This window comes from Lepidochelys kempii, chromosome 2, assembly GCF_965140265.1.
Source record: "Lepidochelys kempii isolate rLepKem1 chromosome 2, rLepKem1.hap2, whole genome shotgun sequence".
Lineage (NCBI taxonomy): Eukaryota > Metazoa > Chordata > Testudines > Cheloniidae > Lepidochelys > Lepidochelys kempii.
In genome coordinates this window covers 53810023-53929320 of record NC_133257.1, presented here as the reverse complement: position 1 = coordinate 53929320, position 119298 = coordinate 53810023, and the positions used below count along the sequence as shown (strand labels likewise).

Below are 119298 nucleotides of genomic sequence, written 5' to 3'. Positions count from 1 at the left end.
CATGTGGCACTCAGGGGTTTCAGTGTCAGAGAGGATGTTCCCAGATGTTGCTTCAAAATTTGCCATTGATGAGTTGATGCAGAGATAAATACATAGATGCTTTGAATCACATTTAAAAAAAATTCAGCAGCCTCACTAGAAGCTGATGCTGCATCACTGACCACCAAGTTCAATGAATAAGAACTGCATGGGACAAAAGAAGCTCAAGGGTTTAACTCTCGGATCCGTGTCTGCACTCCTCTGTTCTTTCCTCTCATGTTGGCACCATTATTGTGGTCCCGACCTCTCATATCGCTATCGCAATTCCCATATCTTCCAGCTTTTTCAGAAGCACATTTGTCATACCAGCTCCTGTAGTATCATTAATGTCAATAAAGTCTAGAAAAGGCTCTCTGACAGTCACCATTGCAGGGACATTTCACTAGGTTCCATTACAAAACACACCATTAAAGTCATTTGTTCCATGTGGCTGATGTCACGTGTGCAGTCCAGAATAACAGAGTAATATCTTACTGACTTCAGATCTGCCACAATCTTCTGTTTGACTTTTGTTGCCAGGAACTATATGATCTCATTTTGAATTGTTTTTCCAAAGTAGTGGTGTGTGTGCATTTCTTGGGTGGTGACTCTTCTTAGATGCTCCTGGAGTACAACATCAAACTCCGCCATCAGCTCCACAATTTTAAGGATGTTTCCATTGTTTGGCACATACAGCTGATCTGAAGTGCCATGCAGTGCTAGGTTTTGGGTAGCAAGCATTCTCACAATGGCAATGAGCCTTTTCAGAACATTTTGCCAGTAAAGAGACTCTGATGCAATCTTCTCTTGATGCTGATCATCTATGGTGGCCTTTAACCTTAATCTCATCTCAAGCTCTTTCCACCTGTGGAATGCTCTCTGGTGATCTGCAGCCTTCTCATGGCATGCCAGATGTCTAGCCAGATTTTTCCAATCCTTTGTTCATGTAGAACCCAATGTGGCTGGAACATTAGACAGGAAAAGTTTGCAAAACAAAAACAGTATGCAGCATTCTGGTTTTTTGAGTACATAAGCCATGGCCTCTCCACTTTGTCACCATTGGGGATTTCACACCAGTAATATGTTGGATGGAAACTTCTATTTTCATTGTCTTTGGGGAACATGAAGTTTTTCACTTGCTGTGGTCCATGCAGTACAAGGAAGTCCCTCAAGCTACTGCTGAAGTGGGTCCACAGTCTTGGATCATCCAGAATTCAGGAAATAAAACTCGGCAGTAGCTGTTTCTTTCACCTCCACCACACTCTTCTCTGACCTACACTTTTCTTCAGGAAAGTGCATGGTTACATCCATTTGAGATGAGATATGGATGCTGCAGTAGCTGCCAGGTCACCTGCACTCTGACTAACTGAAAGATCAGGCATCTCCTCACCACTCACATCCTCACTGAGGCCGGAAGGCTCACCATGAACATTTGTGTCTATGTATCTCAGAAGAGCTCCTTCCTACTTAAAGTTTCCTTTGCTTTCTTTTTCTGAATGCTGCCCCAGAAAGGTGTTTTCTTCTTTCACTCATGGCTGCTATTCTGTGACATCTATAGTGGCTCTCAACACTCAATTGACGGGGACAAATAAGCAGACTGGTAGAAGAGCCTGAGTGAGGGAAGATATCCGCGTCTTAAGGGCCTAACTGGCTCCTGCTACTTCAGTTGACTGCCTGTTCTCCTCAAGTGGGTTCACGGAAGCAGCAGGAAACAGGAAGCTCCCTGAGAAGCTGGTGTTAATCAGTCCAGACTCCTGGGGGTGCTAGAGAGGTACATAAGAGGCTCATCCTCCTCTCTCTCCCTGCAGCTCCTGCTGCTTTTCTGTTATTCCCTCTCACTTTTTCTCCTGCCTGCCTGTTAAGTCTCTTGTGCCCTCCTTCCTCCAGCACAGCACTCCACCATCTCTATGCATCTAGAGCAGAGAGAATACATATGCACCAGCAGCAGACACACTTTTCTACACTCTGGGTCCTAGTGGCACCCTCTTCTCCCCCCACAGTCTGGCACCTGAGGTGGCCACCTCAGTTCGCCTCATGGTAAGACCAGCCCTGCATGTCTTTAGGATTGTGAAATGGTCATTCAAAAGAATTAGTCAGAATAGAGAAATAAGCTCTACATGGCAGCCACTACGTTTTAACAAATTCAGAGTTCCCAAAGATTAAAAGACTACAGTTTGACAGTATTGGTCACTCCTTCTATAACAGTGTCCCCAGATGTTATGCTTAGCCCATTTTCTTGGAAGACAAACATCGCTTAATCAATTGTTACCTTGCTGAACTGGTGCCTATTTTTCGTATTTGAGCATGGGCTTAACATTATGCAATGGAATTGCTAATGTACCAAAATTTATGCACGTATTTAAGTACTTTGCTGATTTGAGACCCTGGTTATTTTCTTTGACACATTTCAATCTAAAATATATTGTATTTAAATACAGAAAGCTGAACACACTTAAGGAAAAGCTCCCAGGTATCTTGACAGTGTGGAAAAATATAATGGATTTTAAATAGTTCAAGCTGTTCCTTCTGCTTCACAAGTAAACTTAATATTCAAGGACTCACTGGAAAAGGTAGACCTATTCACCATGTGTACTGGCCCTGGTGCAAAATCCTCCCACATACTTCGCTATATAACACACACAGCAGCAAAAACATTTAATGTCTCAGCAGGAAACTCTGCAAAATGTTGCCAAATATTCTGCTGAAAATGTCAGGTTCTGCTCCTTTGGATGAATTAACCAGCATCCTACTTCCCTAGAGACGTTATTTCAAAAGACTAAATGCCTTTAATGCAATTGTCTGCAAGAGTAAACAAGGCCTTACATCAACATAATTGTCTTTCTAGGAATTGTGTACAAATATAATTGTGTACATGCTGATTCTATCCGTATTAGATCTGCAGAGACCTACTTTCATGTCAGGTATTCAAGTGACCATATAGAATCCTACTAAACACTCACAAGGAGAGGCCAACAAGGCTGTGAGTGTATATTAAATAGATTCTCTCCCCCCCCCTCCCATTGGGAGTTTTGTTCTCTTCTAAAAATACTTCAGTCCATGTCATTTGGGAACTGAAGTCAGAAAACATTTGCACCTTGCCATTGGTGCTGAGGATTTCAGCGATGCAATAAGTAGCACTAATGCATAATGGATTTTCCTTAACGTTTCAGTAACCTCAGTGCCTGATTCATTGCAGCACTATTCCAGTTCTACATTAGTGGAATTCCAGTGAAAGATGTTGCCCTAGTTTTATACCAGTGTAACACAGTGGTGTTTCAGACTCTTGGTGTTTATGGACTCATACCTGCCAACCTTTACTTACACAATTAACCCCTAAGCATGCCTTAAGAAGACAGTGTCACATCCAAACTATTTCTGCTGGTCTGGAAGTATGTACTAATTTTACTATTTTCCCCATTATACATCAAAGAAATATTGCTCAAACTGGTGTGAACATTTAAGATTTGACCACTATACTTAGTGCTCAAGTGAGTAAGGACTTGCACATTGGGGTCCAATCCTATAACTTTGGCTGAAGTGTTGTTTGACAAACCTAGCCATCCTGGCATAATTTAACAGTGAGAAACTTCTGAGATTAGTGACAACTGGACACTTCCTCCTACAGCCCATGTGAGTGCCATAACCACAGCTGCTCTTCTAGCCATTATGCAACTCCACCTCCCAAAAGTCAAAATGTTTCAGTAATATCAAAATGAACCCTTGTTGTTGTTGTTGTTTCAACTTTACTGAAACATTTTGATTTTGTCAAAGCTATTTGGTGCACTCAACATGAATTTGCAAATAGTTTTGGATCAACTGAAACTGCATTTTTCAGCAGATAAACTATTCCCTGAAATTTTTTTTTGCCCAGCTCCACTGCCATAGTGGATTAGATTACCCGGGGTAATCCGAAAAAAATGCTGCATTACAGGTGAGTGTCCATCAGTTAACATAATGACACTATAAGATCTTCATTAGTCTGTATAAAACATGGGATGGAAAATAATAATTTTTTCCCATTTTGATTGGTGCAATGGTGCACCTTGAATGGATGGAGCAGAGGGAAAGGAGGGTGAATGATCACCCCAGGTCCTACCTGCACCTCTGCCCAACCCCGGGCAACACAGCAACTGCTCCAGCTCCTACTTTCACCTCCAACATCCCACGCCGTGTGCACAGTTAGTGCCTCCCCATGGATGGAGGTGTGCCCTGCCCTCACCACTGGCCAGGACCTGATTGGCTGTTTGGGAGACGAAAGCCAATGGGAAGGCAGTAGCTTGAGGTAGGTGGCATGGGGCAGAGCAGAACACACAGATTAGTCCTCCTGCAATAATTCTGTGGCTGGGGTGCTAGTCCCCTGTTTCTGCCATCCCTGGACTGGTGCGGCATGCTTGAACTGGGGTCTTCAAAACGACAACTACTTTTTTCCTTGGGGTTTTTTTCGTTGTGTTATAATCAGTGTGGTGAACTCAAATTATTCCTTCCACAGTGCACTGATCTACATTTGCCACTGTGTTTCATCTGCCATGGTATTGCCCATTCCCCTAGCTTTTTGAGGTCCCTTTGAAGTTTCTCAAAGTCTTTTTTCTAGTCTTGCACAGCCTGAATAAGTTGGTGCTGTCTGCAATTTTTATTCTGTTTTCCAAATCACTATTAACATTTTAGACAGCACCTGTCCTGTTACAGATACTGTGACCATCCCACTGTTAGCCCCTTGCTCTGTTCAATCATTCATTCATAGTCATTATTTTGTACACCATGGTAGAACTTTCCTTCTCATCCCTTCACTACATAGGGCCAGATGCTGGTCCTGGTTAAGTCCTCTTGGCACTGCTACAGTTGGACAAGGAGATACTTAAAGCTGCCTTCATCAAGCTGTTGAGGATTTCTTTAGCATAGCAGTTGAAAACAGGTAGTTATAAATGAAGACTTGTAATTAATGATCTTTTTTTTTAAATTGAATGATCCCATAAAAAGATGCTAAGTTCATTCTCAGCTTTAGAGACCAGTAAGCTTGTCATTTGCTCACCCCACTCCTTCAGTGTAGTGGGCATTCCAGGCCAAGGAGGGTGTCTGAAGACATTGGGGGTGGGGGGGGGAGATTTGGAGCACATTGTGCCCTGGCAATTCTGGGCCAGATAGCATATATTGGAGCAGCCCTCTTGCCACTCCCCTAATCTTTCTCTGCGGCTGGTTTGGCCATTAGCTGCCCTCAGGATCAAAAGGGATGGAAAGGTAGTTTAGACCCTCCTTTTCTTCCTCCTCTCCCTCAAATGGACTGAAAGTGAGTCTAAATCTAACCCTAGATTTCCATAATACCCTCTTGTCACAGACTCTTTCAAGGGCTTTTTGAAAGTCCAGGTAAAATATCTCACTTGGCTTTCCATTTTTGAAGGATATCTGCTGAGCTCAGATAACTTATTCCTCATCATTTTAACCATCTAATTGGGGTGGTGTAGCCTTCCTCGTGTCACTCTGGTATGTTATGCTTAAATTACCTTCTGACTTCAAGAAGTTTTAATTTTATTCCTATTGATTTCAGTCTTTCTGGCCTGTTTACTTGCTTTTGTTTAATGCTTCCCCCTTTCTAATGTCCTCTATTTATCTAATGAATAAGTATAGTGCAGGAAGGGTCAGCACATACTTTGTCTCCCCCTCCCCAAGTGAGAGCTCAAATGTGCAGGTCAGATTCCATGACCATTCTCAGCCATCAATTTATTCCAACTACCTTAAACGGTGGTGGTATTTTGTGATGTGGAAACTTGTCTGTTGGGACAACCAACCCATTTCACTAAACAAACAAGGTTTTGGTCACCATCACAGTGTGACTGGGCCCTGTGATTAAAGTAGGTCCAATGTCCTTGTGCCAGAGCAGGGGCTCCCACATGAGATAAGAGATGGAAGGTGATGCACAGACTGAAGCTGCAAGGAGGGAGGTTCTCCTGCAGTGGTCCCTGAGGAGGGGAGTTGGGTAAAAACTCAGCTGAAAGTTTTTTGTTTTTCTTTTGGGAGAAGGCAAAGAAGGTGGGATAGGCTATGCACCTTCTCCAGCTGCTCAGACAGCAGGAAGGGACAGTACCTCAGGAAGGAGTAGTTGTGCCCAACTGAAGGCTTGGTGGAAGGTTGTTTTTTTTTTGTTCTGTTTGTTTTGGGGTGGTTTTTTTTTTTGGGGGGGGGGGGTAACTGTTACAGAACCAGATCCCAAGGAGGCCTGTGATTGGATGAGAGACACTCAAGTTATTAAGGGGTTGTGCTTCTAGGATGAAAGAGGGCAGGATGCTGCAGAGCACCCTCTGGCCAAAATGTGGTGTACAGGAGGCTGCTACAGTCACTAATGGCCTGTACTAGATATTAAGAACCAGTAAACTGTTAGCGAAAAGCTCCCCCTCCCATGGCTACTCTGGAGCCATCCAGTCCCCTCACTAAGGTGATATTTTAGATTGTACCATTCCATTCAAAATAATTCTCTCTCTCAAATATGGAAAATTGGTTCAGTCAGTAACTACAAAGCATGCAACAAATGACTCAATCCTTATTTTTTCAAGTTCTACAACAGGAAAAAGGGATAATTTTGTGCTAGGCATTAAGGAGCATAACAGTGTTAGAGAGGCTCAAACTTTGTCTTTATTTTACTTAAGTGTATATGCTTGAATAAATATACCCTGTGAAGAAATGGGATGTTGAGCCCTTGATTTTGCATATACATTGCAGTAGGTATTATACAATCATACCAGCCTAATGCATGTACATTATCTGTGAGGAGGCAATTTTGTTTTAAAATCTTTCCAAGCTGTCAAATCACAGCATGAGAATGAAATATGATTTCCATGAACTGTTCTGTGAGGCTGTACCCCTAAGAAATAGGACTGTCAAACAAGTTTAAAGTTGCAGTGGGGGAGGTTCAAGTTGCAGTGGGGGAGGTTTAGATTGGATATTAGGAAAAACTTTTTCACTAAGAGGGTGGTGAAACACTGGAATGTGTTACCTAGGGAGGTGGTAGAATCTCCTTCCTTAGAGGTTTTTAAGGTCAGGCTTGACAAAGCCCTGGCTGGGATGATTTAACTGGGAATTGGTCCTGCTTCGAGCAGGGGGTTGGACTAGATGACCTTCTGGGGTCCCTTCCAACCCTGATATTCTATGATTCTAAAAAAAACCTAATGATTAATTGCAGTTTTAATTGCCTTGTTAAATTTCAATTGGTATTCTATTTATTATAAGTATTTTTGGATGTTTTTCTAAATTTTCAAATATATGTATCTGTGTAATTGAAATCAAAAGTGTACAGTGATCACAATGATGCTCATTTTAAAAATGTTTGTTTAAATTTGTGACTGAACTCCTTGAGGGAGAATTATGTCTCCTGCTCAGTGTTTTACCCACATTCTGCATACATTTCATGTTATAGCAGTATTGGATGATGACCCAGCACATGATGATGATTTGTGGGTTTTTTGTTTTGTCAAATCTGCAAAGTGTTCTTTAAACACAAAGAAGGTACCAATGTGAGATTTCTAAAGATAGCTACAGCACTTGGCCTTCTAAAATCTGAAAGGGATGAGATGTGGAACATGCTGTCAGAAGTCTTAAAAGAGCAACATTACAATACAGAAACTATAGAACCTGAACCACCAAAAAAGAAAATCAACCTTCTGTTGGTGGCATCTGACTCAGATAATGAATGTGCATCAGTCTGCACTGCTTTGGATAGTTATCAAGCAGAATCTGTCTTCAGCATGGAAACATGTCATCTGGAATGGTGGCCAAAGCATGAAGGGGCACATGAATGTTTAGCATATCTGGCATGTACATATCTTGCAACATCAGCTGCAAAAGTACCATGTGAATGTCTGTTCTCACTTTCAGGTGACATTGTAAATAAGACGTGGGCAGCGTTATCTCCCCTATATGTAAACAAACGTGTTTGTCTTAGTATCAGGGCCTAACCATGTTAGTCTGATTCCACAAAAACAACAAGGAGTCCAGGGGCACCTTTTTTTAAAAAAAAAAAAAAAAAAAAAAAGACTAACAGATGTATTTGAGCATAAGCTTGTGTGGGTTAAAAAACCCACTTCTTCAGATGCATGGAGTGAAGATTACAGGTGCAGGCATTATAATACATGAAGAGAAGCGTGTTGTCAACACTGGTTATCCACTTATACAGGAAGGGAGTTACTTTACAATAATGCTTGCAACTCCCTTCCTGTATAAGTGGATAACCAGTGTTGACAACACGCTTCTCTTCATGTATTATAATGCCTGCACCTGTAATCTTCACTCCATGCATCTGAAGAAGTGAGTTTTTTTTAACCCACACAAGTTTATGCCTAAATAAATCTGTTAACCTTTAAAGGTGCTACTGGACTCATTTTTGTTTTGTCTAAGTGATTGGCTGAACAAGAAGTAGGACTGAGTGGACTTGTAGACTCTAAAGATTTACATTTTGTTTTGAGTGCAGTTATGTAACAAAAAATTGAACTTCCACAAGAGATTGCACTACAGTACTTGGATGAGGTGAATTGAAAAATACTATTTTTACAGTAGAAATACTTAATCAAAAGTGAGCATCATACTTTGTATTAATCAATATTTGAAAATGTAGAAAAATGCAAAAGTATTTAGAAATTTCAATTAGTATTCTATTAACAGGGCAAATAACTGATTAAACTCGAGTTAACTGGGTGGGTGGGTATGTTGTGCACAGCCTTGGATGGTCCACAAACACCAAAACATTAGGATAATCTTTTTTGCCAGCACTTGCTTACTCATAACCTCACCTACACACATTCCGAGTGTGGTAACCTAGACGACTTTTGGCCAGGGACTGATAGTTTTTGGTTACTTTATTATTTACAGGAGTGAAATGAGTGTTTGTAATCAAAGGCTCCAAGCCCCTATAGAGCAAAGCACTTCAGCTTTGATCCAACCTTCCCTGAAGCTAACAGACTCCCATTGACATCAATGGGCTTAGGGTAAGGCCCTTAAGCAGTTGTTAAAGTCCCATTGAAGTTAAAAATTACAGAAACATGAAAGGGCCAGACAAGCACTGGAGATCAGGGCTAGAGTTCTAAGAGCATCTTAAAAGCAGTAACATATGCTTTAGTGTAGGGGTTCTCAAACTGTTGGTCAGAACCCCAAAGTGGGTTGCAACCCCATTTTAATGGAGTTGCTAAAGCTAGTGTTGGCCCTGGGCCCCAGCAAGTCTGAAGCCCAAGCCACCACTCCCCCATCCAGGGCAGAATCCCTTGGGCTTCAGCAGTGGGGGGCCTCCCCACCCAGGGCAGCAGGGCTCAGGCAGGCTCCGTTGTTAGTTTTCTCCCCCCCTCCCCACACCCAGGGTCATGTAGTAATTTTTGTTTTCAGAAGGGGGTCACAGTGCAATGAAGTTTGAGAACCACTGTCTTAGTGTACTGTGGTCTTGAAATCAGTTAATACTAGCATGCTCTAGTGCACTGGAGTGGCTCTTTGGGCCTGTACAAAAGGGGATGTAGCCATAGCCTAGTCTCCCCCTTCCCATTAAGGTGTCTTGTGCTAGAGGGATGTGACTGAAAGGAGTTGCCTGCTCTCATGGGACCACAGTCGTGCCTAACTACTCTGCATCTGTACAGCAGTTGGGTACAACCTGGTCCTATGCTAAAAGGTCATCTCAGCAATCTTTCAGTGTCAAGGAGATTTCCCACCTACTTAGCGCTGCTTTTTAAGGCCCTGAGCAAAAGCAGCAGAGTGGGCTTGCTTCCAAAACCCTTATCAGGGTATGTCTACGCTGCAGGTGGGAGTATGCCTCCCAGCCCAGGTGGAGGGGCATGCGCCAGCCCTGCTTGAGGTAGCATGCTAAATATAACAGTGTGGATATTGTTGCACAAGAGGTGGCTCAGTAGCCATCCAAATAAAAGCCTGCCTGGCCCCCTGGGTCCTTACTCAGAGGGTTGGCCGATGCCACAAACACCCACACTGCTATTTTTAGTATGCTAACTTAAGCAGGGCTAGTGTGTTTGTCTATACGGGTCTGGAGCCACACTCCCAGCTGCAGTGTAGACATATCCTTACTGTCTTCCTAGGAACTCCCTTGACAGGAGGGCTGGGCTCCCATGCCCTCAAGCAGTGGTCTTTGAAAAACAAAGACAATGGATCCCTTTAAGTGAACATTAAAGACTTCAACAAGCTGGCTAAATGACCAACATCTCTGAGCCCTCCCTTTTTAGGGTGAATTGAAAGCTCATCAAAATAGGCTGGAATTCACAAAGGACTCATGCTTTTCTTCCTTCAGAGAAAATGCCCTAAACAGATTTGAAACAATGGTTAAGGTTTTTTCTTCCCCTGGGATAGAGATCCCAAAGCAGCCCCAAAGGGTTTAAACAACCAACCAACCCATTCTCATAGGGCACTCTATTCCCCCTAGTAACTTGACTGTCTAGCCACTCCAGCAATCCCTAGCTGCTTTCCTTACACATAATCCAGGCAGGGTTTCTGCGAGGCTGAGGAACCTCAGCTGCTTCTGAGCTCTGTCAGGTTTCAGACTAACAGCCATGTTAGTCTGCATTCGCAAAAAGAAAAAGGAGTACTTATGGCACCTTAGAGACTAACCAGTTCATTTGAGCATAAGCTTTCATGAGCTACAGCTCACTTCATTGGATGCATACTGTGGAAAGTACAGAAGATCTTTTTATACACACAAACCATGAAAAAATGGGTGTTTACCACTACAAAAGGTTTTCTCTCCCCACACCCCACTCTCCTGCTGGTAGTAGCTTATCTAAAGTGATCATTCTCCTTACAATGTGTATGATAATCAAGGTGGGACATTTCCAGCACAAATCCAGGGTTTAACAAGGACGGCTTGGGGGGGGGGGGGGAACAAGGGGAAATAGGCTTGAATAGAGACTGGGAGTGGCTAAGTCATTATTCAAGGTAACCTAAGTTAATTGTATCCAATTTGCAAATAAATTCCAATTCAACAGTGTCTCACTGGAGTCTGGATTTGAAGTTTTTCTGTTGTAATATCACAACTTTCATGTCTGTAATCGCATGACCAGAGAGATTGAAGTGTTCTCCGACTGGTTTATGAATGTTATAATTCTTGACATCTGATTTGTGTCCATTTATTCTTTTACGTAGAGACTGTCCAGTTTGACCAATGTACATGGCATAGGGGCATTGCTTGCACATGATGGCATATATCACATTGGTAGATGTGCAGGTGAACGAGCCTCTGATAGTGTGGCTGATGTTATTAGGCCCTGTGATGGTGTCCCCTGAATAGAGATGTGGGCACAGTTGGCAACGGGCTTTGTTGCAAGGACTCGCCAGCAACCACATATCACACAACAGAACCACTAACCCAGTAACCTATCCTTGCAACAAAGCCCGTTGCCAACTGTGCCCACATATCTATTCAGGGGACACCATCACAGGTCCTAATAATATCAGCCACACTATCAGAGGCTCGTTCACCTGCACATCCACCAGTGTGATATGTGCCAGCAATGCCCCTCTGCCATGTACATTGGTCAAACTGGACAGTCTCTACATAAAAGAATAAATGGACACAAATCAGATGTCAAGAATTATAACATTCATAAACCAGTCGGAGAACACTTCAATCTCTCTGGTCATGCGATTACAGACATGAAAGTTGTGATATTACAACAGAAAAACTTCAAATCCAGACTCCAGTGAGACACTGTTGAATTGGAATTCATTTGCAAATTGGATACAATTAACTTAAGTTACCTTGCATAATGACTTAGCCACTCCCAGTCTCTATTAAAGCCTATTTCCCCTTGTTCCCCCCCCCCCCCAGACGTTCTTGTTAAACCCTGGATTTGTGCTGGAAATGGCCCACTTTGATTATCATACACATTGTAAGGAAAGTGATCACTTTAGATAAACTATTACCAGCAGGAGAGAGGGGTGGGGGAGAGAGAAAACCTTTTGTAGTGGTAAACACCCATTTTTTCATGGTTTGTGTATATAAAAAGATCTTCTGTACTTTCCACAGTATGCATCCGATGAAGTGAGCTGTAGCTCACGAAAGCTTATGCTCAAATAAATTGGTTAGTCTCTAAGGTGCCACAAGTACTCCTTTTCTTTTTGAGCTCTGTCAGTTAACCCTTGCCTCCCCAGCCTGGAGTTCTGTGGCTTTGTAACTCAACTGCACTCCTCACTATACCAGCAGCCTCTGATGGAAAATACATCCAGTCACGCACTTATCAGAAAAATGGAGAAACAAAAACTACAAAACATAGGGAGTTAGTCCTCTGGGCTGGGGAGTTATAAATTCAAGATACTATAAAAGTTTGAGTAGTTGGTGGAAAAAGATTAATTTTCTAAATAAATTTTTTTCCACCAAGTGCTTATACATATAGAGGGGGAAATAGTGAGTTTACCCACACACACTCCCTGCAACAGGAATATACATGTATTGATAGTTATCATGGACCCATTAAAATTAATTGATTATCTAAATTGTGAATTTCAAGTGAGGATTCTCCCTTGACTCCTTATCTCTGCACTGTTTGGTAGTTAAGTAGGTATCAGGTTAGAAGGACAAATCCTGCTGTTGGCTACACTGGTGTAAATCCAGAGCAGCAGCACTGAAGTGGAGTGTTTCATAGTTTTTAAGGCCAGGCAAGACCAATATGATCACATAGCTATAACACACAACCTCACCCAGAAATTCCTGTATCACCTTTAATCTATGCTGTAATTCAATTTTATCTTTTAGAAATGCTTAAATCTTAATATAGATCCAGAGCAAATGAACTAAAGTCAATGTTGTTACTCCTGATTTACACATGGGTGACTAGGAGCATGATCTGGCCCAAAGTTTTTTAGGCCTCAATCGTGCAATCTGATCCATGCAGGCTGACACTTAGGCCCATGTAGAGTCCTATTTTGGGATTCCATGTGGGTGCCAGATCGCAGGACTGGAGCCTCAGTTTAATGATTCCATGATTTCTATGTCCTTTAGTCACGTAATAGACTGACACAGAGCAGCTTCTATTTTTAGAGTCCACAGAATAGTTTCTTCAATGTGAATACCTACCACGCCTAGGAAACTATTCTGTGGACTCTAGAAATAGAAGCTCCTGCAGAGTAGATAAATTATATAGCAAACCAAATAGATCTTGTTTCAGAGCCACCAGAGGGAGTTCAACCATTGGGTATGAGTTACTCTTACACCAAAAAGTGGTTACTTTAAAAAATAATAATAAAAAAAAACTTCTCAAGTCTTATCAAGCTATTTTAGGGCTAACTTCTTTCGGGTACATGCATGCACTACAGTTCACTGCTTTCTGCATGAGAGCTGCATGCATGCGCATCAGAGAACAGAATATGGCTCTTAAAGTCTGAAAGACTGAAGTTCTAACTGGTGTAAAAACTAGAAACCTTCATTCAAAACTTGAACTGTACTTTTCTTTTCTCTTTTTTATTTGCCACTCAGTGAGGATATATTACAAGGAATTATGGGAGAATAAAGATACCGCAATAAAACACTGGGACAGCATCCTTTTTATTTGCCATTTACAAATACAGGACCCGATTCTGCAACTTGTATTCACAGACTAGCACTTACACAAGAATGTCCTGTTACTTCCCATGGCAATGGCCCTTGATGAACAAATAAATATTAAAATATCCACCAGAAGAATTTTGTTATAGACGCATAGATTTTAAGGCCAGAAAGGACCATCATGATCATCTACTCTGAACCAGGCCACAAAACCTCACCCACACACTTCCATAATAGACCCGTAACCTCTGCCCGAGTTTCTGCAGTCCTCAAGTCATGATTTAATTACATCAAGTTACAGAGAAGCCACTATTTACACTAGTTTAACCTGCAAGTCGCCCATGTCCCGTGCTGCAGAGGAAGGCAAAAAACAAACAAACAGGGTCTCTGCTATATTTGGGGTCAGGAAGGAATTTTCCCTGGTCACAATGGCAAGCAGTTAGACCTTGAGCATGTGGGAAAGACCCACCTGTCAGACACCAGGAGCAGGGGGAACGTGCTATAGTAACTCAGAGCCCTCCCCATCTAGCAGCCCATCACTGGCCATTATAATATGTCCAGGGCAGGCGGTGCTGTTATACGTAGTCTTCCAAATATTTCTCAATTTCTCATAGTATGAGAGCAAGTGTTCATCCTTAGGAAGGTAGACAGTATGGTACTGGTTTGGTTATGTAAGATTATGGTTAGAGGGAGCCATGCAGGCAGCACAATCGTTTATTCTTGGCCATGGTTTCTGATTAGAGTCACTCCCAGAGGTGGAGTTTCTCCCTGGAAACTGGGCTTTGCTACTGATCGGAGATCCCTGAAAGGGAAGCGTCCTGCCTGCTCTTTGAACGTCTGTTCCAGGACTGGTGTATAAGTACCTAAAAACAGGTTACACTAAGAATACACTCCGACTGCATGAGTGATGTCTATTAAAAAGCGGGTGTGCCAAGCCACTAAGCTGCTACTGCTCTGCAGAAAGGCAACAAACTAGTCTAATCAAAATCACAAAGAAGTGATAAAATCTATAGAACACTCAAACCCAATAAACAAGCAAGTCTGCACCTCAGGGTAAGTATTCAAAGCTTGCCAGAAACACTAAAATAATTAGAATAGAAGTGAACACTCATCACCTCAAAGATATCGAAACAGCACAAGGGATGATTTATGTACAGAATCTTCATACAAGTCTGAGAACAGCAAATAAGTTAGTTATTTTCCATTAAAATGCTGTATAAAAGCTTACTAAAGGATCAAGTACTTGAGAGTTCATCAGTGTTTATCTGGAACATCTTATATACGTCAGCAGTTTACCATGCCTGCTGGACCAGTTCCAGCAAGGAAGGTGAATCTGAGTTGCACCATTCTTGCGAGAGTAGTAAACAAGCCAGTATTTTACTATCTTTATAATTACAATTCAATTGTCTGGCCAATGATTTAACATTTTTCTTTTTGTGATTCCAATAACATTTATCACTAACTTTTCAGTGGGAAGAGGCTGTTCTTGTTATTTGTCCAGTCTAGTTTACAGACTTGGAGAGATTGACTAAGGTTCCTTAAATAGTAATAATAATAAGCAATTATAATCAGTTCTTTGCAGTTCCATGGCACCTTTCAGCTGAGGGTCTCAGACAGCATTATAAATTTAACTAATTAAGCCTCACATCGCCCCCATGCTGTAGGTAAAGGACATATAAAGATCATTTCACGCATTATTAAAATACAGCCACCTCTGGAGTGGAAGGCACTAGCTGTTTAACATCCATACAACAGTTTAAGATATGAAGTAAAAGAGAATATTGCATCAGGTGGTGGGACTAGAATTTGCAGGGATATATTTAGATAGGTAGAATTTAATGTTATTCAACTGGTATTTGACCAAGATGCTGGGATTAATACTCCCCTACTTTACAATGCCAAACTGAACTGACCCTCCAAACCTCCAGTGGAGGTTCACTTGTCAAATTACGGACCTTTTCCTGTAGTCCTTTGAAGCAAATCTCCTACTGAAATCAACAACAGGTTCTCATAAGGACTGGGGGAAAAAAAAAAAAAAAAAAAAGAGACACACACTACAGAGTACAAAGAACAGGAGTACTTGTGGCACTTTAGAAACTAACAAATTTATTTGAGCATAAGCTTTTGTGAGCTACAGCTCACTTCATCGGATACATCACAATAGCTTATGCTCAAATAAATTTGTTAGTCTCTAAGGTGCCACAAGTACTCCTTTTCTTTTTCCTTAAATTAAGTATTCTCACACCTTCTTGTCAACTGTCTAAATAGACCATCTTGATTATCACTACAAAAGTTTTTTCTCCTGTTGATAATAGCTCATCTTAACTAATTAGCCTCTCACAGTTTGTATGGTAACTTCCAACTTATCTGTGTATATTTTTATATATATATATATATATATATATATATATATTTTCTGTAAGAAAAAAGCACACTTCTAAGTAAACAGCAGAGTAATATTTTAATATGGTCAGCTGTATTTTTATTATGGATTTGTCTTACTTCAGTTTTATTAGGAAATTAGAGCAATAATGTGGTCTATTGCAATAATGCGTTTACATATTGTTCACAACAGATAGAGAGATTCATAGAATCATAAAATCATAGAAGATTAGGGTTGGAAGAGACCTCAGGAGGTCATCTAGTCCAACACCCTGCTCAAAGCAGGACCAACACCAACTAAATCATCCCAGTCAGGGCTTTGTCAAGCCAGGCCTTAAAAACCTCTAAGGATGGAGATTCCACCACCTCCCTAGGTAACCCATTCCAGTGCTGCACCACCCTCCTAGTGAAACAGTGTTTCCTAATATCCAACCTAGACCTCCCCCACTGCTACTTGAGACCATTGCTCCTTGTTCTGTCATCTGCCACCACTGAGAACAGCCAAGCTCCATCCTCTTTGGAACCTCCCCCCCCCTTCAGCTAGTTGAAGGCTGCTATCAAATCCCCCCCTCACTCCTCTAGCCTGCAGGCTAAACAAGCAGAGTTCCCTCAGCCTCTCCTCATAAGTCATGTGCCCCAGGCCCCTGATCATTTTCATGGCCCTCCACTGGACTCTCTCCAATTTGTCCACATCCTTTCTGTAGTGGGGGGCCCAAAACTGGACACAATACTCCAGATGTGGCTGCACCAGTGCCAAACAGAGGGGAATAATCACTTCCCTTGATCTGCTGGCAACGCTCCTTCTAATGCAGCCCAATATTCCGTTAGCCTTCTTGGCACCAAGGCACACTGCTGACTCATATCCAGCTTCTCATCCACTGTAATCCCCAGTCCTTTTCTGCAGAACTGAAGCTTTTTCTGCAGAACTGCCACCTTTTCTGCAGAACTGCCAGTCAGTCACCAGCCTGTAGCAGTGCATGGGAGTCTTCTGTCCTAAGTGCAGGACTCTACACTTTTCCTTGTTGAACCTCATCTGATTTCTTTTGGCCCAATACTCCAATTTGTCTAGGTCACTCTGGACCCTATCCCTACCCTCCAGCATATCTACTGCTCCCCGCAGCTTAGTGTCATCTGCAAACTTGCTGAGGGTCCAATCCATCCCACCATCCAGATCATTAATAAAGATGTTGAACAAAACCGGCCCCTGCACAAACCCCTGGGGCACTCCGCTTGATACCGGCTGCCAACTAGACATCGAGCTGTTGATCACTACCTGTTGAGCCCAACAATCTAGCTAGCTTTCTATCCACTTATAGTTCATTCATCCAATCCAAACTTCTTTAACTTGCTGGCAAGAATACTGTGGGAGAACATATCAAAAGCTTTGCTAAAGTCAAGATATATCACATCCACTGCTTTCCCTATATCCACAGAGCCAATCAGGTTGGTCAGACATGACTTGCCCTTGATGAATGCATGGTGACTGTTCCTGATCACCTTCCTCTACTCCAAGTGCTTCAAAATGGTTTCCTTGAGGACCTGCTCCATGATTTTTCCAGGGACTGAGGTGAGTCTGACCAGTCTGTAGTTCCCCAGGTTCTCCTTCTTCCCTTTTTAAAAGATGGGCACTATATTTGCCTTTTTCCAGTCATCCAGGATCTCCCCTGATCGCCATGAGGTTTCAAAGATAATGGTCAATGGCTATGCAATCACATCAGCCAATTCCCTCAGCACCCTCGGATATATTAGATCCTGACCCATGAACTTGTGCATATCCAGCTTTTCTAAGTAGTCCTTAACCTGTTCTTTCACCACTGAGAGCTGCTCACCTCCTCCCCATACTGTGTTGCCCAGGACAGCAGTGTGGGAGCTGGCCTTGTCTGTGAAGACCGAGGCAAAAAAAATCATTGAGTACTTCAGTTTTTTCCACATCATCTGTCACTAGGTTGACTCCCACATTCATTAAGGGTCCCACACTTCCCCTGACCTTTTGCTTGTTGCTAACATACCTGTCAGGTATTCAACCCCTGCCAGGTGAGCTTAGGCAAGTCATGCCCATGCTCTGTGCCTCAGTTTCCCCATCTCTAAAATGGGGATGATATTGACCTACTTTGTTAAGCACATTGAGATCTACTGATGAAAAGCACTATATAAAAGCAAGGTATTATTTGTAGTTTATCCATCTCTTTGGTGCCTGCTATTTTAGTAGCCATAAAGATAAACAATGGTGAATATAAACCAGATATTTCTAAATTGCTTCTGAAGCCAAGAGAAATATCACTCTATGAATTACAATAGCTGCTGTTGAAAAAGGAACAAATAAGTTTTTGTTTTGACATTCAATGAAGTTGTGTAGCTATATGTTTTGCATTTTGTGGTAGGACAACATTAAACTAATTCTTTATCAATTTGCATTTTACCCAGACAAGCAAGTGTGTATTAAAGGGTATAATTGCTTTTAATATGTACCACTATGTGTCACTGGGCTTGTCAGACTTCATTTCCCTCTGATAGTTTAAAGAAATTGTATTTAGATGAATCATGAACAAAGACAGACTTGTCTTTCTGAAAATGAAGTTAATACCTTAAATTGTCTATCTATTGCAGGAGAATTGGGTTCATTGTCTCCTATTTCCAATCTTGGGTGCAATTCTGCAATCCGATCCAGTAGTGTGGACTTCTGCACCCATTCAGGGGGCCATTGAAGTCAATACTGTTCCACAAAGGTTATGCTGGTAGTCCCAGTTGTAGGATCAGGACTTTAGTTTTCGGTTTGATGATAGTATAGAATCTCAGCCTCCATTCTGTTTTAGCACTAGTTTAATAGTAAGATAACTGTTAAAGTGTCATAGTGAAAGAAAATGTCCCATATTAAAACAGCAAAACTCTTCTTTCAAACTGGGAGCATCTGTAGGTGAAAAGGCTACAGAACAGGGTAGGCAATGCAACCTAGAAGGAAGAGATTTGCCTCAAGCCTATGAGGAGAGCAAGAATGAGTTCTGCCTTGGAAGAACGGGCATGCGACATTTAAACTGCAAAGGTGAATGCCTAAACTTGCAATACAGCAAGGAACAATGTGGATATGCAACATGCATTTAGAGTTACTGTAAACTAGTTCATGGAGTCTTTTACTGTCACAGTTATGCAGTAGTTCTCAACCTGCGGCCTAATCAGCACCCAGCTGCAGTCCATGTGACATCCTCAGTGCCATACAGGTAGTGTATATATTGTGTGGCTGCAGCCACACAATATAACACAGAGAGCTACATATGTGGTACACAATGGTAAATAGATTGAGAACCACTGGTTTAGAGCAACTGTGCCTGTATTTTCCCTCAGCAGTCTATCAAACGCACCCAGTCTCAGGCTTCCAGCTCCCCAACTCTCTCCTTGGGCCCAGGCCAACATTTCACTCTCTTCTGACCAGGGTATGTCTAGGCTGACCAGTTCCCAATCCCTGCTTTTCCCAGCAGACAGGTTGCCTGAGATGACCTGTTTGCTTTCTCTTCCAAGAGGAATAACAGAGTGATTGCTATAGACGTAAGTTTCCACATAGCTCTTTCTAAGCCAGCCTACTTCATTCTTAAGGGGAAAAAGCATTACAGAAAAAACATAAAACACAATAAAAGAACCTACACACATGCTAGTAAACTTACAGAGCTCATCCTAACATGGATTTTGGAAGGTCTAATCCTGACAATTCTACCTTAAGACCTGTGGCCCTCCGTGAACCAGGGGTCCTGTCTGTTGGCTGGATCAGGAAGAAGGCCCTGAGTCAGTTTAAACTCAGGCTATTTATCCAAAAGTCTTTGTCTGTTAGCCTCTAGAGAATCCAGTTTGAACTAGTATGTGCATATCTCTGGAAGACTAGGGAAAAGGAGCTTCAAAGGCTGTATGGTGGGGTGTGCTGTACTCCCCACACTGGCCCTGCAAGAGCTGAATTGGCCAGGTGGGCCCAATTAGCTAGGTAGGCTGCAAACGAAGGAGCTTTCGGCTGGGGGCAGCTAATTAGAGAGGCTCACCTGTGAGGGACAGGCAAGGGTTCTACAAAAGACAGGAAATTGGAAGTTAAGAAGATATCTGTAGTTGCTCCCTTGAAGGTAGGCTATAGAGATGAGTTGCCTAAAGTTACTCCCTAGGAGGAGGGAATGATGAGATTAGCAAACCCAGAAGAGTGGCGAGATTGAGGCGGTATAGAAGCAGTGCAGGGAATAGACCCTGGCTGCTGTACAGAGGGTCCCTGAGCCAGAATACAGGGTAGAGGGTGGGCCCTGGTTTCCCTGCCAGGGAGTGGCACTGTGAGGCAATGAAGTGGTAGACTACCTGAGACTGCTGGAGAGTAGGAACTTTGGTATTCTCTCTCTTCTCCCAAAGGGGAAACCATCCATAGTGATCTGGCTGGAGGGTTGAGTCACAAAGAGAATGCTGTGGTTCCTGGAGTGAGAGAGCTGCTGCAGAGGAGAAACTGCTAGGATGTAACTGCTGGAAGGAGCATTGGCCTGACCAAGCTAATTCCCAGAACCTCCAGGAGCAGGTGCCATACCTGCAGTGAGTAGAGCCCCTGGTGACAAGCTGATCATGTAGGAAGTACATTATGTACTTTTTTCTAGTAGGGAAGGGGATGCTAATACCACAAACATTATATTTAAAATGCAATTTTGGGTAACTTAATTCAATGAAATTTAATTCCTTAAGGTTTATTCAGGTTATCGTCATTCTGTCACACTTAGCATATCCACTCCCACAGTTTATCCTGCAAGCTGACTTTCCAGGATCCCTTTCCAAGTGGAAATGAGCCACTTATGCCCTGCTCTTGGAACTTAAGAAGAAGCAAGCACAGCAAGAAAAGAAGCAAGTCCCAGATGAGTCATCTACTAAACTGTAGTAATTACAAAAATATGTATGTGCGCATTGTACTTCAAATGGCCCAGCCTTTGGACCTAATTTTTACACCCCTTTTTAGATAAGCCTCTCACCTCCAGGTGTTCAAGTGAATTTTTTTTTCAGTTTAGCATCCCCTCTGGTCACTGGGGTTCCACAGCAATCTGTCATTTTGCATGGCCTAGCCCTCCAGCCAGGTCATTACTCAGTTCAGTCCCCTTCCCAGGTAACAAGAGAGTCTAAAAGTAAACTCAAAATCTGGAAAACCTGGATTTGTGCTGGAAATGGCCCAACTTGATTATCATACACATTGTAAGGAGAGTGATCGCTTTAGATAAGCTATTACCAGCAGGAGAGTGGGGTGGGGGGGTATTTTTTCATGCTTTGTGTATATAAAAAGATCTTCTACACTTTCCATAGTATGCATCCGATGAAGTGAGCTGTAGCTCACGAAAGCTTATGCTCAAATAAATTGGTTAGTCTCTAAGGTGCCACAAGTACTCCTTTTCTTTTTGCGAATACAGACTAACACGGCTGTTACTCTGAAACCTGTCAAAATCTAATGACTTTCAAGGTCATTTTCTAGAGTCTCTTGACAGCCATGCACCCTCTCCAGCTTCCAGCCCAGGGATCCTCTTCTGTAGGCAGATACAGATTTTTTTTAATTCAGTCCCTCTGCCACTTCCCTCCGTTGCTCCTACCTTCACCCCATTTGTTGACATCTTCACCACATCTCTCAACTCTGCTATCCTGGATCTGTGGTTCACCCTTAACCAGTTAGGAAGGTGCTTTCTTGAAGATTGCTTCCCACCTTTCTCTGCAGCACCTGGGCTGTATTGCAAGCAGTCCTCTGTCTCTCACCTTCAGAGCAGTTGATATCTCCCTCCTCCAAACTGGAGTTCCCCTCAACCTGGAGTTTGTGTCTCAGGCCTCTTGCCTCAGAATAGTCAGCTGTAAGGCTTTTGCCAGCTCCCATCTGCTGAACACACTTTCTAATTAGCCTTCCAATCTGGAGAACTCAGCTGGCTGCTAGTCTTCTCCTGTCAGTAGCAGTCCTTACTGAGAGAGCAGAGGCAGAATTTATGCTGACCCCTTTTTCCCCAGTGCATTTCCTGACTGGCTGAGGAGGAGGGGAGCCTTGCACCATCCACTCTGCTGGGCCCCTGATCCCAGGCCTGTAAAGAAACTGTGTCTTTTTCCCAACTACTACTTATTCTTGGGACTGCTTCCTCTCTATATCTATTGGACCTTATTGAACCATTAAAGGGCCATGCCAGGTGGCAGGGGAATTGACCACTAGGTGCTCCACTAAATCCACCCCATCATGCTCCAGTTTAAGGCAAAAATTGCCATGTCATTATTTTGTTAATAATTAAATATGCTTATGCAGTGAGCATATTAGTTTCTGAATTTAGTTTAAAGCATTAATGCAGCTGCTTGCCCATATGACTGACTTGGTATACATCCAATATATGATGAAACATACAAAATATGGCTGTTTAAGACAATGAATGATAAAGCATGTATCAACAGATGGAATAGATGTTTGGGTACTTGCTTAAGCTCCTCTCACCCCAAACATAATGGTGCAAATCCACCCTGAGTAGTAGTAGTGACTGAAAGTTGTTACTGTACCATCAAATGACTGTTTGGAAAATAAGCCTATGGGAAATGATGGGGGCAGGTCTTCATCCAGTTGAGCTAGATGACCTAATAGATCATTCTTTTCTATTTAAATTCTACAATGGAAATGTTAATACACCTATTAAACCTATTGCCAAAATACTTTAAAGAGCTTGTTGGCTTGTGACTGGTCGCTTCAACCCTTGAGATAGAAGGCACTGCTTGAACCACAGTAACCAGCAGTGGGAAATGACCACATAGGGAAGTAGTAACCAGGAACAGAACCCTAGAGAGAGGGCTCTGTGTGAGCAATGGGCTGTAAACAGTGATCCAGGAGGAATGAGTGACTTGGAAGTGTATGGTAAGAGAGTCAAGAATGACACACAAGTTTGTGATGTGGCCGTTGAAGTCTAAGGGATGTTGGAGTGATTTCTAAACAAGATGCTTCATCTCCCTAGATCTAAAATTTTGTATCTACTTACCACAAATTGTATTATCCTACTTTTCAAATGCAACTAAAACTGTTTAAGATAATCAGTAATAATATCTCAAGCTTGGACTGAAGCACCAAAAATAATGTAATGGAATTTTTTTTATATACTTTTATAGCATATATCAAATTAGTTCTGTTTCTCTCTATATGTATTGAACCCTGCAATGCTACTCTGGTGCTACAGGACAGATGTAATTTCCTTCTCTATTCCTACTCCTTCCCCCAATTTTAAGTAGACCTTTCAAAGTATCAGTTCTCCAAATCATAACTATTTAAATAGAAACAAGTAGAGAAAGCCATGGGGGGGAAAACAGCAACACGTGTCAGCAAAATACCATTTCTTTGTGCAGTATTACTAAAGCATGACCTCTATGACTTTTCTGCATTTTTACTTACTGCACTTGGCACTGTGTAAAAATTGTTTGAGGTCTTATTGCTCTAGCCAAATGAACATGAAGCTCTAGTTGAAAAGAGAAGTGAAAATACATGGGAGGGAAGGGAGAGAGACAGGAGGAATATAGCAGGAGATATGCATGCACGCAGACAAATTAAAATGTGTATTAAAGAGTATGCACTACTCATTTTACTGCATTTGCCTGAAAGGTTATCATTTCATATCATATACTTTGGAGAGAATAAAATAGAAGCCTGGCTTTTAAAAGAGACATAAAATATAATATGGCCACATTATTAGCCAAACAAAAAAGCATATTATTTATTCAATATAGTTATTAATTTTGCAAGGTGATTGTGGGAGACAGTCTTACTAGTCAACATAGATCACTCATCTTAGATACATTTTATAAAATAAAAGTACAGAGAAAATCAAAAAGGGTAACACACCAAAGATAAGGAGGCAAAAGCTACAGGGTAAAGCTGAGAAGGGAGTTGATTATGAAAAGAATGAGGTCAGCACCCCATGCAGAAGGAGTGGATAAATGTTGGGATTTTATGGTGACAAATATTGGAGAGTTCTAAACAAGTTGTGAGTGAATCAAAAGGGAAAACTTTTTATTCAAAAAGAAACTTGGTGGTAGAACAAAGTAGAACAGGAAGTGACACGATCAGAGAAAAAACTCTGGGAAAGGAGTAGGAGCAAATGAGGCACAGAGGAATACAAGGATGTGAAGTTATTGGCCTGGAATGTAGTTGCGAAAGTGAAGATCTCAAGGACCTTAACATAAGACTTGTGGAAGGAGCAAAAGAAGTGTATAGACTAGTGAAAACACAGGACAGAAGTACTAAAGACATAAAGGAAGTGAGGCTCACCAAAGAGGAAACCTGTATGGTGTTGACTGAGAGTCACGTAAAGGATCAATGGAAAAGGTATTTTGAACAGCTCTTAAATGAAGAAAACCTAAGAGAGCAATACGACTTCAAAATGCTGAGCTTTAGTATATTGGAGCTTATAACACCAAATGAAATGGCAAATGCTATAAAAGAAATGAAAAATAAGGTCTTAGGCTCAGATGGAATCCCTGTTTCCATCTGCTGATATCCCTGCCCAATTCAGTCATGGCAAAACTCCCATTGATTTCAGTGGGAGCTTTGCTTGAATAAAAACTGAAACATGCATAGGGAGATCACCTAGGCTGAGGAAGGAATCCAGCTGGGAGGACTGCAGTAGCATCACCAGGTGAGGAGAAAATGACTCCTTCACATAAATAGTGCTCCATCCCTGCTCTCAACTCACCATCCACAGAGATTTAAACAAAATGGTACGCAACCCTGGCACCAAGGGATGAGGTATCTTCCCCGAAAGATGGAGGAGGAGAAGCCATGTACCCCCAAGGGAGCAGTGGCCACTATCCTCCTCGCCAAGAGGAAACTAGGCATCCATCTGCTGGCCCAATATGGCACGTCGGGCGGTATGCTGCCTGCCAGGGCTCATATCTGAGGCATTATGCAAGAATCATCCAGCCCTCTGACTACTACCCCGTGCTGCTCATCCATGCGGGCACTAAAGATACTGCAAGGTATGATCCTGAGCAGATCAGAAGTGATTACAGGGCTCTGGAAGTAAGGATGAAGGAGTTGGGGGCGCTCATTGAGCCTTCTGGTCAAGACAGGGGCCCAGACAGAGACAGACACATCCTAGAGGTGAATGTGTGGCTATGCAGGTGGTGTCTCCAGGAGGGCTTTGGCTTTACACATAAAATGATGGGGTCTAAATTAGCTGTTACCCAGGGTCGGCTCTACAGTTTTTGCTGCCCCAAGCAGTGGAAAAAAACTGACACCGCGGACGGCAAAAGGAAGAAGCTGCCGCTGATTTCCTGCTGGGGCGGGCGGAACACAGAAGCTGCCGCCAAATTGCCACCGCGGCCGGAGGAACTGCCGCCCCTTTCGAACTGCTAGCCATTTCTTGGAACGCTGGTGCCTGGAGCTGGCCCTGCTGTTACCACTCACGAACGAGATCTTGGAGTCATTGTGGATAGTTTTCTGAAAACATCCCCTCAATGTGCAGCGGCAGTCAAAAAAGTAAACAGAATATTTGCATCATTAAGAAAGGGATAGATAATAAGACAGAAAATATCATATTGCCTCTATATAAATCCATGGTAGGCCCACATCTTGAATACTGTGTGCAGATGTGGTCACCCCATCTCAAAAAAGATATACTGGAAAAGGTTCAGAAAAGAGCAACAAAAATGATTAAGGGTCTTGAACAGCTTCTGTATATGAGGAGAGATTAATAAGACTGGGACTTTTCATCTTGGAAAAGAGACAACTAAGAGAGGGGATGTGATTGAGGTCTATAAAATTATGACTGGTGTGGAGAAAGTAAATAAGGAAGTGCTATTTACTCCTTCTCATACCACAAGAACTAGGGGTCACCAAATGAAAATAATAGGCAGCAGGTTTAAAACAAACAAAGGAAGTATTTCTTCACACAGCGCAGTTTCAAACTGTGAAACTCTTTGTCAGAGGATGTTGTGAAGGCCAAGACTATAACAGAGTTCAAACAAGAACTAGATAAATTCATGGAGAATAGGTCCATCAATGGCTATTAGCCAGGATGATCAGGGATGGTGTCCCTAGCCTCTGTTTGCTAGAAACTGGGAATGAGCGACAGGGAATGGATCACTTGATGACTACCAGTTCTGTTCATTCCCTCTGGGGCCCTTGGCATTGGCCACTGTTGGAAGACTGGATACTCGGCTAGATGGATCTTTGGTCTGACCCAGTATGGCCGTTCTTATGTTTCTCGACTATGGGATGCTGTTCCAAGAAGGACTGCTGAGCAGAGATGGAGTCACCTATCAAGGAAGGGAAAGAGTATCTTAGGTTGCAGACTGGATAACCCAGTGAGGAGGGCTTTAAACTAGATTTGACAGGGGCATGAGGCAAAAGCCCACAGGTAAGTCTAGAACATGAAGACCTGGGTGATGGGTTGAAATCTGGGGGAAAGCAGGGACAAAGGAGACCCAAGGGAATATAGAAGGGCAATCTAATGCACATCTTAAATGTCTGTATACTAATGCAAGAAGTATGGGGAATAAACAGAACTAGAAATACTAGTGAATAATCATGATTATAACATAATTGGCATCACAGAGAGTTGGTGGGATCATTCACATGACTGGAATATTGATATAAAAGGACAGGCAGGGAAAAAGGGAGGATGTGTTGCCTTGTATATCAAAGATGTATATACTTTCACTGAGGTTGAGATAGAAGTGGGAGGCAGACCTGTTGAAAGTCTCTGGGTAAGGATAAAAGGGGTAAAAACCTAGGGTGATGTCATGGTAGGGGTCTACACACCACCTAACCAGGAAGAAGTGGATGAGGCTTTTTTAAAACTAACAAAATCTTGCAAAGCACAAGACTTGGTGGTGATGGGGGAAATATACAGCAGGGCATAAACTATCCAACAGGCTCTTGGAATGCATTGGAGACAACTGTTTGTTACATAGGGTGGAGAAAGTGACTGGGGATAAGATGTTCTAGATTTGATTCTGACAAATAGTGAGGAACTGGTTGAGAAGTTGAAGGTGGAAAGCAGCTTGGGTAAAAATGATGGAGATGATAGAGATCATGATTCTAATGAATGCTAGGAGGGAAAACATCAGAATCAGACAATGGACTTCAGAAAAGCATACGTTAGCAAACTCAGAGAACTGGTAGGTAAAATCCCATGGCAAACAAGTCTAAGGGAAAAAAGAGTTCAGGAGAGTTGGCACTTTTTAAAAGACGTTATTAAGGGCACAAGGGCAAACTATCCTAATGCATAGGAAAGATAGGAAGTGTGGTCAGAGACCACTCTGGCTTACCCAGAAGACCTTCAATGACTTGAACCTCGAAAAAGACGCTTCCAAAAAGTGGAAACTAGGTCAAAATGTGAAGGATGAATATTAAAAAAGGCAATGCCAGCAAGTAGGGACAAAATGAGAAAGACCAATGCATATGTAAAGGTTCCTCCCCCACTCTGAACTCTAGGGTACAGATGTGGGGACCTGCATGAAAAACCTCCTAAGCTTATCTTTACCAGCTTAGGTCAAAACTTCCCCAAGGTACAAAATATTCCACCCGTTGTCCTTGGATTGGCCGCTACCACCACCAAACTAATACTGGTTACTGGGGAAGAGCTGTTTGGACGCGTCTTTCCCCCCAAAATACTTCCCAAAACCTTGCACCCCACTTCCTGGACAAGGTTTGGTAAAAAGCCTCACCAATTTGCCTAGGTGACTACAGACCCAGACCCTTGGATCTTAAGAACAATGAACAATCCTCCCAACACTTGCACCCCCCCTTTCCTGGGAAATGTTGGATAAGAAAGCCTCACCAATTTGCATAGGTGACCACAGACCCAAACCCTTGGATCTGAGAACAATGAAAAAGCATTCAGTTTTCTTACAAGAAGACTTTTAATAAAAAATAGAAGTAAATAGAAATAAAAAAATCCCCCCTGTAAAATCAGGATGGTAGATATCTTACAGGGTAATTAGATTCAAAAACATAGAGAACCCCTCTAGGCAAAACCTTAAGTTACAAAAAAGATACACAGACAGAAATAGTTATTCTATTCAGCACAATTCTTTTCTCAGCCATTTAAAGAAATCATAATCTAACACATACCTAGCTAGATTACTTACTAAAAGTTCTAAGACTCCATTCCTGGTCTATCCCCGGCAGAAACCAGCACATAGACAGACACACAGACCCTTTGTTTCTCTCCCTCCTCCCAGCTTTTGAAAGTATCTTGTCTCCTCATTGGTCATTTTGGTCAGGTGCCAGCGAGGTTACCTTTAGCTTCTTAACCCTTTACAGGTGAGAGGAGCTTTCCCCTGGCCAGGAGGGATTTCAAAGGGGTTTACCCTTCCCTTTATATTTATGACAGCATAAAATGAGATTAAACAAGCTAGGGACATAAAGGGTAATAAGAAAATATGTTACAAATACATTAGAAGCAAGAGGAAGACCAAGGACAGGGCAGGCCCGTTACTCAGTGAGGAGGGAAAGACAATAGCAGAAAATGTAGCAATGGTCAGTGTTAAATGCCTGTTTTTGTTTTTCACCGAAAATGTTAGCATTGATTGGACAACTAATGTACTGAACATCAGTTTAAATGGGATAGTATCTGTGGCTAAAATAAAGAAGTTGAGAATTACTTAAACAAGATAGATGTCTTGAAGTCAGCTTGGCCTGACAATATACAAACTAGAATACTTTAGGAACTGACTGAAGAGATCTCTGAGCCATTAGCAATTATCTTTGAGGACTTATGGAGGATGGGAGAGCTACCCAAGGACTAGAAAAGGGCAAATATAGTGCCTATATATAAAAAGGGGAATAAGAACACCCAGGGAATTATAAACCAGTCAGTCTAACTTCAGTTCCTGGAAAGATAATGAAGCAAATAATCAATTTGCAAGTACCTAGAATAAAATAAGGTGATAAGTAATAATCAACATGGATTTGTCAAGAGCAAATCATATCAAACCAAACTATTATTTTTCTTTGATAGGGTAACAAGCCTTGTGGATTGGGGGAAGCATTAGATGTGATGTATCTCAACTTTAGTAAGGGTTTTGGTACTCTCTCACAGGACCTTCTTATAAGCAAACTCTCATGTTTTGTTCCAATTGCTAAATAAAATACTTTGTTTTAAGAAGGCTGTTGGTCACTATATCACTGGTCACAGGTTCCCGAAGGAAGGAAATGCAGATGCCTGAAAGCCAGTCAGACCTGCAGGGTGATAAGTGTACACAGGATAGTGTACTGGGTCCTGGCTAAGAGTAGAAGAATCAAAAGATTCAACCCTGAGACAGATAAGGGGAAGAGACTGAGCATTTAAGATGGCTGCGCTTAGAATACCAGAAAGGAAACTGAGGCACCATTAACCCCATAACCATGGCAAAACATAATCTCCAGAGAAGAAGCTATGGGTGTGTGTGTGTGTGTGTGTTTAAAAAACACAAACAAACAAAATCTCCACTCTTGCTGGGATTCAATTTCATAAAATATTTGTTTCTTGATATAGCAAAACTTCCATTTTTGAAACAATCAGTAATTATAGACTTAATTTTAATGATCATTTAAAAGTTTCCATTTTTTAAAATAAAATGTACACAGGATGATATTCCTCTGTGTGCAGAGAACTTGGCAAAGGACCTCAACATAGTGTTTAAATGGTACCCAAATCAAACACAAGTCTTGGGTGGGACCTCTGCACATTGGTGGATTTCATCCATACTGTGTTCATTGTATTTTAGCAATATATAGAGGGAGCCAACTTTCACATTTTTACAAAAAAAAAGTTATTCTTCTGAGTAAGCAAGAGGAGGACTCAAGCACACAGAATGCTTTGCAGAACTCACTCATATGAAATAGCATACGAAGGTCAACTGTATTACTATTGCTTTGCTTCTCTCTGTAATGTCTCAGTCCTTCTAACTTGTGTCATAACTGAGAAAACAAAGCTGTATCCTAAAATAACAAGGCATAACAAGCTTCAGGGTGGGAGTGTATCAGAAATAAAATATAAAGTGTGCATGGCTGAGAATCTAAAAAGGAGATTATTGCAGCTCATTCTGTTCACTCTTTAGCTTACATGTATAAAGTCCTGATTTACATATTAATTATTTTTACACAACTATAATACTAATAGAATTACATACAAAAATATGCTGAAAGTGTAAACAAGACCTTAATGTCTGTATTCATCTTTCCAGCTTCAATCTATGAAGTATTGTTTAATTTCACACATGCAGACACACACTACTTGGTGTTTACAACACCATGGTTCACCATGATGATGGAGCTGCTCACAGGACATGACATCTCATTTAGCATAAATATTGGAAGTCAAATCCTGAGGAAAACAGAATGGGGTATAAACTCTGGCAAGTCAAGTGTAAAAGTATAATTAAGCAGGTCAAAGAAGAATTTGAAGAGCAACTAGCCAAAGACTCAAAAAGTAACAGCAAAAAAATTAAGTAATCAGAAGGGGGAAGCCTGCTAAACAATCAGTGGGGCAACTGGATGATCAGAGTGTTAAAGAAGCAGTCAAAGAAGACAAGGCCAGTGTGGAGAAGCTAAATGAATTGTTTGCATCACTCTTCACTGCAGAGGCTGTGAGGGAGACTACCACACCCAAGCCATTCTTTTTAAGTGACAAATCTGAGGAACTGTCCCAAACTGAGGTGTCAACAGAGGAGGTTTTGGAACAAATTGATAACTTCAACAATAAGTTACCAGAAGTAAACGGTATTCACTCAAGAGATCTGAAGTAACTCAAATATGAAATAGCAGAACTACTAACTGTGTATGTAACCTATCACTTACCTCAGACTCTGTACCAGAAGATTGGAGGATAGCTACTGTAATGCCAGTTTTAAAATAAGGCTCCAGAGACGATTCTGTCAATTGCAGGCCGGTAAGCCTAACTTCAGTACCAGGCAAATTGGTTGAAGGTATAGTAAAGAACAGAATTATCAGACATTAGATGAACACAATATGTTGGGGAAGACTTTTGTAAAGGGAAATCATGCCTCACCAATCTATTAGAATTTCTTTAAGTGGTCAACAAACATTTGGACAAGAGTGATATAGCGTGGATATAGCGTACTTGGACTATCAGAAACCCTTTCATAAGGTTCCTCACCAAAGGCTCTTAAGCAAGGAAGCAGTCATGGAATAAGAGGGAAGTTCCTTTCATGGATCAGTAACTGGTTAAAAGATAGGAAACAAAGGGTAGGAATAAATGGTCGTGTTTCAAAGTGGAGAGAGATAAACACTGGGTTCCCTCCCCCAAAGTTCTGGACTGGGACTGGGACTGGGACCGGGACCGGGACATTCAGCTTAGAAAAGAGATGACTAAGAGGGGTATGATAAAGGTCTATAAAATCATGAATAGTGTTGAGAAAGTCAATAATAAAGTGTTATTTACCCCTTCACATAACACAAGAACCAGAGGTCACCCAATGAAATTAATAGGCACCAAGTTTAAAAAGAATATAAGAAAGTACTTCTTCACACAATGCACAGTCAACCTGTGGAACAGGCCAGGGGATGTTGTGAAGGCCAAAAGTATAACTGGGTTCAAAAAAGAGTTAAGTTAAAGGAGGATAGGTCCATCAATGACTACTAGTAGCCAAGATGGTCAAGGTCACAACCCCAAGCTCTCTGTGTCCCTTTTACTCTAACTGCTAGAAGTTGGGACTGGATGACGCAATAATGGATCACTCAGTAACTGTCCCTGTTCTATTCATTCCCTCTGAAGCATCTGGCATCAGCCATTATCAGAAGAAAGGACAGTGAGCTAAATGGACTATTGGTCTGACCCTGTATGGCCATTCTCATGTTCTTATAATTTGGCTGCCCCACAGCAACCCAATTAAAACTCTAAAAATTCATTGAGAAAAACTGACTTGATAAACTGATTGGCAGCATAATCACAATACTCCAACCCTGAATACAAATCAGGATTATAACAAGAATAAAATAGCACTTTTCCAGTTCATGGTTTATAAGTAAATCTAGATCATTCAAGGAATTGAATAGAATAATTATTTTAGCATGGAAGTAATAATTCTTCTCTATAGCCCACAATTAGCTTTAAATGTAAGATTATTTTTTAAATGTAAAATCCCCCTAGAACAGGCATATCTGATGCTCCAGTCTGGTTTCATTGTAACTAGTATGTCACTTTGGGAAATCCCTCCCTATGCAATATTCATTATTAACATAAAAGTTAAAAGATGTTGAATAGCTCATGATTTTTAATAAAAATTTTAGTCATTACAAAGAATCAGACAGTGAAAGAGAGCATTTGAAATGTTAATTGGCTGTTTATTCTTACTGGATGTACAGTCTCTGTGAACATTTATGCTCAAATGAATGAATGGCACAGCTCTGCAAAGATCAAAATAAGTTACTGTCAAACACGAGGTACTAGGGCCAACCATTGCAAAAGTAACTGATGATGTTGGGTGCCTCAGTTTTGGGGTTCCCAATTTAAGGCTCTGTAAAGGGACCTGATCTTTTGAGGATGTCCAGCCAGCACTTTCTGAAAATCAGGGCCCTTTCAAAACTCAGCTTGGACATCCAAAATCTCTAGTCAGTCTTTGTCATAAGGTGATACTGGCCCTTTAAGCAGGGCCAGTGTACCTGTGCCTCATCTGTTGCCTCCACTAGGGCCCAGGTGCCCTTTGTTAAGCCCAAATTGAAGTGAGAGGCCTCTTGAGAGAGACTTGTGGAGTCAGGACTGTCTATGAGGAGATTTGATGTGCCAGAGAGCGTGTGTGGTTCCTGGGGAAAGGTTGGAGAACAGCAAGATGTGTTTGCTGGCTGCCATCCCCAAACCAGAAAGTCAAGGTCAGAGAGATGGAGAGGGTGGAAGGCCAGTGAGCAGCAAAAGGAGTTGCCTGCTGGCTCTGAGTTGAGGAGCTGAAGCCAAGGCCAAAAGGCGGAGAAGCTGTATAAGCACTTGTATCTGTGCCTCCATTGGTCACAACTGCGAATACCAAATTCAGGACAAACTGCTGAGAAATAGGGGGGACACACCCCAAGCTAGTGGTTATTCTCCCATGAGATATACCAAACCAGCAATAAAAGTAAACTTCTGTTTCACCACGCTGGCTAACAAATCATAAAAACAGTTTCCTTAGGCATTCTAATCCTTGACTCACCACCAAAACCACTCGATTTAAAGATGAGTGGTTCTTTAAAACCAGTTTAATCAAACAAAGAGTTCTTCTGATCCCTAAGGGCCAGCCACACACCCAGGTCAATATACAGCTCAGATCTTACCCAAACATCACACTGTTGCCAATTCTTTAGTATCTAATATCTAAAGGTTTATTTATAAAAAAAAGAAAGATATGTGAGAGTTAAAATTGGTTAAAGGAATCAAACACATACAACCATTGCAAAGTTCTTGGATCAGGCTTGTAGCAGTGATGGAATAAACTGCTGTCTTAAGTCAAGTCTCTGGTTGCTTCCAAATCATTGAAAGGTCCTCGATCCCTTGGTTAGAATGCTCCCATTAGTATAAATCCATAATCCAGAGGTCTTAGCAGGAAAGAGGCAAAATGGAGATGTTTCCAGTGCCTTTGATAGCTTCTGCCACATGGAGGGAAACCGATTGTTTGAAACAAAGCCCTCAGCATAGCTAGTGGAAAATCACAGGTGACAAGATGGTGTTTGGAGTCACATGTCCATGTCATATGTCCATGCATGATTCCATTTAGTCACAGTAGAAGTCATTATCTATACCTCAAACAGCACGTTCACAGGAAAGTCCAGTCAGGGTAGGTGGGCGTCTTTCATTGTGAGTTAAATGTTCTTTCAATGGGCCACTCAATTTGAATAGCCATTTGAACAGATGTGCTGGCTAACTACCTTGTGGGTGCTACCCAGGAGCAAACATTTTGAAATACAGGTATAGAGCCAACAGTCATATTTCAAATACAAAAATGATACATACATACAAATAGCATAATTATATTCAGCAAATCATAAGCTTTCCATAGACACCTTACTTAACAACCTTTGTACAAGATTTGTTGCAATTATATAACAGTAGTAGCAATAATGATCTACGTGGTCACATTTTAATCCGATAACATCACAGCACTTACCTGCTTACATCTCCAGGACAAGATAGCTGGACCCAGAGGAACAGGGAGAGGACTGGGGGAGTGAGGGATGCTCCCAGCAGAGAGACTGCGGAGGAGGGTTTGTACTCCAACTGGAAGGGTTAGGGTGGCTCTCCAGGGATAGAAGAGGACTGACCAAGAGTCTGGATGTGGCCAGAGGCACTGGAGAGTATGTTTGTTACCCAGGGTTCGCACTCCAACTGGAAGGGTTAGGGTGGCTCTCCAGGGATAGAAGAGGACTGACCAAGAGTCTGGATGTGGCCAGAGGCACTGGAGAGTATGTTTGTTACCCAGGGTTCTTTCAATCCAAAGCTCTTGGTAACTTTTACTCTGTGCGAGGTGATGTCAGGAAATAAATCAGGGGAGACACGGCCGTCTGACTAATAGATGGCTGGCACAAACAGGACAACACAAGAGTGCTTTCACTTAAAGCTAAACTTTACTTAGTCTCAAGCACTAACACACGTCCGCAAAAGGTTAGTAAAACACCCCCAACCCTTCATAATTACCAAAGCTGAGTGTAGCTCTCGAGTGGCACAGTGGGCAGGCTTCCGGTGGCCAAATCTTCCATCTGCCAGTGGGGACTGCAAGATGTATCCAGAGGGAGAGTCCAAAAAGTGTCCAACTACCTCAAACTTTTCCCCCTTATTTATACATTAGTAATAGAATGACATGTCCCTTAAAGAAAAGTTGTTAAGTAAGCAGTTTCAATAGTGAAGCAAGAGGTTCCTTCTGATTATCGATTAACCAGGCGTGGGTTTTTCCAGCGTTTGCAGCCTTGAGGCCTCAATAGATATTCCTGGGGCACATCCTGCTCTTCGAAAATGCATGTATCAGCCACTTCAACACAATTCTTATCAGGAAGGATGCACGGGGTCAAGCTGCCCTTTCTGTGGCACCCAAAACTCCCCACCCCCACCACCACCACCACTCCTGCCTTGGTCAAACTGACAGTGCTGAATGGCCAATTTACAGCCTGCTGACTTGGCTGCTTTTAGCAATAAGCCATAGTGGTTTCAGGCACTTTACTGGTTTGCCAAAGTCTCCCCGTACATGTAGGGCCTTGAGGAATAAGATATCAGGTGATCTTAATAACTGTTTGCAGTGGGGGTGATAAAAGGATTTTATGTTGGGACTTTTTTTATGGAGTACTTCCATGAGGTTTACTAATAATTCAGCCCCCAAAGAGGGATATTATTGAGAGAGGAAAATTGCATGAAGGTATTGTTTTACCTGAGAGGGGAAACTCAGGCAGGAGGCCGCTGACCCTGTTACAGTCTTGAAAAATTTGGACTAGAGAAATAAAATTAAAAGACTCAGGTGTAAATTGTGACCAGGCCTAGGTATGCTGGGGGAAGATTGTAAGGCTCTTCATAACTTAATGCACCCCTACTTCTCCAAATTTGTATCTTCTCTCATAGGCCCCAACCCTCTGTTCCTCCAACCATGCCAATGTTCACATTCATTTGTCTGCTTTTCCCCACAAGTACCTATAAAGCATAGAATGCCCTCTATGAACTATTCAATAATACTATGATCCTGTCCCACATCAAGTCCCTCCTCAAGAACCACTTCTACCATGCTTATGGGAAATGGCCAACTGATAATGATTGGATAGATGGCAGGTAAGAGTTTCTGATGTTTATCTTATTATTTGTGTTTTATTCTGTGCTTGTACAGTGTCTAGCAGAATGGGGCTCTAATCCTTACTGAAGAAATTAGGTGCTACCATAGTATAAATTACCAGTATTGAAGCCTACACTCCAGTGCATTGCCAACAAACTACATGTGAGCAAGTGAAAAATATGATTGCAAGTATAGAGATAGATCTCTTATCCTTGATATATTTGTTCCCAAGACTTATGTATACAATTAAAATATAATACTGCTATCATTTGTGTATTAATTTATACACTTTTTATTATATGGGCAGACCCAGAAGGCCTATTGAAGGGGACTTTCCATATATGATGAACTTATTAATGCTAAGGAGAGTATTGCACACTTACAACAAGAGGGCATCATCCTGGCACTAAAGACCACTCCTACTATTACCAGCTCTGCGACAGTCTCACTCTGTGATGTTGGGTGATTCACTTAACTTCTCTGTGCCTGTCTTTTCCCCATTTCTGTAAAATGGGGAGTAGAGCACTTTGAGATCTACAGATAGTGTGTGCTAGCTGAGTTTTAATTATTTCATCTTCTGTTGTATAATGAAACATGTTACTGAAAACAGTGTACCAATGAGATTGTGGATTTTAAGTGATGTACATACAGTGCATTAATGGATTGTTTTAAAACAAGATACTATATGATTACTAATGAAGCAAAGGTATCTTCTCAGTATAAAACAAGTACTGAAATGGTTCCTGTGATCTGAGCCAGACTGCTCAGTGCAGTCATTTTCTATTGTCTTATCAAGACTTTGCAGGCAAAGGAGTGAGCAAAATGCTAAGAATTATTTTGTGTTGAGACGCTTATTTTTTTTGGTGGAAATACTATATTTTTCTTATGCTTACTAATGTGTTAATGGTAAACCTTCATGTCCCTTATAAAGAATGGTTACATATAACAACTGAGGTTCTTTGAGAGGTTGTCTGTGCAGATCCCCCTCTAGTTGTACATGTGCCCCACACACAAGATCAGAATCTTTGAACAGCAGTGTCTGTTGGGCCCTGCCTGCACTGTGTTTGTCATTGTGCCTCTCTACCCAATAGCATAAAGGGCAGAGTAGCCACAACTGTCCTTCAGTTCACTTGCTAACTCAGAATGCCAGATAACAATGACTGAAAAAGTGGGAATGAAAAGTAAGTCATGGGATCCATGGAGATAACAAATATCTGAGACCCACAGTTACTGTAAGGTAAGTAACCATTCGTATTTCCATCAGAAATAGGGAAGTGTTATTACCATTGTACAAGCCACTGGTGAGACCTCATCTGGAATACTGTGTGCAATTCTTGTCTCCCATGTTCAACAAAGATTATTTCAAACTAGAACAGGTTCAGAGAAGGGCTGATCACAGGAATGGAGAAATTACCTTACAAGAGGAGACTTGAGGATTTTGGCATAGGTGCTGGAACGAGGGGTTCAGGGGGTGCTACAGCACCCCCTGACTTGAAGTGGTTTCCATTATATACAGGGTTTACAGTTTGGTTAAATGGTTCACAGCACCCCCACTATAGAAATTGTTCCAGCACCCCTAGATCTTAGCTTGTTTAGCCTAACCAAACAAAGGCTGAGGGGAGATATGATTGCTCTCTATAAATACATCAGAGGGATAAGAATGAGGAAGAGAAAGGTGCTATTTAAGTTAAGGGCCAGTGATAGTACAAGAACAAATTGATATAAACTGGCCATCAACAAGTTTAGACTTGAAGTTAGATGAAAGTTTCTAACCATCAGAGAACTGAAGTTCTGGAAGAGCCTTCCAAGGAGAGTAGTGGGGGCAAAAAAACCTAACTTGTTTCAAGACTGAGCTTGATATGTAGGGCTGTCAAGCAATTAAAAAAATTAGTTGCAATTAATCAGTTTTGATTGCACTGGATAAAAAGTCAGTTATATGTAACAATTGCAAAGCTAAGTTCCAATACCATCAAAGTACTTCAAGTCTGCAGTACCACCAACATGCTAAACATGCTTTCACCTCCAGTTCTTGTGCTACAGATAACCCACTAACAGCAAATGAACCCCACCAGCTGATACAGAGTACTCTTACAGAGTTTCAGGATTGCTACAAGCCCAATGGATCAAACAAAATACAACAGCTTAACCAATGCTATTGCAAAGTAGATAGCTATGGACAGCAGACCACTCAACACTGTAAACGACAGAGGGTTAAGAGATGTTATTCTAATTGAATCTTCCAATCAATCATACCCCTTGCCCTCCTAAGGAACCATTGTATCACAAATACATGTCCTATTTCACAATGAGAAGAATACTCAGTTGGAGCTTCTGAAAAATGCACTAGCTGTTGCTTGGACTGCTGTTTACAGGACATCCTTGAGCAATCACAGCTCTCTTGGAGTCACGACACACCTGATGGATGCTGCATGAACACTGTAGTCATTTGCTTTAACAGTCATACATACTGAAGAGAGACATTATGCTGAAACACACGTAGAGCATTTCTTGGATGTTGTGAAAAAATCGAATATTTAAGAAAAGGTAACAACAACAATTAGTACTAATGGTGTGATCAAAACTGTGATTAATCATGATTAATTTGTTTTGACTTAATTGCTGAGTTAATTGCAATTGACAGCCCTATTGCACACAATGCTATTGGAGGCACTAGAGGATCCCATGTCCAACTATGGTTTCTGTAGATCAGCTGGGTGACCAGGCTACAAAATGGCAGATGAAATTCAGTGTTAATAAGTGCAAAGTAATGCACATTAGAAAACATAATCCCTCTGATGTTGCACCCCATAATGCTTTATAGAAATATGCTTATGAGTGTAAATATGACATAACTGGAATATGTTTTATGCTAGGTATGCCATGTAACATATCTTTGCAAAGGTTATGTTCTGCATGTATTCATCCTATTTGTATGCATGTATCATTTTTGTATTCAAAGTTATGAATATTGGCTGTGTACTTGTTTGATTTTAAGTAGCCTCAATGAAGCATTTCATCAGCTTCTTGAGAAAAGACTATTCTCAGTAAGTGCCCAATCAAGAAATACTTAATCTGATAGATGCAAATCCACATCTGAGCTTTCTTGGGAACATTCCTGTCAAGTTCTGAGTCATGCATGGACATGTGACTTGACCCATGTGACTCCAAAACTCCATTTTGTAGCTACAAAGGGGGGAGAGGGGGGCTTCCACCCAGAAGAGAGAAACTGTATAAAGTCCTGGGAGACGCCTCCATTTTGTTTTCAGCTGGCTCAAGAGATAGCCTCTCCACCCCCAAAGGATACCTGAAAGAAACTGGAACAAAGGACAGTAACCACAGAGGTGTGAGTGATTGCTGGACCCAGACTAGAAGGAGGCTAGTCTGTAAAAGAAACTTTTTGGAACATCTCTGAGGGTGAGATTTCATCTGTAATCACTTTCTTACTGTATTAGGTTTAGACTTGCGTGTTTTGTTTGATTTTGCTTGGTAATTCACTTTGTTCTGTCTGTTATTACTTGGAACCACTTAAATCCTACTTTTTGTATTTAATAAAATCACTTTTTACTTATTAATTAACTCAGAGTATGTATTAATACCTGGGGGGGGGGGAACAACTGTGCATATCTCTCTATCAGTGTTATAGAGGGTGAACAGTTTATGAGTTTATCCTCTATAAGCTTTATATGGGGTAAAACAGAATTATTTGTGGTTTAGACCCACTGGGAGCTGGGCACCTGAGTGTTGGAGACAGGAACACTTCTTAAACTCTTTTCAGGTAAGCGTGCAGCTTGTAGGGGACGTGGTTCAGACCTGGGTCTGTGTTTGTAGCAGGCTAGCATGTCTGGCACAACCAGGCAGGGTTCTGAAGTCCCAACTGCCAGGGAAAATGGGCTTAGAGGTAGTCTCAGCACATCAGGCAGCAGTCCCAAAGGAGTTTCTGTGATCGAACCCATCACAATCCCAACTATACATACAAAATGATTGAGTCCAAATTAGCTGTTACTGCTTAAGCGATCTTGGAGTCATTGTGGATAGTTCTCTGAAAACATCTGCTCAATGTGCAGCAGCAGTCAAAGAAGCGAACAGAATGTTAGGAATCATTAGGAAAGGGATAGAAAATAAGACAGAAATATAATACCACTATAAAAAGTGGATATGTCCCCACCTGGAATACTGTGTGCAATTCCAGTCATCTCATCTCCAAAAACAATATATTAGACTTGGAAATAGGACAGAGAAGGGCAACAAAAATGATTAGGGATATGGAACAGCTTCCACGTGAGAAAAGATTGAGAAGACTGGGAATGTTCAGTTTAGAAAAGAGACAACTAAGGGGGGATATGATAGATATCTATAAAATCATGAATGGCAGAGCCATCCCTTGGGTAGGGCGAATCGCGGTGACCGCTCCGGGCCCTGCGCTTTGGAGTGCTCCACAGGCTGGTGTGACTGGCAAATGCGGTCGGTCCCGGAAGACGTAGGCATGGGGAGCAGGAGATGCTGCAGCACCCCCATGCTCCCAGCTGCCAGCCCCGCACGTGGGGTCTCGGCTGCTGCCCCACGCGCCCAGGGCTCTGCTGCCACCCCATGCACCAGGGTCTCGGCTGCCGCCCCGCTCCCAGGGTCTCTGCTGCCACCCGAGATCACTGCTGCTGCCCTGCTACCGGGGTCTCAGCTGCCACCCCGCGCCCCCAGGGCTCTGCTACCACCCCATGCCCATGTCCAGATTGGCTGGCTCCACGTCCAGAGTTCTGAGGCCATCCCAAGCCTAGGGATGTGCTACCGCCCCACACCGGGGGCTTTGCTCCCGGCCTCAGCTCTGGGGGCAGGAGTAAGGGGGCTGGCTTTCAGCCCCCGTATTAAAAATGTTCCAGCGCCACTGCCAAAAGATAAACCTGTCACTTCCGCCGGGCCCGCTATCTTGTTGGCAGTTAGTAGAGACAGCACCCAGCTCATCCGCCTGCATTTCAGTGCAATGAGTCCCCCGCCCCAGCTGGAGCCCTGAGCTACCATGGTGCCGTGGCCAACAATTGCCCCGTGGAAGGCACCAGCAACTGCCAGTAGCAGCAGGCGGCTCAGCACCAAGCTGGTTCCATCCCGCCAACCCAGCTGCCGATGCAGAGCAGGGCCTTCAAGGGGGCTGATTTGTCCCTGGCCCTGCACTTCCCTAGGGACAGCCCTGATGAATGGTGTAGAGAAAATGAATAAGGAAGTGTAATTTATCCCATAACATAAGATCTAGGGGTCACCCAATGAAATTAATAGGCAGCAGGTTTAAAACAAACATAAGGAAGTACACAGTCAACCGGTGGAACTCACTGATAGGGGATGTTGTGAAGGCCAAGACTATAACAGGGTTCAAAAAAGAACTAGATAAGTTAATGGAGAATCGGTGGAACAATGGCGTTTAGCCACTACGGTCATGGACAAAACCCCATGCTCTGAGTGTCCCTAAACTTCTGACTGCTTAAATGCTGGGCGTGGATGAGAGGGAATGTTTTACTCAGTACACCCTCTCTGTTCTGTTCATTCTGTCTGAAGCATCTGACTCTGGGCATTGTCAGAAGACAGGATACTAGTCTAGATGCATTATTGGTCTGACCCAGTATGGCCATTCTTATGTTAGCAGTATTTATATCTCCTTCTACAGGTGCACTGAAATTCATTATCAGTCTTTAGGTACTTTTCTGATGTCTGTAAATGTAACAACAGAAACATTGCTAAAATGAATAAAGGAGGGAGAGGACTGAAAAATATCTCTGAAAAAAGGGGATTCTGTGGTACCGTGATTTTCCAGCAGCTTCAGATGGGCTGTTAGCACTTCCCACATTCTCTCTAGATTTTTAGCAGCTCCAAGAGCATTAATCATAATTAATGGATAACATGCTGCTGCAGAGGGATCTGTTGTGTGAAGCAGGAGGGAGGAAAATGATGTAAGGAGATTTGGGATGGAGTGTATAAGACATACAGGGGGATTTGAGGGTAGAGGGAGAGTTGACACAAGGCAGGGGTACGAGCTCTTACCAGTACGGGGGCTGCTCTGCCTCTCCCACCCCACTCCCCCAGAAGGGGCAGGGCTTCTGGTGGAAGGGGCCTGGCCTGTGCTGCCCGGGGCTCCTGCAGCGATTAAAAGGGCCTGGGGCTCCAGCCGCTTCTGCTGCCTGGGCCCTTTTAAATCGTGGCCCTGGGGTAGCTACTTCTTTTAGGCGGGCGCGGGGAAGGAAAAAAGGACAACGACATTAAAGGGTCCTTTGCAGCAGGGACGCCGATGGGGGGCGCAAAAGGGGCAGTGACGCTAGAAGTGCTGCCCCGGCAGCGCTTTAAACTCAGCCGTACGGGCCGGTACCGGCAGCCACTTTTTACCGGTACTCCGTACTGGCCCGTACCTCCGAACTTTCATCCCTGACACAAGGGGACAGAAGACCATAAGGACGGCCATACTGGGTCAGATCAATGGTCCCTCTAGCTAGCACAATAGCCTGTCTTCAGACAGTGGCCAATGCTTCAAAGGGAGTGAACACAACAAGGCAATTGTTAAATGATCCACCTCCTCATCCAGCCTCAGCATCTGGCAGTCGGAGGAAACTTGGGAGGTATGGAAAAGAGTAGCAATGTACTGAGATTGGGGTGCGGGTGTGTGTGGGGTGCAGTAAAAGATGTACAGGGATCTGTGGGAGGATTCAGGAGGATGGAAGGTAAATTGGATTTGGGGACAGAGTGACTGCAAGAAAATTGGGGGGGAAGGGGGGCAGGGGTATTTTGGGAGAGCGAGGAGATAGTGGGGGAAATTAGAGATCCGGGGGAACTGGGGGCCACCCAGGGGATTTAGAGAAATTGGGGGACATGGGGATTTGGGAAGGTCTTGGAGATGGAGGGGGGCGAGAGGTCGGCGCATTTGGGGAGCGATTAGAGAAGCAGCAGATTGCGGTTTGCGGGGTCGGGTGGCGGCGAGGCTGCGGGGGTATTTGGGGAGAGCTCAGAGGAACAGGGGTCGGTGGCGAGGGCTAGGGGCGGCAATCGCGAGGCAGCAGGGAGCGCCCCAGCCCGGCCAGGCCCGACGGACAGGGGGCTCTGTCGCCCCGGCCCGCCCGCCCGCCGGGGAAGCCAATGGGAGCGGGGGATGTTAGCGGTCGGGGGTGGGGCCGGGTTGCTACAGCAGCGGCAGCCGGAGCCGGAGCCGGAGCGCGCCATGGAGGAGCTGGAAGGTGAAGGGTGGGGCGCGGGGATCAGAGACCGCAGCGGGCCCCCGCCCCGGGCCGGGCCTCTGTGTGTGTCCGGGGGTCTGGGCGGGGCGCGGGGCTGGGATAGGAAGGGGAGGCGGGAGTGGGGAATATGAGACCTCAGCTCCGCCTTGGGCAGCGCATCCCCCGCCCCCTGCAGGGAGCCGCGGCGTCGGGATGAGGGGCCTGGCACCCCGAGCTGGCCGGCGGGGCTCCCTGTCAGCCCCCTCCTCGCTCCGGGGCAGCAGAGCCCGCGGGCCGGAGCTGCTGCTTGCGCCTGGGCGGTGTCGGGCAACGAGGGGCGCTCTGTGCCCGCAGCGGGGATTGTCCGCGCCCAGGGACGTAAACAGCGGAACAGCCTTGTTTCCTGCCCCCCAGTTATTTCCTACCCCCGAGAGAGACTTAACATCCGCCAGGGCGGCACCTTCCCCCCGTGAGTGGGGTTTGGCAGCCAGGCTGCCAGTGCTGTTTGTAGCCAGGTCACCTCTCCTGTGTGCCCCCCCCCCCACCCCCAGTGACCTTGTCGGGCCAGTGCTGGCTTCACAACTGAGCGCCCAGTGTTTGTCTCTTGTGTTTAAACGTACAAAAGCGGAGCAAGTCCCTGATTATCTCTGCAGCCTTTCAAGTTCCCAGCATAAGGCTCCACCTTGCTGATGTGCTGCAGCGGGCTGTTGGGGATGACTACAGCATTGTTTTGGGTGGTGCAAGCATCCTTGTCTGCCTGCCTTTTTTAACAAGAGGATTGTGCTGGATTGTATGACAAGTTTTAAACACTCGCTTCGGGATTGCCACAGTGACTAAGTATTTCTCAGATATGGTAAATGGTTGATTATGCACTGGTCTATACTACAAACTTATGTTGATATAATTATGTCCACACTCCTGAGCAACATAGTTATACTGAACTAACCTCCAGTGTGGACGGCGCTAGCGCTATAGTTACTGCGTCTTGGGAAAGTGAAGTACTACGCCAAATAGGTAGTGATCAATGGCTCCATGTCTAGTTGGCAGCTGGTATCAAGCGGAGTGTCCCAAGGGTCAGTCCTGGGGGCCGTTTTGTTCAATATCTTTATTAATGATCTGCAGGATGGCGTGGACTGCACCCTTGGCAAGTTTCCAGATGACACTAACGTGGGAGGAGATATGCGGGAGGGTAGGGATAGGATACAGAAGGACCTAGACAAATTAGAGGATTGGGCCAAAAGAAATCTGATGAGGTTCAACAAGGACAAGTGCAGAGTCCTGCACTTAGGACGGAAGAATCCCGTGCACTGCTACAGACTAGGGACCGAATGGCTCGGCAGCAGTTCTGCAGAAAAGGACCTAGGGGTTACAGTGGACGAGAAGCTGGATATGAGTCAACAGTGTGCCCTTGTTGCCAAGAAAGCTAATGGCATTTTGGGCTATACATGTAGGAGCATTGCCAGCAGATCGAGGGACGTGATCATTCCCCTCTATTCAACATTGGTGAGGCCTCATCTGAAGTACTGTGTCCAGTTTTGGGCTCCACACTACAAGAAGGATGTGGAAAAATTGGAAAGAGTCCAGCGGAGGGCAACAAAAATGATTAGGGGGCTGGAGCACATGATTTATGAGGAGAGGCTGAGGAAACTGGGATTATTTAGTCTGCAGAAGAGAAGAATGAGGGGGGATTTGATCGCTGCTTTCAACTACCTGAAAGGGGGTTCCAAAGAGGATGGATCTAGACCAGTGGTTCTCAAAGCCGGTCCGCCGCTTGTTCAGGGGAAGTCCCTGGCAGGCCGGACCGGTTTGTTTACCTGCCGCGTCCGCAGGTTCGGCCGATTGCAGCTCCCACTGGCCGCAGTTCGCTGCTCCAGGCCAATGGGGGCTGCAGGAAGGGTGGCCAGCACGTCCCTTGGCCCGCGCTGCTTCCCGCAGCTCCCATTGGCCTAGTGGAAAACTTTTTCACTAGGAGGGTGGTGAAGCACTGGAATGGGTAGGGAGGTGGTGGAATCTCCTTCCTTAGAGGTTTTTAAGGTCAGGCTTGACAAAGCCCTGGCTGGGATGATTTAGATGGGGATTGGTCCTGCTTTGAGCAGGGGGTTGGACTAGATGACCTCCTGAGGTCCCTTCCAACCCTGATATTCTCTGATTCAATAGGAGAAATTCGTACACAGAATTTCCACTAAGCATTACAGTGCTGTAGCAGCGTCATAAGTGTAGACAAGCCCAGCTTGTGGAATATTTGCACCTTTTTATCTCCTACGGTTAGATTAATGCAAATAATATTTTTGTGGGGTTGTAACTTTTCACGGATAACAGAGGTAAGCAAATAACTTCACTAATGCAAGAGTATCTAACATCTGTAAAAGTTTATAATTATTAATGTTGCTGAAAATTAACATGAACAGAACTGATTTGTGTAAATATCTGTAAATGATCATTTAAAAAAGCATTCTTACTCTGCTTTGTCATAACTAATTACGTATTAAAGATAAGAATGATATGGGCAACCTAGCCTCCTCCTCTTTTCACTGCTACTTCAAAGAACTAAAGCAATTAAGAATTGCTATATAATAAGAATTATTTTATCTTTATAGCTAGGCTTGGCAAGTCAGTTAATTGACTGCCTATTACTTGACCATGGTCAAATATTGTGAAATATTCCAACAAAAAATAGGCAGTGGCCTACCTTTTTGTTTTCATAATGATGCCATTCTGTCATTTTTAGAACTTCATTTCATTGTGCTTCAAATTTTTCTGAGTTAAAATAACTCAGGCCTGATCTACACCTAAAACTTAGGTTTACCTAGTTTTGTCACTCCGGGGTGTAAAAAATCCAATTTAAGCCAGGATGAAGACACTAGTGTGTCGAAGAAATAATTGTTCTGTTGACCTTGCTTCTCAGGGTGAATTTACTTCAGTGATGGAAAAAACCCTTCTATTGTTGTAGTTAGTCTCTACACTACAGCGGCATAGCTGCAGCACAGTAGTTGTGCTACTGTAGTGCTTGTAGTGTAGACACATCCTCAGTTAAGTAACTTAGTTTTTGTAAGTAGGCAGAAATATATATCTGAAGACCATATAGTCTTACTCTTTTTGTTACTCTTCTAATAAATTAGTGCTTTAAAATATTTAACTATTTTTAACATTAATTGACCAGTCAATTGACTTGATTATTTTTGGACAAAATGCCCCACCCTATATATAGGCTTGGCAGAATTTGAATTTTTTAAAAAAATGTTGATAGATATCTCTTTGTTTTAAAGCATTTTTTCCTATTTTTATCAATTTAAATTTTCACATTTGCAAGAAATTATGGGTGGAGGAGTGAAAATAATTGTTTAATGAGAGTAGATGTTGAGATTCAAAAAGTTAGTTTTATAATTGTTAAAACACAAATTGTCAACATCAAATGTCAAAATATACAGTGTAAACTCTGTTATCAAACAGCATTTTTCTTTCATTGCCTATCTGAAATTTCTATTATTACTGATGAAAATATTTTTCGTCAGTTTGTGTGTGTACAGAGAAATTGACATTTACTGACATTTACCGATAAAAATCAAATCCTTCCAACGCTACCGATATAGCATTAAAAACATGAGTGAGATCCTGCTCTCCTTATACGAGCAGCCCTACTGACTTCATTGGGATTACATGCATAAATACAGAGAGCAGGATTTGTCATAGAGTTGTAGGACTGGAAGGGACCTCGAGAGGTCTTCTAGTCTAGACCTCTGCACTCAAGGCAGGACTAAATATTATCTAGATGAGCCTTGACAGGTGTTTGTCTAATCTGCTCTTAAAAATCTCCAGTGATGGAGATTCCACAACCTCCCTAGGCAATTTATTCCAGTGCTTAACCATTCTGACAGGAAGTTTTTCCTGAAGTCCAACCTAAATCACTCTCGCTGCAGTTTAAGCCCATTGCTTCTTTTCCTATCCTCAGAGATTAAGGAGAACATTTTTTCTCCCTTCTCCTTGTAACAACCTTTTATGTACTTGAAAACTGTTATGACCTCCCCTCAACTTGTCTTCTCCAGACTAAACAAACCCAGTTTTTCAGTCTTCCCTTGTAAGGTCATGTTTTCTAGATCTTTAATCATTTTACTCTTCTCTGGACTCTCTCCAATTTGTCCACATCTTTCCTGAAATGTGGCACCCAGAAATGGATGCAATACACCAGCTGAGGCCGAATTAGCACAGTGTAGAGTGGAAGAATTACTTCCTGTGTCTTGTTTATGACACTCCTGCTATTATTCTTAAATATGATCCTGGTATTTGAAAAATGAGTACAGCTAAAACATGGTGTCTCATGCTTTATCAAATGATGCCCTTCTGGGCACTAACAAATTAATTAATAAACCTAAGATTTTGTCTTGGATATTTTTAGTAAAAGTCACGGACAAGTCATAGGCAACAAATTAAAATACACAGAAGCCCGTGACCTGTCCCTGACTTTTACTAAAAATATCCATGACAAAACGGGGAGCCAATGCGGGGCGCCTGGCTGGGAGCTCCAGAGGTCCCCACCACATGTGGGGGTCTTGGAGCTCCAGGGTTCCTCTCCTGCCGCAGTGGTGGGAGCTACGAGGGCTGGCCAGGAGCTGCGGGGTCCCCCCACCGCATGGCTCAGAGCCCCCCAGTGCCCGCAGCAGCCAAGAAGCACGGGAGTCCCCCCTCTCCACCCATGGCGGCCAAGAACTGCGGGGGTCCCCCTCACCACCCACGGCGGCCGGGAGTTCGTGGGAGCAGTGGGCGGCCCCTGCTTCCCTCTGTGGCAGCTGGGAGCTCAGGGGGTGTCCCCACGCTGCTTACGGCGGCCAGGAGTTCCTGGGAGCTGCAGGGAGCCCCTGCCATTTGCAGCAGTCAGGAGCTCCAGGGTCACCCCTGCTGCTCACGGTGGTGGGGAGCTTTGGAATACCCCATGCCATGTGCAGCAATGGGTAGCTGCGGGAGGCCCCTGCCGCCCGCGGCAGCCGGGGGTAGAGGGAGTCCCCCTGCTGTCCACAGCGGGGAGCTGCGAGGTACCCCTGCTGCAGGTGGTGGCCAGGAGCTTGAGGGGGGCCTCCGCCTCCTCAGGTGGTGGGAGTACCCTGCAGCTCCCAGCCGCCTGCCAGCTGACGTCACGGAGGTTTTTATAGGTCATGATTCCATGACTTCTGTGACCTCTGTGACAAAATCTTAGCCTTACTCTTTAAACCTTTGTCGCAGAGACTTCTATGGCTAGATTCTGTCTTCACTTACACCTATGGCAAATTTGCACCTTCCTAATTTGTGAGCCAGTTGGGAGTTTCATGCAGTGTTAATCATGGTAGAACATTGCCTACTGTCTCTCCATCCAAACTCGTTTGGGGTTGAAACAAAAATGTTTAAAATTTTTCAGCAACTTGGAAAAAAAATCATTCGGTCTGAACAAAATATTTTATTTTAGATTTTTTTAATTTGTGTTTTAAATGCAATTGAACCAAATTTCAAAATGAAAAGTTTTAATAAAAACTTTGTTGTTTAATAATAACAACAATCAAAACATTTTATTTAGAAAATGTCAAAACAAGAGTTCTGATTTTTTAAATTTTTTATTTTATTTTTTTTCAGAATTTTTTGTGTACCCCCCCCCCCCAAAAAAAAACATTTGGCAAATTTGGGAAATGTTTCAGTTGACTCAAATCTGCATTTTTCAGCTGAAAAAAGTGTTGGCTGAAAAATTTCACCAGTTCTATCCTGACTAGTTGATTCGCGAGTCTGCTGAGGCAATCCACATTCCATGTATGGGAAACCAGGGGGAGTTGAAAGGTGTAATATATCCCATATTTACAAAGCAGGCCTTTTTCTCAACCCTGATACCTTGTTTGCTGAAAAATAAAATATTGCTCTTGTGACGTGAAGCTTATTTTCTTTATGACAGGTTTCAGAATAGCAGCCGTGTTAGTTTGTATTCGCAAAAAGAAAAGGAGTACTTGTGGCACCTTAGAGACTAACCAATTTATTTGAGCATAAGCTTTCATGAGCTACAGCTCACTTCATCGGATGCATAAAGTGGAAAATGCAGTGAGGATGTTTTATACACACAGACCATGAAAAAATGGGTGTTTATCACTTCAAAAGGTTTTCTCTCCCCCAGCCTCACTCTCCTGCTGGTAGTAGCTTATCTTATGAACATTCCAGATTGATGTGAGCACAGCAAAAGGTATCTGAGAGATTTTTGAAAAATTGAGTTGCGTGACTTTGTAAACTTTCTTATCCCAAATAATTTTACTTACAGATAATTTTTCCCAGAACTGTTAAGAATAAATTCAGTGACTTCTTGACTAGTCATTATAGTGCATTTCTCTTAAGTGAATCAGTCCAGTAGGAAGCAAATACTTTCTTTGTTTTTTCTGATTCAAAACATGTACTAAAATGCCTTGCATTTGTGTTCCAACAGTTGCAGGTTAAACATAGGTAAACAAAGCTTTTATTTACTTGAAAGGACAGTGCCAGCTTAAGCTGTACCTCTTTGGAGTGTGATGACATTGGATCTCATGAGTTAAGGATCAGGTCTAGTGAACATTTGTATGGGAGGGTAGTCTCCAAAGAAAAGAGTGGGACAGCAAGTACTCTTATTTCATTAGGTAGCATTTTCCCTTTTAAGACATTACTAAAACAGTGACACAATATACTAGTGTTGGAGGTGCCATTTTGGATTCAGTGTAAAATTGTGGTAAAAAATTTGGCATAGGTTCTCCCATCTTTGTAACTTGCTGCTTCTAACAGTCCTCTAAAGCTTAATATTGTAACCTGTAAGATACACCTGTATAAACTAGCTTTTAATCAGTCAACAAGCAGGGAATTTTCTGATAAAGACAGCAGGGGACTGATTGGGTAAGTTGGAGAGTATTTTAGAATATGTGACTATATTGATGGGATCTTGGAGTACGGTTTGTAACATTCAAAGGGCTTATAATATTTCTTGTATTGTGATTACAGTGTGATTATCTAGTGCAGTGGTTCCCAAACTTGTTCCGCCGCTTGTGCAGGGAAAGCCCCTGGCGGGCCGGACCAGTTTGTTTACCTGCCACTGTGAGCTGCGATCAGCCGAACCCGCAGACTCTAGTGAAATTGCAAAATAGATCTTCTCTATGTGACTTCTGATTTCCTTGGAACTCTCTTCTGGCTTTCTTTTGAAATTACACTTAGTTCCATTTTTGCTTTACTACTTCCTGAGCTGGTTCTAAAGAGCAATCTTGGAACTTAGACTGGCTGTAGGAGGATCAGGGCTCAAATACATTAATTAAAAGTGACAAAAGCTGACATAAGTTTTTAAAAGCTAATCTAAAACTTCCTAGCTTTTATCAGTTATTGTGGGATCTGTTTGGTATTGTTAATTTTTTTTAAAGTTACTTTTTGAAGACAGTAGAAGGCCTGACTTTTAGAGGTACTGACTAAGGACCTTCAATTGGAGTTGTTTATGCTCAGCATTTCTTAAAAGTAGGTCCAGACTTCTTCAGAGTCATAGATGGAAGTAGTGTTTGGCAGAACCCTCTATCAGCTAGGGAGCAGAAAGATTTTTATCATGGACTTCATAAAATGTTTTATGAATGCTGACATGCTTGCATTTCAAGAATTTTTGTGCCATCTTGAAGGGGCACTATCAACTTGAAATCTAATGAGGTTTAGAACATGAGTTTAAAGTATTTTCATATAAGACACTGGCCCCTGAATCCTCTTCCAGTTGTTGTGGGTTTACAATCACGTTTTCCTTTTTAAATCTTTCCCTCTTTCTGTTGCTGCATGAAAGACCTACACAAACATGAGAGGCTGTGTGTACAAGAGAAACAGCTAAACTGACAAAATGCTGTCAAATGCACAAAGTTTTTAAAACATAGAGAATTTTTATTTAGTCTCTAGTTCATAATAATTGTTTGCAGCAATAGTAGGTAAAATATTTTTAGATAGAAGTCTGTGTTTTGTTTGTTTTTTAAAGCTGATTTTGTACCTTAAGTGTGAGAGAGAAGTCTCTGCACTTTTATGGTGCAGTGGTAGACAGTTATGGAGTTCAGTTTCAACAGGAGTTTTAAATGGTTATTTTGTAAAAATCGCATTGAATTAGCAAAAAGAGCACTATGCATTTTTCATGGACTGATCAAATGGAATTGATTAAAAAAGAGTTTAAAAATCACCAGTTTTTTCAATTTTTCACATATGTCTCACTTTTCTTGCGAAAGGATAACAAAGAAATATAAAACACTTATCACTGATATTATTCTACTGTAGTAAACACTTTGTGTAGTAAATACTTTGTGTAACACACTGGCAAAGTATGTCAAGTTTTCCAGTGGCTGGTGTAGAAAAGGATTAGCAGTTACTCCTGAAGCTGAAGTGGTAAGGGCTTCTCAGAGCCTGCTGCTGATCTTTGTAGGGGATTGATACAGTTAAAACAGATTCTGTACTGAAAAGCTATGATTTGTAAATTGTGTGTGAATCAACAAAATACACATTTTTGTTACACATCAGAAATTATACAAATACACATATCAGAAATCTGTCATGTATTTTGCTTGTATGACACCATGGTCAGTTTGTATATTAGGCATCCTCCTCTGTGCCCAGTGCGCAGAAGATGTGAGTCTGTGACAACTCTCATTTGGAGGGCCTGGCTCATCAGTACAACCTTTTTAGACACATGCTTCTAACTCTGGCAGTCATTGGTTCAGTCCCTTATGGTGGCTGTTGCACAGATGTCCAACATTGGTATGTTTGTACGCTTCATACTGTCAGGCGGGGCGTAGAGAAAAGTAGAGCACAATAGGCAGACCTGCTCGTGTCATGCAGGCACATGCATGCTGTTGCTGCAGCCACTTGTCCATATTCAATTTCCAGAGGGTCATGAAAAGCTACAGAATGTTTTGGGAACTGAGTGATGACAGGGACTCCTTTGCAAAGGTTCCCTCCCACTGACAGGTTATATTGTAACTTTTAAACATGAAGAGTTTGTACTTGTTACCAGAAAAGCAATAAATATCCCAATTTAATCAAACTTTACACTCTGAAACAAAACGTTAAGTGACCTCAGCAGTGTTAAGGTGGCATAATTCCTGTCACAGGGTAGTTGGCCTCTTTAAGGGGAGTCAGGACCCAGTCTACCCATTATTGGCCTTTTTATAGCAAACAACTCCATCTAGCAGTTAATTAACTAATGAGCACCTGGGCCAGATAAAATGCCATGAGAGCTCAGTTTAGAAGGGTTGCTCTTAGCAACCTTGAGGGGAGCACCTTGAGACTCTAGTAAGGGAAGGATAAAAGAGGCCTGTTAACCCCTCCAAGCTGATAGGTGAAACGAGTGAGTAAAGAGGAGAAGCTGATTGAGGACTACAGCTGGCCTGAAGCATAACCTAGCTTCGGGAGGAGGGTTGGGGACTCCTGAATTTGGGAGAGGATGCTTGTTGGCATGAGCACCAGAGCCAGAAGAAGGGTTGGACTTGAGAGGCTAATGAAGGAAGGGTTTTCTTGTATTCTGTAAAAGGAGTCACTAAATGAGACCCCACGAAGGAGGCATCTTGTTCTCAGTTCCCAGTTCTGAGTACATCATTGCCAGATCAAAAGAGGGGAGCAGCCTTGCAAGGCCCCGTTATGCCTCAAGGGAGTATGCTCGTGGCATCAGCCTGTCTTGCTTCCCCAGTGCATGGAATATCTGACAATCAGATGTGCTGATTTGTGGATATAATTATTTCAAAGCATATGGGGTCAATGTAAATGTTTAGCACTAGAATTGCAGTAGAAGCCGAGGTATATATTGCTTTTTGGTATCTGTTGGAGATGGAAAGGAAAGCCTTATGGTGTATTGTAGTGCATTATTAACTGCACTGTCAATATGAAGATGGAAAGGAATGTGTAAGTCTTTCCTCTTTTGAATTCCATTCTTTTCAATTTTGGATGGATAAAGTATACCCTGCTGCTAACATTTTGTTTGCTAACTGCATTCTAAGTTCAAGAAACTGGCCCCTAACTAGAAGTATGTGAAAGGATGGGTATTGAGAAGAGAGAACTTATTACTGTGTTTGAAGCATGCTGGCTCTTTGAGCATTTATGCATCTAACTTCTGAGGCAATCCAGTGAATAGTTTATCTAAACTGGAATGATGGTCTTAATTAAATGAAGTATACGCTTAAAATTTCCAGCAGCAGCTTAATTGTAACTAACAAACACACTTTAACAAGTTTCAGAGTAGCAGCCATGTTAGTCTGTATCCGCAAAAAGAAAAGGAGTACTTGTGGCACCTTAAAGACTAACCAATTTATTTGAGCATAAGCTTTCGAAGCATGCATCCGATGAAGTGAGCTGTAGCTCACGGAAGCTTATGCTCAAACACTTCAACAAGGTATCCACTGTTGTTAGTTACTGCATACAAAGGATTTTATATTCACACCTTCTCCCTCTGACTTGATCATATTCTACAAATGTGAGCATAGATAGCATATGTCTATACAACATTCAAATGGAGAATCTGAAAAATCAGCAGCCCAGTTTATTAGGCCCAATCAAATTCACGGTCCATTTTGGTCAATTTCATGGTCATAGGATTTTAAAAATCATAAATTTCATGACTTCAGCTATTTAAATCTGAAATTTCATTGTGTCGTAATTTTAGGGTCCTGACCCAAAAAGGAGTTGTAGGGGAGGTTGCATACTGCTACGCTTACTTCTGCACGGCTGCTGGCAGCGGTGCTGCCTTCAGAGCTGTGCAGCTAGAGAGTGGTGGCTGCCAGCAGGGAGCCCAGCTCTGAAGGCAGAGTCGCCGCCAGCAGCAGCACAGACATAAGGATGGCCTGGTGTGGTATTGCCACCCTTACTTCTGGGCTGCTGCTGGTGTGGCACTGCATTCAGAGCTGGGCACCCAGCCAACAGCCGCCACTCTCTGGCCACCCAGCTCTGAAGGCAGCATAAAAGTAAGAGTAGCAATACCGTGACTCCCCTAAAATAACCTTGTGACACACACACCCCACAACTCCCTTTTGGGTCAGGAACCCCACTTTGAGAACGCTGGTCTCCTCTGTGAAATCTGTGTAGGATAGAGTAAAAGCACACAAAAGAACAGATTTTATAGGGGAAGACCAGATTTCATGGTCCATGATGTGTTTTTCATGGCCATGAATTTGGTAGGGCCCTATTTATTTAGCCACCTTTAGTACCCTTTTCTCATTTTCCTGTTTGTCCTCTTGTGTTCTCTCACTTGATTCATCCCTCATTTTAGTCATCTTAATCTTTTAAACATGTTTAAATATGCCTTCCCAAGAAGTGTTTTGCAGATGGCATATTTTACATGTGGTCACATTGTCATTTTTGTATGACTATTGCTTGTGCTATTAGTCAGTCTCTGCTTCTGTTACATAATATAGTAAAAATATAAATAAAAATGGCATCCCAGACAACACTGATCCATGGAAATATAATGGAAATTGTGGCGCTCAAGGGACTGTTGTCTGAATCAATATCACAAGATCACAGTATCTTTTCAAGTCAAAACAATCTGAAGTGCATAAGCACTGAGATTGCCCCCCCCACACACACACACAACTTAAGTGGATGGAATACCAATAATAGCAGGGAAAAATGCAAATGTTTTGGAAAAATTATGTGAGTAAGCAGTGAAATTTGAAATTGTGTGGGAACACTCTTGTCAGCCCTTGCATAAATGTTTGTGAATTTTTAGAGATAATCTGATGCATCTACATCATATAAAAGGAAATGTTTATACTAGAGAGTTTCTGCAGGTTTGAATGGAGTTTTGGTTGCCACAAGTGACCAAGATTTTATGTCATCACAGCAGGTGAATTTTGAAGGACAACCTGTGGCATTTTACACTAATGTCAAACTGCTACTAATAAATATAGTACATACATTTTTTTTCAGTTTAGACAACAAATTTTATCTAGGTTTGCGGACACAATTTTAAAAAGAGAAAACTTATAATACAATTTCAATTAAAAATTAGGACTGTCAAGCGATTAAAAAATTAATCGTGTGATTAATAATAGAATATCATTTATTTAAATATTTTTGGATGTTTTCTACATTTTCAAATATATTGATTTCAATTACAACACAGAATACGAAGTGTAAAATGCTCATTTATTTTTATTACAAATATTTGCACAAAAAACAAAAGAAATAGTATTTTTCAATTCACCAAATACAAGTACTGTAGTGCAATCTCTTTATCATGAAAGTTGAACTTACAAATGTAGAATTATGTTAAAAAAAAACAAAAACCCTGCATTCAAAAATAAAACAATGTAAAACTTTAGAGCCTACAAGTCACTCAGTCCTACTTCAGCCAATCACTCAGTAAAACAAGTTTGCAGGAGATAATACTGCCCACTTCTTGTTTACAATGGCACCCAAAAGAACAGGCGTTTGCATGGCACTCTTGTAGCTGACGTCACAAGATATTTGTGCCAGATGTGCTAAAGATTCATACGTTCCTTCATGCTTTAACCACCAGTTCAGAGGACATGCGTCCATGCTGATGACGGGTTCTGCTCAATAACGATCCAGAGCAGAGCGGACTGATGGAGTCTCATTTTTATCATCTGAATCAGATGGCACCAACAGAAGGTTGATTTTCTTTTTTGTTGGTTTGGGTTCTGTAGTTTCTGCAGCAGAGTGTTGTTCTATTAAGACTTCTGAAAACATGCTCAACCTCGTCCCTCTCAGATTTTGGAAGGCACTTCAGATTCTTAAACTTTGGGTCCAGTGCTTTAGAAATCTCACATTTGGTACCTTTTCTGCTTTTTGTCAAATCTGAAGCGAAAGTGTTCTTAAAATGAACAACATGTGCTGGGTCATCATCTGAGGCTGCTCTAACATGAAATATATGGCAGAATGCGGGTAAAACAGAGCAGGGGACATATTATCCTCCCCCAAGGAGTTCAGTCAGAAATTTAATTACCGCATTATTTTTTTTTAAAGTGTGTCATCAGCATGAAAGCATGTCCTCTGGAATGGTGGCCAAAGCATGAAGGGGCATACGAATATTTAGCATATCTGGCACATAAATACTTTGCAATGCCAGCTGCAAAAGTGCCATGCAAATTCCTGTTTTTACTTTCTGGTGACCTTGTAAATAAGAAGAGGGCAGCATTATTCCCCATAAATGTAAACAAGCTTATTTGTCTTAGCGATTGGCTGCACAAGAAGTAAGACTGAGTGGACTTGTAGGCTCTGAAGTTTTACTTTGTTTTGTTTTTGAGTGCAGTTATGTAACAAAAAAAATCTACATTTATAAGTTGCACTTACACAACAAATAGATTGCACTGCTATACTTGTATGAAGTGAATCGAAAAACACTTTATCATTTTTACGGTGCAAATATTGTAATAAAAATATTATACACTTTGATTTCAATTACAATACAGAATACAATATATATTAAAATTTAGAAAAAACATCCAAAATATTTAATCAATTTCAATTGGTATTCTATTGTTTAACAGTGCGATTAAAACTGTATTAATTCCGATTAATTTTTTTTAGTTAATCGTATGAGTTAACTGCGATTAATCGACAGCCCTAATAAAAATTTAGTGACACCAAAGACACTCCCCACAAATGTCAGATCCAGCCACTGGAGGTGAAACACATTCGAGAAGCAAGCATTTCTGGTTATTGCTGCAGTAACTGGAGGCAGCTGAAAATGTGGGGAGCATTCTCCAAACACAACTGACAGAAGAGCTCCTGGAGCATGAACTTTTATAAACCAATGGTGATATAGCTGCTCTAAAACTATCTCTGATTTCTTTTACCCAGACAGCCAATGTCTTATCTAGATAGAGCTCAGCCAGCTTGTTCTTTTTCAGGACTCAATCTCTGCCAGGTACTGGGAAAATCAGGTGACTGTACAGTCTGGGTTCAGTGAAATGGAGATTTAGAGCTGTGTGGCGTAAGCATAGTGGTGCCACTTCAACCCAGATCATCTTGCTATTTCTCTCCAGTGTTCTTGCATACATCTTGAACAAGATGGGTCAGGATGGAACACTGTAATTCTCTACATGAGATTACTTCAGATAATTTCTACTCTGTTCTCTTGCAGACAAGTATATCAAGTCATTTAACTCTGACTCCATTTTCTGCCACACATTGCAGATGTGTTAACAGTTTGTGGTCCGTGGTATCAAAGGAAGCTGATTGCAGATTTTTTTAAAAAAATCTAAGATGCTGGATCTTTATTCAACCCCTGGAGATTAACCAAGGAGACTGTTATAGTCTACATACCATTCCCAGACCTCAAACTAATCTGAAAGGAAATCTGAATAGTATTGCCAGAATTGCCTTGCTATACCCTCACTGATCCTTTTAAAAAAATAGAAAAGAGAGAGACAGTTTGTATAAGGAGCTGGTTTCTCCAGCAGGATCGTTCATTTGAGAGATTCTGCTGCCCTCTCATCCTCATGCAAGGGATTGGTAATATTCAGCAATAATGAACACAGTGTTTCCCCGTTTGATTTTGTCAGTAAGGAAGAACATGAGTCTTCCATCTTTTTATTCTGTGGTGGTATAGTGCCTAGCACAACGGGATCCTGGCCTGTGACAGAAAATAAATTATAAATCTTAACTTATGGCAAAAGCTCAGATAACGGTTCTGTATTTGTCCTCCTTTCCAGGTAGAAACTTGATATCTCTCTGAATTTCTGTGTAACCATTTTGCCTCAGGCTGTGCTGGGAATAGAGACAATACAGAGGAGATATTTTCACAAGTAAAAGTACAATATTAATGGAATAATATACTAAAATCCATTTGGAGATAAAGAAACATATACTGCAAGATATTTTAACAGTTATACAGAAAAATATAAATAGACATTAACAAGTCACCCTCAAAAAAATCTGAGACACAAATATATAATTTTAAGGGTAACAATTGAGAGAATGAAACGCAGAAAACTTGCAGAGAGCATGACTAAGAACAGGGAGAACTCAAAGGTATTTTGAATTTCTGAAATTGGATCAAAATAGTCATAGAAAAGATGGCAGCATATCAGCAGTGAACTATATCCACATATAGCAGTCCTGCTAAGATGCAGAGAATTGAACTAGAAGTTCCACTAGAAAATACCTTCCAACTTAATTTAGTTTGTGATGGTCAGTGTTTCATTGATTCTTCTCATTTTTAGTTCCAAACACACCTATGAAAAGTACTCCTGGGGGAATTCTTTGCCACTGAGCACATGCAGAATTCATGTCCCCTGCAGATTTTTTTCTCCGCAGAAAATAGTCTGCTGGAGAAGTATTGAAGTTATGCCTCTTGCCCACCAGGGGCTGCCATAGTGCAAGCACAGAGGGTAGCTGCTCACCAGCTATAACAGCCAATAGGGAGAGATCAGAGACTGCGCCCTACCCACAGTACCAGGTGAAGAGGCACATGTGGGTGGACAGACAGAGCAAGGCACACAGGGCTACTGAGGGGTGGGGACAGACTGGAGTGGAGGTGGAGAGCCACATGGGGATGGGGTTGGAGTGCAGGGCACATGGGGACAGGGACAGATGTGCCTGACTGACTGCGAGAGGTTAGGGTTTAGTAGCTTCCTAACAATCCCTGCCCCACACCCCTCCATAAACCCCTGTTCCATGCTTCTCCCACCCGTACCTAACAACGCTTCAGGTTCACTCCCGGGCTTCTTCTCAGCAATTACTTTCCCCTCCCTCAGCTCCTCCATTACCTCTGACTCCCCCAAGCCTTTTTAACAGTGCTTCTGAGAGGTGCGGGAAATTCGTTTCTGTATTGTAGTTTAAATGAATTATTGCTCAAAGTTCTGTATTAGTATGCCCATTAAGGAATTTGTTTGTCATAAAAAACATTTCCTGAATCTTTTTCATTGTCTGTATGGTTGCAGACATACTTGTTGACAGGTATTTTGAAATAAATTACCAAAATAATTGAAACTGGTGTGACTATATTGTTGTTCTGACAAATAAAAATTTGCAGGAAAAAATATTGTGTGCAAAATTTAAATTTTTTGGCACAGAATTCTCTCCGAAGTAGAGAAGATACAGCATCACCGGATAGTAATTTTTTTTGGAAGATAGAACAATTAATGTGGACTGTAATATAGCACCGAGGCTGATTTCAGACCTTACTTGTATGTTGTGCTCTATGCTGTCTAGAAAACGGACCCCTTGGTAAAGCATGTCAAGTGCCCTGGTAGTGCCTCATGCTGCATCATTGAAGTCAGTAGGAGATTTGCCTTGACTTCAATAGAAGCAGGCTGCCAGCGAGTGGTCATGTAGATGAGACACTCCTTTATATTAAGTGGTAGGAGTCTGTGCTAGGGATCTGAAGTAAGGGGAATTGATTTAAATCACCAATTTTAATCACTATTTAAATAATCATTTTAAATTTTGTTTTGCATTTGCACTTTTTAGTTATGTTCCTAAAGAAAGATTGAGTTTAATTGGTGAGTAACCGTTGAAACACGTTGATTTGCAACTAAATACAGCCTTTACACTAAACTTGGTACTACTTCTTGCTATCCAGGAGGTTACACTATATCAATACACATTTATTTAAGCAGTTACATCGCTTAACATACATTTATTCAGATTCTTAATTTTTACATGTTTGTATTATGTTAGAAAATGGTGAATGATGCATTTCTTTCTTAGATTAATTTTTTACTTGTGATTTGTGTCAACGTCTATTTGGATGAAATTTGGAATTCAATTAAAAAATGTACAAAAACATAACCTTTTAAATCAGTTAAATAAAACTACTTTAAATGTGCTGGATGGTGGGGGGGTGGGGAGGAAGTTTCTCAAACCATGTGTGGTGCTAGGCAAGTCCTAAAACCAAATTTATCACAGGTGTTCACTAACTGTGTTCCTCATTTTCGAGCGCCTGATTTGAGACCTGAAGCCTTATCTGCAGAAGTGCTTAACACTCACAGCAGCAACGGAGGTCAATGGGAGCTATGCTTTGAACATAAAAAGTGCTACAGAATGCTAAGTACTCTGAAAAATCGGATCCTAGGCATCTCAAATTGGGCACCCAAAAAGTGGACATTTTCAAACGTAATTCTTAATTTCCTTGACCATAACACCATGTTTATTACACCCAGTTGCATTTACACAGATTCTACAATGCAGCTTTTATAACTTCTATCATGCTTTAACTTTCTGTATTATTTTCTTTTATGCTATATTTTGAAAAGTGTTTGTAAGCATTGGTTATTGTGATTTGTATAAAATATTTAATAGATTTCTTTAGCTTCAAGTTGTAAATAAATTGTAAATAGCAGGTTGTAAATCTGAGGTCCATTTTGGCCAAAAGGCAAAAAGGGGCCTTATCAAAAACAAGACACAACTTTTGTATAAGACACCAGTTATCAAGATGATTTTTGCCTACTGGAAGAGACAGAAAAAGCTTAAGATATTTGTTTTAGAAAGAGTCCTTACTTTAACAGAATGTAAGAATGCTCTTTTATGAGCAAAGATGGCTGTGGTGTCTGTCTATTTAGCTTGTAAGCTCCTTGGAGCAGGGACTGTCTCCTTGCAGAGTTTTTCTATATACGTCTTAAGACTAAGCTGTGCACTGTCTCCTAGGAACTTTCCCTAGAGACTTCTTCCTAGCAGATTTCCCCACTGCCTTGTCTCCCCTCCCCAGGGACTCTGACAGCTTCTTTCAGGGGACCTCCCTGCTTCTTATAGGCATCAGGGTTCTCTGAGTGTCAAACTTCCTATCACTGAACAAGCACATAGCGAAAAGCTACCCAGAGGCCAATTACAAGTTCATTTTATTGAAGCTAATACTATAGATCTGGCACATTCTGGAATCTAGCCAGGGCATGGCATCGCTTTAGTGGCAATGACAGATGATCTGTCATTGGATGGAGGGCAGACATCCATTCATATCCTCCTGGACCTCTCCGCAGCATTCAATATTCCATTAGTACATAATGCTGTAGTGCATCTCCCCAGCAAGCATGTCCTCTGTTTTTTGCACTCTCTTCCCCTAGAACAGGGGTGGGCAAACTTTTTGGCCATCAGGGACTAGAAATTGTTTGGTGGGCCATGAATGCTCACAAGATTGGGGTTGGGGTGCAAGAGGGGGTGAGGGCTCTGGTTGGGGGTGTGAGCTCTGGGGTGGGGCTGGGGATGAGAGATTTGGGGTGCAGGAAGGTGCTCTGAACTGGGATCGACAGGTTTGGAGAGCAAGAGGGGGATCAGGGCTGGGGTTGGGGCGTGGGGAGAGGCTCAGGGGTGCAGGCTTCGAGCGGCACTTACCTCAAGTGGCTCCCAGAAGCAGTGGCATGTCTCTTCTCCTGTTCCAGTGCAGAGGTGCGGCCAGGCGGCTCTGCACGCTGCCCTATCCGCAGGCACTGCCCCTGGAACTCCCATTGGAGCCCGGAGGGGCCTAATGGTAGGTGTAGGAGCCAGAGCTGTGAGAGTTTAAGTATTGTCAGGTAACTGATTGATTACCCAATTAATATAAATATTCTGTACTCAAATGGCTTCTTGCATTAGTTACCAGTTATAGCAAAATCATTGGGCTCCATATTGGTACAGTAAAAACCTTACCATTTACATAGCAGTGAGACTGGGAAGTTCTTGGGTTAGCTGCTTACATTTAAATGATAAAACACTTGCAAATGTATATCTCAAAAGAGATTTATGCTATCTTTAAGCATCTAAGGAGTTACAAGTTTTGGACCATTGAGAGAAAATGAGTTATCAGAAGTAAATGACATCTTCTGTAAAACATTTTTCAACCATCAATGTTTTTCTTAAAGTTTGAAGGCCTTAGAGTGCTTTTAGAAGAAATTATTTTCAATAAGAATTTTGTAGGGGTTTAATTGAGGTTTTCGTCTATGAAGGTGGACAGAAAGCCCATTTTTATGACTTAGTTTTATAACTCTGACACAACTTCTTATTAGTAATGATTCGTATAGTAGTGTCTAAGGGTCAACTGAGGATGGAGCGCCAGAGTAATAGGCATGGTACAAACCAGACTAGTAGACAGTCCCTGCCTACTAATAGGGATCCCCTACCTCATTCATTACAGATCCCCTGCCTCATTCATTACACACCTTTTGATTTCTCCAAGAGATGAAGAAGAGGTCTTTCACACAACAGTCTCCTTTATGACAGAACCATGACTCATCCCTAGTGCAGGGCCATCCCTTGCACCCAGTAAGGCAGGGGTCATATGGAAAAACTAGTAGGTATATTTAAAGTGTGCATCATAATGCATAACAAGGGGATGCAAATTAAGACTGCCCAGGCAACCTTAATTCTAGCATTTCCTAACCTCTGAATGCTTGACTTTGCAATCTTAATTATGTTCTTTTAACACAATTATTTTTTGTATAATTTCTTAGGTTTGTAAAAAGGCAAACTGAAAAAACAAATCCCATCAGGTGGCTTCGTATTGACACTCACTTGGTTTCTCAGTAGGTTGGAGCCTTTAAATATATTGCACAGATTTCTGCCACTTGAGCTAATGGAATAAAAGATAACCATAAATAGTAGGTGGTCATCCTCTGTGAACTAACACCAGAGAACAATGAGACTTTTTGTCAGAGAGTAGTACACACATTTGCTGACATCAGAGGAATGATGAGATCTTGGGTTCCATTCCAGGCTCTGGAGGGTAGTATATTCTAGTGAGCACATTCTTTTGCCTGTTCCCTCGCCAAGGTTGATACCTTCTGCTCTGTCTCTTCCAACTTGTCCCTGCCTTGCTCCTGGTCCCTATCCCAGTCTCCACTCCTCAGGCTTCTTATCTCAGTGCCAGACTCCTTGTCCAGCCAGTCCTAGCCTCCTGCTCCAGGCTTTCTTTCCGAGTATGGTCCCTGCCATTCCCAGTCTCTTTGCCCAACCAGTTCCAGTGCCCTCTCGCCTTGACTGCTTGTCCCCAGTCTCTTTGCCCACTGAGTCCCAGTTCCTCACCCCTTGGCTCCTTGTCTGATCTGTCTCTCCCCTCTGACCTAGCCCCCAGCCCCATCTTCCTTTCCCCCCTCCAACAGGCTCCCTGTCACAGTTTTTCTCTTCCATCCATTCCAGTCGCACTGTCACACACTGAGGTGTAGGTCGTGAGATCTAGTGGTCAGAGCAAGAGTCTGTCCTAGTGGTTGGAGTAGAATCAGAGGGTAGAACTGGAGGCGTGGTCAAGAGACAAGTCCGTGGTTGGAACCAGGTGTTAAGAATTAGGAGTTCAGAGGTAGGCATGGACTAGAGCTGTAGTGGAGGAGGCAAGCGGTGGAGCAAGGGCTTGTGGCCCATAGAGGTACTTTACTAGCTATTATATCCTACTAAGCCAGGCAGCCGTATCAAATAATATGTTTCTCTTTCTGAATTAGTCCATTTCATATATGATTCTAATATTTTATCAGTATTAATTCCTATGAAATTAGGATGTGTTGAGGCATATGATATGTTTCTTAATAATTATACAGAAAATAAGTTTTGCTGAAATGCAAGAAGCCTACTGGCATGTATCCAGTAAGATCCGCAAAATAGCTAAAAGTATAATCAGTTAAGAATAAGTCAGCATAAAAGCGGACAACCTTTGGCACAGATAGAAATGATCCCTGAACTTTGGGGAACCAAAAGGAGGAACTACACACAACACTGAACAGATTTATCCGGGGTCTGCAACTGGTTGGTAACTGTAGGGTATACCACAAACCTGGAAGTTGCCAAGAAATCCTAGGTTGGCAGTTTTTGGAGTAAAACAATCCTTATTAAAATGTAGAAAGTAAGTGTCATAATCCACTAACCTATAGGATAAGGGTACCCATACATTTCGGAAATAAGATTTGGTAGGTTGGGCCTGAATTACATAGCATCAGAATCCTATAATATGTAAGGATATCTTAGGAAGCTCTTTCTTTTCTATCTTTTTTATCTACCTATCATTCTATCTTCTATCATGCTATCAGCTCAGCTTGTAGTATAGTATAACTACTCAACATTGCTAACTATTGGGGAAGCCAGAACCATCGTGTAATCAGGCATGCCAGGAGTAAGGCTGGTCCTTCACCTCCTATTACTGGGTCCTCAAGGAAGGGTGTGAGTATGTTAGGTTAAGGTACTTATAATAGGAATATTACCACCAGGAGTTTTGGAATTCTTTTTACTGTTTTGCAGTCATAAGTTTCATAGCATTTATTATTGTTTTGTTAATCTCAATAAAGTTTTATCAATTTGGTATTGTCCCCAGTGTAAGGATTTTTGCCAAGCACCCCGAGAGTCCTCTCCCGATATAGAACTCTCTGAGTTCTCAGACCCTGTAGTCTGAATTGGACAAGAACCTATAAATCTTCCGGTTGGATGCGATAAGTGGTGAGCCATAACAACTAACCCATAAAATTCAGGTCAATAGGCTAGACAGGAAGCAGGCCTGGCACAGCTGCAGCTGTGGAATGCATTGAGCAGCCACTGTGCTGCTGTTGTTACAGTGCTTAAATGGTGATCTGTTGGTTCTTCTGACCAATCATGGAGCACAGTAACTAATTGGTCCCAATGAGCTCATTGGTTTCTAGGCAACTAAGCAGCTGAGTTCCTGACACTTACTAGCAATTTGCCCCAATGTGTTCTTTTCCCTTTAATTGTTGTTCCATGCCTGGGTCGAACCAGGCATTGGAACTGAGGGGAGGGAGCCTGTATCTCTTGTGCTCTCAAAGGGTATGTCTACATCACAGTTTAAGACTAAGTGTGAGCCCAGGCTCAAGCCAAAACCCCCTTGTGTCCACAATACAACTGTACTAACCTAGGGCTCAAACCCAACGTCCCAGGACCCTGCAGGGTCTGAGATCCATGTTAAACTGGGACCCAGGGTTTCCTGTTTCCCCTTAGCCATGGCTTGACTCAGGTCCCAGGAGTTCTCCAGGTGTGTCCACAGTTCCTGGCAGCAAAGTAGCAGAGCTGCAGGCAGCTAGTGCAGCTGGCTGGAAGTGCCATTAGTGTCTGGTCGAGCCCGCTCCCCCTTCCTGCTCCTTCTGCGGCAGCAGCTCCTGCTTCTCCTCGCTGCTGCATGGCACATGCCTAGAACAAGGAGCAAAGTCGCCAGGTGGGAGGCAGCTCCTGGCTGCTGGGATGTTGGGGGTCATCCCTCCCCGGGCAGGGTTGAGCCAGGAACTCAGGTGCTCCTTATGGGCACCTGAGTCCCATCAATAGCACCATCGTCGGTAGGAAACAGGGTGGGCAGTAGAGTTTTCCCACAGTGCACCATGTTCCTAGGGCTAGAGTGTCAACATGGGGGTGGTGCTAGGCACTCTGGGATGCAGTTACTTTGACTTGGGTCTGCGCACTGCAGTATGAATGCCAGAGCCCTAGGTTTGAGCATAGGTCAGAAAATTCTTATCCTAGGCTTCAAATGCAGTGCAGATGCTCAGGTCCAGATTTCTCTGACACCAGTCAGCTGACTTGAGTCCCACTAACCCTAGGCTTACATTGGTGTGTAGACATAGCTGAAGGGACTAGCACCCAGGATGCATTGAGGAAGAAGCCGTCTGATTTGCATGCAGAGGGGACAAGAGCCAGACTGGGGAAGGTATTGCCTGGTCTACCGGGACAAAGTCGGGTGGAGCATGTTCCATCGTCCTCTTGAGGTGGCATGTGTGCAATTCTGTCAGTACACAGGAACTGTGAGGAAATGGAGCATGCTCAATGATGGAAAAAGTGTAGAGACTTTTCAAGACTAAAATGCAAGTCTCTACTGAATATGTGCATATGAACTTTTTTCAAAGGCTTATTACTTGCAAACTTTGGGTGGATTTTTAGCGTCGACAAAAGACATTCCTGATACACAGGCTGCCCAATGCCAAATTGCAAGTCTCTGCTTCAAATCATGGGGGCACTAGAATTTCTGAAAGTCAAGGACACCAGATTTTTTTTCAATTGCAAAGCATTGTAGTTTCCTCTAACCTTGTTGTCAGAAACAGCAGAACTGTTTTGGCTGAAACTTTAAAAAATCAGCCCTTAGGCAAACACCTGGCATGGAAAACTTCAGCCCTAAAGTTTAGTTTGTCAGAGTTACAGCTGAAACAAAGTCTTATACTGGAAAATGTTGGGCATCCTTAATAATAGGTGATGCTACCAACCGTGCCTATAATACTTCTATGTCAAATTGTTTTATGTACTGCTAGTGTTAAATTTAATACCTTACATCACTATTGGTGAAAGGGATTAAAAATATCTTTTATCAAGTTTGTTTATTGTGTGGATTTGATAGCAGCTATTGTCAGCCAGTTTTCCCTATTGTTTGTGTGTGTCTTTCACATAGCAACAGAGAGATGAAAAAAATTTTAAAAATAGGAACGTGATTATAGTACCACAAAAATTGGAAGGAGACTCCAGACATGTATGTGTGTGTGTGTGTGTGTGTGTGTTTTTAAGTGACTAGATTACAAGTTGATGGTGTGTCTAACCTTTCTCTGGGTGGAGAGTAGAGGTAGTAGCTCATTTGAGATAAGTCTTTTTAAAAAAAGACAGGCACAGAGAAGTGGGCTGTAAGACACTGAGATGAGTGGGAGGACATATGCAACACAGTTAGTTGTAAAGAGGCTGATCTATTTACTTCAGTTAGAACAGTGATCCCCAAACTGTGCAGTGTGCCCCCCTAAGGGAGCATGGAGGAATGTTTGTGGGGATGTGGTGGGGCCTGGGCCAGCCCACAGGGGGGCCGGGGAGGGAGCATCACCCAGCCCCACTTTCATAGAATCATAGAATATCAGGGTTGGAAGGAACCTCAGGAGGTCATCTAGTCCAACCCCTTGCTCAAAGCAGGACCAATCCCCACTTTTTGCCCCAGATCCCTAAATAGCCCCCTCAGGGATTGAACTCACAACCCTGGGTTTAGCAGGCCAATGCTCAAACCACTGAGCTATCCCTCCCTGGAGCACTTTGCCCCCAGCTCTGCTCTGGACCCGCCCCCAGCCACAGCCCCGGCTCCTGGTCCTGCTCCCAGCCTCGACCCCTGACTGCAGCCCGCCTCAGCTCCACTTCTGGCCCCAGCCCCTGAACACGGCTCCGTTCTCAGCCCCGCTCCTAACCCCAGAGCCGCCTGCAGCTGCGGACCCAGCCTCAGCTCCCACACCCCCCCCCTCCGGGGGGGGAGGAATGGGGACACGACCCTGAACATTTTGGGGCCCACTGAGTTAGAATATCTGGAACTTTCCCTGCTAGTTTAAAAAAACTGCATTTTTGTTTTCTGGGTGATTTTTGGCAGAAGAACTTGCTCTTGGGAAGTATTTTTATTAGTTGGGTGTCTACCAACAGCAGCAGTGAAATTTTAAGAATGCTGGAAGGAAATTCGCTACTACTGATTCTGCAGCTCCAATGAATGATAATTGATGTTCATTATGTAGAACTATGTTATCATTTTGCCATGGGCTTGTAACAATACTTCTAGATTCACTGAGTGTGTCCAACCTAGTCTGTTATTTTTGATGGTGAATTTGAGCACCAATTTACGGTGAATAGTTGGTTTCTGAAAAGTATTTGTTCTGCTATTGGGAAATATGGGGTGTGGGAGAGAATGAGTGGCTCAGGGGTTTTTCAAGGGAAAACACAGGATGACTTCAGATTTACTGATTCTTACTTGCTCCTGCTGACTTATGTAGGAAAAAATGCCAGTTTCATTCCTTTTCCCCGGGGGAAAACCACCCTCACATTTGGACTCTTGTTGGCAATTTCAGAAAGAGATTAAGGAGTACATTGGAATGTGGAGCCAACTACTTTCTCACAATTCCCTTGGTCAGGGTTTAAGCACCTTGGCAGGGGTGGGATAGTTCAGTGGTTTGAGCATTGGCCTGTGAAACCCAGGGTTGTGAGTTCAATCCTTGATGGGGCCATTTAGGGATTTGGGGCAAAAATTGGGGATTGGTCCTGCTTTGAGCAGGGGGTTAGATTAAATGGTCTCCTGAGGTCCCTTACAACCCTGAGATTCTATGATATGAGGATATCTGAACTGTGGCTAAAGAGAAGACTTCAATGTTTTGTGCTGTCAATTAGATTAATTCACTAAATTAAAAAAAGATCAAAGGGAAATGAGGCTTGTATTTTCCATATTATTGACTGTGAGATTCTGGGGAATGGAGAATAATGTATATAAAATGGCTTAGCTGCCTAGCTCAATGTGAAAAATGACAAAGGCTAATCAAACCATCTAGACTGCATATAAGTAAGTTATGCATGTTTAAGGATCAGACCCTTAAGTTTGCAGGATCAGGCCCTTAGAAAATTGACTAAAATAGTTTGACTGATAGATGTGAAGACAATGTTCATCTGATTTGCAACAGTATTTTTTTAATCAAAATCAAGCATCTTAGTTACCATTGTTGCTGTTTAAGTGTTATCTGGTGGGAATACCATGCTACCGTGTGGCATTTGAGTGATTTGGCTGAAATGCAATTATATGTTTTTTAAATGATGGAAAAAAAAGTTTATGACTTATGTCATTAAATATATCTCAAGATTGCTGTCAACATTAGTTTTACAATAGGAAATGTGGGTCACATTATGCTGTGATAAAGGACCTGCTCGTGCAAGGTGCTCAGAAATATTGTTTCTTTCCAAAAAGTGGCAAAAATTAATGAGCTAAAAATGTGAAATATAGAATCGTAGACATGTAGCACTGAAAGGGGCCTCAGTAGGTCATCTAGTCCAGCCCCTTGCACTGAGGCAGAGCTAAGTGTTATCTAGACCTTCCTTGACAGGTGTTTGTCTAACCTGTTCTTAAAAACCTCCAATGTTGTAAATTCCACAACCTTCCTAAGTAATTTGTTCCAGTGCTTAACAGCACTTACAATTAGGAAGTTTTTCCCTATGTCTAACCTAAATCTCCCTTGCTGCAATTTAAGCCCATTACTTCTTTTCCTATCCTCAGTTATTAAGGAGAACAATTTATCACCCTATTCTTTATGACAACCTTTTAAATATTTGAAGGCTGTTATCTTGCTCCCCCTTCTCCATGTCCCCTTTTAGTCTTCTCGTCTCCAGACTAAACAAATCCAGTTTTTTCAATCTTTCCTCCTAGGTCATGCTTGCTAGACTTTAATCATTTTTGTTGCTTTCCTCTAGACTGTCCCCAATTTGTCCACATCTTTCCCAAAATGGTGCCCAGTATCCACTAAGGCCTTGTCAGTGCTGAGTAGAATAAAAGAATTACTTTGTGTCTTCCTTACAACACTCCTGATAACACATCCCAAAATGACATTTGCTTTTTTTTTTTTTTTGCAACAGTATTATATTGTTGACTCATATTTAGTTTGTGATTCACTATAACCCCCAGATCTTTTTCTGCAGTACTCCTCCTTAGGCAGTCATTTCCCATTTTGTATTTGTGTAATTGAGTATTCCTTCCTAAATGTAGTACTTTGCATTTGTCCATATTGAATTTCACCCTATTTATTTAAGATCATTTCTCCAGTTTGTGCATATCATTTTGAATTCTAATTTTGTTCTCCAATGCGCTTGCAACCCCTCCCAGCTTGGTATCATCTGCAAACTTTATAAGGGTACTCTTCATGCCATTATCCAAATCATTTATGAAGATATTGAATAGAACCGGACCCAGGACAGATCCCTCTGCGACTGCACTCGATATGCCCTTCTAGCTTGATTTCGAACCATTAATAACTACTTTCAGAGTATGGTTTTCCAACCAGTTGCGCACCCACAGTATAGTAGGTTCATAATCACGAATGGCTCAGAGATGTCTTCAGCCAGTTCTTTAAGTATTCTAGGGTGTATTTCATCAGGTTCTGCCAACCAACCAAATCTAACTTGTCTAAGTAATTTTTAACTTGTTCTTTTTGTATTTTAGCCTCAGATCCTACCCCATTAACACTTATGTCCACTGTGTTGGTCATCAGATGGATATATTTTATCTACAAAATAGTCTTGATATAATGAGCAACTGTCCCTAAAACATCATGTGCCCCAAACTGGTAGAATAGTATGAATAAATTTTGCCTTTTTCAACTGCCATCTGTATGTAATGTTCTTACCAGAAATCACTTTTAAAATAGTGGTATTGACTTTACACTATTTTATTCTCTTATTCAGAACTTTCTAAATTACTTGAAACATGATTGTTGGATTCTGCTTGTGCTCCCATTGAAGTTTTTGGCCAATTTCCCATTGGCTTTCATAGTTTCCCCTACTGATACAATGGATAAAGTGATACTCTAAATCCAGACACCAAATCTCCTCTTTATTAAAGAACAGTGAAGCGAATTAGTGTTCTGACTTAAAATCTCTTGATATGTTTGTAGCTTTCTTTCTTGAGTTTCAGCTATTGGATTGCCAGAAAGAAAAATCAATTCAAAATATTTGTCTTGTAATTAGTGTTCTCGACATTTCAGATGGAGATGTTTTTGTATAATGAAAATGTTGCTTAGTATTTAAGGTCAGCGAGGTCAGGAAATACTTGGTGGAAGATAAGATTTTTACATAACTAAAGTTGGCAAAAGCTTGGAAAATTCAGTTTGCTTATAATAAATATACATGTTTTATTTTAATTTTTGTTAGAAAATGATATTATACTGCCAGCTGGAGATCTGTTACCATGCAAGATTTGTGGAAGGACATTCTTTCCAGCAGCACTGGTGAGTAAAGTGATCATTGTTTCTATTTGCTTTTGGAATGGGTATATCAATCTGAGAACCCTGTGTTGAAACCTCTGACATGGTCAGTGCCGAAAAGCATCTCAGTTTAAATTTTCAAAAGTTACTAGTGATACTGAGTTCCTGTTTTTTTTTTAGGGTGCCCAACTTGAAACACCTTAAAGGAACCTGATTTTCAGAGTTGCAGTGCCCAGTACTGTGTGAAAATCAGGCCTCTTTAAAGGCACTGATAATTAATACTCACTTCTGAAAATGTTATAGCAGTTTTGGATGATGACCCAGCACATGGTCATTTTAAGAACACTTTCACAGCTAATTTGACAAAAGGCAAAGAAGGTATCAAATGTGAGATTTCTAAAGATAGCTACAGCACTGGACCCAAGGTTTAAGAATCTGAAGTGCTGTCCAAAATCTGAGAAGGACGAGGTGTGGAGCATGCTTTCAGAAGCCTTAAAAGGGCAACACTCTGCTGCAGAAACTACAGAACCCAAACCAACAAAAATGAAAACCAAACTTCTGTTAATAGTATCTGACTCAGATGACGAAAATGAGCATGCATTGGTCCGCTCTGCTTTGAATCATTATTGAGCAGAATGGTGGTTGAAGCATGAAGGGACATATGAATCTTTAGCACGCAAATGTCTTGCGACGCTGGCTACAACAGTAACATCCGAAAGCCTGTTTTCACTTTCGGGTGCCATTGTAAACAAGAAGTGGGCAGCATTATCTCCTACAAACTTGTTTCTCTGAGCAATTGGCTGTAGGACTGAGTGGACTTGTAGGCTCTAAAGTTTTACATTGTTTTATTTTTGAATGCAGGTTTTTTTGTTTTTTTGTTTTTTACATTCTGCATTTGTAAGTTCTACTTTTATGATAAAGAGATTGCACTACAGTACATGTATTAGGTGAATTGAAAAATACTATTTCTTTTGTTTTTTACAGTGCAAATATTTGTAATACAAAATAAGTGAGCACTTTACACTTCATATTCTGTGTTGTAATTGAAATAAATATGTTGGAAATGTAGAAAGCATCAAAAATATTTAAATGGTATTGTATTATTGTTTAACAGCGCAATTAATTTTTTTAATCACACGATTTATCACGATGTATTTTTTTTAATCACTTGACAGCCCTAGTTATTTTTTGTTTGGTGATTGAAATAACTGATAAGGAAGAATTTCATGTTGTTCTGTATCCAAATATAAATATTGCATGCAATAGATTTCTTTCCTCTTCTTCTTCTTACAGAAAAAGCATACACCCATTTGCCAAAAAACTGCTAGTAAGAGAAGGAAGACATTTGATTCCAGCAGACAGAGAGCAGAAGGAACTGATATTTCCACAGTAAAACCTCTAAAGCCACGGGTAGGTAGATAACCTCTGAATATTATCATTTTTGACAAAATACCATACATGGGCGTGTATTATGTGGTTAATTCATTACTTATGTGCGAGGAATGCCCCTGCTGGTAATGGGTATCTGGTAAACATAGCTAAAACATGCAGTTAGATCAAGAGACCAGTAATAATTTTAAGGTCCACTATCTTTCAAAAAATTTAAATTAGATATAAAGTAGTAACCTGTGGCATTTAATTAGACATTGGCTTCTAAAATCATATTGGAATTGAAATGTAGGAAGAAAAAGGTTGTAATCAGAATGACATAATTCTGAAATCTAATGGACCAGTACAAATGTTTTCAAGATTAGTATACTATTCAAAGTGCAGCAGCCTGTCCCAGTTTCCCTCTGGATGGCTATGATTGGACCCAGCAACTGGGTCCCACATGTCTCTAAGCTAACTGGGTCTGGGCAGATTCTGGTCACTGTTTTAGGTCTGGGTCTGTAAGACACACTCTGAAGTTCAGACCCCTTGTCTGAACCCTACCTTAAGATTCGGGGACTCTGTAATGCAGCTGCCCCAGACTCTGGAACCAGTGCCTCAGAGCTCCACCTAAGTGTGGGCATAAACCTTTCAGGGATAAGATTACAGGAATGCAAGGAACACTGGCTTAGCCAGGTCACTTTTCTCTTAAAAAGCACTAGAAAATTACAAATCTTTGCAAAATAAAAAGTCCTGAGGTGCATCCCTGCTCTGATCCCCCCCTTCTACAAGTCCTGTCAATGTTTGAGGTTAGGCCACATCCCTCCTGACTTCTTAGTGGATGTCCCCTCTTAAATACAGTCTCTCTACTTTTGCCATGTTCTCTGCTGAGCAGCTGCAAATCTACTAGCCATGCTGATGCTCCTGTGCAGAAAATCCATTGTTTCATGGAGTTGGACCAGCAGTTGAGATACAATCAAAGTTGCTGGCCCTAGATTGCTCTGTGATGGCTTCTCCGTGGCAGTCCTTGAACAAGATGACAAGCACCTTTCCTGGGCAGGGTACATCATAATAGACTTGCCTTGGGGAAAGTTATACATGTGTTTAGCACATAACACATAATAGAACAGGGGTGGCCAAACTTACTGGCCCTCTGAGCCGCATACAACAATCTTCAGAAGTTCGAAAGCTGGAGCACACCTGCCTGGAGCTAGGGCTTGGGGTTTCACAATGTGCAGCCTGCAGGCCTGAAGCCGTGAAACCCTCCTCCCCTCTGGACAGAAGCTCCTGCCCTACCACACTCGTGCAAGGCAGAGATCCTGAGTTCCCGCCCTACCCCAGCTGGTAGGTGGAGAATGGGGGAGCGGAGAGGGCTTGCAAGCCACACTTTAATGGTAAAAGAGCCACATGTGGCTCGCGAGCCACAGTTTGGCCACCCTTGTAATAGAAGTTACAGTATAAAATGGAGTTCGTAGGTTGCTGCAGACATATACCACTATGTCACACTAAGCATTGGTTCTGGACTAGGGATCAGAGAGGAAAAAAAGAGTATCAGAGATCAAGTTTTCAGGAAATAGCAATCATGTTGCTGATAAAATTATTTGCTCTTTATATTTCTGAAACAAAATCTTTTGCCATCCTAGTGCTGAGACTGAATATCCAAGTCTCTCTCTTTTTTGTCTAAGGTGTCAGCCATACTCTTCTTTGCAAACCCTGAGAGCTATTTGTCTTCCTTAGCTTTAGGGTCAGTTGGGATTTTAAATATAATGGTATTAAATATTGCATAATAAAATCAGAAATGTATTTATTATAAAATGAAAGAACCCAAAACCCATAATGTTGTTTTTTTTCTGTTGGCTTCTTAGCCAGAACCCCCCAAAAAACAGTCCAACTGGAGACGAAAGCATGAGGAGTTTATAGCAACTATACGAGCAGCCAAAGGACTAGATCAAACTCTCAAAGAGGGTGGAAAACTTCCTCCCCCTCCTCCACCTTCATATGATCCAGGTATGTGAAATGGTGAAGTGCTGAAGGTGTTTGTAAATAATTTTGATATGTTGTATGTGTTGAATTGATAAGGAATGTATTGGAATAAAATGTTAATGAATGCGTCCAGAGAACGGTCATCTGATAACAGCTAAGCAGCTGATGAGTTGTGGTTACTTATTCTGACTGACTAAGAATTGTTTACGTCCTATTATTTTTGTTATCCCATTTTCTCTGACTTTTCTTTTCACTTTTAACACATGTATGTCATGTCAAAGTGTTATTGAACAATCCGGCAGTTGGCTAAGGAGCTGAAGGAAATAGATAACTTTTATGAGATTAGTCAGGTTTTTGTTTCCTTTCTTTGGAAAAGAAAATCTTCCTTTAAGAAGCAGGCCCCCCTACAAAATATAAGAATCATGCTGAGGATCATAATAGATCTCATGCTGTTATACCTTTTTTTTTTTCTATGATAGCTGCCTATAGTCAAGTGAAGACTTCACATAAAATTTATCTGATAATATATGTGTATATCCCAAGATTTGAACTGATATGTTATACTCTTCTGGACTACTGTACCAAATTTAAAGTCAAGAAAATTTTAATTATCATTATGGATAATGTACATCTTGTTTGAAATTGAGGTCATGCAGAATATCACTGGTATAGTCCTGTACTAGTGTTTTGTTGTGGTCCTTCCAGCAAGCCAGTGAACAATAGCCTGATGGGGCTGAAAAAGCATCTTTATTGGAGCTATTTATTTGTATCTGCAACAAATCTGGGGTGTGCTTTGCTGCATATGTTTATGTCTACTTGTTTTGATTAAGTCACATGTCGAAAACCCACATTCAACCACTGCAATGCTACAGGACAATGAGAACTGTATTTCTCCTAGCCAGGTGGCTTGTTCGTTAAAAACTTCAAAAAACAAACCAACCAATTACAGTTTGGAAGGGATACAAACCCTGATGCTTAAGGACTTAAGCTAACCTCTAAGGTTCTGATTTAAAGCCCATTGAAGTAAATGGAAAGACTTCTGTTGGGTTTCAGATCATGCTCCCTCTGAGGAGATTGGGAAAAATTCTTCCACGTGAGCAGTTTCTTCTATAATTACTCATTCAGAATTTCTGGCACCATCTGTAATGGCCGATATTGGAGACAGGACACTGGGCTAAATGAAGAACTAGTTTAATCCAGTATAGTGAATCTTATGGTACACAGCTTGGGCACTGCCATCATTTATTGTTGATTTGATGCTATTTGTGTAATTTTAAAGGTAACCACCAATGCAGGACACTCTCCTTTCCTTCCTCACTCAGCACTTATGTGAAGAAGCCTACCAGCCTGTTAAGTTGTATGTTGCTATACTGGACTAATCTCTTTTTATCACCATTCCTCTGTGTAAGGTCAAAACATTGAAGCTATGTGAACATTGATTACTGTAGCCTGTTGAGTCTGGCATCCATATCTTAAAGGGTAGTTTCAGACATGCTGAATGTTTTGCAGCTTTACCTCTAAAGACCCAAGTATATTTGCTCCTTGAAATTTACCATCTCTAAGGAAACATATTTGAACATAGAAGCCAGGATTGTCTTTCATTGTTATAAATTTTAGCGTAGCTCTTCCTAGCTTTTGCAAAGCTAACAAAAGTTGTTTTTGTAAAGTAAGAGAGACTCTCACAATGGTGATTAAGTTCATCCTGAATTACAACGCCCCCACAAATTAGCCTGTTTAAGAATGCCTCTAACGTGAGCTACATTTTCCCCTTGATTCAGTTTCCCCTTATCCGTATGTGACCTCATTCTTTCGTATTGCCTTCAATATGCAAGGTGGATTATTCACTTGCTTGAAAACTATCAGTGAAAACTTGAAATTGCAATTGTTATCTTTTGGGACTTAAGTAGTAAAGTTTTTGAAAATGTACTTCAAACCCCAACCATAACTAAGGGCCTTCAAATGCAAAGGGACGTAGTGGCTGCAAGGCAGCTGTAGAAATGATATATCTTGAATTTTAATTAGGCTTTTGACACAATCCTGTAGGACGGTGTTTCCCAAACTTGGGACGCTGCTTGTTCAGGGAAAGACCCTGGCGGGCCAGGCCGGTTTGTTTACCTGCTGTGTCTGCAGGTTTGGCCGATCGCGGCTCCCACTGGCCGCGGTTTGCCACCGCAGGCCAGTGGGGGCTGCGGGAAGCGGCACGGGCCGAGGGACGTACCAGCCACCATTTCCCTCAGCGCCCATTGGCCTGCAGCTGCGAACCGTGGCCAGTGGGAGCTGCAATAGGCCAAACCTGTTGATGCAGCAGGTAAACAAACCGGCCCAGCCCGCCAGGGGCTTTCCCTGAACAAGCGGTGTCCCAAGTTTGGGAAACACTGCTGTAGACATTCTGGTAAGCAAACTAGAGAAATATAATCTAGAAGAAATTACTATAAGGTGTGTGCACAACTGCCTGAAAAAACAGTCATTGTTCATGTCCCCCTTTTCAAATTAAGGTGCTTTTTGTTTTGTTTTAAGATTACATTCAATGCCCATATTGCCAGAGAAGATTTAATGAAAATGCAGCTGACAGGCACATCAATTTCTGCAAGGAACAGGCAGCACGTATTAGTAATAAAGGAAAATTGTCTGCTGATGCAAAAGGGAAGCTGCCTGCTCGAACACAGGTGAATTATAATACTTTCTTTGACTGGTGATTTATTTTATGACTTTGTGATTGTTAAGCCAAGTCAGTTAATCATTTTAGGTGTATCACAAAATGCTTTATAGAGTTAAATAATACAGGTCCAGAATAACATAGCTGTGGGAGTGAGAAATCCAGAGGCATAGACAAGGGAAAAGTTTGGGTTTTTGGATGAGAGTTAATCAGGTGTGGAGATGCAGGAAGACTTTCCCAGATGATAGGAGTCAGAGAAAAGAAAGCTGTATCATAAATATAGGTGGAGATTATGGGAAATGGCAGAGAAATAGCTCTCCAGACTTCTGCATAAACAAATTACTGAAGGTTCGTGGAAGCATTAGGATGATGAGTACAGAGAGGCAAGGTTTGTAAACTAGGTTGAAACAAGTTCATAGAACATCATAAAAACAAGAAATGCAATTTTAACTGGATTCTGAAACAACTGGGGAGCAAATGAAGGTACTAGACTATGACAGTTATGGTTCTGCTTCATGGGACATATGAGAAGTTGGATAGCAGTATTTTGTATATCCATTGTCTGAATAGCTACTTGAGCAGACTACTGAGATGGAAGTTGCACTTAGTTATTGGGAGGAGATGGAAGACCTACAATAAGATTACATTCAGTGCCCACAGACGCACAGTTAGAAAAGTAACTTACATATACATGGTTGTCTAGATGATGATAGGCAGATTTCTGGACATGAGAGATATAGGAGGAGAAGGAAAATGCTAATGGTCAAGAATGATGTGAGGTTTACAGTACAGGAAGCAAATGGGAGATCGGAGTGTATGTATTATGTCTTGTTCTTTCTATAGTACCTTCACCATAGGGGCTAGGTGCTTTAAGTTCAGAGGGTGAAATACAAAACAAACACAAACTAAAACAGTTAATAAAAAGCTAAATAAAATTAGTTAATCTTGCATTATGTCCTGAAGGTGACTAGGCTCCAAGTCTGTGCAGAAACTGGTCCACCATCCAGCTGTGTGAATGGAGTTTGGAACAAAGAAAAGAGGCTACTTTCCTGAGCACTCTCCTAAGAGAGGAAAATTTTAGTTGTGGCATGATAATATTAGGGGTTATTAAAAGAGATGAGCAGTGGGAGATACTGGGGGGTGGGGAGAGATACAATGGGATACAAGTTAAAAGTTTCTACCAGTTAGAATTGGTTTTTATCTTTTTTACAGTATTTTACATTAAATGGATAGGAAATGTCTTTCAATCCAGTAGAAACAATTTCTTCATCCACTGTTCCAGAAGCAGTGCTGACTGATGATAATTTCAGGAACTGGGGTGGGAAGACAGGCTAACAATCTTTCATGTTACATTTAATTACTTGATTAAACAGCTAAATAATTAATTATGTTGTAGTTGAGTTTTATGTCCATTGTTACAGTACAAGCCAGCTACAGTTAAAAAGGCACCTTCTGCAGGATCAACACCATCCTCATCACGCTTACCACAGCCAACTAATGTTAGCAAAACTGTTGTAGGTATGAACTGGTATTTTGAATTATGCAACTACTTTCTAAATAACTAATTTCAAACTATGAAATCAAGATTGTATAATTTTAGTAGCTGTAGAGTTCTATGAGTGGTGCACACAGAAAAAGACAGGACATAAAAGCTTCTTATGGGGAACTCATAGAACTCAAACAGTAGCACATGAATTAAATGGCGAATGGTGAATTAAATGGCGACTGGCTTTTACTTGCATACTTCTTCCAGTTGCTTTTACTAGTTTTTTGTAATCTCAGGCCTTTGGCTACATTTGTGATGAGCACATATTATGATGATCATTTGTAAAGTTATTTACGCAACAAAAAATCAGTTAAAGTAAAGATTTAGTAAATGTCCTAAAATAGGGATTTCAGTCTCAGTTCATCAAGACGCTTTAGCACATGTGTATCTTTAATCATAGTTCTAGTGAGGTCACTGGGACTGCTTTCATGCTAAATTACACATGTGGTTAAGTACTTTGTTTAACTGGGACCTCTGCGAACTGATCAGATTTGAAGTCAGATTTTTCTTTTAGTTGGTAAATTCTCTAATAAATTTGTACACTGCATATACTACTAAAGAATTAAAAAATATGTATAGTAAAGCAAAGTCTATAAACATTGGGCCCTATTCTAGTCGCAAATAGGCACCTATTATTTATATCTGTGAAATTCATTATTACAGTTATGCAGGCCCTATGCATTATAGAATTTTCTTTAAAATGCAGAACACACCAACCAATGCCCCATATTTTAGAATACAATAGACCTTATTGTCTCAGTGTGCTTCTGTGAATTTTCTAGGTAATGATTAGTACTTTTGCTAATGCCATTATATATTCAGAAATTATTTTTAAGTAGTAGTGTAATGATTCCAAAGTGGGCAGTACATGATATCATACAAGAATACTATTTTTGCATCTAGGAGCAAAATCTAATATTAGCTTCTTTATATCGTAAGGTACACCTACGAGTAAAGTGTTATCTACAGGTGGGCCTTCTGGAAGCAAAATTCAGACCTTATCTCCAGCTCATAAAAATTCAGTGAGCATGACAAGCCCACAAGCAGGGTAAGTCCACATTAATTTTGTAGTTAATGTTTGATTTGTCCCTGATGATAATTTTGAAAATGTTAGTTGTTCACTGTGCTATCGATATAATTTAAACTAATTACTATTCTTTCTATTAATGGTAGAGATGAAATGGGCCAATTTCATCCCTGATTTAACTCTGTTGACTTTTCTGTGTATGAACCAAAGATGAATTTGGCGTGGTATGTTTACATAGCACGCTATGTTTACAGTTTAGGAAGTGGTAAGTTTAAGGGCCATCAAGCTTGACAAATGCCTCCTTGACTATGTAAACAAAAGGATATGATGTTGAGAAGGCTTAGCCCCCTATGGATCAGCTCAGTTCCCAGCCATTTCCATAGCTCCATCCTCCTGACCTACCTCAATCCAGCTTCTCCTCCCCCATTCTGCGGCAGCCTTTCCTAGTTCTTCCCTCCTCCAGCAGCTAGCTTCATGGGCTCACTGTTCCCCAGAGTGCTCCTGTCACAGCCTCATGCAGTTCAAGAAACAGGGTAGGTGTTTTTTTGTGTATGCCTTAAAGGGAAGGATAAGCATGTACTGTGAGGAACATGATGGGGGAAGCATGAAGGGTTGTGTGCAAGAAAGAGATGGGAGGTAAAGATAAAGAGATAAGTAGGCATATAGGAAAGGGTAAGAAAATAAATGAGAATTAGAAAGTTAAAAACAGAAATATTGAAGAGAAGAGGAGAAAGAAATAAGGAAATAGAAGGAGAAAAAGAAAAAGAAAAGGAAGAAATGATGCCGACCTGTAAAGTTAGAAATTGTTGCTTTTATATTATTATTATTTGTATTATCATAGTGCTTAAGAGCCCCAGTCATGGACCAGGACCACATCGTGCTTTGCACTGTAGAAACACAGAACAAAAAGATGGATTCCATCCCAAAGAGCTTACAGTCTAAGAGATAAGACGAGACAGTTGGAGACAGACAGACAGAGGAATACCAAGAAATACTGAGACCATATTGGTCAGCATGATAGGCAGTGGTATCCGCACACTAATGGTCTAACTGTTGCCAAGCTTTTTTTGTAGGCATCATGGAAAAGGAGGGTTTTGAAGGAGGATGGGTAACATGGGAGAAAGCACGAAGTTGCTTCTTTGAAAATTTAACGAGTGGGAAGTGAAGGCTGGTATCATAGACATTTTGATAGTAAATGAGAGATGACATACTCAGAGTAGTTGTCAATGGTTTGCTGTCAAAATGGGAGGGCATATCTAATGGAGTCCTGCAGGATCAGTCCTTGGTCTGGTACTAGTCAATATTTTAATTAATGACTTGGATAATGGAGTGGAGGGTATGCTTATAAAATACTCAGATAACACTAAGTTAGGAAGGATTACAAGCACTTTGGAGGACAGATTAGAATTCAAAAAGACCCTGACAAATTTGAAAATTGGTCTGAATTCAAGATAAAATTCAGTAAAAGACAAGTGTAAAATACTTCACTTAGGAATTAAAAATCAAATGCATAACTACAACATCTGGGAATAACTGGCTAAGTGGTAGTACTGCTGAAAAGGATCTGGGGGTTACAGTGGATCACATATTGAATATAAATCAACAATGTGATTCATCTGCAAAAAAGGCTATCATTCTGGGGTGTATTAACAGGAGTGTCATATGAAAACATGGGAGGTTAACTGTCTCACTCTGCTCAATGCTGGCGAGGCCTCAGCTGGAGTACTGTGTCCAGTTCTAGGCACAGTAGTTTAGGAAAGATGTGGACAAATGGGGAGAGCAACAAAAATGATAAAAGGTTTAGGAAATGTGACCTATGAGGAAAGGTTAAAAAAACTGGACATGTTTAGTCTTGAGAAAAGAAGACTGAAGGGCGACCTGATAACAGTTTTTAAATGTGTTAAGGGCTGTTATAAATCAATCAATCAATTGTTCTCCATAGCCACTGAAGGTAGGACAAGAAGTAGTTGGCTTAATCTGCAGCAAGGGAGATTTAAGTTAAATGTTAGGAAAAACTTTCTAACTATAAGGGTAATTAAACCCTGCAACAGGCTTCCAGGGGAGGTTATGGAATCGCCATTATTGGAGGCTTTTAAAAACAGGTTGGACAAACACCTGTCAGGGATGGTCTAGGTTTACTTGGTCCTCCCACAGCGCAGGAAGATGGACTTGATGATGTCTTTAGGTCCCTTCCAACAGTACATTTCTATGATTTTATGAAAATAAGTAGGGTGGTGATAGGCTGTGTAGGGACCAGGAAGTAAAAATAAGTAGCTTATGTCTGATGTGGTGGAGAGAGGATGTCATTGAGGAGATTTATATAGAGGGTTGGCATTGTCGAAGCAATGGGTGAGGAGAATCATCTTTGCAGTAGCAATCTGAATGGATGTGAACAACGCAAAGTTAGATTTGTCAGGGTCTGAGAAAAAGGTGTGTGTTTGTAGTGATCAAGAAATGAAATGATGCGAGCCTGATTGAGAGTTTTAGCTGTGTGGATGGATAAGAAAGGCAGTCTCTGAAAGATGTTATGCAGAAAGAATCAAGAAGACTTTGACATAGTGTATATGTGATGACCTAGAGTGAGAGGTCCAAGTCAAAGGTGACACCCAGGTTATGGGTCCGAGTAACATGCAGGAAGTGGTGTTGTCCACAGTGATCGTGAAAGTAGGTAGCGAGGAGGACTTAGGATAGGGGTGGGAATATTGGGAGCTCTGTTTTAGCCAAGTTGAGTTTGAACTGATGGCTAGACATCCATGAGGAGATGTCAAAGAGAGAGAGGCTGAGATTTTAGTTTAGACAGAAGGAGACAAGTCTGAAGTAGAGAAGTAGATCTTTGAGTTTTCAGCATAGATGGTAGTTGAATTTATGTTTGCAGATGAGATTACCCAGAGATAAGATGTAGAGGGAGAAGAGATGGGGACCAAGGACAGAAGTGTGTGGAACCCCCACAGAAAGTTTGACAGTGGATGATGACGATCCTCCGGAGGACTGAAGGAGTAATTAGAGAGATAGAACAAGAACCAGAGTTACAGAAGCCAAATGTGTCAAAAGCAACTGACAGGTCAAGGAGAATGGGGATGGAGTACTGGTTCTGAACTTCAGCTAGGAAAAGGTCATTAGAAACTGTGACTAGAGCAGTTTCAATGGAGTGGAAGGGGTGAATGCCAGATTGGAGAGGGTCTAGCATGGAGGAGAGGAACTCCAGACAAGGATTGAAAACAGTGCACTCAGTGAGCTTAGAGGTGAAAGGGACATGAGGTGGTGGTTAGAAAAGCAAATGTGGTTAAAGTTTCTGTTCTTTTTTTTTTTTAAGAAGGAAAAATTCTACAGCATGTTTGTATTGTGAGGGGAAACAGCCGAATGGGGTTGTGATGGGAGAGAGGGGCAAAATAGTTAAGGGTAGAGAAGAGTGAAGCATGGAAAGAATCAACAGCCATGGAAGAGGTGGGGAGAGAAAGCAGAGAGGAGGGGACTGAGAGCAGACAATGAGCCATCCGTGCTGAAGGACTGGAAGTCATGGAAAGGCTGACTGACAGGACCTGAGAGTAAGGGTTGGTGTGGGAGGAACACTGCTGAAAGAGAGCAGGTGATCAGTTTGGAGAGGGGGAACTCAGCAACAGAGAGCTCAGAGAGAGAGAGAGTGCACCATGGTTGGTAAAAACCAAGCCAAGTGAATGGCCTTCTTGGGGACTGGAAGAGTTGATCCATGGCTGCAGGTGGAATGAAAAGGTAGAGGGAACAGCCATGGGCTTGGGAGGGTGAGGAAATGTACAGCTAAGGGGTCAGGTGGGCCATTAAAATGGAAGTTGAAGTCACTGAGGATGAATGTGGGAGATTGTGAGGAGGAGAGAGAGCCAGGAGTTGAAATTAGGGAGAAAGGCTGAACATAAGAATGGCCATACTGGGTCAGACCAAAGATCCATCTAGCCCAGTTTCCTGTCTTCCGACAACGGCCAATGCCAGGTGCCCCAGAGGGAATGAACAGAACAGGTAATCATCAAGTGATCCATTCTCTGTCGCCCATTCCCAGCTGATGAGAAGGAGTTTGGTGGGTGATAGATGATGGCAGCATAGAGGAAGGAGAGAAGAGGAGCCAGAGAAGTGATGTTCAGAAGAGGAAAACGAGTGGGAAAGGGGGAGGAGGAGAGTGTTGGAAGTGCAGAAATGGGAGAGGAGAAACCCAGTACTCCCTCTCCCCCCTCCCCAGTCTGATCCACATCAGGGAGTGTGTAAAGAGGAGAGGGCAGCTGCAGAGGCAGTACCAGTCAAAGGGATCCAGGCCCCTGTGAGAGCCAGGAGCTGAAAGGAACAAGATATAAAGAGGTGGTGGATAGCTGTGATTATTTTAGAGGTGGAGTGGGCATTCCTGAGAGAGCAAGAAAAGGGGACCAGTGAATGGGGATCAAGGGACCTAAGTGTGAGGTTAGGAATGGTGGAATGAGGGGGTCACACATAGTGCCAGGAATGAGTGTGGGAGATGGAGTGATGGCCAGGGTTGGGGCAAATGTCACCAGAGGTGAGGAGGAGGATGCAGATGTAGGACCTGAATTTGTAGTGGTGGAAGTCAGGAAGGAGTTTGGGATGGAGAGGGGAATAAGAGTAGCCAGAGGTGGTGGGAACTGTAAAGGAGGGTGGGTAACCAGAGAGGGGAGATGGAGCCAGTGTGGCGAGGGAGGAGGAGGATAGATGCTATGATGCAGAAAAGTGGTATGGTGAGTGGCAGATGGACAAGATTACAAAATAGAAACACCCACAGACAGTATGATCTCAGCCTGGCTCTGAGTCCCTCTGTTTGCAATGGTCCTCTGCTATGGGCAGAGCTTTCCAATTATAGGCTCTCTTGGTGATGAGGGAACAGGTCCAGGCAGTGATAGAGTGGCTATGATGGCTCCTGACTCAGAACTAAGCCCAAGCTGTCTGTCAAGAGGTCCCCTGCTGTGGGCAGAGCTCCCCAGTCAGTCTCTATTGGTAAGGTGACCAGTTGTCCCAATTTTATAGGGACAGTCCTGATATTTGGGGCTTTTTTTTTATATGGGCTCCTATTACCCCCTACCCCCGTACTGATTTTTCACACTTGCTATCTGGTCACCCTGTCTATTGGTGACGAGGGGGTAGGTCTGACTCTTCCCTCTTTAGAATTCCCAGTTGAACTAATTTCCCAGTTCATTTGCTCACTGAGCATGTTTCCTTCAATCTGTCTCTGCTTTAGGAAATGTAATAGGGAAAGGAAGAAAATAAAGGAAAACATCTTCCATTTCCTCTTCTGATACTTAGGGCTTGTCTATACTTATGGCTAGATCTGCACTGTTGCGACTGATTCAGCGGTGTCGATTTAGTGGGTCTGGTGAAGACCATCTAAAGCAATGGCAGAGCATTCTCCCATCGACTCCTGTACTCCAGCTCCCCATGAAGAGTAAAGTGAGTTGGCGAGAGAGTGTCTCCCGTCGATACACCGCATTGACCTAAGTTACGTAAACTTCAGTTACATTACCGTAACATTGGTTGACTTACAGCTATAGTAAAAAGAAAAGGAGTACTTGTGGCACCTTAGAGCCTAACCAATTTATTTGAGCATAAGCTTTTGTGAGCTACTGCTCACTTCAGTAGCTCACGAAAGCTTATGCTCAAATAAATTGGTTAGTCTCTAAGGTGCCACAAGTACTCCTTTTCTTTTTGCGAATACAGACTAACGTGGCTGCTATTCTGAAACCTTTCAGCTATAGTGTAGACCAGCCCCCAGAAATTAAAGAACACCTGTATGGCCACTTCAGATGAGTGCTTTAAGCAGCATCTTACATATGGCTTGGAGCAAACTTTATTTAGAGAATTGCATAACTGACTAGACATTATTTTCAAGCAGTGAAATGAATTTTTATCTAAAGACAACGTTTTTAAAGCAGAGCAATTTAAAACTTGCACAAATATGCAGTGGTATTCCTTCCAATTTACGATTCCTTCAGTTTTTAAAACTTTTAAATATAATTTTCAGAAATGTTATTTAGCCTGTGGCTTTCCTGTTGGCTCCCTGTTTTTCTGCTCCTTCCATAATCTTTCCAACTGTGGTGTGGATAATTCCAGTTTAAAGTTCATGCTTCTAAATAGTTGTAAGTTCTAAAAGCACATCTGTACTGGCTGGTCTGCATAGAGGATAACAGCCTACTACTGCTACCAGTTATTCTGTTAGTTTAAGAGGTGGAAGTCTGTTCTCTGAATCTAGAAGTCACAAACCTACTGATGACCCTTATGGATGTCAATAAGATGTTCCTAGATGAACTTTGTTTTTACAGAATTTTTTTTAAACTTAAATTACATTGGAAAAATACTACATTAAAAGATCATTATTAAGGTTTATAAAATCAAGCACTCAGAAGTTAGGGAATGCTAGAATTAAGGTTGCCTTTATTTGGCCCACTTATGTGGACTCTTTAATTACATAATGACATACTGTTTTTTTTCCCCACAGTCCCCTGCCTCATTCAGTACATGGTATAGACCTGATTTGGGCATAAACCAGGGTTATACAATGAAGGAGACTTCACTGTAGGACCCCTGCTTCATTTGTTGCAAAGGAAGGTGTGTAGGGAGTGGGGTAGGGAATGGCAGGAAGAGAAAGGATGTCCTCATGGTTGAGGCAGTTGAATGCCCCTGCTGAGAACTTGATTCTATCTGTGCCTCTGCTAAATAGTTCCTGTGTGATGCTGGGCAAGTCACTGAAAACAAATTTTTCACAGCTGGCCACTGATACTGTGTCCCTCATTTTCTGGGTGCCCAACTTGAGACCCTACAGATGGATTTGCAGAAGTGCTAAAGTACCCATAGCAGCAGATGAAGTCAATAGCAGCTGTGCTTTGAAAATATAAAGGGCTATAAAAGTGTTCCGTTCTCTGAAAAATCAGGCCCTAGGCATCTCAAGTTGGACACCCAAAGTTAATGGACACCTTTGAAAATTTTGGCCTTAATCTCTGTAACTGTTTCGTATCTGTAAAATGAGAAAAATGTAGCTCTTTCTATGTAATATCCACATAAATCAGAACAGAGTATAATGAGAGGAAGTCTAATGATCAACATTCTGAAAGGGTAAATTAAAATAAAGTTTCTATCAAGATGAAACATTTTTTCATATGAAAACATTTATTATTTAAAATACAACTAAATTGCATCGAGAAATATAGAAGAATAAATTCCTTTTAAAAATACAAATGGAGCTTTAAGACCTTCAAAAATTACCTTCATAAAGCCAAAGCATAAGAGTTTATTCTCTTATTTACTTTGTTATGGATTAGTAGTTTAAACAGTAAAAGAATGTTACATACCTTACCTTTAATTTTACTGTACTGCTCTGTGCTTTCATTATACCATACAAGATAAACAAGTTCAGGCATAGTTAGTACTAGGATGACAGACCTCCAAGTAACATGCTGCAGGAAGTGTCATTTTTTCCTCTGAGTCAATACTGAACCAATTTATTGAGCATGGAGTTGTGGGACAGTGTGCTGTTGGAAGTAGTATATTTCAAGTGAAACATAAAACGAAGGTCTCGATCACTTTTAGGCATTAAAAGGGTCCACACAGTTTTCAGGAAAATAAGCAGATGAACCCCAATGTCCTGGCCATATTCCAACTTGAATAATTGTATTCACTCTAACTAAATCATGCCTGAATTTTCAACTAAATACAGTGTTCTTCACGTCCTATGATAAACTGTGGAATAGTGCTTCTGTATATTATTAAACAACCATTTCTGTATTAGATAAAGTGGTCCTATACCTGTTACAAAGATGTTGTGAGGCTTAATTGATTCACAATATTAAAGTGCTTTGAGGTCCTCAGATGAAAGATACAGAAATGCAATGTATTATTTGTAGTCCAGACAATATGTCTCTCACTACTAGAATTACAGTAGGTATGTTGTGTGGTAGGGGGAAGGGAGCGCAGATAAGATATTTGTGCACAGATAGCTAAAATTAGAAGAATCTACTAGCAGTTAAAAGTAAAACGCATAAGGATGCAGCTTTACCCTTGCCCTCTAGGTGGCATTCCTTCACTGCTGCATGAGACTTGTTAAAAAGAATTGCTATTCAGATAAGGCAATTAACCACAACTGTTTTAAAGGTGATTTCTAAAATGCACTGTTGCTTTTAAACAATTCTGTAATAAGAAAATTCTGTAGCTCCATTTTATGTTGTAATTCTAAACAGCAGAGTAAAAAAACGTGTTTAGAGGCAAAATGGCATCCTTTAAAAATTGGAAGTCAGATCCTACTGAGGATAATAGGAAGCATAAATGCTGGCAAGTCAAATGTAAAAATATAATAAGGAAGGCCAGGAAAGAATTTGGAAGAGCAACTAGCTAAAAACAAAAAACTAACAGCGATTACTTTTAAATATATCAGAAGCAGGAAGCCTACCAAACAGTCAGTGAGACTACTGGACAACTGAGGTGCTAAAGGAACACTCTGGGAAGACAGGGCCACTGCAGAGAAGCCAGATAAATTCTTTGCATTGGTCTTCACAGCTGAGGATTTAGGGGAGACCCCCCCAATACCCAACCCATTGTTTTTTAGGAGGAGGAACTGTCCCAGATTGAGATGTCAGTAGAGGAGGTTTTGGCACACATTAATAAATTACACAGCAGTAAGTCACTAGGACCAGATGGTATTCAACCAAGAGTTCTGAAGAACTCAAATATGAAACTGCAGAACTACTAACTGTGGTATGGAACCTACTACTTAAATCAGTTTCTGTAGCAGATTGGGGGAAGGGATAGCTCAATGGTTGACTGGATTTGTGAACTGGGGTTGGAAAATGAAATGGTGATAGGATTAAAGTTTATTATGTCCATTGAATTAGAGCTGGGTGGTGGGAAACGGTTTTCCCATCCCATGAGAATTTTTGAGACTTCAAATATTTTTCCCATCCCAAATCAGGACAAAAGGTTAAAATCTCAGTAATAGCCATGAACCAACCCTCTCCTCCCCCCATTTCTGATCCAGTTAGTAGAAACATCTCATTTAGATAATTTTGAAACATTTAATGTTGATTTCAATCTTTTTTTTTTTAATTTTTTTTTTACTATACATTCACTTATATTTTGAAACCAAAATGTGTTTCTGCCTAAGAAATGAAAGTTTTTCATTTAGAAAATGTCCAAACAGGACATTTCAACAACTTGAAAATTTTTTCCAAATATTTTTCAGATTGGGAAATTCTTCAAATTGATCCTTTCCGGCAAAGGGTTTCACTTTTGTCAAATTGGCATTTGCTGACCAAAAAAGTGTTATCAAAAATATCTGATTAGCTCTAATTAGCATTTCCATTTTATAATGGTAAAAGGCAGGTCTGTTGGAGGTCATGCCTGATGTTGGCAATAATGCTGTCTGTTGTGGCTAAAGTTTACTGTATGCAGATTCTGAAGACCTATCCAATCCTAGAAATGTCTTCACAAGCAGTTCTGCCACAATCTTTTTAAAATCCCTTTGTTTCTGCCAGCTATTTTAGTTAGTCTTTAAAATACATTCATACACAATTCTTACACAGCTTTAATTCTCTATTGAGGACTGCTTAAACGCATATACGTCCTGATCAGTTCCACACCTAGAAACATCATCTTTCTGACTGTGCTGACCTCAAATTCCTACCAACAAAGTAAACGACTCAATTAGCTTGGATTTTTAAGGTCAGCTATATTGCCATGGCAACTGTATTTCATATTGTTGATCATGTTATTTATTGTATAGCCGTTTCTGCTGACGCTCCATTGAGGTAATGTGAGTTTCAAGAGCTGTGCAAAGCCTTACTGCATTTCTGTAGTATCTTGCAAACCGCATGAATTCAGCATCTTTAAGATGACGATACTGTAGAAATGATTGAAGTATAATATTCGTGTTAGAGAGATATACAAGGTAAATAACTAATTTTCATGGGTTATTAAAAGCCAGAGCAAAGCTGAGGGAATGTTGATGAATTACAAGGCTATGAAGCCAATACTAAAATTACATTTCAATGCCATGAACTTTATTTTTAAAAATCTTACGGAGTTTGCTGAATCAGTTTTGGCACATAACAAAAATAAAGTTCTCCTTCCCTCTCCCCCATGAGATTTTGGAAATTAAGTGCTTTTGCCTTCTCAGACTTTCCAGTGACATAACTTTGAGGGCAGGGCTTATTATAGACAGAGAATGTAGCAACTTCTGTACAAAGAGGTTATTTTCAGTTTTTATTTTTCCCCATGTCTTTTTCTTCTAACTTCTAACTGAAGTTTCAGAAATATGTTCTCTGACCAGGAATGGCTTTTTGTTTTTTTTTTAATTTGGGCATAAAACCTTCAACCATTTTTGAGAATAAAGTGGTGGTGATGGGGGAACACACTTTTTCATTGATTTTTTTTTTAAAGCATGACTCTTTGAATAGTCCTAGAACATTGTGGCAGATGATAGCAACTTTAAATTTTGCAGGGACATATTTCCTGTGAGTCAGATGAGCCTTTCACTGATCTGGTGAAAACTGATTATGGTTTGTCAAAGATATAAAAGTTTTGCAATGCAATCTCTTAACATTCTAACAAGATTCTATTCGTTCTGGGAATGCATGCATAGTTTAAGAGAGTAAGTAATACCTGTTTTCTCAGGGTTAGTTCTCCTCTAAATCTGACTATTTGAATCTCTAACACTTTGGATGGAAGGCAGGAGACCTTATTTCTCTTGGGATGATGGGCTCCAGGTTTGCATGACACTGAGAGGAAGAATAGAAGGCATATTGCATTGTTTTAGAGTCATGCTCGGGAACTTCTGGAAAGGGAGAGGGAGAACAGACCACTTCTCCCTTTACAGGTAATCTTTGACTGGAAGAAGATAGCATTTTTCTCATCCCTTCCCACCATCTTATCCAAGGGTTTGTCTACACAGATGTTTAGTTCACGGCAAGCTGGAGTGTGAATCTACCCCGCAATAGTCAGCTGCATACTAACTGTCGTGCACTAACAGTTCTTTGGAGTGCTTTGATCTACTCCTGTTTCAAAGCAATGTAGATCAAAGCACGCTAAGGAACTGTTTGTGCATGGCAGCAGGGTCCACATAGATAGATAGTGAGCAGCTGGTGAGTATGGGATAGATTCATGCTCCAGTTTGCCACAAATTAAATGTTTGGGTAGACAAGCCCTCAGTTAAGTTTGTATGAGTTCTGCCTATGAGCTCTCTGGTCTGCTTCATTGCCATGATGAATTTTACTTTATAATGATACAGTGTACCCAGTTTATTGTGAAATTGTCAATCATTAAATAACATCATTTGAGATAACCTAATTTTAATAATCTGCATGACTGTTGGAGACAGACTAGTCCTAATAAACTCTGATACTTGTGAAGCAAGTGCCTTTTGGAAGACCAGGATTGTAAATGACTTATATCTTTTTACTATATGTTCCATTCTGTGCCTCCGATGAAGTGGGCTGTAGCCCATGAAAGCTTATACGCTAATAAATTTGTTATTCTCTAAGGTGCCACAAGTACTCCTGTTCTTTTTGCAGATACAGACTAACACAGCTGCTACTCTGAAACCTGAAGTTAATGTGTTCACTAAAAGTTTGAAGTCTGACTGTCCCAGATAAGAATAATTCAATTTCAAAAGTCAGAGTTCTGATGAGGAAGATAAATGTTTAATTGTGACTACTTGTTTGAAATACTTGCAATAATATAAATAGCAAACTAGCCAACTCCTTATGGGTACACCTTTATATATTTTAATAGTAAGACGGACAAGTTAGGCCCACCACTGCGAACTGGAAGAGATGTGCAAAGGTTGTATGACAGTGATACAAAAACAGACAGTACCATCAAAAGACCAAATGAGTTGTTGCCCATTAACAAGTAAGTATTGCAAATCAGTGTGGTTTATCTATTTTTCAGATATGTTCCCCAAAAAGTGTTGGAATATTAAAAGCATTTTGTGCCTTTTAAAATATGCAAAGCTTCCTAATGAAGTTGTTACCTGATGACATTGTAACAGACTTACTGTCCCCTTTTTTTGTGTCACTGTGAATGTCTTGATAGACCAAAATCAGTGTCTTGTGGGAAGGAGGAAATTAATCTGTAACACATTATGGCTTGTACAACTTTCATATTGGATATAATGTTTTATGATAGGACAGAAAACACAATATAATGCTTGCAACTGAAAACATTTTCCACTGCCATATCTTCCTTCGTTGACTCCAGTTTATTATATATATTTATACTCTTATTTCATGTTTACAGTGCTGGTATAAAGCAGCTATATAGCAAGCGTTTAAACATATAGAACAATTTAAAAAAACAACACAACCATAGGCATATCACATAGATAAGTCATTACAATAAGATAGCTTATTGGTTGCATTTAACTTTCAATAGCTATTAAAAGCCGACACATATACCATTGCTTCAACATGGTAGAGAAATATTCTATATTTCATATATCTTTTGAATAGAAAATAGATGCAGTGTCCTAGATACCACTTTCAGGTAGCTGGGCAAATGCTGATTTTTAAATGGCAAGCACTTTATCTGTAATATTTTAAGGTAAATTGCTAAGGAAGAGTTAGTTACAAATGGTGACATGTTGGGAAAATACCCAAGAAATGAATATGACTTATTAAGGGGATGCTTTCAAATAATAAAAACAATTTTCCTACATTAATTGTTCTCAGATGCTGTTTTAATTTTTAAAAATGTAAACTAAAACATTTCCAGAAGACTATTTAGACTAAAATATTCAGACTTGAGTGCCTAAAGTTAGGTACCAATAGGAAAAAAACGGTGGCCTTTTTTCCTAAGATGCACTGCATCTGCATCTTCTATTGGCTTCAGTTGGAGCTGGTAGAGTGCTCAGCACCTCTGGAAACCAGGACACTTTTTAAAAAAAATTTATTTAGATGCCTAATATTAAGCATGCAAGTTTGAAAAATCAGGTGCTAGTAGTTTGCAGAGTGAACATACTTGCATGAACATGCCTTGTAGCAACAAAGAGGATGTGACCTGGAAGAGAACTACTGGTGTGAAAGGTATGGACTTTTTGGCAGTCCCAGGAGTCCTACCACTGACACAAATTTTTGACCTACACATGTACCCTTGTAGTCATAGGATAATCAACTGTTCTTACTGGAGAGCTTCTTTTGAGAGCTTGGCATCTAGACAAACTGCTACTATAAGAGTTTTTATTGTCCTACTGTGAATATTCCAACCATGTGTAGAAATATCACTGTTGTGATTGTGTCCATTCAGCTACCCAAGCAGATCATGTAATTTAAAGAAACTGTGGTGGCGAAAGTGGGCTCCATCAATTCTAAACTCCTAGTGCACTGGCTATAATCCAGGTTGCCCAACAGTTCCCATTATAAGCCCCCTGTTTTCAGTTACTTATAGCTTTTGCCAAAGTTCAACCATTTGGGCTGAAATGTTCCATTAGAGGTGTCTGCCTCAGGCTGCACTTTTTTTGTTTAATTTCAGCAAAAACTGTTCAGCTATTTCAGAGAATGAGGTTAGAGAAAATCACATTTTGCCCTTTTAAAAATTTTTTGCAACCTTTTCTTAGAAAAACTCCACTGCCTCCATACTTTGGAACAGAGACTGGAAATTTGGCAAGGGGTGGCCTTTGTGATACTGATGTGCTTTTGGACAGCCCTATTAAAAATCTGCCCAAATTTGACCAAGTTAGAAGGTTTTGAAAAAAAATCACAATTTGCACATGCTCCGTGCAGAATTGTTTAAGAGCAAAAATCTCCAAAGATTCCATCCTCACTGACCAACTGACTCCACTTGGATTGGGAGCTGTGGGGTGGAGGGGAGATTAGAACTGGTTGGAAGAGAGGTTGAGACTGGGGACTGGGTGTAGGGAACTGGTTGAGGTTGAATAAGGAGGCTTGGAAGGTATGAGAATACTGGTACTAGCTGAACAAGGACACTGGGAGCCACTGAGGGAGACAGCTGGGGACTGGGAGCCAATTAGCTGGCCTGGGATGGGTGCGGAGCAGCAAGATTGGATGATGTGCTGGGTGGAAAACGGACTGGCTGGACCAGGAGAACGAGGGTGTAGGGGAATTGGGAAAGGGGAGACAAAACTGACAAGGAGCTAGGTTGTAAGGGGGAAACCTTGGCCTGGCTGGACAAAGAGAGTGGGTAGACAGGATGAGTGGTCTGGGGAAGGAGACTAGGACTGGGACCAGTAGTCATGAGGAGGAAAGATACAAACTGGATGAGGAGCCAGGAAAGGAGAACTGAGACTAACTAGGCAAGGAGGGGATGGATCTAGGACTGGCTGTGCAAGGAGACTGAAACTGGGATAAAAAGCCTGAATGGAGAGTGGGAATGAGTGGGCAAAGAAAACAGGACTGGGACAAGGAGCTGGGGGAGGTAGAAACAGGACTATGAAAGGTTGGAGGGTATAGGACAGAAGAGGATAAACTTGGGGGAAATGGGCAGAATAGTCTACTCATTAGAGCAGAGAGGTCTATGCAGTGGATCTACAGATTCTAACCCTGTTGATGAACAATGTGGGTGTCAGTATGATGCCGCCTGATGAAATTTCATTTTCCAGTTTGCTGTTTTAAATTGTGCACAAAAAATACATTAAAAGACATTATTGAGGTTGCAAAGTCAAGGACTCAAAAGTTAGGAAATGCCAGAATTAAGGTTACCTTTGTAATTTTAATTTGCCCCCCTTGTGCATATGCATTAGTATGCAGTCTTTAATTATATGATGGAATACTATTTTTTTCCACAGGACCCTGACCTCATTCAGTTCACAGGAAAGACCTGCTATGGGGATGAATCAGGGTTGCATGTTAAAGGAGGCTGTGATCTATAGGATGTTGAGGAAGTAGAAGATGCTTACTATTTGTAGTACTGGGGCAAGCGGGTATAGGCCTGCCCAAAACTAAAGGCCTGGGCTACAGCTGATTTCTGCGGACAACAACTGAAAGAAACAGGATTCAGAGTGAGGTCAAAGATTAAAATGAGAGAGCCAGAGGGAACACAAAGCAGAGAACCCCAGACAGCGCCCTCTGCTCCTCAAAGGCATCCAGAGTAGAAGGTGTGTAGTGAATGAGGCAGGGGATAGCAGGATGAGAAAGGAGGGTCTTATCATCGAGACAGTTAAATGTTGCCCTGGAGAACTGGATTGTATCCTTGCCTTTGCCACAGAGTTCCTATGTGATGCTGGGCAAGTCATGTAAGCCAGACTTTTTGCAGGTGATCACTAATTGTGTGTTCATCATTTTCTGACTTCACAACCCGTGTCTTGATTTTAAAAAGTGCTGAGCACTCACTGCTGCAGCTGAAGTCCATGAAAACTGTGCTTTGAACAATCAGGTCCTAGGTGTCTCAAATTGGGCACCCAAAATTAGGGGATATTGATTACCTTAATGTCTCTGTGAATCAAGTTCCTTATCTGTAAAATGGGGATAATAATTCCTTGTCATCTCAGAGGTGTGGTGTGGAAATATATTCTTTAGTGTTTATGAAGCACTTGTACTATAATGATGAGTGCTGTAGACAAGTCCACAAAGACATTAATAATTCTGTATTCAGAGCAGGATTTGAATAGTGGGCAGTAAATGAGGCCTGTGGTCACACATTGAATGATAAATAGTTGCTCATAAATTCATCACTCATGCACTGAATGAGGCAGGGATCCTGTAGGAAAAAACAGTATGTGATCATGTAATTAAAGACTGTATAATAATGCACATGCACAAGGAGACTGAATTAAGGTTGCCCAGGCAAACAATTCTGGCATTTCCAAAATTTTGAATGCTTGACTTTGCAACCTTAATAATGTACTTTTAACTAACTTTTTGAGTGTAATTTGCACTTATATTGTGGCTTTTTGATTCCACGATGCTTTTATAAAGTAATCCTGATAATACTGTTGGTAAGTAGGTAGGAAAACAGCCCATCCTACAGACAGGAGCACTAAAGGAGAAAGTTTGTGACCAGCCTGCTGTCACAAACTCAATCTGTGAGCTGGGGCAAATTACTCTTTGGCGTAAGTGGGTGGCATACTTGTGTGCTTAATTATTAGACCACTCCCCTCATTTTGGGTTTTTCACAGCAGTGTTCAGGCCACTGGGTCCAAATCGCAGGGGTCAAGAATCCTGCCTTAACCTGCCCTTGGCTATTACTGATGAAGGTAAATTTTTTAAAAAAATAAATACATTCTTCAACATACTCTCCAGTGTGTGGTAAATTTTTGGAACAAGATAACAGAACTTATTTTTAATCACTGGTAGTGAAGGGTGCTTCCGCCTCCCTGTTCCTCTTGATGGTGGCAATGCTACTCAGGAATAACACCCTTCCTATCTGTACTGAGGAATAGCGCAGCTTGTCAGTGCTCTCATGTTCCTCCACTTCTTCAAAGTGAGCAACTGTCTGGAGATTTGAATAGGACAGAGCAATCCTTTAGCTGGGTATCACCGCCCAACTTCCATTCTTCTGTGTGGGGATTCTTGAGAGAGCTTCTGCCTCTGTGTTGCTGCACTATTGAACTGAGGATTTGACAAGCCATAAAAGATGGGTGCTGCTACCCTGTTGGGTGAAAGTTATTCCCCCATCCCCACGCTTAGGTTGAAGAGGCTGGACCAAGAGGGCATCACTGTCCTTCCTAAGCAGGGGAGTAACAGCCACCTCCAATGGCTGCTGTGGCTGGGTTCAGTATTATGGGAATGAGAAGGCAGTGGCCATGGCTCACCTAAGAATGAATGTGAAGGGGTGCAAGGCATCCATCTGCCTAAAGATTCTTCCACCTCTTAGTTAGGCCACCAGTTAGTTGCTTTTCACTCTTCTAGCAGTCCTAACAGAGCCATAAAATCACTTTTAGCCTGGGAGCAAAGAGGTGGAAATATTCTATACTGTGAGCAATCAATAGAGAGTGCATTTGCTTTATTCTAGTGTGATACAGAATGAAAGATTGGGAGTATGAGTGAAATGCTTCTTCACCATTGGCCAAAAGAGTGCAGTGTTACCATCACTGGTCCAGGTTTTGGCACTCTGTGGTCTTCTGACCTTCCTAATCTTGCTATGGCTCTTCACTCTGTCATTGGTAGGGTTAACGAGGTTCTGCTGTTTTCCCAAAGTATTGGCAATGTTGTGCCCGGGTGGTTTGTTGAAACTGTTTGTTTAATTCACTGAATATCTACTCTCTTCCAGAGGCACTGTGAAAACTCGAATATCAACCCCTCCAAGTATGGCAAAAAACACGGGCACAGGCGCTCTAGCAAACAAAAGGAAAATCTATAATGCAGAAAGTTACTCAAGCAGGTAGTTTTTAACTTCATAATCTTGTAAGTACAGTAAATAGAAACATTTTAGGGGGGTACTCTCTACAGGAAATGATGGGAAGAGTCGTACACAGACAGTTATGGGAACCTCTGAATTCAATATTCTTTGGTAGATTTAACAATTTTAGTGTGCTTTGACTGTAGGTTCGGCATATTTAGTGCTGTAGCTTAGTGTGAAAGTAAAATTTCACCCATCCAAGTGTGTAAGGCTGAGCATTAGGAGTTTCAGTACACTTGTGAAAAGGTTATGAGAGAATGGGGTGGCTCTTTCAACCTAAATTTAAGTCAATTACTGCTAACTGAAGAAGAGAAAATAGGGAGTTTATAGTTCTAACGCCACACGATCTGAGGGTGATACAGTGGGTGTTATTTTCTGAGGTTCTCAGTGCCATACATTTCCTCTGAAGTTAAGTGGAGTTGTGCATGCTTATGCCTCTGAAAACTAGGCAGGAAGTCTGTCTCTAAAAAAAAATACAGTACTAATATTTCTTTGACTATATACTTTCATTTGTTAAAGATATATTTAGGGTTACTTTCCAACAAAACCTTTGATAGGTCAGTGATAGAATTTCTAGTTAGATTAACTTGTGACTTGAATGTTTCTTCCTGCTTCTAGGATTCTGGTGTTAGTTTCCTTTAGCATCTCTCTTTTTGTTTCAAAGTAGGGAGCACTTTGGAAAGGGTGCACAATATGATATTTCAAGTAGGTAGGCTGATTATCCCTTTTATGGCACAAACTTTAAAGTATACATTTGTCAGTTATTAAAAAATAGTAATTCTTTGTAAAGGATTAGAATGGGTACTTATACCAAGCTGCACTGTATTAAATTATATTATGAACATTTGTTATTTGAATTTTCAGGTCTGATGGTAAAATTGGGTATGATAGTGGAGACTACTCATCCTCAGTCAATGGAGGAAGCACAAAAAGCAGTGATGAAAATTCACCTGTACAGTTATCAAAATTTTGCCATGAATGTGGAACCAGGTACCCGGTGGAATGGGCAAAGTTCTGCTGTGAATGTGGAATTCGAAGAATGGTTGTATGAATGCATTCTTAAAAGCAAAGAAAGCAAGCAAACAAAAAACAAAAAAACCCAGAGCTTCAGTTGCATATTGCGGCATGGAATGCTGGAGCACTCCTTCCTGTTAGATTTCATGCTGCAAACATGCTTGAAGTACCATGCTGTAGTAATTTACTGAGTGCAATCCTTTTGGTTACATAGTTATTTATATATAAATATATATACTGTATATAAAAATAACAGGTACCTAAAACTGTGCCGTTCAAGGACATTCTAATCTCTGTTGGAAAATATTTTAAGCTAAGTAGAAATGTGTTTGGTAATTTAGCAGATAGAAATGGATCTTTTTGTAGAACCCTGGTATGTAAAATATTCTAGCTATGAAACATTTGGGCTAAAAAATGCTTCTGAGAAGGAATCAGATATACTTATGGGACACTAACTAAGGAACTGTCTTTTAAGGAAGTATGAAAACTGCATGAGTAGCTCCTAAACTTTCTAATTAAATTGTTAAAGATTGTCTTTGGTTAAAGAGATTAAAGCATACTATTCCAATGAGCTTCCATGGTTATTTTCTGGGACTGCTTCTAAAATATTTGTTAAAGCAAATGGACTGAAGTCCTGTGTGAAAGTATTGTTCACCTCTGTAAAGAGTAATAGGGTTTGAATAAGAACCAATGAAGGTTATTACATATTTACAGCCAGCAGTGTGGGACCAGGCCTTTTTTTAAAAAAAGCCATGTTTTCCATAATGATGTACTTTCCTTTTCACAACTGTGCACACGAGTCTTATCCAACAGCTCCCATCTCTCCTTCCAGAGATGTCTGCAAGTTCCTGCTCCCTTCGCTTCCCTCCTCTTTCTCCAGAAGGAAAGACAAAATAATTTACTCCAAAAATTTTTTAAAAAGTTTCTTGGATATGTATTGAGATTTTCTAGTGGATGGCTTTAATAGATGATTATCGTAGATGATGAAAATAATTTGTACATCAATTTTTTAAACAGTCCTTATAATGTGTCTTACATGATAGAGGTCCATATAGTTATATGAAACTGGTACTGTAAGTTTTGATAGAAGTCATCACTTCCCTTATTCTGATCCCGTGCAATAGGCAAAGCCATATGTTTTATGGAGCAATTATGCTTCATGGGATAGTATGTGAATATTTAATTATTCTGTCTGCAATTACTACGTTTTCTTGGGCTGTGTACTGCAGCCATTGAAGTCAATAGCAAAACTCACATTGACTTCCAGGGGAGCAGGATCAGACACCTTAGCTGTTTAACTTTTGTAATATGGTAACCAGAAGGGCAGTTTAAATAACCAGGCAAAAGCTGAGTTTCTTAGTTTGTGTCTGAATTTAAATGTTTCTGTTATGTGGCGTTTGCTTTGAAGTATTTTAAACTATTTTGGTTTCCCAGGGAAAAACAATCCGAAGGAATCTAATTGTGCCTTTCCCAAATTAACTGTGCTGTCTTGTCCAAAATTGTTACTTTTAATTCATTGCTGCCACTAGTATAGCACGTGTATGATTTATATTAAGGTGGTATATTGAAGCTTTTTGCCACATATGGTATGACATTGCAATATTTTCAGTTGATGTAATCCAAAAGTACTATTCATATTTTTGGAGAATACAGATAATGGGGCCAATTACAAACAAAATGTAGTTGATATCCATTTTGTGGATACCTTTCTCTGATTTTTGTGGATATCTTTAGGGACTTGATGCTGTCATTTTGTGGGCCCTAAACTATTATTGCTATTTTAGGATGACCAAGTTCAGTGGTACAGAATTGTTTTGTAATCTTTCTGAGAAATTAGGTGCTTCTAGGAATTGTCCCTTTACCTGGTGTATTGACATCGTTTCTAATTCTACAATATGGCCACTGAGCTGCCCGTGTTTAGTGTGTAAGAGTGGATAACTATTAAATGTGATGTTGTATAATAGGTAGACTTGATGGACTTTAACTGAATTTGGGTGCTAGAAATCAAGGTGTATAGAATGGCCTTTTGGCAGTTTCATATATACACATGGGAATTACAATTCTGCATCCCTTGTGGACGTAAACCCCAAGGGAAAATCTGCTCCAGAATCACATTAGGGTGTCCATTGTCCTGTGGGCCTTCTACTGTAGTGTGAAGTGCCCAAGGGATGTAAGAATGAGCCAAATATGGGTTCAGCCAAGGGACACTGAAGGTTCATAAGCCCAATATCTGATCTATTTAGTTTCTGTTCTTATATCTGTTGGCAAATTAAATGTTATCCGTTTTAAAAAAAATAAATAAATGGTAGCAGCCCAGCACTCATCATGAGCAAACCTGTAATAACAGCAATATGTTCGTAAAATATAAAGGGAAAGTTTAGTAAGGAAACAGAATAGTTTCAAGCTTATGAGGATTTTATTGTGAATAATGAGAGGAGTGAAGGAATTATCTACAGAATTATGAACGTCTGTGCTTTGAAACCATAAATGCCAGGTTTCCCAATTCAGTGCATACAATATGTGGATTTATATTCACTACTCTTTGAGCTGTTGTGTAATGCAGTGCTTCAAAGTCAGGTGTTAGAAAATTATCCTAGAGTTATGCACCATTTATTTTCTTTTAATTGAAATTTTGTGTGTATTATTCTAAAGTTTAATTCAGCATTACAATTTAGTAAATTTAAACCTAGATTATTGACAAAATGTAACATTTAATAATGTGCACGTTTGAATCTTCTATAATAAAGACATGAAAACACTAACATAAAATTTGATTATCCAGTTTGTTACTGCTTACTGAGGCTATATTCAGTATGTTCAGGTTTGTTTATCAAAATGTTTTTATTATCTAATGTATCTAGTGCTATCTACAGAGGACTGCATTGCACACTGTAACAGCACAGACTGCTGCCTTTCCATCCAAATGTTTGTTAGCAAACAAAAACGGAACGGTTTTCATAATACTCATTGCAGATGCTGTTTAAATGGAATATGAAACACATAAGGAGCATAATTAAGTATCATATAAAAAGCAAGAAATAAGCATGTTGATTGAAGGAAGATTAGGGAAGATCTTGAAAGCTCAGTGTACATCTCTCCAAGGATATGTATAAGCATATGTTCTGTGTGAACTCTTCAAAAGTTATTATCCAAAATTAAATTAATAAAGCTAAGCTTATCATTTTTAATTAAAGTGGGCAGAACACCAGAGGAGGATTATGAACCCCAAAACTGATGAATAACAACACGCACTAACTGCACATTTTAAAAATCTCTGAATAAGTTGTGTTGGTGTAATTACATGGTTACAGTATTACTTTCGCCTCCAGGACCTTGACAACTTTTACTATCCACCATATATATTGCGCTATAAGTTCTCTTGCAAAGGTTCTCTCATTCTGTAGGAGGGAGTCAGTGGAGGGTTCTTGCATGAAGAGCCAGCTCTGAGATGAAGGTTAATGGTAGGTTCCACAGTTGCCAACTTTCACACGGTAAATAAGCACCCTGACTTTCACAATAAGCCTACAATCAAGCTAATCCCATTTCAGAACAGGGCCAAAATAAGCCAATCCCTAAGAAACCCAATACTCTATGTGACTAGATCCCCCCAAGCCTGCAGTCTAGGACTGTGGTGGGCCCGCTGTGCAGCTCTGATTCTTTCCCCCCTTTACACCTGCTTGCCCCTGCTTGGCGGGAGCTGATCAAGAAAAAGAAGCAACAAGCCAAAAAGCAACTCACAAGCCAATGAAGCCAAAAACAAGCCTAATTTCTGGGGTTTTTTCACGGGTTTGGCCTGCGAGCCATCTTCCCTGTCCTGAAGGTTTTGAGTGCTGCCTCTTTTTAGGATTTAGACCATCAGCACCTAGAACTAGGGCCATGAAAAACGTTTCTGTGCCCCAGAAAGCAGACACTGGACTTAGTGTCTTGCCTTCCCCTCTGCCTCTCCATTCCCCGTTTCCTTTTATGTTATCACTCTCCCCCATTCTATCTCACATTTTTCATTAAAAATTGAACTTTTTGGCAGAGGTTTTTAAAGGGATTTGGACTCCCCATTACATTTCCCTTGGTGGATTTGAAAATCTCGATCTTTAAGGTTTGTTGCCCAGTAATGAGACCTAGCTTGATGTTAGGAGCTCTCCATGGTGCTCTGGCACTGAATCTGCTCCTACAATGCATCTGATTATTACAGCGAGTGAGGGAAACAGAGTGCTGACTGCAAAGTGCACTTCAGCAATAGCCCCAATGTTAGAACATCATGGAGTGTGTCTGTTACTGAGAGGAAGTGGCTCAGTGTTGTGATGGTGTAGTGGTGGGCAGGGAGGAATAGGTAAAAACTATTTTTTCCTGATGGAGATAGCAGAACAGTATCTCTCTGCTGTAGCTTAAATGCTGTGTGCTGGCATCCCAAATGGCTAGTCTACTGAACATGAAATCAAATAATAATGTCTGAATGCTATAAAAATCCACTAGAAATGTTAGTTATTAGTCACATTTATTCCTCATACCGTACAGAATCAAATACTCCTGGAAGAAGCTTTCGTTACTGGAAAAACTGTGTTCCTAGAAAAGGGGCTATTTTACTACTTTAATTTTATTGTTTTAGCTAAGCAGTGAAACTTAAATGGGAACAAGGTTTTGTGCTTGCAACTGTGTGTCAAACACTGAAAATAAATTTACATGAAATGATGGTTAATGAAATTGAGTGAATTTTATTTGCTTGCCCAAAAAAGAATTACTTGTTTGGGGTGAGTGAGTGAGTAGAATTTTTCAGGGCTTATTTATTATTAATCTGTGGGTATGTATCTTTTAAATTCAAAACATAATGGAGTACAGAGTTTGATAAGCACATTTGATTTAAAACCAGATTAGCCTGTGGGGTGTTGGTTTCTTTTTAACCCAGTAGTAAGGTTAAATCATGGCCTCACTTTATCCAGGTCTTACAAATAATATTTGGTAAGAAATTATTTGCAGTGTTTAGTAAGTTAGCACTCACTCAGCTCCTTGAGACTTTCTTCCTAGATGTACAGTGCACAATATGAGGTACACTGGTACATATTTCCAGATGATTTTTTTTTAAATTGTTTACACATATTAAGGGGCAAACATGTTACCATGCTCATGGGCACTAAATAGAACCATTGAATATGTCACAAGCAATTGAAAAATTTAGATTTTCCCTTTACAGATATGAACATTCTTCATTTGATTATATACTAATTGAAAAGTATTTTTCCCCATGTAAATAATAGCCCTTGAGACTTAATCAGATGTATTTTGAAGTTTCATTCAGTTCAAAACCACTAATGCAAATGTAGTTATAGAATAACAGCGGTCTATGCACCATTTCTGGCGTGGGCTTTTGGCAGAAGTAGTGTGGGATTTGCACCTGATCCAGTGCTGAGCACTTAACAGTTGCTCTGGCGTCCAGTGGAATTTGTGTGTGCTTGTCCTTCAAGCACTGTCTCTGTGGGTGTCTCTTATATGCATCTTCATAAGCCAAAGCACCCATTTATTTATTTTTATACCAATGTTTCACCTATTTTATAGAAATGGTTCATTATTGTATCTGATATTCTTAGAGTTGTCATTACTACATCTGTTATTGTTTATGCCTGGCACTTTAATGCACTGAATACTCTCACATTTGTCACTATCAAGAGTCCTATTTCTATCAAATGGTTTGAGTTTCTTGATCACTTATTTGCTATGTGAAGTTTGAATTCTCAAGTGTCAATTCCATTTTAATTTGCAAATGTAATTTGTAAATAGCTCACCCTATACAATCTTGCCACTTGTTAACAATAAAGCAGATATGCTGGATAAAACTGTATGTTCTCTTTTATGTTTCTGTATTGTCAAGTGTAAGTTGTCTCAAAAGTAGCCTAGTATTGTTTTGTTTTAGTACTGAGTTTGAATCATATAAATAATTTGAATTCCCAAGGTCCACAGGAAATACACTTACACTTGGGCCATGTGTAATGCTTGCTCCTAACATGTGGGCCATCTACTGTCTTCTCATGTGAGTTGAGAGACAGCTGAAACACTGCAAGTAAAACTTTCAAAAGCATGTACATGAATTTTATTGAGAGTGAGGCTCCGAGGTGTCTCAATCCATTTTGAAAATGGGACTTACGCTCCTAAATCACTAAGAACTTCTGAAAATTGTATCCTGAATTTTAATTAGTGTTTGTACAACTCTTGGAAGACTTAAAGTTCTGTCTAACTGAGAAGAGGTATCTTCATATTTATATACCTACTATTGAGTATGATCAGTTTATATAGACCTTTTAGGCTTCTGTTTGGTTTTTTTCTGACAATGTAAAGGAGTTGTTTTAATACATAGTCAATCACTGATACCTGTGTTGTAAATGTAAATCTCATCTGTATTCTGACCATTAAGGTTATAGAGTCCATCCTTTTCAATTTATATATCTAATCCAGACTATTAGATGTAATCAACTATTGGTATAGCCAAACCCTGATACAGGTTTATTCTTCCAGGCAAGATAAATGCAGCGCTTGGATGTTCGTAATTACAGCTACTGGCGGTGAAATGATTAAATGTTGAGTTTCTATACTAGAAGAACCTGAAGCTATATTTTCCCTGTGTGAGATTCTTTGATGTGAACAGAAGCTGTAATTCATAGGGTTTTTATTGTCCAGTCCAGCTGAATTGAGACAGAGTTCCTCTTTTCTCCTTTATTCCCCCCACACTCCCCTAATTTCAAAGCTGCTCCAATTGGCATTTTTTTCTGGCCCCACCACACCCTCCTCAGGTCCTATTTTTGTTGCAGAGAAAAGCAGATACTTCCTCTTCTGTACTCTGGGTGAAACTCATTCCTGTATAGAGGGGCCACAGAGGCCTATGCACCCTTTAGATCTACTGGAGCCCTATTTTGAGGACATAAGTTGTGCATAGGCCATGGATGGGTTCTCTGCATAAGGTGAATTGCATGCTGCCTGAGTGAGTAATTTGCAAAAGATTCTTTTCCCTGGGGAAATGAGTCTTTTTAAAAAGTCTCCCCTAGGAATTCTGCATTTTTGGAATTGAGTGCAATGCTTTGGGGTAGGTTTTGCCAAGTGCTCCCCCTTGCCTCCAAACCCAGTGAGTTTCAGCAGCTCCTCACCTGCTCTAGTAGCCATTGGCTTACCTGTCTCATGCTTTGTTGCATAAGAGATTGGGGGAACAACAGGGATTTCAGTAAAGTGGATTTAGCACCTGAACATTGGCTTACCCTCCTTCAGGATCACTATTGTGCTTCCATTGTGAACCAGCCCTTAACTTTGCTGATGTGTGGTGGGGACAGCACCAGAGCAGGTTTTGAAGCAACACTGCCACTGTTCCCTATCACAACTTGTGTCATGCCACAAAGCTGCAGGACAGTTCAGGTTAAGGGAAGGAAAATGCTCTCACTGAGGCCCCACATAGACAATTACTACACTGGCTTCTTTTTGTCCTGAGGACTTCAGAGAGGACCCTCACCTTGAGACCAATTCCCTATCTGACCACTCAGTCCATCACGAGAAGGACCCTAACCAGACACCCTTTTTGTGCTGCCTATGCTGCTCACCCAACCGTGCTAAATTACTAAAACCCTCTTGTGACAAGACCACTTCTTGTCATGCCTGGGTTTAGTTTAAAAAAAACCCACAAACCTGGTCATCCAGAAGAAGCTGCTTCTGTCACCCTTTAACCTTTGTCTCAGAAATAGAAATCTGGAAATTGATTTGCTAAGTGGTCTTTGCAAAATTACCATTTATAACCCATTTACTGTGAAGCTGTTCATTCTTGGGGGCTAGAGAAAGTTATAAACTGAAAGTAAACAAGTCAAAGAATGCAAGTCATCGTGACAAGCAGCACTGGTGAATAATAAGTGAATAATCTGCACCTGGCAATACGATACAAACAGGCCTGATGTTTATTAAGAAGAACTGTCAGCAAACAATTTTATAGTTTCTCAAGTCAGAATTATGATTCCCGCCTGCTTGCAGGCCCCTGTTATATTAATATTGATGGAGTAAGTGGGTGCTAACATGACCCTGCCACTGTACAACACTAAACTGTTAAACAAGGTTTGAGGGTTCCAGCACAGAGACCTCAGCCTGCTTAGTCCCATTGAATATGCTCCATTAAAAATCTTTATAACCTTTGATTAAAGATACAAACAAAGAAGGAAAGACAGTTCAAGCATTGTAAATGTACAGTATGAAGTAAGGCTTTCATTTTAACTTATCACTTTTTTTTTCTTGAGAGTTTTTTTATAAGGGAAACGCCCCTGTTTGACAATCTTTTAGATGGTATTTAAGATGGTAATATCCTTTTTGAGGAAAAGAGAACAAGTTAATTAAAAGGGGTGGGAGCTGCTGCTGTTAAAGTCCAATCTTGCGTCCTTTAAGACTAGACAAGACACACACATACACAAGGGGGGAGAAAAGATAGAAAATGCAGCTTCTGACTTTGGTGCTGATTCTTACTTTCAACTGTGCTGCTGCAGAAACACAGTCACAGTCCAATCAGCCACCCCGAGACCTGGCAAACTTGTATCAGCGTCACAGCATTCCTATTAGCTGCTTCATTGGTCACGGGGCTCACAGCACTTCTGAAAGAAACACTCTTGACCAGCTAAGCCAGGCTCTTATTAAACAGAAGGCAAAAAAGAGATGGATAGGAAAGAGGGGAAATAAGGTAGGGGAAGAAAAAGGACACATGAGGGAGGGAGTACTAGCAGGAACCAAAGTCTGATATCTCAGCTGATGTTTAGGAATTAACTCATGCTGGTGGAGGTGGTGACGTAATCTGTTTTCTTCTCTCTCTCTCTCTCTCTCTCTGGCACTGGTCTCAGGATCAGGAGACTGAAGGCTGAATGGTGTCATAGTGGCTCCTGGGATCACAGAAGATGGTAAGGGTGACAACCATGATGGAGCAGCTGATTCCTTTTTGTCCTGCTGTCCTCTGGCCTGTTTGATCCCCCTTTTGAAGCCTTTTTTAAGGACCCACAAAAAGAAGTGATCGCCCCATTATTTTGTCCACCAGTTACACCTAATTTCTGGCACACCAATTTTGGTCCATTAATTTCCGATTCCATTCTCTTCTTTGGGTGGTATAAGTAGACCTTTTTGTTTGGACCTATTCAGTCTTTCTGTCTTTAAATTTGGCTAACTTTTATAAACAAGTTTATGTAACTGGCTGAGTTCAACTTTTGTTACCATGGACAACGTGGAGTACAGGCCTTGCCAAACCTATATTTTGACTGCTACTGAGGATCATGCCAAAGCACTGCACTTGTCCTCTCTCCAATAGGCTGCTGTTTAGGCCGCCTATACTTTATGATTTTGTATTCCCAGTAGTGGCTAGTTATCCATTTGTGCTTTTTCCAGTTAGTCCCTGGTAGGCTCTCCTTTGCTAATAGTAGCGATTATTAGAAAATTGGTCCTGGCTTTAGACTGTTGCTGAATTTTCAAGGAAATTCAGTTGTTCCTTCCTCAGAAAAACCAGCTGTAACTGATTTATTTTGAAAACTTTTCAGATTAGTTTTACAGCTATATCAAAAAATGAACAATTGTTTGGTTATTTCATTTACCAAAGGTAATTGAAGCAGATATTTATGAAGTCATTGGGAGGTGAACTATCTCCAATTCAACAGGTTAATCATTAATATTTGGAGGATTTTCTTGCAATGCTGTATTAGGAGGAGAACATCACCCGACAGACATTTAAATTGTTTTATTTAACTAAAACAACAACATTATGTATTCTGGATTTTTTTTCTTCAACAGAAAACATATAATATTTTAACAAAACAAGCAGATGAATTTTTGAATTTAGTTAAACATTCAAGTTTTTTAAAATCAGGTTTGTTTTTGTTAAAATTATTTTTAACTTAAATAGTTAAATGAAATACTTAAAAAAAATTAAATCAACTATGTCAGCCAGGTCAACATGAGAAACTTAAAATATAGGCTTCTGCAGCTAACTAGGTCATCTTCACCTTCATTTTCCTGTTTGTTCATAATCTAGAAATGAAAATCAAGCTTCCCTGCTTTTTCAGGTCCCAAACAATTTCTAATGTGGAATGAATTGGTCCAAAGGAAGAAAATATTCTTTCTACACTGGCAGAAGAAGCTACTGCTGTTAAAAGTGAGATTATCACTTCAACAGTCTCTGAATCCAAGTGCTTAAGTGACTTCCACCAGTTCACTGGTGTGACTTTCTTTAAAACATCTGCAATCATATATTTCTTGAATGGTTCATCCTTAGCTCCAAAGTTTATTATAGTTGGCATTATGGAGGGATGATTGCTGGATGTCCATGTCCTAGCCAACTCCTCTTCTTCAGCAGTTAAAGTTTGACTCTGGTACCGAGAATTGAGAATATTTGTAAGAAAATGAGCTGGAGATAGTGCTTGACCCATTTGTTTTTTTTTAATGCTTGTAATTTAACTCTGTCATTGCATATTTCTCTTTTTAAGATCTCACTTGGTTCCTTCCAAATTTCAACAGTGTCAGCAATAAAACAGCTATTTCCCTGCGTTTTGTTCAAGGCTACAGAACTAGGCTTCAGGGTGCTCAGCATGTGTTCAGCATTTCTCTTAAGCCCAATGTTGAGAACTTTGGCTGTCACAGTGCCATCTATGTTTTCACGATTTTGTTCACAAACTGTCATCAGATTAGGCCAGTTCTTGATATAGTGCTCAAAACAGTCCACTCCTGAGTTCCATCGCACGTCTCTTGTGGGAGAGTCAGCTTGGTTCCTTCCACTTTTTTCAGAGCAGCTGCTGCAGCGCGGTTGTTACAGAAGTATTTTGCAATTTCAACAACATTAGCCTTTATTTCTGGAACACTGAAGTCTTTGGCTAGGAGGTGCAACCATCTGTTATTAGCTTGGGACTCTCTTCTAAATAATTTCTTCTCATCTTGGATACATTTGCAGCATTGTCTGTGACCAAGCTGCGTACTAGACATTTGAACTTTTTTTTACAGTTTGTTATAGCTTTTACTGCTACTTCTTCTGCTGTGTGTGCATTTCCTGATGTATCAATTGTTTCTGTAAGGAAGACATTGCCTTCTTCTGTTGTCACACAAGCACGTACAACAGGATCATTGTGGACATTGCTCCACCCATCAAGACTCAGATTAACAATTGCACCCTGTAGACCTTTTGCACACTGCTCAATTTCTCTTTCATACACTTTATCCAGCAATTTGCCTGTGACATCTGCTCTGTTGGCTGGACTGTATCCTGGTCTGAATGACTGAACCATGTTAATGAAGTGTGGGTTCTCAATCATACAGAAAGGAGAGTTTGTTGCATAAACAAACCGGGCAATTTTTTCGTCAGTTACCTCTTTTTATAATCTGCTGGTTCTTAACACAAACTTATCTATGGTTGTTTCTGGATGGTGGAGATTTTTTTTTCTTTTTGCTACAGGTGATATACTGTGGCTATGTGACATACATGATGTGACTGAAACAGTATCATTAGCAGATAACTCTGAAACCATAGAAAATGATGATGATCTTGAAGTGGATAGTCTTCAGAATCCTGTATGTTGAGGATGGATTCTCCTAAACAAAATAAGTCAATGCAGTTATTTTATTATTATTACCACACTGCTCATTTAGTGTTACTCATTGCATTCACTGACACTCAGTACTACTTTAAAGGTGAAATCGTAAAAGGAAGATCTGCCTATTTCAGCTATTTATTGTTTATCACAAATGCATCTAAAATGATAGTACCATAGAGTAACAACTATATATTTTGCTCAAACATGAGAATTCAAGAATAGTCCAGAAGGAAGACAGGCAGTCCTTAAGAAAGAAGTATGAAATAAAAAAGTTTACCAACGTGAAGATCCTGCATGTTTAGACATGTTCCTTTCATTATCTTCAACGCAGCTTCTTCCTGAGAAGGAACACTTCTCATGATGTTGTTTCATTAGGACAACCAGGCCTTGCATTTCTTTGTTGCACTGTTTGCATTTTGCACACATGCCTGTCTTACCCACAGTTAGAGGAGCTTCATTAAAATATTCCAAAACTGGGTCTCTTTTATGGCCTGCTGCCATTATAGGTTTTCCCTTCTAGTGAGACAATGGTATGGAAGATCTCAAATCAATGAAGGCTACACTCAGAAAGACCTCAAGACTTCTGGAATATACTGCTCAAACAGTTTCACTTTTGTTTCTACTGCCTGTCCCTCCCATCTCACATTTATCTCCAGACTTCTTCTCCTTGTTCAGAGCTTTTCCGCCCCCAAAAACCTTCTATTCATTGAAATTTTGAAACTTTGTACTTTTAGAGAGCGGTAAGGGATTGACTCTGTGTACAAAAATTTGCAGAGGAACAATAGGGTTGAGGGCTGTTATTTCTACATACTTTTCTACATACTACATACATTTCTACATACATACTCTACATACTGTTTGTTTGTTTATTTATTTATTTAAAAACATTTTTGCTGTTAACAAGCATGTTATCTCTGGAGACACAAATCCACAGTTTGAGAACTGCAAAACTAAGCACCTCTGATGGTATCTTCTCGACTGAGCACTGAGTCTCATTGGGTAGATAGAAAGATAAATAATCTGTACAGAAGCCCCTGGAACTCCATAAGATTGGGTCCCTAATCCATGAACGATTGGAACTCATTTACAAAACTTTTCTTAAACATTACATGAATATATTGTCTCATACTATAGAATTAGAATTTATAATCCCTATTCCATGCTGAGATATATTTGAGCTATAATGTATCTTAATTAAAACTATCTTTAGATAGGTTTTTTCCTCAAAAAGCATTTTATCAAAAAAAATCGAATTTAAATTAAAAAAATCAGATATAAACAAAAATCCAATTTTTTTTTAAATAATTGATTTTTATCCACCCTGTTTCCTGAAGTGTTGTGGTAAATGACAATGGAAAAGAACAAACCAATCATTCAAAAAAGGTCTGGTTTCTTCATTGTGCTCGGTTAAAGTTGAAAGCTACAGTGATCTGAAGCCAATAGAGAGAAAAGGAAGATCGAGTGAGTCCGAGACAGACTTCTTCTGCAGCATATGCAGACAAACATTTACAGTTACCTCAGTACTTAAAAAGGAACATCACCTAGGTTCCTAGAGGAGTGGGAAGTTTCATCCATCCAAAGGAATTCATATCTTGGGTCCCTAAGTACATACAAATGTGGAGATCATGCAGTCATAGAAGATTAGGGTTGGAAAAGACCTCAGGAACAGCCTAGCTCCATCCTCTTTGGGACCCCCCTTCAGGTAGTTGAAGGCTGCTATCAAATCCCCCCTCACTCTTCTCTTCTGCAGACTAAATAAGCCCAGTTCCCTCAGCCTCTCCTCATAAGTCATGTGCCTCAGCCCCCTAATCATTTTTGTTGCCCTCCACTGGACTCTCTCCAATTTGTCCATATCCTTTCTGTAGATGAGATGACAAGAACCTCTGCTTCTTACAGTACTCTGTTGTCCTCACCAATCAAGAGCCCAGAGGCCTAAAAATGAAAACAAGAAAACCAAGTACTTCCTTCTGAGGATCAAACACCCTCGTGCGACATATCCATAATGCTTGGGAAAGAAGACTAGTTTGACTGATTATTTCAGTGGCTTTCAATATATCAGCAAAAAGAAAAGGAGTACTTGTGGCACCTTAAAGACTAACAAATTTATTTGAGCATAAGCTTTCGTGAGCTACAGCTCACGTCATCGGATGCATTCAGTGGAAAATACAGTGGGGAGATTTATATACATATGTTCTCTATGTATATAAATCTCCCCACTGTATTTTCCACTGAATGCATCCGATGACGTGAGCTGTAGCTCACGAAAGCTTATGCTCAAATAAATTTGTTAGTCTCTAAGGTGCCACAAGTACTCCTTTTCTTTTTGCGAATACAGACTAACACGGCTGCTACTCTGAAACCTTCCAATATATCAGGTAAATATTTAGGTTTTATGGATACCAGGCTTTAATCTGAATAATAACATGAAGGTCACATTCTCCCATCTGGAGTGTCATCTGCTCTCTCTTCCTGAAGGACTAGGAGAAAAATTTGGGAAAAAACCTTTTCTTTTCTTGTTGACTAAATCTTCTGTGATAAGTTGCTGCAAGAATGGTTGATCGGACTGTAAGGTTATGGAGTCTTGTTATCACAGGTCTTGGAGAGGTATTTTCCTTAGAAATAAGTCCTGCAGTTGGTAAACCCTATCTATTTTGGTTTCCCCCTCACCCTTGACCTTGAATACCAGAAACTTTGGGATCCAAAAGGAATGTCATAAATATAAAGGGAAGGGTAAACCCCTTTGAAATCCCTCCTGGCCATGGGAAAGCTCCTCTCACCTGTAAAGGGTTAAGAAGCTAAAGGTAACCTCGCTGGCACCTGACCAAAATGACCAATGAGGAGACAAGATACTTTCAAAAGCTGGGAGGAGGGAGAGAAACAAAGGGTCTGTGTGTCTGTCTATAATCTGCCTTTGTCGGGGATAGACCAGGAATGGAGTCTTAGAACTTTTAGTAAGTAATCTAGCTAGGTACGTGTTAGATTATGATTTCTTTAAATGGCTGAGAAAAGAACTGTGCTGAATAGAATAACTATTTCTGTCTGTGTATCTTTTTTGTAACTTAAGGTTTTGCCTAGAGGGGTTCTCTATGTTTTTGAATCTAATTACCCTGTAAGGTATCTACCATCCTGATTTTACAGGGGGGATTTCTTTATTTCTATTTACTTCTATTTTTATTAAAAGTCGTCTTGTAAGAAAACTGAATGCTTTTTCATTGTTCTCAGATCCAAGGGTTTGGGTCTGTGGTCACCTATGCAAATTGGTGAGGCTTTTTATCCAACATTTCCCTGGAAAGGGGGGGTGCATGTGTTGGGAGGATTGTTCATTGTTCTTAAGATCCAAGGGTCTGGGTCTGTAGTCACCTAGGCAAATTGGTGAGGCTTTTTACCAAACCCTGTCCAGGAAGTGGGGTGCAAGGTTTTGGGAAGTATTTAGGGGGGAAAGACGCGTCCAAACAGCTCTTCCCCAGTAACCAGTATTAGTTTGGTGGTGGTAGCGGCCAATCCAAGGACAAAGGGTGGAATATTTTGTACCTTGGGGAAGTTTTGACCTAAACTGGTAAAGATAAGCTTAGGAGGTTTTTCATGCAGGTCCCCACATCTGTACCCTAGAGTTCAGAGTGGGGGAGGAACCTTGACAAGGAAAAACACTTAATCAGATCAGACTCCTGTGTCCTAGTTTATTGGTGTGAGATAGCTCTGAGGCAGAGATTTGAGCAGGATTCAATATAGTATTAAATATGTGTATAGTTAACAGGAATATCCAGATTTAATCCATGAAAAACTGAAATGTCTGGTATTTCTGAGAACATAAATTCCATAGTGGATGGTAAAATTATAGTCAGGTTCTTGGATTATTCTAGTAGTAGTTACTGCTTGCTGTGGATCTTGAATTTTTCCCTTGCCTGACTCTGCTTTTCTGGAGTCCTATGTCTTTATTTGAGATTTTGTAGGGAATTTCCTTTTTGGAGGTTAGTATGGACATTCTTATATCTTAGTCTGAGCAACTGATCTGCAAGAAGATCTTAAACTCTTGAAAAAAAAAGAAGTATTGGCTTGGAGTTAAAAGGATTTTTGAGGAGCACTTCCATTGGGATGAATCAGGAACTGACAAGTCTTTGAGCACCTTCTGCATATTTCCACTCTTGGGGATGTGCAGATCCAGCGCAGCTAGATGGTGGAACCTTCTTGTAGTGGTGCCTATTAGACATCCCTTGCCCCGCCCTCTGTGTGCCTAGCACTTGTGACAGACATGGGGCTTAGCTATAAGAGTGTTGGCACCATTGCCACCTCAATTCCTTCCAAAGGCTGCAGCATTAGGATGTGAATCACCTGCCATCTGCTTCTTTCTGCAGTTAGTGCTGTAGTCTAACCCCCCCCCAAAACACTCACAGAAAAAATAAATCAGACAGTGATCGTAATAATTTTATATGAGTAGTGTAGTAACTTAGTAGTTACATAATTAGTATAGTTTATAGTTTTAAAAAGAAATTTTTTCTTAATTAGATTAGAAATAGATAACCGCTGTGATGGACATTAGCACAAAGAAACAAGGCTTCAAGAAAAATGTGTTGTGTCCAGCAGTCTTTCCTCCCTCTGATGCGCAGGTACAGTGCTTGAAATGTTTGGGTGAAAATTATTCACCAGCATACTGCCAAATATGCAGCGTGCTTGCCCCCGAGCCGGGAAGGGACGCCCTGCCAGTGTTTCTGTTACAGGATATGTTAATTGCTATGCCTACAAGATCCAAGACTTCAAAGGGATCAGGCAGAAAAAGTAAGAGACTGGAGTCAGCTCAGTCTACTTCTGCATCCAAGAAGTCATCTGGATCCATGATAAGAGCTTCGGTGCCAGGCTCCTGTTCCAAGTCAACTGAGACTCTGTTGGTGAGATCCTCAACTTTGACCTCTGCCAAAATACAATCTACACCAACCCTGGATCCAAACAGGAGTTATCAGGATCTGTGAGTGGCTCACCAGTGGCTTCAGTGTCGGACCTGGGATTTGATCTGAGGTTGGAGTTAGAGCTGGATCTGGTATGGGTGTCAACTGGACAGTTGTTTCCTGGAAGACGTGTTCTAAGTGGGGATCCTGAATTTCCTGAGTATCCTTTGGAGACTGCTATATCAAACTGGTCAAGCTGGCAGGACTATCCTATACCTGCTCGGATGCCATGGCCGTATTGGCCAACTCTTTCTCAATTTTCTTGGCATACTAGAAGATTGGACTTTGCAAGGGTAGAATAAATTCCACCACCTTCTATGGAACAGAGAGGTCAGGATCCTTCAGCCAGGGATCGAAGACTGTCAGATCCTCCCCAGCTTGCAGAACAGGAGGTAACTTCAGAAGAGGAATACCAAGAGGGACTTCCATAAATTTCCTTATGATTCAGGAGAGTTGTTGAGCAGCTCATCTCCTGATGACAATGTTGGAATGACGACAGCCTTGTCTCCCTTTGAGGATGCAATTCCTTACTGTGAGTTAGTGGATAGGATTGCATCGACCCTGAATTTACCATCAGTTGTTTTGGAGGATGTTCGATATTTAGGGTCGACAATGAAACTTAAAGTCTCTTTGCCCATAGTAGAAGGGTTATGGCAACTAGCTAAGTCAATTTGGTCCAAATCCTCTTCATGTCAACCAGTTTCCAAAAAGGCTGACAAGCTGCATCAAATCCCAGAATAGGGTTTCTCTTGTTTTCAAGTGCATCCTCTGTTCCCCTAAAAGTAAGGACTAAAAGGAGTAAAAGCCAACCCAAGGTCACACTTTTATTAGTTTTATTATGATGCCGCTGTTGGGTCAGACAGAAAAGGGATGGAGCTTATTCATATATGCACACATTCATCACATTCATACCCTCCTGCACCCACACACTTACACAGGCGGAGAGTTACCGAAGACAGCATGGGAAGCCGAGAAGCCGAAGCATGGTAGATCTGGTGTGTCCGCCTGCGGTCACGGATGCGGGCCGGTGAGCAGGTCAAGAAGAAGCAGGGGGCTTGTGTGCATGTCTATCGCCATGCTGGAACTGAGTGGCTCCTGTCACGTACACTGAGTTTTCCTTCTGTGTCCATCACCGAGAAGCATTCCCAGACAAGTTCATTTCATGCATACCAGGTTCTTCTTTTCTTTACAGCACCCTATGATTGCCTTCTCAGTGAAGATTACATCAGACACACCTGTCTCCTGTCTCCAGACTCTTTTCTCCTTGCAGTTCCTCTCCGCCCAGTCCCACATTCACTCCCTTGTTCATACTCCCTTATCTCCCTTATCTCCCACACTCCCTTGTTCACACTCTCTCTGAATATTGGAAAGCTTGGAGGTTCATACAAATGGTAACTGAAAAGGTTACAAAGCTTGCAAAGGTTACAAAACTTAAAAGACTATGCTAACAATAACAAGTTACAAAGTCTGCAAAAAGGCTGCAGAACTTAACGGTACAAGTTACAGATCTTACAATTGCATTTGAGTGGAGGCTTACGGCTTTGCATAACATCCTCAACTGAACTCCCTTGTCATAGCAGCTACAACACTTCAAAGACTGAGATCTGGCTTTCAACCTTCTATCCGCTGCCCTGCTCTCCCCTAGCTAAGCTACTGTCTGGAACTCGCTTGCAATAGCATTATCTCTTTGTAGACAAGCCTGGCTACATTTATCCTGTCTCCCACTAGGGACCAGGGCTAAAAAAGAAGACTTACCTTTTGAAGGAGATGGATTATTTAGCGTTCAGACAGTTGATACATTGGGTAATTAAAGGAGACTCTGTCCACAGCTAGGTCTCTAGGACTTATGTCACTTTACAGAAGATCTTCTATCTCAGTGTTCCATTATCACAGGCAGTACATACCATCAACTTCGTCTGTGTGACGGAGTGGACTAGGCTCTGAGGCCTCCTCCTGGAGGCCGTGTGGCCTTGCCACACCCAGGTCTAGAAAAGGGCAGTAGAGAGGTCCTCCAAGCTGCCTAGACTGGCTGTGTGGGTAGCAACCAATCAGGGCCCAGCAGGCTAGTATAAGAAGAGCTGCAGGGCCAGACTGAGAGCAGTTTCTTGCTAGATCTGGAGGAGTACATAAGAACAGCCATACTGGGTCAGACAAAGGTCCATCTAGCCCAGTATTCTGTCTTCTGACAGTGGCCAATGCCAGGTGCCCCAGAGGGAATGAACAGAACAGGTAATCATCAAGTGATCCATTTCCTGTCACCCATTACCAGCTTCTGGCAAACAGAGGCTAGGGACACCATCCCTGCCCATCCTGGCTAATAGTCATTGATGGACCTATCCTCCATGACCTTATCTAGGTTTTTTTGTTTGTTTTTGTTTTTTGAACCCTGTTATATTCTTGGCCTTCACAACATCCTCTGGCAGGAAGGTCCATAGGTTGACTCTGCATTGCATGAACAAAATACTTCCTTTTGTTTGTTTTAAACCTGCTGCCTATTAATTTCATTTGGTGACCCCAAGTTCTTGTGTTATGAGAAGGAGTAAATAACACTTCCTTATTTACTTTCTCCACACCAGTCATGATTTTATAGCCATCTATCATATCCCCCCCTTAATTGTCTCTTTTCCAAGCTGAAAAGTCCCAGTCTTATTCATCTCTCCTCATATGTCAGCCGTTCCGTACCCCTAATAATTTTTGTTGCACTTTTCTGAACCCTTTCCAATTCTAATATATCTTTTTTGAAATGGGGCGACCACATCTGCACACAGTATTCAAGATGTGGGCATACCATGGATTTATATAGAGGCAATATGATATATTCTGTTTTATTAGCTATCCCTTTCTTAATGATTCCCAACATTTTGTTCACTTTTTTGACAGCCGCTGTACATTGAGTGGATGTTTTCTGAGAACAATCCACAATGACTCCAAGATCTCTTTCTTGAGTGGTAACAGCTAATTTAGACCCCATCATTTTGTACCTATAGTTGGGATTATTGTTTTCCAGTGTGAATCACTTCGCATTTATCCACATTGAATTTCATCTGCCATTTTGTCGCCCAGTCACCCAGTTTTGAGAGATCCTTTTGTAGCTCTTCGCAGTCTGCCTGGGACTTAACTATCTTGAGTAGTTTTATATCATCTGCAAACTTTGCCACCTCACTGTTTGCCCCTTTTTCCAGATCATTTATGAATATGTTGAATAGAACTGGGCCCAGTACAGTCTCTTGGGGGACACCACTATTTACCTCTTTCCATTCTGAAAACTGACCATTTGTTCCTACCATTTGTTTCCTATCTTTTAACCAGGTTTCAGAGTAGCAGCCATGTTAGTCTGTATTTGCAAAAAGAAAAGGAGTACTAGTGGCACCTTAGAGACTAACAAATTTATTTGAGCATAAGCTTTCATGAGCTACAGCTCACTTCATCGGATGCATTCAGTGGAAAATACAGTGAGGACATTTATATACAAACAGAACATGAAACAATGGGTGTTACCACACACACTGTAAGGAGAGTGATCACTTAAGATGAGCTATTAGCAGCAGGAGAGCGCGGGGGGGGGGGGAGGTAAATGGCCCACCTTGATTATCACTACAAAAGGTTTTCTTTCCCCCCCGCCGGCCCGCTCTCCTGCTGGTAATAGCTCATCTTAAGTGATCACTCTCCTTACAGTGTGTATGATAACACCATAGCATCCGATGAAGTGAGCTGTAGCTCACGAAAGCTTATGCTCAAATAAATTGGTTAGTCTCTAAGGTGCCACTAGTACTCCTTTTCTTTTATCTTTTAACCAGTTACCGATCCATGAAAGGACCTTCCCTCTTATCCCATGACAGCGTACTTTGCTTAAGACCCTTTGGTGAGGGACCATGTCAAAGGCTTTCTGAAAATCTAAGTACACTATATCGACTGGATCCCCCTTGTCCATATGCTTGTTGACCCACTCAAAGAATTCTAGTAGATTGGTGAGGTGTGATTTCCCTTTACAAAAACCATGTTGACTCTTCCTCAGCAAATTATGTTCATCTATGTGTCTGATAACTTTGTTCTATATGATAGTTTTAACAAGTTTGTCCAGTACTGAAATCAGGCTTACTGGCTTGTAATTGCCGGGATCACCTCTGGAGCCCTTTTTAAAAATTGGCATCACATTAGCTATCCTCCTGTCATTTGGTACAGAAGCTGATTTAAATGATAGGTTACATACTACAGTTAGTAGTTCTGCAATTTCACATTTGAGTTCCTTCAGAACTCTTGGGTGAATACCATCTGGTCCTAGTGACTTATTACTGTTTGTTCCAAAACCTCCTCTAATGACACCTCAATCTGTGACAGTTCCTCAGATTTGTCAACCAAAACGAATGGCTCAGGTTTGGGAATTTCCATCACATCCTCAGCCATGAAGACTAATGCAAAGAAATCATTTTGTTTCTCTGCAATGGTCTCATTGTCCTTGAGCGGTCCTTTAGCATCTCGATCGTGCAGTGGCCCCACTTGTTGTTTAGCAGGCTTCCTGCTTCTGATGTACTTAATTTTTTTTTTTTGCTATTACTTTTTGAGTCTTTGGCCTTCCTAATTATATTTTTACACTTCACTTGCCAGAGTTTGTGCTCCTTTCTATTTTCCTCACTAGGATTTAACTTCCACTTGTTAGAGGAAGCCTTGTTGGCTCACTGCTTCTTTTACTTTGTTGATTAGCCATGGTGGCACTGTTTTGGTTCTCTTACTATGTTTTTTAGTTTGGGTTATACAATTAAGTTGAGCCTCTATTATGGTGCCTTTAAAAAGTTTCCATGCAGCTTACAGGGATTTCACTTTTGGCACTGAATCTTTTAACTTCTGTTTAACTAACTTCCTCGTTTTTGTGTAGTCCCCATTTCTGAAATTAAATACTACAGTGTTGGGCTGTTGTGGTGTTTTCCCTGCCACAGAGATGTTAAACTTTTATATTATAGTCACTATTACCAAGTGGTCCCGCTATATTCACCTCTTGGACCAGATCCTGTGCTCTACTTAGGACTAAATCAAAAATTCCTCTCCTCCTGGGGGTTCCAGGACTAGCTGCTCCAAGAAACAGTTATTTAAGGTTTCAAGAAACTTTATCTCTGCATGAGTGTGGATGGTGTGTGGCTGGCTGAGGGAGCTGCAGAACCCTGTACAGGGCAGTGCTGCCAGAAGTCAGGGAGAGCGAGAAGGATCTCTGAGCTGTTTTCTGGGACTGCATTAGGAAAAGGCCCCGAGGTAAGGGTGAAGACACCGCAGAGAAGTGGCCCAGGGAATTAGAGAAGCCATGTGACATAGTTAAAGGGACACAGCAGACAGCTGCTGTCTACAGGGTCCCTGGGCTGGGACCCAGAGGAGTGGGCGGGCTGGGGTCTTCCCCAACCCCCATAAACCACTGGGGGAAGTGGCCTATACACTGAGGCACCCCCAGAGGGGGGAACTGAACTGCAGTGGCCCAGCTGGAGAGTTGTGGCTGGAAAGGCCCTAAGAGGGGGAAGACTGTCAGCG

General features: G+C 41.2%; 1 protein-coding gene across 3 annotated transcripts; it reads left to right on the top strand.

Moving 5' to 3' along the window:
- Positions 1-42138: 42138 nt before the first annotated feature.
- On the top strand, positions 42139-103093 carry ZC2HC1A (zinc finger C2HC-type containing 1A). 3 transcript variants are annotated; one of them, XM_073330758.1, is made up of 10 exons: positions 42139-42225; positions 70327-70403; positions 71673-71789; positions 73613-73754; positions 76248-76396; positions 77808-77904; positions 78872-78980; positions 90702-90821; positions 96135-96245; positions 97128-103093. In XM_073330758.1, the coding sequence occupies exons 1-10, from the start codon at positions 42171-42173 to the stop codon at positions 97312-97314; spliced, it is 1164 nt and encodes a 387-aa protein (XP_073186859.1). In that variant the 5' UTR covers positions 42139-42170; the 3' UTR covers positions 97315-103093. The 3 variants fall into 3 exon arrangements, with proteins under 3 accessions (XP_073186859.1, XP_073186860.1, XP_073186857.1); XM_073330756.1 differs by lacking the exon at positions 42139-42225 and adding an exon at positions 42634-42837; XM_073330759.1 differs by lacking the exons at positions 42139-42225; positions 90702-90821 and adding an exon at positions 42632-42837.
- The last annotated feature ends 16205 nt before the right edge of the window (positions 103094-119298 follow it).

Coding starts and splice junctions, on each gene's coding strand:
- ZC2HC1A (XM_073330756.1), top strand. CDS start 42,753: ATGTTAGCGGTCGGGGGTGGGGCCGGGTTGCTACAGCAGCGGCAGCCG. Junction 76,397..77,807: donor AGCTGCCTGCTCGAACACAG/GTGAATTATAAT, acceptor CCATTGTTACAG/TACAAGCCAGCTACAGTTAA. Junction 96,246..97,127: donor GCAGAAAGTTACTCAAGCAG/GTAGTTTTTAAC, acceptor TTGAATTTTCAG/GTCTGATGGTAAAATTGGGT.